The 144,179-nt window shown below is 40.7% G+C and overlaps 1 protein-coding gene across 1 annotated transcript; it reads right to left on the bottom strand.

Moving 5' to 3' along the window:
- Window positions 1-10,087: 10,087 nt before the first annotated feature.
- On the bottom strand, window positions 10,088-70,067 carry LOC120062505 (protocadherin-11 X-linked-like). The gene is made up of 4 exons (XM_039012528.1): window positions 69,384-70,067; window positions 56,364-56,943; window positions 19,589-22,075; window positions 10,088-13,892 (listed from the first exon to the last, which is right to left on the bottom strand). The coding sequence occupies exons 2-4, from the start codon at window positions 56,907-56,909 to the stop codon at window positions 13,809-13,811; spliced, it is 3,117 nt and encodes a 1,038-aa protein (XP_038868456.1). The 5' UTR covers window positions 56,910-56,943; window positions 69,384-70,067; the 3' UTR covers window positions 10,088-13,808.
- Between the last annotated feature and the right edge of the window lie 74,112 nt (window positions 70,068-144,179).

Consider the following 144,179-nt stretch of genomic DNA (forward strand, 5'->3'; position numbering starts at 1 on the left):
GTAGCAGGTAGGCTAGTGGTTAGAGCATTGGGCCAGTAACCAAAAGGTTGCTGGATAAAATCCCAGAGCTGAGAAGGTAAAACTCTGTCATTCTGCTCCTGAACAAGGCAGTTAACCCACTGTTCCCTGGTAGGCTGTCATTGTAAATAAGAATTTGTTCTTAACTTACTTGCCAACTAGGTACAAAAAAAAAATAATAATCCGGGGGAAAGAATTATGGTCAGAGTACGGGACATTACAAGGCTGCTTCCTACCGTTCTACGACAGATGCCGGAAGCTGACGCTGTCATAGTCCGTGTGGGGTCAGACGACGTTCGGAACAGCTAAAAATGAATTTTAATGAACTGAAAGGTTCCAAAAAGAGGCCAATTATTTCAGGTCGTTGGGCCGTGGGTGTAAAAGATTCAGTAGGCTACTGGCAACACACACCTTGTTAAAAGATTACTGTAGCTCTGTTGGAATAACTTTGATAGATAGCTTTACAAATGTTTACTTGCAGAGGACTACAGGGGCGAAGCAGTTACTCTTAGCAAACAAGTAGCAAAGTTACACAAGCTACTGGTGACCTACTTTGGGGAATACACAGTCATCTACTTTTTCTTTCTCACTACCCCAGTGGTGGATCTGGTGGAAGTGTCGCCGCTGTGTCGACACTCTCCACAGCCTACTGGCTGACACTCTGCAGGGTTCCCCCTGAAGGGGTCTCCCCCTTCCCTGGAAAATGGAGTTAGTAGGATGTTCCTGGATTACTTGGGGGATGTTCCTGTTCTTAATCTTACCAACCAGCCAAGTCAAAAACTTCCACGGTGAGGAGACTCTGGCAATGGGGGCATCCTGTCTCGGAGCTCTACGGACAATTCCTCCGACGTCATGGCTTGGTTTATGCTCTAACATGCACTGTCAACTGTGGAACCTTATACAGACAGGTGTGTGCCTTACCAAATCATATCCAATCAATTGAATTTACCACAGGTGGACTCCAATCAAATTATAGAAACATCAAGGATGTTCAATGGAATCAGGATGCACCTGAGCTCAATTTTGAGTCTTATAGCAAAGGGTCTGAATATTTATGTAAATAAGGTATTTCTGTTTGTTATTTGTAATACATTTGCAAACATTTCTAAAAAGCTGTTTTTTCTTTGTCATAATGGGGTATTGCGTGTAGAGAAAAAAATATAGAAAAAAATATAATTTAATCGTTTTTAGAATAAGGCTGTAACGTAACAATGTGAAAAATGAAGGGGTCTGAATACCTTCCCGAGTGCACTGTATATATATCTGTTTTATATACCTTAAGGGGTCCTACAATTCTAAATCAAATAGCTAAATAATCCATGGTATGACCATCTTAAAACAATTCCATATGTTAGCGTAATAGAAACCCTTTTAACCCCTGTCAAAAAAAAGAAGACAAATCTGAACAAAAAGTTTGTCACTAAAAAAATATGTAACATCTGTACACTTGCATAATTAAACTTTGGCACAATTCAATAAAATCTCTTGAAAAACATTTCATTATTAAATAATAATGCAACAAAACATAAGAAAGCAGAGGAATTACCATGCAATGTTGGTATTGTTCCCAATTGTATATATACACTACCACTCAAAGTTTAGGGTCACTTAGAAATGTCCTTGTTATTGAAAGAAAAGCACATTTTTTGTCCATTAATAACTGATCAGAAATACAGTGTAGACATTGTAAATGTTGTAAATTACTATTGTAGCTGGAAACAGCTGATTTTTAATGGAATATCTACATAGGCGTACAGAAAGAAGCCCATTACCAGCAACCATCACTCCTGTGTTCCAATGGCACCTTGTGTTAGCTAATCCAAGTTTATCATTTTAAAAGGCTAATTGGTAATTAGAAAAACCTTTTTCAATTATGTTAGCACAGCTGAAAAATGTTGTCCTGATTAAAGAAGCAATACAACTGGCCTTCTATGTACCCGCAAAACACCAGTCTCAACGTCAACAGTGAAGAGGCGACTCCGGGATGCTGGCCTTCTAGGCAGAGTTCCTCTGTCCAGTCTCAACGTCAACAGTGAAGAGGCGACTCCGGGATGCTGGCCTTCTAGGCAGAGTTCCTCTGTCCAGTCTCAACGTCAACAGTGAAGAGGCGACTCCGGGATGCTGGCCTTCTAGGCAGAGTTGCAAAGAAAAAGCCATATCTCAGACTGGCCAATAAAAATAAAAGATTAAAGAACACAAAAGAACACAGACACTCTGCCTAGAAGGCCAGCATCCCGGAGTCGCCTCTTCACTGTTGACGTTGAGACTGGACAGAGGAACTCTGCCTAGAAGGCCAGCATCCCGGAGTCGCCTCTTCACTGTTGACGTTGAGACTGGACAGAGGAACTCTGCCTAGAAGGCCAGCATCCCGGAGTCGCCTCTTCACTGTTGACGTTGAGACTGGACAGAGGAACTCTGCCTAGAAGGCCAGCATCCCGGAGTCGCCTCTTCACTGTTGACGTTGAGACTGGACAGAGGAACTCTGCCTAGAAGGCCAGCATCCCGGAGTCGCCTCTTCACTGTTGACGTTGAGACTGGACAGAGGAACTCTGCCTAGAAGGCCAGCATCCCGGAGTCGCCTCTTCACTGTTGACGTTGAGTGGTGTTTTGCGGGTACTATTTAATGAAGCTGCCAGTTTAGGACTTGTGAGGCGTCTGTTTCTCAAACTAGACACTCTAATGTACTTGTCGTCTTGCTCAGTTGTGCACTGTGGCCTCCCACTCCTCTTTCTATTGTGGTTAGAGACACTTTGCGCTATTCTGTGAAGGGAGTACTGTAGTACACAGCATGGGACGAGATCTTCAGCTTCTTGGCAATTTCTCGCATGGAATAGCCTTCATATATCAGAACAAGATTTGACGAGTTTCAGAAGAAAGTCTTTGTTTCTGGTCATTTTGAACCTGTATTTGAACCCACAAATGTTGATGCTCCAGATACTCAACTAGTTTAAAGAAGAACAGTTGTATTGCTTATTTAATCAGGACAACAGTTTTCAGCTGTGCTAACATATTTGCAAAAGGGTTTGCTAATAATCAATTAGCCTTTAAAATGATAAACTTTGATTAGCTAACACAACGTGCCAGTGCAACACAGGAGTGATGGTTGCTTATAATGGGCCTCTGTACGCCTATGTAGATATTCCATTAAATATCAGCCATTTCCAGCTACAATAGTCATTTACAACATTAACAATGTCAACACTGTATTTCTGATCCATTTGATTCTATTTTAATAACAAAAATAAGTACATTTCTAAGTGACCCCAAACTTTTGAACGGTAGTGTAGGTTTGCACCAGTTGTGTTAGTTCTCAGTGAGAAGATAGCATTTAGCAAGTGATTTTCCAGGTTTACATAAGCTATTTATAGTAGTTTGACATTTGCATACCCTCTCTCTCTGTGAGGATGTGCATAGTCTACTGTAGTGATCCTCTTTTCACCAAGGACGTACTTCCCTCAAGGGAATTGATTAGCTTCACACTTTTTGAAATATGAAGTAACTTTGATAAGCAATTAAATAGTTTATTTTGCTTCTGTGTTTCATGTGTTTCTGTAGCCTTTCAAGTGCACTGTCAGATTTAAAACCTACAATGAGGCGTAGTTAAGATCTCTGGTTGGGTTCATCGTTAAGATCTCTGGTTGGGTTCATCGTTAAGATCTCTGGTTGGGTTCATCGTTAAGATCTCTGGTTGGGTTCATCGTTAAGATCTCTGGTTGGGTTCATAGTTAAGATGTCTGGTTGGGTTCATAGTTAAGATCTCTGGTTGGGTTCATAGTTAAGATCTCTGGTTGGGTTCATCGTTAAGATCTCTGGTTGGGTTCATAGTTAAGATCTCTGGTTGGGTTCATAGTTAAGATCTCTGGTTGGGTTCATAGTTAAGATCTCTGGTTGGGTTCATAGTTAAGATCTCTGGTTGGGTTCATCGTTAAGATCTCTGGTTGGGTTCATAGTTAAGATCTCTGGTTGGGTTCATAGTTAAGATCTCTGGTTGGGTTCATAGTTAAGATCTCTGGTTGGGTTCATAGTTAAGATCTCTGGTTGGGTTCATAGTTAAGATCTCTGGTTGGGTTCATAGTTAAGATCTCTGGTTGGGTTCATAGTTAAGATCTCTGGTTGGGTTCATAGTTAAGATCTCTGGTTGGGTTCATCGTTAAGATCTCTGGTTGGGTTCATAGTTAAGATCTCTGGTTGGGTTCATCGTTAAGATCTCTGGTTGGGTTCATAGTTAAGATCTCTGATTGGGTTCCTCGTTAAGATCTCTGGTTGGGTTCATAGTTAAGATCTCTGGTTGGGTTCATCGTTAAGATCTCTGGTTGGGTTCATAGTTAAGATCTCTGGTTGGGTTCATCGTTAAGATCTCTGGTTGGGTTCATCGTTAAGATCTCTGGTTGGGTTCATCGTTAAGATCTCTGGTTGGGTTCATAGTTAAGATCTCTGGTTGGGTTCATCGTTAAGATCTCTGGTTGGGTTCATAGTTAAGATCTCTGGTTGGGTTCATTGTTAAGATCTCTGGTTGGGTTCATAGTTAAGATCTCTGGTTGGGTTCATCGTTAAGATCTCTGGTTGGGTTCATAGTTAAGATCTCTGGTTGGGTTCATCGTTAAGATCTCTGGTTGGGTTCATAGTTAAGATCTCTGGTTGGGTTCATAGTTAAGATCTCTGGTTGGGTTCATCGTTAAGATCTCTGGTTGGGTTCATAGTTAAGATCTCTGGTTGGGTTCATCATTAAGATCTCTGGTTGGGTTCATAGTTAAGATCTCTGGTTGGGTTCATCGTTAAGATCTCTGGTTGGGTTCATCGTTAAGATCTCTGGTTGGGTTCATAGTTAAGATCTCTGGTTGGGTTCATAGTTAAGATCTCTGGTTGGGTTCATAGTTAAGATCTCTGGTTGGGTTCATAGTTAAGATCTCTGGTTGGGTTCATCGTTAAGATCTCTGGTTGGGTTCATAGTTAAGATCTCTGGTTGGGTTCATCATTAAGATCTCTGGTTGGGTTCATCGTTAAGATCTCTGGTTGGGTTCATAGTTAAGATCTCTGGTTGGGTTCATATTTAAGATCTCTGGTTGGGTTCATCGTTAAGATCTCTGGTTGGGTTCATCGTTAAGATCTCTGGTTGGGTTCATCGTTAAGATCTCTGGTTGGGTTCATAGTTAAGATGTCTGGTTGGGTTCATAGTTAAGATCTCTGGTTGGGTTCATAGTCAAGATCTCTGGTTGGGTTCATCGTTAAGATCTCTGGTTGGGTTCATAGTTAAGATCTCTGGTTGGGTTCATAGTTAAGATCTCTGGTTGGGTTCATCGTTAAGATCTCTGGTTGGGTTCATAGTTAAGATCTCTGGTTGGGTTCATAGTTAAGATCTCGGGTTGGGTTCATAGTTAAGATCTCTGGTTGGGTTCATCGTTAAGATCTCTGGTTGGGTTCATAGTTAAGATCTCTGGTTGGGTTCATAGTTAAGATCTCGGGTTGTGTTCATGCCTTTAAATACAGACAATGAGGTATAGTTAAGACGTCTGATTGTGTTCATTGTTAAGAGCTCTGGTTGTGTTCATGCCTTGCAATTGAGTTGGATTCTAACACAGTATTATGTTATAGCAAACCATAACAGACGACATGGGATTCCTTATATATACACAGTATATATATATTAATATTCTTACATAGTTATACTGTAAATGTGCACTTCAAAAGTCCTGTTTGTAGAATATTTCCATCATAACTTCTATTTAAAACTGTTCCTAATGAAAGATCTAAACTGTTTCGTATTTCTTCCCTGTAGTCGAGTTACGCAGTTACAAGAAAAACAACAACGTTTCATATTTTTTGCAATTTTTTCCCTCAGGCTGAACTGATGAGCCAATTATTATTGTTTGTCCAACTAACCAATCCAGCAACACAGTATTTGTGAAGGGCATGGCCCGTCGTTGACCTAGACAGTACAATGTAGAATGACAATCTTACCAAAAAATTACAAATCATCGGATAGATAATTTCAAGGTTATTTTTAGTCTTAATGGGCTTCTGTTATAAGTAGAGGAAATGCAGGGAAGCTGGATAGAGTATAATATAATGAAGGAAACACAGAGAGACAGTATGATATAATGAAGGAAGGACAGAAAGACAGTATAATATAATGAAGGAAGGACAGACAGACAGTTTAATTTAATGAAGGAAGGACAGAGAGACAGTATAATATAATGAAGGAAGGACAGAAAGACAGTATAATATAATGAAGGAAGGACAGAGAGACAGTATAATATAATGAAGGAAGGACAGAGAGACAGTATAATATAATGAAGGAAGGACAGACAGACAGTATGATATAATGAAGGAAGGACAGAAAGACAGTATAATATAATGAAGGAAGGACAGAGAGACAGTATAATATAATGAAGGAAGGACAGAAAGACAGTATAATATAATGAAGGAAGGACAGAAAGACAGTATAATATAATGAAGGAAGGACAGAGAGACAGTATAATATAATGAAGGAAGGACAGAAAGACAGTATAATATAATGAAGGAAGGACAGACAGACAGTATAATATAAAGAGGGAAGGACAGAGAGACAGACAGACAGTATAATATAATGAAGGAAGGACAGAGAGACAGTATAATATAATGAAGGAAGGACAGAGAGACAAACAGACAGTATAATATAAAGAAGGAAGGACAGACAGACAGTATAATATAATGAAGGAAAAACAGACAGACAGACAGACAGTATAATATAATGAAGGAAGGACAGAGAGACAGACAGACAGTATAATATAATGAAGGAAGGACAGACAGTATAATATAATGAAGGAAAAACAGACAGACAGACAGACAGACAGACAGTATAATATAAAGAAGGAAGGACAGACAGACAGACAGACAGTATAATATAAAGAAGGAAGGACAGACAGTATAATATAATGAAGGAAAGACAGACAGACAGTATAATATAATGAAGGAAGGACAGAAAGACAGTATAATATAATGAAGGAAGGACAGACAGACAGTTTAATTTAATGAAGGAAGGACAGAGAGACAGTATAATATAATGAAGGAAGGACAGAAAGACAGTATAATATAATGAAGGAAGGACAGAGAGACAGTATAATATAATGAAGGAAGGACAGAGAGACAGTATAATATAATGAAGGAAGGACAGACAGACAGTATGATATAATGAAGGAAGGACAGAAAGACAGTATAATATAATGAAGGAAGGACAGAGAGACAGTATAATATAATGAAGGAAGGACAGAAAGACAGTATAATATAATGAAGGAAGGACAGAAAGACAGTATAATATAATGAAGGAAGGACAGAGAGACAGTATAATATAATGAAGGAAGGACAGAAAGACAGTATAATATAATGAAGGAAGGACAGACAGACAGTATAATATAAAGAGGGAAGGACAGAGAGACAGACAGACAGTATAATATAATGAAGGAAGGACAGAGAGACAGTATAATATAATGAAGGAAGGACAGAGACAAACAGACAGTATAATATAAAGAAGGAAGGACAGACAGACAGTATAATATAATGAAGGAAAAACAGACAGACAGACAGACAGTATAATATAATGAAGGAAGGACAGAGAGACAGACAGACAGTATAATATAATGAAGGAAGGACAGACAGTATAATATAATGAAGGAAAAACAGACAGACAGACAGACAGACAGTATAATATAAAGAAGGAAGGACAGACAGACAGACAGACAGTATAATATAAAGAAGGAAGGACAGACAGTATAATATAATGAAGGAAAGACAGACAGACAGTATAATATAAAGAAGGAAGGACAGACAGACAGACTGTCACGCCCTGGCCTTAGTATTCTTTGTTTCATTTATTATTTTAGTTAGGTCAGGGTGTGACATGGGGAAGGTATGTGTTTTTTGTATTGTCTAGGGTGGTTGTATGGTTTAGGGGGTTAAGTAGAGTAGATGGGTTAGTGTTCAGTGTAGGTGTCTAGGAAAGTCTATGGTTGCCTGAATTGGTTCTCAATCAGAGACAGCTGGTTATTGTTCTCTGATTGGGAGCCATATTTAAGGCAGCCATGGGCTTTAGCTGTTTGTGGGTAATTGTCTATGTTGAACGTTTGTAGCTTGTGTATGCACTTACGTTTGTAGCTTCACGGTCATTTGTTGTTTTGTGTATAGTGTTCGTTTTGTGTTTTCTCTCTCTTCTCAATAAAAGAAGATGACTTCATTTCCCGCTGCGCCTTGGTCCGCTTATTATGACGATCGTGACACAGACAGTATAATATAAAGAAGGAAGGACAGACAGACAGTATAATATAATGAAGGAAGGACAGACAGACAGACAGACAGACAGACAGACAGTGTAATATAAAGAAGGAAGGACAGACAGACAGTTTAATATAAAGAAGGAAGGACAGACAGTTTAATACACTGCTCAAAAAAATAAAGGGAACACTTAAACAACACAATGTAACTCCAAGTCAATCACACTTCTGTGAAATCAAACTGTCCACTTAGGAAGCAACACTGATTGACAATAAATTTCACATGCTGTTGTGCAAATGGAATAGACAAAAGGTGGAAATTATAGGCAATTAGCAAGACACCCCCAATAAAGGAGTGATTCTGCAGGTGGTGACCACAGACCACTTCTCAGTTCCTATGCTTCCTGGCTGATGTTTTGGTCACTTTTGAATGCTGGCGGTGCTCTCACTCTAGTGGTAGCATGAGACGGAGTCTACAACCCACACAAGTGGCTCAGGTAGTGCAGCTCATCCATGATGGCACATCAATGCGAGCTGTGGCAAGAAGGTTTGCTGTGTCTGTCAGCGTAGTGTCCAGAGCATGGAGGCGCTACCAGGAGACAGGCCAGTACATCAGGAGACGTGAGGGAGGCCGTAGGAGGGCAACAACCCAGCAGCAGGACCGCTACCTCCGCCTTTGTGCAAGGAGGAGCACTGCCAGAGCCCTGCAAAATGACCTCCAGCAGGCCACAAATGTGCATGTGTCAGCATATGGTCTCACAAGGGCTCTGAGGATCTCATCTCGGTACCTAATGGCAGTCAGGCTACCTCTGGCGAGCACATGGAGGGCTGTGCGGCCCCACAAAGAAATGCCACCCCACACCATGACTGACCCACCGCCAAACCGGTCATGCTGGAGGATGTTGCAGGCAGCAGAGCGTTCTCCACGGCGTCTCCAGACTCTGTCACGTCTGTCACATGTGCTCATGTGCTCAGTGTGAACCTGCTTTCATCTGTGAAGAGCACAGGGCGCCAGTGGCGAATTTGCCAATCTTGGTGTTCTCTGGCAAATGCCAAATGTCCTGCACGGTGTTGGGCTGTAAGCACAACCCCCACCTGTGGACGTCGGGCCCTCATACCACCCTCATGGAGTCTGTTTCTGACCGTTTGAGCAGACACATGCACATTTGTGGCCTGCTGGAGGTCATTTTGCAGGGCTCTGGCAGTGCTCCTCCTTGCACAAAGGCGGAGGTAGCGGTCCTGCTGCTGGGTTGTTGCCCTCCTACGGCCTCCCTCACGTCTCCTGATGTACTGGCCTGTCTCCTGGTAGCGCCTCCATGCTCTGGACACTACGCTGACAGACACAGCAAACCTTCTTGCCACAGCTCGCATTGATGTGCCATCATGGATGAGCTGCACTACCTGAGCCACTTGTGTGGGTTGTAGACTCCGTCTCATGCTACCACTAGAGTGAGAGCACCGCCAGCATTCAAAAGTGACCAAAACATCAGCCAGGATGCATAGGAACTGAGAAGTGGTCTGTGGTCACCACCTGCAGAATCACTCCTTTATTGGGGGTGTCTTGCTAATTGCCTATAATTTCCACCTTTTGTCTATTCCATTTGCACAACAGCATGTGAAATTTATTGTCAATCAGTGTTGCTTCCTAAGTGGACAGTTTGATTTCACAGAAGTGTGATTGACTTGGAGTTACATTGTGTTGTTTAAGTGTTCCCTTTATTTTTTTGAGCAGTGTATAAAGAAGGAACGACATGCAGTTTAATATATTGCAATGAGAAGGTCCAACGTCCTGATTAATAAGAAGAGTCATGGGAAATGTGCAATACAATGCAAAAAAGACTTTAATAAATTCCAGAAGCTCACACATACATAAACAAAACATTTATATACAGTTTTTCTTCACATAATTGGCAAATCAAAGTTAATTACAGAGTATGTAAGAAGCATATTGTACTTCACATTGAATAAAAGTGAGGTTGGTATTTCATAGTTATCTGTCTCCCTTACAGAAGATAAAAAGCTGTCTTCTCTCATGTATGTTTTTTCTCTTTTCTCCCAAAGATCAGTTAAATCACATGATGATTACAGTGCTAAGATGCTCTGTATAGTTCACACTGCGGTTCTACTCAGTAGTAATACATTTGATACCGTAATTACATCCGGTACCTTCTCCAGAAACGAGTTGGATCATTAGGAAGGTATCGTATATGTGCCACACATACTGTACATACAGCTTCGTCTACCAAAGCAGTCTCTTTATAAGACAACCATTAAACATCATGACTATTAACAACAGTGCTAACCCACCAAGCTGTTTATTAGTGTAGTATTGAAGATAGTAATTAAGATCAGGACATAACCACGATGAATGACTCCAAGTGTTTACACAATGCAGTAGAGGCATATATTTGTGTGGATACCAAACCAGAACCAAAAGGCGTATAATATTGAAAGTGGATTGTAAAGATTATTCTGTCTTCACCTTAGTGATGTTAATAAATTTAAACCTGCTGAATGCTGCTTGTACGACCACTTCTCATTGTAGGTGTTTAATGTTTATCTCTCTTAATTTCACTTGAATAAATAATGCATTGATATAAATAAGTGCACAAAATCAAGTTTGTCTTTTTTGTTGTTGTTGCTTTAAACCAACCAAGTGGTATCAACGAACTGCCTGAGTTTTACCACTTGGAACCATCATTTGAAATATGTAATATTATATCTCACAGGTTAAATCGGCTTTGACTTGTGGGATCTGTCTGTCTGACTCTAGTACACGAAGGTTAAACCATGGCGCTCTACTGTGAATCTGTGTATCTGACTCTAGTACACGAAGGTTAAACCATGGTGCTCTACTGTGAATCTGTGTATCTGACTCTAGTACACGAAGGTTAAACCATGGCGCTCTACTGTGAATCTGTGTATCTGACTCTAGTACACGAAGGTTAAACCATGGCGCTCTACTGTGAATCTGTCTATCTGACTCTAGTACACGAAGGTTAAACCATGGCGCTCTACTGTGAATCTGTCTATCTGACTCTAGTACACGAAGGTTAAACCATGGCGCTCTACTGTGAATCTGTCTATCTGACTCTAGTACACGAAGGTTAAACCATGGCGCTCTACTGTGAATCTGTCTATCTGACTCTAGTACACGAAGGTTAAACCATGGTGCTCTACTGTGAATCTGTCTATCTGACTCTAGTACACGAAGGTTAAACCATGGTGCTCTACTGTGAATCTGTCTATCTGACTCTAGTACACGAAGGTTAAACCATGGTGCTCTACTGTGAATCTGTCTATCTGACTCTAGTACACGAAGGTTAAACTATGGTGCTCTACTGTGAATCTGTCTATCTGACTCTAGTACACGAAGGTTAAACCATGGTGCTCTACTGTGAATCTGTCTATCTGACTCTAGTACACGAAGGTTAAACCATGGTGCTCTACTGTGAATCTGTCTATCTGACTCTAGTACACGAAGGTTAAACCATGGTGCTCTACTGTGAATCTGTCTATCTGACTCTAGTACACGAAGGTTAAACCATGGTGCTCTACTGTGAATCTGTCTATCTGACTCTAGTACACGAAGGTTAAACCATGGTGCTCTACTGTGAATCTGTCTATCTGACTCTAGTACACGAAGGTTAAACCATGGTGCTCTACTGTGAATCTGTCTAACTGACTCTAGTACACGAAGGTTAAACCATGGTGCTCTACTGTGAATCTGTCTATCTGACTCTAGTACACGAAGATTAAACCATGGTGCTCTACTGTGAATCTGTCTATCTGACTCTAGTACACGAAGGTTAAACCATGGTGCTCTACTGTGAATCTGTCTATCTGACTCTAGTACACGAAGGTTAAACCATGGTGCTCTACTGTGAATCTGTCTATCTGACTCTAGTACACGAAGGTTAAACCATGGTGCTCTACTGTGAATCTGTCTATCTGACTCTAGTACACGAAGGTTAAACCATGGTGCTCTACTGTGAATCTGTCTATCTGACTCTAGTACACGAAGGTTAAACCATGGTGCTCTACTGTGAATCTGTCTATCTGACTCTAGTACACGAAGGTTAAACCATGGTGCTCTACTGTGAATCTGTCTAACTGACTCTAGTACACGAAGGTTAAACCATGGTGCTCTACTGTGAATCTGTCTATCTGACTCTAGTACACGAAGATTAAACCATGGTGCTCTACTGTGAATCTGTCTATCTGACTCTAGTACACGAAGGTTAAACCATGGTGCTCTACTGTGAATCTGTCTATCTGACTCTAGTACACGAAGGTTAAACCATGGCGCTCATCTGTTTAGTCCTACATAGAACAGCTTTTGATTATGAACAGAGCCTTTCGAGTCCCTTGTGATTGTGGCTCAAAGTATTAAAGTCATCCTCTCTATTATGAGGTACAATTCCCTACTGTCCTACGGTGGCAATCAGCAGACACGGTCCTCCTGGTCCTGGTAAATCACCACAATGTGGTGTTCCAGCCCAGTGGGCCATGCATATTAACACTAGCCACACTCTTCCCTACTAACACCAGCTGTGGTGTTCCAGCCCAGTGGGCCATGCATATTAACACCAGCCACACTCTTCCCTACTAACACCAGCTGTGGTGTTCCAGCCCAGTGGGCCATGCATATTAACACCAGCCACACTCTTCCCTACTAACACCAGCTGTGGTGTTCCAGCCCAGTGGGCCATGCATATTAACACTAGCCACACTCTCCACTACTAACACTAACAGTGGCACTGTAAGTGTATGGGACGATACGAGGCGATCATTGACATAAAGGTACATAGACCCATTTGCAGTAGGTCTAGCTTGCAGCATTATACATTGCCAGTCAGTATATCCACGAGCCCAAAAATAGCAAATTCAATGGATTAAAAAGCAAGGGAAAAAAACAGCATAACACCAGACACCAGGAAGGTCAAATTTGAGTCAAACAAGGAAACAAAACTTAACAACAGACACCAGGTATGTAAACTTTAGTCAAACAAGGAAAAACAACAAAATAACAACAGACACCAGGTATGTAAACTTTAGTCAAACAGAATCAATAAATATAAACATAGTCAACTCTGTGATAAATATACATAAATACATATTAACATATACTGAAACAGAATAAAGTACAGAAGAGCTGTTCATTGTATTTGTACTGTATGTTTTTTATACATGGGGGTGGGTCATATCGTGAGTCATCGTCTCGGAGATAGATATAATAAGAGATACTGTAAATGTGTGGCTTTCTATAAAGTATTTCAAACCTCCTACAGGATTCACAAAGGAGAGTTTTGTCAAGTTTCAGGCAACAATGTGTCTTCATTTCTGTGAAAATTATTCAAGTTCTACTTTTTTTTCTTCCGGCAAACAAAAATTAAATAAACCAAATTGACATATTCCTTTTTGTTGGTTGGTGTTTTGAGGATGTAGAGACTGTATAGTATGAGATTTACCTCTTCATCTGTGCCTTCCTCCCTCTCTCTCTCTCTCTCTCCCTCTCTCTTTCTCTCTCTAGGTTACTGGCAGCTAGAGATTGATTTTTATCCTGTGGCAGCGAGTTGTACCTGAGCCACAGAGTGTGTCATAGAGTGGTGGTTTCAGTGCCGTCTCCTGTAATATAGAGAGACAGACAGATATAGGGAGATTGAAGTTACAATATAATCCAGATCTGAGAAGTCTAATCTGTAGTAGCTGTTAAAAACTCTATTACACTCGAACGGTGAATAAAAATCTCTAGATCATTTGTATTCAATAAGAGAGAGACAAAAAAGCATTCTTCAAGGTACAGCTGACAATCAGGTACGATTTCCTTGCCAGATTAAGTCCTTGAAGAATACTACATAAGAGCATAAGCTTGTGCATTTTACTGTGATTATCAGAGCATGCAATTCTCTCCAATAGATTTAGCTCCAAATGTGTAATTACATCCACCACCCTACTGCAACACTTCGTTTTAACCCTGAAAACAGCATTTTCTCGTACTTTAGTCCTTACTCTGGCATCCCTTCAGTAGGTCTTCTGATAGGTACAGGTCTGACATTCACGAGGTCTGCGCCAATACTACAAAAGACACATCTGCCGATATCTGAATCGTCATGTTGAATCTGACCTTGTGCTGCTGCTTACATTAGGCCTACCTACAGTATGCATATTGATTATATAAGCAAACGCCTAAATCAGCTGGTAAGAGGTGATACAACAGACCTCCGTCCCGTCCCGTCCGTCCGCCCATCCCCCATCTACTGGCATCACAAGTCATTACAGCAGCTTGGTTAGAAGTTTGGGAAATTTTCCATAATTTTTACAACCCTACCCTTATTGAAAAAACCTATGAATAAAACAATTAAAAACACAAGTTCCAAAATCACGTTTTCATGTGATTCTCTACATGTGACAACATGTACAGAAACATGTGACAACATGTACAGAAACATGTGACAACATGTACAGAAACATGTGACAACATGTACAGAAACATGTGACAACATGTACAGAAACATGTGACAACATGTACAGAAACATGTGTAAACATAAAACGACACATTCCAAAAAAACATGTCAAATCATGTGATTTTCTACATGTCAAATCATGTGATTTTCTACATGTCAAATCATGTGATTTTCTACATGTCAAATCATGTGATTTTCTACATGTCAAATCATGTGATTTTCTACATGTCAAATCATGTGATTTTCTACATGTCAAATCATGTGATTTTCTACATGTCAAATCATGTGATTTTCCACATGTGCTATATCATGTGGTTTTTCTGTAAGGGTTAGCTATTACACTTAGCTAGAGTGATTGTTGTAATTTACAATATATTACCTAAAACAATCTGCCATCCTTTCAAATGTTCATGTTCTGAGATCATGTCAAATGGTAATATCTATGTACAGTATGTTAAGAAAACACACAAACCACAGGAGGTTTTGGTCTGACATCAACAACTGACCTGTTATGCACTATGGCCCTGTGGAATATGGGACAAACAAAAGAGCATATTGGCCTCATTGCTGTTGCATATTCATGCCCGTGTCTGAGATCACTCAGCCAGCCAGGGAGGTTGCTCACTTGATCTGCCACAACTAAAGCACAGATGGAGACAGAGGTTTCCCGCACGTCACCGGGGGGGATTGACCTCTAAATCTACCGGCTGAGAACAGGGAGATAGACAGAGATAAAAGAAAAGGAAAGCAGATATGAGGGAGGGAATAAAAGACAGAAGGGAAGCTAGGGAGAGAGGAAAAGAGGCTATGGTGCACTGAGCAGCATTGGCTCCCACCAAACAAAGCTCTTAAGATATTAAGATACCATATGGTGCCATAAATATGTAGTCTCTGAAGTATGTTTGACAAGCTTCCCTCTTTAGCGCCTACATCCGTAAGTCCCCTTAAACATTCATCTGACCTTCATCTGTAAGTCTCCTGCGTCTCCTATTAGGATTCAATGTGTGCTGTTATATCCTTTATCCTCTAGCTGCTTTAGGTAAAAGGTCAATGGAAGAGGCACGTAAAATCACTGTCTTTCACTTTCATGAACAAATAAAAACATCACAATCTGCTTTATCCTGTATTTTGGACTTTTTGTATTACAGGTTTACGCTCAGGGAGATTGAGTGGTGTCAACTTGCCATATGCTGCTTTTGTTAAGGCCAGGCTGACTTGAACGGATCACAATTGTGAATTCTACACTCGACAAAACATTTTCATTTCATGAGATAAAGAAAAACATGAATGTTAATATTCTGGAGAGCATTAGAGAATTTATCTGAACTGTATCAATGTTAAAAGAGGAATCTATTGGAGCGAGAGTTTAGACAAGTCAAAACTAGGAAGTTGTAGCCAGTATTGTCAGTCATTGGCTGTCAGAGGTCCAATAATATTAAAGACCTAGTAACTGCCAATAATATTTAGGTATTGTTATGTTCATTCCTTGTATAATGACAAACCGGGGCGTAGGTTAAACTACTTTTAATGAACATATACGTCAGCTAGAAAACTCCATATTTAGCCATGCAAGGCATTCTTCAACCACCTGCCCCCCCCCCCCCCCGCCGCATAGCCTGCTGGGTAACGTAGTCTAAATGTTATTAACACATAACAACACAGGTATACCTGATATAATCTTAACAATCCTAAAGGACATTTACTTCCTTCCTCTTTTATCTATTATCTTCTCCCGAAACCTAATTACAGAGATGTTAATCATATTGTATTATGAGTGATTAACCCTTTTATTCATTTAATTAGCCTTTTGAGCTCCAGATTCTCACCAGACCCTGATTTACTTCACGTATAGGCTTTGAATAAGCACACTTAACTGTCACATCTAATGCCAACAGGGAGGCCCCTACTTTTCAAACGCTCCAGGTGACAGGAGATTACAATAGAGATAATAGATATACCATCATCCTGACATCTCTAAGGTGGTGCTGGTATTTCAGTTTGAACAACGCTGTTCCCATTTTACACCAAAAAACATGTGTTTGACAGAATCTGACCAAATATTATGACCAATAATTACCCCATAAGAAACAAAAAAAAAAAGTGATTAAACTCGAAATGCCTGACCAATAATTACCCCATAAGAAACAGATAATGATTCAATTCAACTCGCAAAGCCTTTTTCAGATTAGCAAGCCCTAAAATACACTAGATAAAATATAATGATTGAACAGCTGATTCGGCACATTACAAGGACGGAGGAGAATGGTGATTTAATCATGAATTCATTCAGATTAGCTTAAGGGAGAAGTATTACTGATGAACAACATCAGTGACATGGAATATATGAAATACACCATTAATACTGCCCCCCCCCCCCCCCCCCCCAACATTACATATTTTTTTTTTAAATCTGAATTTATCTGAATTTTTACCAAAACATTGGATAAATACTTGTGCATATTTCAGGGGGTCTTTTAGTGCAGGGCTTAACCAGTATGAGTGCAAAGCCATTCTGACAACTTGACAGGGAGTATTACAAAAAACAACTGAAGTATATGTTCCCGTGCAGGCTACGCAAGTAGGCTTACGGATAATGTACCATGGGCAGTGTTGCTTTTAAATGGGTTTTAAATAAAAGATTGGTAAGGGAAATTAATATCTGTTCTGTGTGGGTGTCTCTTTAAATTACCATGTACACACCTCATCAGTGGATAGACGGTCATCTGTAAGAACTATGCTACAAGGGATTGAAAATGATAGACAGTAATCTGTAAGAACTATGCTACAACAGATTTCAAAAGGATGGAAAAGCTTCAAGAGGCCACAATGAGGGCAACAAGGCAACCCCCCCCCCCCAAAAAAAAATCTGTACAATTCTGTGAAGATTGACAAGTACAAAATTCAAGAATGTTACACTGCATCAAATAAAATCCATAAAAGATGTATGATAAAACTGCACCAGAATGTGTTATTTTAGATGTGAACAAAAATCATGAAAAACAAAAGACAAAAAAAAAAAAACATAAAATTTACTACAAACTAATCCCCGCATTTAAAATCAAATGTATCGTACTGTATGAATGAATCCCATGCTATGACCATTAATACAGAATTAATAAATCCTATGTTATGTATATTAATACTGTCTCTCTACCACACCATAACGACTACCAATGATGAACCCTAACCTACATTAATACTGTCTCTCTACCACACCATAACGACTACCAATGATGAACCCTAACCTACATTAATACTGTCTCTCTACCACACCATAACGACTACCAATGATGAACCCTAACCTATATTAATACTGTCTCTCTACCACACCATAACGACTACCAATGATGAACCCTAACCTATATTAATACTGTCTCTCTACCACACCATAACGACTACCAATGATGAACCCTAACCTACATTACAACACCAACCACCTGCTTTAAAAAAGATCCGTCAAGCTAAGTCATTAAAGATTATAAGGAATTGGTTAAATGGACTGAGCAACCATCTTTTACTGACTCTATCTAGCTACCCCCTCCTCCTATTGGTCCTAAGCCCTCGTCTAGCTACCCCTTCCTCCTATTGGTCCTAAGCCCTCGTCTAGCTACCCCCTCCTCCTATTGGTCCCAAGCCCTCGTCTAGCTACCCCCTCCTCCTATTGGTCCCAAGCCCTCGTCTAGCTACCTTCTCTTTCTATTGGTCCTAAGCCCTCGTCTAGCTACCTTCTCTTTCTATTGGTCCTAAGCCCTCGTCTAGCTACCCCCTCCTCCTATTGGTCCAAAGCCCTCGTCTAGCTACCTCCTCTTTCTATTGGTCCGCCCTGCTCTGCTCTGCTCCGCCCCGCTCCGCCCCACTCTGCTCTGCTCCGCTCCACTCTGCTCTGCTCCGCCCCGCTCTGCTCCGCCCCGCTCTGCTCTGCTCCGCCCCGCCCCGCTCTGCTCTCCTCTGCCGTATTGTCTGCCCTCACAAGGCCACCTCTCCTCACCTCCCTGGCCTGCATTTATTTATTAGGACACTTCGCATTTGGCATATCTCTTAGAGAATCATAAGCCTCAGACCAGACACTATCATTCAAATGCATTTTGCTTTGCTCTACTCCTCACGCTGACAAAGCCTTCAGAGCCTCCACAGTCAAGACACCACTTAATATCTCCAGCACGCAACTGAAATCTGGGATTATTTAATGAGGTCTTATTATTCTGTAGTGGAAACTCTTGGGAGATACGTTTCCTACTATTTCAGGGGAAAGTGAACAGCTGATTGAACCCAAATCAAACACTCTATGTTTGGTTTTCTCTGTCTGTCAGACATGCTAGTTTTTTTTCAGGTGTGTCAATCAAAAAAGCTTAGCGCTGCTTTAATCCGTTGGTCCTCAGCAAATACACCTGGGCAGAGTTCAATTAGTAGCATGGCCGACTTGATTCTCAAGCATGCTATTACTCTGCCACCAGCCTTCTCACTTAAGATTCTCATTTAACACTGGTTCCCACCATTCCACTGCCACCATTATACTTTAAAGTGGAACATTAACCCAAATAAGGTTAAAGGGTTTAACAAACATATAATACAAGATAGCAAAGGGAGGTATAATCTGTCTTTTTGGGAAGTAAGGATAGATTTCATTTGAATGAAGTTTCTTGGCCAGACTTCAGTTCTCTCCTTCCTCTCTGAGGTATTCTTCCTCAATATTCAATGCTGATGACATTAATGCACATGTGACTTTTTGAGTGGTTCAATCTCCCGTCTCCCTCCCGCTGCCACCCATCACCCTCCATCTTATCAACAAAGGGACACTGGTACGGGGAGTGGGAGTGGGAACAATAGGTAGCTTTAGAAAATAAGTTATGAATTACCTGTCTGGTGTGGATTTGCCCAGGAGTCTTGAATCCCCCCTGACAGCTGCACTCTGAGACCGAGTACGGGTCTGAGCTGGTGGAGGAGCACTTGGAGTGCGAGTCACAGCCCACCACAAACGTGTTGTCTAGCGGGAGCTCCTGAATCACGTGGTGTTTATTGGGCGCCATCGGGGTCTCTGGTTTAATTTGGAAGGTTGGCTGGGGGGAGGCAGACTTGTAATGCTTGGCTAAGTCTGGACTGTCAGGTTTGAAGGTGGTCGGCGTAGTGGCCCAGTTGTATTTCCCCATGGTCTGCTCATCTAGCTCCACAGGCAGGTCCAGGGTTCCATTAATGTGCTCCTGGCTGGGATCATCAGGCTTGGATTCTTCTATGCTGACAAAGTTCAAGAGGAGGCTCTTAGGGGATCTCTTCTTTTTCTTCTTTTTTTTCTTGATTTGACGGTTCTCCTGGTTGGGCGACACCCACTCGCCGCTCTGCTTGCCCTTCTGCACCACTTTGTGCCTGGGCGTCTGACGACAGCGCACTAAGGCTGTCACGAAGATGACTAAGATGACGGTCATAGTCCCAGCTATAATAGCGATGACAACAATCACGTATCCGTTGGCTTGAGATGTGACCTCACTGTTTCCCACGTTACGGTCCAATGGAGTCTCCAAGCTCTTACGTAGCTGCTCTTGAATGAACGTAGCGTTGGATACAGTCTCGTTAATGAACAGGTGAATGAGGGCGATTGCGTGTAAGGACTCTGGCTGGCCCAGGTCTTTGACTTTCACCACTAGCCTGTGTAAACCCTGATCGGCTGAGACTATCTTCTCCTGCAGAGTTATATTACCAGTTGTTTTGTCTATGGCAAACAGCCCTCTTGGTGATTCCCCAATGATGCTGTACTGCAGCTCAGCATTCATGCCAGTGTCATTGTCTATAGCGAACACCCTGGTGACCACAGACCCAGGGCTGGTGGTAGACTGGACCAGATCGTAAGAGTAGTTGGACGAGGGAATAACAAAAACGGGTCGATTGTCATTGACATCCACAACATTTATGGTGACCTTGGCGTATGAAGTGCTGGGTGGTTGCCCTGCGTCTATAGCCTTCACCATAAAAGTGTATGAGCTTTGCTGCTCTCTATCAAACGTGATGTTGGGTTTGATCACACCGGTCTGGGGATCAATAATGAAATTGTCTTTCCCGTTCAGGATGGACAGTGTTATGACAGAGTTGTCACCTGCGTCAGAATCTGTGACGGTGATCAGACCCACGGTCCCGTACAGAGGCAGGTTCTCAGGCACGTAGAAGTTATACTCAGGATGGGTGAAAGCTGGGCTGTTGTCGTTGAGGTCCTGCACTATTAACCTCACTGTGACATTGCTCTGCAGGGAAGTAGACCCATTGTCTCTCGCCATGACAGTGAATGAATACTTCTCCTGCTTCTCTCTGTCCAGGCGTTTGCCAACGGAAAGGATTCCTGACCGTCGATCTATGTTAAACCCATCAGGGGCGTCAGGGCCAAGAGAATAAATAATTTCTGCATTATGTCCGCTGTCTGCATCCATGGCACTGATCTTTATGAGCTGCGTGGATGGATCATTGTTTTCTGGTATGGACAGCTGAATCTCAGGCTGAGGGAAGATGGGAGCGTTGTCATTCTCATCCTTAATTTTAATTAAAACCATCGCTGAAGTGTTCAAAGGAGGCTTCCCAGAATCCGACGCCACTATCTTAATAGCATATTCCCTGGTTGTTTCGTAATCTAGGGGGGCCGCAGTCTCCAGTAGGAACTGGTCATTAAAGACTGGCTTTAACCTGAAAGGAACATCGTGGTCAGTATAACAAGTCACTTTTCCGTTCAGATCAGAGTCCTTGTCCGTCACTGTAATTAGGGCTATTTTTGTGTTGAGAGGAGCGTTCTCCGACAGTAGAACCGTTCCATTTACAAGGTTCATTATGTACCGAGTGTCTATGGACGGAACGTTGTCATTAATGTCCGTTACGTTGACGATAACAGCAGCTCTGGAGGGGGTGGAGCTGCCATCGCTGGCTAGGACAATGAGTTTGTGGACTGGGGTGGCCTCCCGGTCTAAGGGCTGCTTGACAGTGATCAGCCCGGTGGTGCTGTCGATGGAAAAATGCCTCTTGGTGGATGAGGAGATCTGGTTGGAGAAGGAGAAGTGGATCTGGGCATTGGAGCCGAGGTCTGCGTCCGTGGCGTGGAGCTGGGTGACGGAGGTTCCTATGGGGGCGTTCTCGGGGATGTTCACCTCCACCTCACTGTCCTTGAAGACCGGTCGATTGTCGTTGACGTCGGAGATGGTGACCTGGAGGATGGCCGTGCTGGACTTGGGTGGCGTTCCTCCGTCCTCCACCTTGATCTTCATGACGAAGGTGTCCTTCTGCTCGCGGTCCAGGCTCTGCTGGACGATCAGCTGAGGCCATCTGTCTCCCTCCGGGGTCTCGATGATGTCCAGGCCAAACTCACTCACACTCTGTAGAGACAGGGAGATAACAAAGAACACAGATAATTAGTGAGTTTCAGTCATATGTTACTGGACTACATGAAACTACTGTGCTGTCCTGTACATCCCGGAGCATGTTACTAATTGCTTTGTTATTCATCAGTGTGGGGACGTATGCATTCATAGCCTGATTTCTGGGAATTTCACATGCACTTCACCTGAAACATTACTCTCTTTTATGACATGTTATACGGTGCTATAGTCTACAAGTGGTCCTGTAAACTGTCACTAGACTCACACAGCTGGTTTCATTGTCCAGAATTAACACAAATAAACTGTAGTTTGTTTTAGCTTCAACAGATGTTTGTTCTCATTGCAGCAAAACACTATTGTGAAAGTTATTTAATGTTCACAACATATTTTCTTTAAGACTAAATCCAGAGGAAAAGATCCACTTATTACCGAAATACTGTTGGATGCTGAGAGCGAGGTAAACCGTTATGTCCATAACCAAAAAAAGTTTAGCTCTTCTTTATGTTATAAACATGAAACTGACAGACGGAATCTGCCCATATCGTATAATGTTTTAGCCCCCCTTGCCTTCCACAGTGGAACTGCTTTGACACAAATTTGATTCAATTTTATCTTACTATCTTGCGTCTACTTTTGGAATTGAGGAGACAGCTCACAAAATGTCAAGTTCATATGTGAGAGAGACATTTGAAAGTGAAGCCACAGAGATAAGCTTTATGTATTAAAGGGACAGAGAGACTCCACATTAAACAGACTTTCACCCAAGGGGTGCTAAACCAGTAGGCCATAGTAAAGCCTGATGAAAATGAAAACAAATGCATGTAATCCCCATGAGAAACTGACTCTGACTGTTCAAAGTAATTGCCTTCCCCCCCAAAAATGTAGCACTATTATTTATGATTACAGATCAGATATGTGGTAAAGATGGGTCCTGGCATATTTGCAATCGTTTTGATTTAGAGAGGGAAAGGGAGGTGGAGGTGGAGAGGGAGAGAGAGAGGGAGAGGGAGGTAGAGAGGGATATGGAGAGGGAGGTGGATATGGAGGTGGAGAGGGATAGGGAGAGGTTGAGGGAGGTGAGGAGGGAGAGAGAGAGGTTGGGGGAGATGGGGGAGGAGGTGGAGAGGGATAGGGAGAGGGAGGTGGAGAGGTTGAGGGAGGTGGAGAGAGATAGGGAGAGGTTGAGGGAGATGGAGAGGTTGAGGGAGGTGGAGAGGGAGGTGGAGAGGGAGGTGGAAAGGGATAGGGAGAGGTAGAGGGAGGTGGAGAGGGAGGTGGAGAGGGAGAGATATAGGGAGGTGGAGAGGGATAGGGAAAGGGAGGTGGAGAGGGAGAGAGAGAGGGAGGTGGAGAGGGATAGGGAGAGGTAGAGAGAGGTGGAGAGGGATAGGGAGAGGTTGATGGATGTGGAGAGGGATAGGGAGAGGGAGGTGGAGAGGGAGAAAGAGAGAGAGAGGGAGAGGGATAGGGAGAGGGAGGTGGAGAGGGAGGTGGAGAGGGATAGGGAGAGGTTGAGGGAGGTGGAGAAGGATAGGGAGAAGGAGGTGGAGAGGGATAGGGATAAGGATAGGGAGAGGTTGAGGGAAAGGGAGAGAGAGGGAGGGAGGTGGAGAGGGATAGGGAGAGGTGGAGAGAGAGAGGGAGAGGGAGGTGTAGAGGGAGAGGTTGAGGGAGATGGAAAGGGATAGGGAGAGGTAGAGGGAGGTGGAGAGGGAGAGAGAGGTGAGAGGGAGGTGGAGAGGGAGAGAGAGAGGGAGAGGGAGGTAGAGAGGGATAGGGAGAGGTAGAGGGAGGTGGAGAGGGATAGGGAGAGGTTGAGGGAGATGGAGAGGGATAGGGAGAGGGAGGTGGAGCGGGAGAGAGAGAGGGAGAGAGAGGTGGAGAGGGAGAGAGTGGGGGAGGTGGAGATGGAGAGAGAGCGAGGTGGAGAGTGATAGGGAGAGGGAGAGAGAGGGAGGAGGAGAGGGATAGGGAGAGGTTGAGGGAGGTGGAGAGGGAGAGGGAGGTGGAGAGGGATAGGGATAGGGAGAGGTTGAGGGAAAGGGAGAGAGAGAGGGAGGTGGAGAGGGATAGGGAGAGGTTGAGGGAAAGGGAGAGAGAGAGACAGGGAGAGGGAGAGGGAGAGGGAAAGAGAGAGAGAGAGGGAGAGAGAGGGAGAGGGATAGGGAGAGGTTGAGGGAGAGGTTGAGGGAAAGGGAAAGGGAGAGAGAGAAATCTAAGAACCTAAATGAGACACATGCATTTTAAGAAACAAAGAGGGTCTTTGAAGGTCTTTCAGTCAGAAGCAGTTTCATGCTAAAACAAGAACAAATCATCATCTTTAAAGAGATAAGCTTCATGCTGCACATAATGTTGGAAGAGATTACTCTGTCTAGGCACAGCTAGAGATAAAGTTACATACATTCTGACTGTGAACGGTACAATTTAGAACAAATGTGTTCACTTGACAACCCAGTAGGTTTAGAACCAGTATCCGTCCTGTACCAATATAGTAAGGACCATGGCAGAGGGCGGAAGGCCAATACTATGTCCTGGTAGCTGCAGCATAGACATGTTGTACAGACCATGGCAGAGGGCGGAAGGCCAATACTATGTCCTGGTAGCTGCAGCATAGACATGTTGTACAGGGTTGTTGTTGGTGTTGAGGGTTCACTTGCTGTGAATGTTGTCACCAGTCTGAACCACTGCAAGGTGACAGAAGTCCCTCCAGAAAACAAAGCAGCACTGCCTGAATGAGGATGGTCACTTTATCGACACTTGACATACATCTATTTTTCTACAGGCTGAGACAGAACTCAACATAAGACTGGAGAGCAAGAACAATGACAATCCAATAACAATGAGATCTAGTAGAAGATGAGTTCTAGTAGAAGATGAGTTCTAGTAGAAGATGAGTTCTAGTAGAAGATGAGTTCTAGTAGAAGATGAGTTCTAGTAGAAGATGAGTTCTAGTAGAAGATGAGTTCTGTAGAAGATGAGTTCTAGCAGAAGATGAGTTCTAGTAGAAGATGAGTTCTAGTAGAAGATGAGTTCTAGTAGAAGATGAGTTCTAGTAGAAGATGAGTTCTAGTAGAAGATGAGTTCTAGTAGAAGATGAGTTCTAGTAGAAGATGAGTTCTAGTAGAAGATGAGTTCTAGTAGTAGATGGGTTCTGTAGAAGATGAGTTCTAGTAGAAGATGAGTTCTAGTAGAAGATGAGTTCTGTAGAAGATGAGTTCTAGTAGAAGATGAGTTCTAGTAGAAGATGAGTTCTAGTAGAAGATGAGTTCTAGTAGAAGATGAGTTCTAGTAGAAGATGAGTTCTAGTAGAAGATGAGTTCTAGTAGAAGATGAGTTCTAGTAGAAGATGAGTTCTAGTAGAAGATGAGTTCTAGTAGAAGATGAGTTCTAGTAGAAGATGAGTTCTAATGAGTTCTAGTAGAAGATGAGTTCTAGTAGAAGATGAGTTCTAGTAGAAGATGAGTTCTAGTAGAAGATGAGTTCTAGTAGTAGATGGGTTCTGTAGAAGATGAGTTCTAGTAGAAGATGAGTTCTAGTAGAAGATGAGTTCTAGTAGAAGATGAGTTCTAGTAGAAGATGAGTTCTAGTAGAAGATGAGTTCTAGTAGAAGATGAGTTCTAGTAGAAGATGAGTTCTAGTAGAAGATGAGTTCTAGTAGAAGATGAGTTCTAGTAGAAGATGAGTTCTAGTAGAAGATGAGTTCTAGTAGAAGATGAGTTCTAGTAGAAGATGAGTTCTAGCAGAAGATGAGTTCTAGTAGTAGATGAGTTCTAGTAGAAGATGAGTTCTAGTAGAAGATGAGTTCTAGTAGAAGATGAGTTCTAGTAGAAGATGAGTTCTAGTAGAAGATGAGTTCTAGTAGAAGATGAGTTCTAGCAGAAGATGAGTTCTAGTAGAAGGTGAGTTCTAATAGAAGGTGAGTTCTAGTAGAAGTTGAGTTCTAGTAGAAGATGAGTTCTAGCAGAAGATGAGTTCTAGTAGAAGATGAGTTCAAGTAGAAGATGAGTTCTAGTAGAAGATGAGTTCTAGTAGAAGATGAGTTCTAGTAGAAGATGAGTTCTAGTAGTAGATGAGTTCTAGTAGAAGATGAGTTCTAGCAGAAGATGAGTTCTAGCAGAAGATGAGTTCTAGTAGTAGATGAGTTCTAGTAGAAGATGAGTTCTAGCAGAAGATGAGTTCTAGTAGTAGATGAGTTCTAGTAGAAGATGAGTTCTAGTAGTAGATGAGTTCTAGTAGTAGATGAGTTCTAGTAGAAGATGAGTTCTAGCAGAAGATGAGTTCTAGTAGTAGATGAGTTCTAGTAGAAGATGAGTTCTAGTAGAAGATGAGTTCTAGTAGAAGATGAGTTCTAGTAGAAGATGAGTTCTAGTAGAAGATGAGTTCTAGTAGAAGATGAGTTCTAGCAGAAGATGAGTTCTAGTAGTAGATGAGTTCTAGTAGTAGATGAGTTCTAGTAGAAGATGAGTTCTAGCAGAAGATGAGTTCTAGTAGTAGATGAGTTCTAGTAGAAGATGAGTTCTAGTAGAAGATGAGTTCTAGTAGAAGATGAGTTCTAGTAGAAGATGAGTTCTAGTAGAAGATGAGTTCTAGTAGAAGATGAGTTCTAGTAGAAGATGAGTTCTAGCAGAAGATGAGTTCTAGTAGAAGGTGAGTTCTAATAGAAGGTGAGTTCTAGTAGAAGTTGAGTTCTAGTAGAAGATGAGTTCTAGTAGAAGTTGAGTTCTAGTAGAAGATGAGTTCTAGTAGAAGATGAGTTCTAGTAGAAGATGAGTTCTAGTAGAAGATGAGTTCTAGTAGAAGATGAGTTCTGTAGAAGATGAGTTCTAGCAGAAGATGAGTTCTAGTAGAAGGTGAGTTCTAATAGAAGGTGAGTTCTAGTAGAAGTTGAGTTCTAGTAGAAGATGAGTTCTAGCAGAAGATGAGTTCTAGTAGAAGATGAGTTCTAGTAGAAGATGAGTTCTAGTAGAAGATGAGTTCTAGTAGAAGATGAGTTCTAGTAGAAGATGAGTTCTAGCAGAAGATGAGTTCTAGTAGAAGATGAGTTCTAGTAGAAGATGAGTTCTAGTAGAAGATGAGTTCTAGTAGAAGATGAGTTCTAGTAGAAGATGAGTTCTGTAGAAGATGAGTTCTGTAGAAGATGAGTTCTAATAGAAGATGAGTTCTAGTAGAAGATGAGTTCTAGTAGAAGATGAGTTCTAGTAGAAGATGAGTTCTAGTAGAATATGAGTTCTAGTAGAAGATGAGTTCTAGTAGAAGATGAGTTCTAGTAGAAGATGAGTTCTAGTAGAATATGAGTTCTAGAAGAAGATGAGTTCTAGTAGAAGATGAGTTCTAGTAGAAGATGAATTCTAGTAGAAGATGAGTTCTGTAGATGATGAGTTCCAGTAGAAGATGAGTTCTGTAGAAGATGAGTTCTGTAGAAGATGAGTTCTAGTAGAAGATGAGTTGTACAGAAGATGAGTTCTAGTAGAAGATGAGTTCTGTAGAAGATGAGTTCTAGTAGAAGATGAGTTCTAGTAGAAGATTAGTTCTGTAGAAGAAGAGTTCTGTAGAAGATGAGTTCTAGAAGATGAGTTGTAGTAGAAGATGAGTTCTGTAGAAGAGGAGTTCTGTAGAAGATGAGTTCTAGTAGAATATGAGTTTTAGTAGAAGATGGGTTCCAGTAGAAGATGAGTTCTGTAGAAGATGAGTTCTGTAGAAGATGCGTTCTAGTAGAAGATGAGTTCTACAGAAGATGAGTTCTGATAGAAGATGAGTTCTGTAGAAGATGAGTTCTAGTAGAAGATGAGTTCTACAGAAGATGAGTTCTAGTAGAATATGAGTTTTAGTAGAAGATGAGTTCCAGTAGAAGATGAGTTCTGTAGAAGATGAGTTCTGTAGAAGATGAGTTCTGTAGAAGATGAGTTCTACAGAAGATGAGTTCTAGTAGAAGATGAGTTCTAGTAGAAGATGAGATCTACAGAAGATGAGTTCTAGTAGAAGATGAGTTTTAGTAGAAGATGAGTTCCAGTAGAAGATGAGTTCTGTAGAAGATGAGTTCTGTAGAAGATGAGTTCTAGTAGAAGATGAGTTCTACAGAAGATGAGTTCTAGTAGAAGATGAGTTTTAGTAGAAGATGAGTTCCAGTAGAAGATGAGTTCCAGTAGAAGATGAGTTCTGTAGAAGATGCGTTCTAGTAGAAGATGAGTTCTACAGAAGATGAGTTCTACAGAAGATGAGTTCTAGTAGAAGATGAGTTCTGTAGAAGATGAGTTCTAGTAGAAGATGAGTTCTACAGAAGATGAGTTCTAGTAGAAGATGAGTTCTAGTAGAAGATGAGTTCTAGTAGAAGATGAGTTCTGTAGAAGATGAGTTCTAGTAGAAGATGAGTTCTACAGAAGATGAGTTCTAGTAGAAGATGAGTTCTAGTAGAAGATGAGATCTAGTAGAAGATGGGTTCCAGTAGAAGATGAGTTCTGTAGAAGATGAGTTCTGTAGAAGATGCGTTCTAGTAGAAGATGAGTTCTACAGAAGATGAGTTCTGGTAGAAGATGAGTTCTGTAGAAGATGAGTTCTAGTAGAAGATGAGTTCTACAGAAGATGAGTTCTAGTAGAATATGAGTTTTAGTAGAAGATGAGTTCCAGTAGAAGATGAGTTCTGTAGAAGATGAGTTCTAGTAGAAGATGAGTTCTACAGAAGATGAGTTCTAGTAGAAGATGAGTTTTAGTAGAAGATGAGTTCCAGTAGAAGATGAGTTCCAGTAGAAGATGAGTTCTGTAGAAGATGAGTTCTAGTAGAAGATGAGTTCTAGTAGAAGATGAGTTCTACAGAAGATGAGTTCTGGTAGAAGATGAGTTCTGTAGAAGATGAGTTCTAGTAGAAGATGAGTTCTACAGAAGATGAGTTCTAGTAGAATATGAGTTTTAGTAGAAGATGAGTTCCAGTAGAAGATGAGTTCTGTAGAAGATGAGTTCTGAAGAAGATGAGTTCTAGTAGAAGATGAGTTCTACAGAAGATGAGTTCTAGTAGAAGATGAGTTCTGTAGAAGATGAGTTCTAGTAGAAGATGAGATCTACAGAAGATGAGTTCTAGTAGAAGATGAGTTTTAGTAGAAGATGAGTTCCAGTAGAAGATGAGTTCTGTAGAAGATGAGTTCTGTAGAAGATGAGTTCTAGTAGAAGATGAGTTCTACAGAAGATGAGTTCTACAGAAGATGAGTTCTGGTAGAAGATGAGTTCTGTAGAAGATGAGTTCTACAGAAGATGAGTTCTAGTAGAATATGAGTTTTAGTAGAAGATGAGTTCCAGTAGAAGATGAGTTCTGTAGAAGATGAGTTCTGTAGAAGATGAGTTCTAGTAGAAGATGAGTTCTAGTAGAAGATCAGTTCTAGTAGAAGATGAGTTCTAGTAGAAGATGAGTTCTAGTAGAAGATGAGTTCTAGTAGAAGATGAGTTCTAGTACTAGTAGAAGATGAGTTCTGTAGAAGATGAGTTCTAATAGAAAATGAGTTGTAGTAGAAGATGAGTTCTAGTAGAAGATGAATTCTAATGTGTTCTAGTAGAAGATGAGTTCTAATGAGTTCTAGTAGAAGATGAGTTCTAATGAGTTCTAGTAGAAGATGAGTTCTAATAGAAGATGAGTTCTAATAGAAGATGAGATCTAATAGAAGATGAGTTCTAGTAGAAGATGAGTTCTAGTAGAAGATGAGTTCTTTAGAAGATGAGTTCTAGTAGAAGATGAGTTCTGTAGAAGTTGAGTTCTAGTAGAAGATGCGATCTGTAGAAGATGGGTTCTAGTAGAAGATGAGTTCTAGTAGAAGATGAGTTCTAGTAGAAGATGAGTTCTAGTAGAAGATGAGTTCTGTAGAAGATGAGTTCTGTAGAAGATGAGTTCTGTAGAAGATGAGTTCTGTAGAAGATGAGTTCTGTGGAAGATGAGTTCTAGTAGAAGATGAGTTCTAGTACTAGTAGAAGATGAGTTCTGTAGAAGATGAGTTCTAATAGAAGATGAGTTGTAGTAGAAGATGAGTTCTAGTTGAAGATGAGTTCTAATGAGTTCTAGTAGAAGATGAGTTCTAATGAGTTCTGGTAGAAGATGAGTTCTAATGAGTTCTAGTAGAAGATGAGTTCTAATAGAAGATGAGATCTAATAGAAGATGAGTTCTAGTAGAAGATGAGTTCTAGTAGAAGATGAGTTCTTTAGAAGATGAGTTCTTTAGAAGATGAGTTCTAGTAGAAGATGAGTTCTGTAGAAGTTGAGTTCTAGTAGAAGATGCGTTCTGTAGAAGATGGGTTCTAGTAGAAGATGAGTTCTAGTAGAAGATGAGATTTAGTGGAAGATGAGTTCTGTAGAAGATGAGTTCTAGTGGAAGATGAGTTATGTGGAAGATGAGTTCTGTAGAAGATGAGTTCTGTAGAAGATGAGTTCTGTAGAAGATGAGTTCTGTAGAAGATGAGTTCTAGTAGAAGATGAGATCTGTGGAAGATGAGTTCTAGTAGAAGATGAGTTCTACTAGAACATGAGTTCTAGTAGAAGATGAGTTCTAGCAGAAGATGAGTTTTAGTAGAAGATGAGTTCTAGTAGAAAATGAGTTCTAGTAGAAGATGAGTTCTAGTAGAAAATGAGTTCTAGTAGAAGATGAGTTCTAGTAGAAGATGAGTTCTAGCAGAAGATGAGTTTTAGTAGAAGATGAGTTCTAGTAGAAAATGAGTTCTCGTAGAAGTTGAGTTCTAGTAGAAGATGAGTTCTGTAGAAGATGAGTTCTGTATAAGATGAGTTCTGTAGAAGATGAGTTCTAGTAGAATATGAGTTTTAGTAGAAGATGTGTTCTGTAGAAGATGGGTTCTAGTAGAAGATGAGTTCTAGTAGAAGATGAGTTCTGTAGAAGATGAGTTCTAGTAGAAGATGAGTTCTAGTAGAAGATGAGTTCTGTAGAAGATGAGTTCTGTAGAAGATGAGTTCTGTAGAAGATGAGTTCTAGTAGAAGATGAGATCTGTGGAAGATGAGTTCTGTAGAAGATGAGTTCTGTGGAAGATGAGTTCTAGTAGAAGATTAGTTCTACTAGAACATGAGTTCTAGTAGAAGATGAGTTCTAGCAGAAGATGAGTTTTAGTAGAAGATGAGTTTTAGTAGAAGATGAGTTCTAGTAGAAGATGAGTTCTAGTAGAAGATGAGTTCTAGTAGAAGATGAGTTCTGTAGAAGATGAGTTCTGTATAAGATGAGTTCTGTATAAGATGAGTTCTGTAGAAGATGAGTTCTGTAGAAGATGAGTTCTAGTAGAAGATGAGTTCCAGTAGAAGATGAGTTCTGTAGAAGATGAGATCTGTAGAAGATGAGTTCTAGTAGAAGATGAGTTCTGCAGAAGATGAGTTCTAGTAAAGATTAGTTCTGTAGAAGATGAATTCTGTAGAATATGAGTTCTAGTAGAAGATGAGTTCTAGTAGAAGATGAGTTCTAGTAGAAGATGAGTTCTAGTAGAAGATGAGTTCTAATAGAAGATGAGTTGTAGTAGAAGATGAGTTGTAGTAGAAGATGAGTTGTAGTAGAAGATGAGTTGTAGTAGAAGATGAGTTCTAGTAGAAGATGAGTTCTAGTAGAAGATGAGTTCTAGTAGAACATGAGTTCTAGTAGAAGATGAGTTCTTTAGAAGATGAGTTCTTTAGAAGATGAGTTCTAGTAGAAGATGAGTTCTGTAGAAGTTGAGTTCTAGTAGAAGATGTGTTCTGTAGAAGATGAGTTCTAGTAGAAGATGAGTTCTAGTAGAAGATGAGTTCTGTAGAAGATGAGTTCTGTAGAAGATGAGTTCTAGTAGAAGATGAGTTCTGTGGAAGATGAGTTCTGTAGAAGATGAGTTCTGTAGAAGATGAGTTCTGTAGAAGATGAGTTCTGTGGAAGATGAGTTCTGTAGAAGATGATTTCTAGTAGAAGATGAGATCTGTGGAAGATGAGTTCTGTAGAAGAGGAGTTCTGTGGAAGATGAGTTCTAGTAGAAGATGAGTTCTACTAGAACATGAGTTCTAGTAGAAGATGAGTTCTAGCAGAAGATGGGTTTTAGTAGAAGATGAGTTCTAGTAGAAAATGAGTTCTAGTAGAAGATGAGTTCTAGTAGAAGATGAGTTCTGTATGAGATGAGTTCTGTATAAGATGAGTTCTGTAGAAGATGAGTTCTGTAGAAGATGAGTTCTAGTAGAATATGAGTTTTAGTAGAAGATGAGTTCCAGTAGAAGATGAGTTCTGTAGAAGATGAGTTCTGTAGAAGATGAGTTCTAGTAGAAGATGAGTTCTACAGAAGATGAGTCCTAGTAAAGATTAGTTCTGTAGAAGATGAATTCTGTAGAATATGAGTTCTAGTAGAAGATGAGTTCTAGTAGAAGATGAGTTCTAATAGAAGATGAGTTGTAGTAGAAGATGAGTTGTAGTAGAAGATGAGTTCTAATGAGTTCTAGTAGAAGATTAGTTCTAATGAGTTCTAATAGAAGATGAGTTCTAGTAGAAGATGAGTTCTAGTAGAAGATGAGTTCTAGTAGAAGATGAGTTCTAGTAGAAGATGAGTTCTAGTAGAAGATGAGTTCTAATGAGTTCTAGTAGAAGATTAGTTCTAATGAGTTCTAGTAGAAGATGAGTTCTAATAGAAGATGAGTTCTAATAGAAGATGAGTTCTAGTAGAAGATGAGTTCTAGTAGAAGATGAGTTCTTTAGAAGATGAGTTCTAGTAGAAGATGAGTTCTAGTAGAAGATGAGTTTTAGTAGAAGATGAGTTCTAGTAGAAGATGAGTTCTGTAGAAGATGAGTTCTAGTAGAAGGTGTGTTCTGTAGAAGATGAGGTTTTGTAGAAGATGAGTTCTGTAGAAGATGAGTTCTAGCAGAAGATGAGTTCTGTAGAAGATGAGTTCTAGTAGAAGATGAGTTCTAGTAGAAGATGAGTTCAAGTAGAAGATGAGTTCTAGTAGAAGATGAGTTCTAGTAGAAGATGAGTTCTAATAGAAGAGTAGTTCTAATAGAAGATGAGTTCTAATAGAAGATGAGTTCTAATAGAAGATGAGTTCTAATAGAAGATGAGTTCTAGTAGAAGATGAGTTCTAATAGAAGATGAGTTCTAATAGAAGATGAGTTCTAGTAGAAGATGAGTTCTAGTAGAAGATGAGTTCTAGTAGAAGATGAGTTCTAGTAGAAGATGAGTTCTGTAGAAGATGAGTTCTAGTAGAAGATGAGTTCCACAGTAGAAGAGTAGTGTCGTAGAAGATAGTCTCAGTTAGAGAGAGTTCTGGCTAGTAGAACATGAGTTCTGTAGTTCTTGTTAGCAGGGATGAGTTCTGTAGAAGATGATTTCTAGTAGAAGATGATTCTAGTAGAAGAGAGTTCAGTAGAAGATGAGTTCATAGTAGGAAGTTGAGTTCTAGTAGAAGATGAGTTCTTAGTAGAGTGAGCTTCTAGTCGTCCCCCGATGGTTTAGTAGAAGATGAGTTCTTAGTAGAAGATGGTTCTAATGAGTCTAGTAGAAGATGAGTTCGTGATAGAAGATGAGTCGATAGAGTTCTTCAGTAGAAGATGAGTTCTAGTAGAAGATGGGTTCTATGTAGACGATGAGTGCAAATTAGAAGATGAGTTCTAGTAGAAGTTTGAGTTCTAGTAGAAGATGGGGTTTTCGTAGGAAGATGAGTTTAGTAGAAGATGAGTTCTAATGAGTTCTAGTAGAAGATGTATGTTCTATTAGGAAGATGAAGTTCTGTAGAAGATGAGTTCTATACCGCACGATGCGTTCTAGTAAGACGATGAGTTCTTGTAGAAGGATGAGTTCTTGTAGAAGATGAGTTCTATAGAAAATGAGTTCTATAGACAGATCGAGTTCCTATAGAAGATGAGTTCTATAGAAGATGGAGTTCTATAGAAGATGAGTTCTAGTTAGACGATGGGTTCTAGTAGAAGATGGTTTCTAGTAGAAGATGAGTTCAAGTAGAAGATGAGTTCTAGTAGAAGTTGAGTTCTTGTAGAAGATGAGTTCTTGTAGAAGATGAGTTCTAGTAGAAGATGAGTTCTGTAGAAGATGAGTTCTAGTAGAAGATGAGTTCTTGTAGAAGACGAGTTCTATAGAAGATGAGTTCTAATGAGTTCTAGTAGAAGATGCGTTCTAGTAGAAGATGAGTTCTAGTAGAAGATGAGTTCTAGTAGAAGATGAGTTCTAGTAGAAGATGAGTTCTATAGAAGATGAGTTCTATAGAAGATGAGTTCTATATTAGATGAGTTCTAGTAGAAGATGAATTCTGTAGAAGATGAGTTCTAGTAGACGATGAGTTCTAGTAGAATATGAGTGCTGGTAGAAGATGAGCTCTGTAGAAGATGAGTTCTGTAGAAGATGAGTTATATAGAAGATGGGTTCTGGAAGAAGACGAGATCTATAGAAGATGAGTTCAAGTAGAAGATGAGTTCAAGTAGAAGATGAGTTCTAGTAGAAGATGAGTTCTAGTAGAAGATGAGTTCTTGTAGAAGATGAGTTCTAGTAGAAGATGAGTTCTAGTAGAAGATGAGTTCTAGTAGAAGATGAGTTCTAGTAGAAGATGAGTTCTAATGAGTTCTAGTAGAAGATGAGTTCTAGTAGAAGATGAGTTCTAATGAGTTCTAGTAGAAGATGAGTTCTATAGAAGATGAGTTCAAGTAGAAAATGAGTTCTAGTAGAAGATGAGTTCTTGTAGAAGATGAGTTCTAGTAGAAGATGAGATCTAGTAGAAGATGAGTTCTGTAGAAGATGAGTTCTGTAGAAGATGCGTTCTAGTAGAAGATGAGTTCTAGTAGAAGATGGGTTCTAGTAGAAGTTGAGTTCTAGTAGAAGATGAGTTCTTGTAGAAGATGAGTTCTATAGAAGATGAGTTCTATAGAAGATGAGTTCTAGTAGAAGATGAGTTCTTGTAGAAGATGGGTTCTAGTAGAAGATGGGTTCTAGTAGAAGATGAGTTCAAGTAGAAGATGAGTTCTAGTAGAAGTTGAGTTCTTGTAGAAGATGAGTTCTTGTAGAAGATGAGTTCTAGTAGAAGATGAGTTCTTGTAGAAGATGAGTTCTAGTAGAAGATGGGTTCTAGTAGAAGATGAGTTCAAGTAGAAGATGAGTTCTAGTAGAAGATGAGTTCTTGTAGAAGATGAGTTCTAGTAGAAGATGAGTTCTGTAGAAGATGAGTTCTAGTAGAAGATGAGTTCTTGTAGAAGACGAGTTCTATAGAAGATGAGTTCTAGTAGAAGATGAGTTCTTGTAGAAGATGAGTTCTGTAGAAGATGAGTTCTAATGAGTTCTAGTAGAAGATGCGTTCTAGTAGAAGATGAGTTCTAGTAGAAGATGAGTTCTAGTAGAAGATGAGTTCTAGTAGAAGATGAGTTCTATAGAAGATGAGTTCTATAGAAGATGAGTTCTATATTAGATGAGTTCTAGTAGAAGATGAATTCTGTAGAAGATGAGTTCTAGTAGACGATGAGTTCTAGTAGAATATGAGTGCTGGTAGAAGATGAGCTCTGTAGAAGATGAGTTCTGTAGAAGATGAGTTATATAGAAGATGGGTTCTGGAAGAAGACGAGATCTATAGAAGATGAGTTCAAGTAGAAGATGAGTTCAAGTAGAAGATGAGTTCTAGTAGAAGATGAGTTCTAGTAGAAGATGAGTTCTTGTAGAAGATGAGTTCTAGTAGAAGATGAGTTCTAGTAGAAGATGAGTTCTAGTAGAAGATGAGTTCTAGTAGAAGATGAGTTCTAATGAGTTCTAGTAGAAGATGAGTTCTAGTAGAAGATGAGTTCTAATGAGTTCTAGTAGAAGATGAGTTCTATAGAAGATGAGTTCAAGTAGAAAATGAGTTCTAGTAGAAGATGAGTTCTAGTAGAAGATGAGTTCTAATGAGATCTAGTAGAATATGAGTTCTTGTAGAAGATGAGTTCTAGTAGAAGATGAGATCTAGTAGAAGATGAGTTCTAGTAGAAGATGAGTTCTGTAGAAGATGAGTTCTAGTAGAAGATGAGTTCTAGTAGAAGATGAGTTCTAGTAGAAGATGAGTTCTAATGAGTTCTAGTAGAAGATGAGTTCTAGTAGAAGATGAGTTCTAATGAGTTCTAGTAGAAGATGAGTTCTATAGAAGATGAGTTCAAGTAGAAAATGAGTTCTAGTAGAAGATGAGTTCTAGTAGAAGATGAGTTCTAGTAGAAGATGAGTTCTATAGAAGATGAGTTCAAGTAGAAAATGAGTTCTAGTAGAAGATGAGTTCTAGTAGAAGATGAGTTCTAATGAGTTCTAGTAGAAGATGAGTTCTATAGAAGATGAGTTCTAGTAGAAGATGAGTTCTAGTAGAAGATGAGTTCTAGTAGAAGAGTTCTATAGAAGATGAGTTCTTGTAGAAGATGAGTTCTATAGAAGATGAGTTCTAGTAGAAGATGAGTTATAGTAGAAGATGACTTCTAGTAGAAGATGAGTTCCAGTAGAAGATGAGTTCTAGTAGAAGTTGAGTTCTAGTAGAAGATGAGTTCTAGTAGAAGATGAGTTCTAGTAGAAGATGAGTTCTTGTAGAAGATGAGTTCTAGTAGAAGATGAGTTCTGTAGAAGATGAGTTCTGTAGAAGATGCGTTCTAGTAGAAGATGAGTTCTAGTAGAAGATGAGTTCTAGTAGAAGATGAGTTCTAGTAGAAGATGAGTTCTAGTAGAAGATGAGTTCTTGTAGAAGATGAGTTCTATAGAAGATGAGTTCTATAGAAGATGAGTTCTAGTAGAAGATGAGTTCTTGTAGAAGATGAGTTTTGTAGAAGATGAGTTCTATAGAAGATGAGTTCTATAGAAGATGAGTTCTATAGAAGATGAGTTCGATAGAAGATGAGTTCTAGTAGAAGATGAGTTCTAGTAGAAGATGGGTTCTAGTAGAAGATGAGTTCAAGTAGAAGATGAGTTCTAGTAGAAGTTGAGTTCTTGTAGAAGATGAGTTCTAGTAGAAGATGAGTTCTAATGAGTTCTAGTAGAAGATGAGTTCTATAGAAGATGAGTTCTGTAGAAGATGAGTTCTATAGAAGATGAGTTCTAATAGAAGATGAGTTCTAGTAGAAGATGAGTTCTAGTAGAAGATGAGTTCTTGTAGAAGATGAGTTCTTGTAGAAGATGAGTTCTATAGAAAATGAGTTCTATAGAAGATGAGGTCTATAGAAGATGAGTTCTATAGAAGATGAGTTCTATAGAAGATGAGTTCTAGTAGAAGATGGGTTCTAGTAGAAGATGGGTTCTAGTAGAAGATGGGTTCTAGTAGAAGATGAGTTCAAGTAGAAGATGAGTTCTAGTAGAAGATGAGTTCTTGTAGAAGATGAGTTCTAGTAGAAGATGAGTTCTGTAGAAGATGAGTTCTAGTAGAAGATGAGTTCTTGTGGAAGACGAGTTCTATAGAAGATGAGTTCTAGTAGAAGATGAGTTTTTGTAGAAGATGAGTTCTGTAGAAGATGAGTTCTAGTAGAAGATGAGTTCTAGTAGAAGATGAGTTCTTGTAGAAGATGAGTTCTAGTAGAAGATGAGTTCTAGTAGAAGATGAGTTCTAGTAGAAGATGAGTTCTAATGAGTTCTAGTAGAATATGAGTTCTTGTAGAAGATGAGTTCTAGTAGAAGATGAGATCTAGTAGAAGATGAGTTCTGTAGAAGATGAGTTCTGTAGCAGATGAGTTCAAGTAGAAGATGAGTTCAAGTAGAAGATGAGTTCAAGTAGAAGATGACTTCTAGTAGAAGATGACTTCTAGTAGAAGATGAGTTCTAATGAGTTCTAGTAGAACATGAGTTCTGTAGAAGATGAGTTCTAGTAGAAGATGAGTTCTTGTAGAAGACGAGTTCTATAGAAGATGAGTTCAAGTAGAAGATGAGTTCAAGTAGAAGATGACTTCTAGTAGAAGATGAGTTCTTGTAGAAGATGAGTTCTGTAGAAGATGAGTTCTTGTAGAAGATGAGTTCTAGTAGAAGATGAGTTCTAGTAGAAGATGAGTTCTAATGAGTTCTAGTAGAAGATGAGTTCTATAGAAGTTGAGTTCAAGTAGAAGATGAGTTCTAGTAGAAGATGAGTTCAAGTAGAAGATGAGTTCTAGTAGAAGATGAGTTCTAATGAGTTCTAGTAGAACATGAGTTCTGTAGAAGATCAGTTCTTGTAGAAGATGAGATCAAGTAGAAGATGAGTTCTGTGGAAGATGAGTTCTAGTAGAAGATGAGTTCTAGTAGAAGATGAGTTCTAGTAGAAGATGAGTTCTAATGAGTTCTAGTAGAACATGAGTTCTGTAGAAGATCAGTTCTTGTAGAAGATGAGATCAAGTAGAAGATGAGTTCTGTAGAAGATGAGTTCGATAGAAGATGAGATCAAGTAGAATATGAGTTCTAGTAGAAGATGAGTTCGATAGAAGATGAGATCAAGTAGAAGATGAGTTCTAGTAGAAGATGAGTTCTAGTAGAAGATGAGTTCGATAGAAGATGAGTTCTAGTAGAAGATGAGTTCTAGTAGAAGATGAGTTCTAGTAGAAGATGAGTTCTGTAGAAGATGAGTTCTAGTAGAAGATGAGTTCTTGTAGAAGATGAGTTCTTGTAGAAGATGAGTTCTAGTAGAAGATGAGTTCTAGTAGAAGATGAGTTCTTGTAGAAGATGAGTTCTGTAGAAGATGAGTTCTAGTAGAAGATGAGTTCTGTAGAAGATGAGTTCTAGTAGAAGATGAGTTCTGTAGAAGATGAGTTCTAGTAGAAGATGAGTTCTGTAGAAGATGAGTTCTGTAGAAGATGAGTTCTAGTAGAAGATGAGTTCTAGTAGAAGATGAGTTCTGTAGAAGATGCGTTCTAGTAGAAGATGAGTTCTTGTAGAATATGAGTTCTAATGAGTTCTAGTAGAAGATGAGTTCTAGTAGAAGATGAGTTCTAGTAGAAGATGAGTTCTGTAGAAGATGAGTTCTAGTAGAAGATGAGTTCTAGTAGAAGATGAGTTCTGTAGAAGATGCGTTCTAGTAGAAGATGAGTTCTTGTAGAAGATGAGTTCTAATGAGTTCTAGTAGAAGATGAGTTCTGTAGAAGATGAGTTCTGTAGAAGATGAGTTCTAGTAGAAGATGAGTTCTAGTAGAAGATGAGTTCTGTAGAAGATGAGTTCTAGTAGAAGATGAGTTCTTGTAGAAGATGAGTTCTAGTAGAAGATGAGTTCAAGTAGAAGATGAGTTCTAGTAGAAGATGAGTTCTGTAGAAGATGAGTTCTAGTAGAAGATGAGTTCTAGTAGAAGATGAGTTCTAGTAGAAGATGAGTTCTAGTAGAAGATGAGTTCTAGTAGAAGATGAGTTCTAGTAGAAGATGAGTTCTAGTAGAAGATGAGTTCTGTAGAAGATGAGTTCTAGTAGAAGATGAGTTCTAGTAGAAGATGAGTTCTAGTAGAAGATGAGTTCTAGTAGAAGATGAGTTCTAGTAGAAGATGAGTTCTGTAGAAGATGAGTTCTAGTAGAAGATGAGTTCTTGTAGAAGATGAGTTCTAATGAGTTCCAGTAGAAGATGCGTTCTAGTAGAAGATGAGTTCTAGTAGAAGATGAGTTCTAGTAGAAGATGAGTTCTAATGAGTTCTAATAGAAGATGAGTTCTAGTAGAAGATGAGTTCTATAGAAGATGCGTTCTGGTAGAATATGAGTTCTAGTAGAAGATGAGTTCTGTAGAAGATGAGTTCTAATAGAAGAGGAGTTCTAGTAGAAGATGAGTTCTAGTAGAAGATGAGTTCCAGTAGAAGATTAGTTCCAGTAGAAGAGTTCTATAGAAGATGAGTTCTGTAGAAGTTGAGTTCTAGTAGAAGATGTGTTCTGTAGAAGATGAGTTCTAGTAGAAGATGAGTTCTAGTAGAAGATGAGTTCTGTAGAAGATGAGTTCTATAGAAGATGCGTTCTGGTAGAATATGAGTTCTAGTAGAAGATGAGTTCTGTAGAAGATGAGTTCTAATAGAAGAGGAGTTCTAGTAGAAGATGAGTTCTAATGAGTTCTAATAGAAGATGAGTTCTAGTAGAAGATGAGTTCTAGTAGAAGATGAGTTCTAGTAGAAGATGAGTTCTAATGAGTTCTAGTAGAAGATGAGTTCTAGTAGAAGATGAGTTCTAGTAGAAGATGAGTTCTTGTAGAAGATGAGTTCTAGTAGAAGATGAGTTCTAGTAGAAGATGAGTTCTAGTAGAAGATGAGTTCTAATGAGTTCTAGTAGAAGATGAGTTCTTGTAGAATATGAGTTCTAATGAGTTCTAGTAGAAGATGAGTTCTAGTAGAAGATGAGTTCTAGTAGAAGATGAGTTCTTGTAGAATATGAGTTCTAATGAGTTCTAGTAGAAGATGAGTTCTAGTAGAAGATGAGTTCTAGTAGAAGATGAGTTCTAGTAGAAGATGAGTTCTAGTAGAAGATGAGTTCTAGTAGAAGATGAGTTCTGTAGAAGATGTATATTCATGGAGTAGTTCTTTAACATGAATTTACTAATTACTAATTACTAATTACTAATTATTAAGAACTACACATTAGTTTTCTGACTAACTATTTGACCATTGACCAAGCTGACATTAAAATAACCGTGGGCACAATTTTTCTATAAAATTCATCGAAGTGATTTCACCGCTGGAAAACAGTGAAACATAATATTTTGGCCCTTCGTACAATATGGTTGTTAAATCTTATTATAAACTTTATTATCTGGGACTTTGGCTCAGTGCTTCCATCCAGTCGATGTCACAAGTGCCCCTTAATATGATTTATGAGCCAGGCAGATTTTTCACCACCTCTGTTTCATTTTCACGTTAGACAACATAACATGTAGAGCATTTCAAACAGTTTCAGAGAGCTGTGGCTAACTATCTATAATGGCTGTTTATTTTTACTTGAGTGAATTCAAATTAGGCTGATGGATTGTGATAACATCTAGGGCAGGTATACTTACTGTAGAAAAGGCTAAGTAAGAATATGAATCACTGGCCCTAAGGCGGGAGTGACAATAACCTATAAATAAAATGCATCACTTTACAGTTTATAAGAGAGCGGTTCCTTCAGCTTCACCCAGACTGACCTCCTAAACCCTGTTGATGAAGCATTCATCTACCATTGTGGATCACGCGTCTATATGGACCATACATCTACAGTCACCTCCATAATTATTGACATCCTTGATAAACATTAGCAAAAAATACTGTATAAATAATACAAATACTGAGCTATACTGCATGCAATTGATTTTGTTGTTGATTATATTTCTTATACTAATACAATTGCTCAGAGATGTATGCCGATGACTCAAGTTGTTTCTTAAGTCCGCAATCTGCTCATTTGGTAACCCATCAAAGGAACAGCACCAGACACTCCCTATCTAGGTGTGGACTGCAAACATTGGCAGACAGACACACAAACAGATATGTTGTACGTATCCGTTTTCAACTCCCGTCACTGATGGCTAACCCCCTTCAGATCATTGTTTTTGTCAACATTCAGTAAAAAAAATATTGTAATCACTGTCCCTGCAACATATGATTAAACAAATGAAGTATCTGCTGTATTAGTATCAGAATGTATTATGGATCCCCATTAGTTCCTGCCAAGGCAGCAGCTACTCTGCCTGGGGTATATTATGGATCTCCATTAGTTCCTGCCAAGGCAGCAGCTACTCTGCCTGGGGTTTATTATGGATCCCCATTAGTTCCTGCCAAGGCAGCAGCTACTCTGCCTGGGGTTTATTATGGATCCCCATTAGTTCCTGCCAAGGCAGCAGCTACTCTGCCTGGGGTTTATTATGGATCCCCATTAGTTCTTGCCAAGGCAAAAGCTACTTTTCCTGTGGTTTATTAAGGATCCCCATTAGTTCCTGCCAAGGCAGCAGCTACTCTTCTTGGTGTCCAGGAAAATTTAAGGCAACAGTATACAATATAATACAATTTTTAAACATTAAAATACATTTTACAACAGACTTCACAATACATTAAGTGTGTTCCCTCAGGCCACTACAACACCATCCAGGTGTACGTGTGTGTGTGTGTGTGTGTGTGTGTGTGTGTGTGTGTGTGTGTGTGTGTGTGTGTGTGTGTGTGTGTGTGTGTGTGTGTGTGTGTGTGTATGTATAGTGTGTGTGTATGTATAGTGTGTATGTATAGTGTGTGTGTATAGTGTGTGTGTGTGTGTGTTTTTAGTGTGTGTGTATAGTGTGTATGTATAGTGTGTGTGCATAGTGTGTATGTATAGTGTGTGTATAGTGTGTATGTATAGTGTGTGTGTATAGTGTGTGTGTGTATAGTGTGTGTGTGTGTGTGTATAGTGTGTTTGTACCTGTCTGTGTTTGTACCCGTGTGTGTTTGTACCTGTGTGTGTTTGTACCTGTGTGCGAGTTTGTACCTGTGTGAGTTTGTACCTGTGTGTTTGTACCTGTGTGTGTTTGTACCTGTGTATGTGTTTGTACCTGTGTATGTGTTTGTACCTGTGTGTGTGACTCTTCACAGTCCTTGCCATTCTATAAGGTTTATTTTTATCTGTTTTTAAATCAAATTGTACGTGAGTTACTTCATGTGCAATAGTTCCATGTAACCTTGGTTATATTTAATATTGTGCATCTCCCATAGTCTGTTCTGGCATGTCTTGTCCAAGCTGTGTGCTAGTAGTTTCAACAGACAGCTTGGTGCATTCAGCTTGTCAACACTTCTTACAAAAACAAGTAGTGATGAAGTCAATCTCTCCTCCACATTGAGCCATGAGAGATTGACATAACAGTTTACAATCCAGGGTTACTCCAAGCAGTTTAGTCTCCTCAACTTGCTCAATTTCCACATTATTCATTACAATATTTAGTTGACGTTTAGAGTGTATTGAATGATTTGTCCCAAATACAATGCTTTTAGTTAAAATAAGTTTTAGGACTAACTAATTTATTGCCACCCCTTCTGAAACTGACTGCAGCTCCTTGTTAAGTGTTGCAGTGATTTCACTCGCTATAGTAGCTGACTTGCATAGTGTTGAGTCATCCAAATACATAGACACATGGGATTTACACAGAGCCAGTGGCAGGTCATTAGTAAAGATTGAAAAAAAGTAAGGGGCCTAAACAGCTGCCCTGGGGAATGCCTGATTCTAGCTGGATTATGTTTGGAAAGGCTACCATTAAAGAACACCATCTGTGTTCTGTTAGACAGGTAACTCCCAATCCACAATATAGCAGGGTGTGTAAAGCCATTACATACATATTGCTCCAGCAGCAGACTAATGTCAAAAGTTGCACTGAAGTCTAACAAAACAGCTCCCACAATCTCTCAGCCAATCATCAGTTATTTGTGTAAGTGCTGTGCTTGTTTAATGTCCTTCCTTATAAGCATGCTGTTGTCAATTTGTTTACTGTAAAATAGCATTGTATCTGGTCAAACACAATTTTTTCCAAAAGTTTACTAAGGGTTGGTAACAGGCTGATGGTTGGCTATTTGAGCCAGTAAAGGGGGCTTTACTATCGGAAGGACTTTTGCTTCCCTCCAGGCCTTAGGGCACACACTTTTTTTAAGCCTGTATTAAAGAGTTGGCAAATAGGAGTGACAATACCGACCTCTATCATCCTCAGTCATTTTTTATTAATTTTTTAATTTTTAATTTTTTCTTGTCTTTCAAACTTTGGTCAGTTATACTGAGATGTGTAGGTTTCGGTGTTTGTTGCTGGCATGTCATGCCTAAGTTTGCTAATCTTGCCATTAAAAACATAATTAAAGTAGTTGGCAATATCTGTGGGGTTTGTGATGAATGAGCCATCTGATTCAATGAATGAGTTTGCCTTTTTTCCCAAAATGTAATTTAAGGTGTTCCAAAGTGTTTCACTATCATTCTTTCTATAATGTATCTTTGTTTCATAATAGACTTTACCCATGGTGATGGATGACAAATGGATGTTTCATGCATGCTACCACAATTTGTATACCCTAGTGGCAGAGGAAGCCATGGAAGGCCACTTTACAGTTTCTTCAACTGAGATTCATTTTAAAAAGTACAACGTTAATCCAGATAAAAAATGTATTTATTTTATCTACAAGAATCTGTAGGCGTGCTAATAATTTTGATACCTATCTTTAAAAAAAAAAACATATATTAATAAACAAAATCACTTTCTCTGAGAAATGGTATTAGTATAACATAATTGAACTGTCAAATTTTATTTTAGCATACAATATAGATAATTTATGCTAATATTTATCAAGGTGACAATAATTTGACTGGTGACTGTACATGTATATACTATATGTGTAGAGATCTATAAATAAACATTCTGTATATGTAGATATATATTAGTGATGTTAGTGGACCAATGATGTTAGAGGACCAATGATGTTAGTGTACCAATGATGTTAGAGGACCAATGATGTTAGAGAACCAATGATGTTAGTGTACCAATGATGTTAGAGAACCAATGATGTTTGTGTACCAATGATGTTAGAGAACCAATGATGTTTGTGGACCAATGATGTTAGAGAACCAATGATGTTTGTGGACCAATGCTGTTAGAGGACCAATGATGTTTGTGGACCAATGATGTTAGTGGACCAATGATGTTAGTGGACCAATGATGTTTGAGAACCAATGATGTTAGAGGATCAATGATCTTTGTGGACCAATGCTGTTAGAGGACCAATGATGTTTGTGGACCAATGCTGTTAGAGGACCAATGATGTTTGTGGACCAATGATGTTAGTGGACCAATGATGTTAGTGGACCAATGATGTTTGAGAACCAATGATATTAGTGGACCAATGATGTTTGTGGACCAATGATGTTAGTGTACCAATGATGTTTGTGGACCAATGATGTTAGTGGACCAATGATGTTAGTGGACCAATGATGTTAGAGAACCAATGATGTTAGTGGACCAATGATGTTAGTGGACCAATGATGTTAGTGTACCAATGATGTTTGTCGTCCAATCACGACAGTTAAAGTTCCATCTCATAAGCAAATAATGAAGTAGATCCGGAGTTGGCTGAAACTGGGGGCGGCTGACTAAATACCCCTCTCTGCAGACTCTTTCAATATTTCAGATTATCATCTGATGTATCTTTGAATCAAGTTGATGACCTAATCATAGACTGTTCTCTCTGCTTCCGCACGGCAAGCAGTACCGGAGCGCCAAGTCTAGGACCAAAAGGCTCCTAAACAGCTTCTACACCCAAGCCATAAGACTGCTGAACAATTAATCAAATGGCCACCTGACTATTTACATTGACCCCCCCTCCTTTTTGTTTTGTATACTGCGGCTACTCGCTGTTTATTATCTTTGCATAGTCACTTCACCCCTACCTACAAGTACAAATGACCTCTAACCTGTACCCCCACACACTGACTCTGTGCCGGTACCCCCTGTACATAGCCTTGTTATTGTTATGTTATTGTGTTACTTTTTTTTTGGTTGATTTATTTCTTGACTGTTCTTGAACTGCACTGTTGGTTAAGGGCTTGTAAGGAAGTATTTCACAGTAAGGTCTACACTTGTTGTATTCAGCATTTCACGGTAAGGTCTACACTTGTTGTATTCAGCATTTCACAGTAAGGTCTACACTTGTTGTATTCAGCATTTCACAGTAAGGTCTACACTTGTTGTATTCAGTATTTCACAGTAAGGTCTACACTTGTTGTATTCAGCGTTTCACGGTAAGCGTTTCACAGTAAGGTCTACACTTGTTGTATTCAGTATTTCACGGTAAGGTCTACACTTGTTGTATTCAGCATTTCACAGTAAGGTCTACACTTGTTGTATTCAGCATTTCACAGTAAGGTCTACACTTGTTGTATTCAGTATTTCACAGTAAGGTCTACACTTGTTGTATTCAGTATTTCACAGTAAGGTCTACACTTGTTGTATTCAGCGTTTCACGGTAAGGTCTACACTTGTTGTATTCAGTATTTCACAGTAAGGTCTACACTTGTTGTATTCAGCGTTTCACAGTAAGGTCTACACTTGTTGTATTCAGTATTTCACAGTAAGGTCTACACTTGTTGTATTCAGTATTTCACAGTAAGGTCTACACTTGTTGTATTCAGCGTTTCACGGTAAGGTCTACACTTGTTGTATTCAGTATTTCACAGTAAGGTCTACACTTGTTGTATTCAGCGTTTCACAGTAAGGTCTACACTTGTTGTATTCAGTATTTCACAGTAAGGTCTACACTTGTTGTATTCAGTATTTCACAGTAAGGTCTACACTTGTTGTATTCAGCATTTCACGGTAAGGTCTACACTTGTTGTATTCAGCATTTCACGGTAAGGTCTACACTTGTTGTATTCAGCATTTCACGGTAAGGTCTACACTTGTTGTATTCAGCATTTCACGGTAAGGTCTACACTTGTTGTATTCAGCATTTCACGGTAAGGTCTACACTTGTTGTATTCAGCATTTCACGGTAAGGTCTACACTTGTTGTATTCAGCATTTCACGGTAAGGTCTACACTTGTTGTATTCAGCATTTCACAGTAAGGTCTACACTTGTTGTATTCAGCATTTCACGGTAAGGTCTACACTTGTTGTATTCAGCATTTCACGGTAAGGTCTACACTTGTTGTATTCAGCATTTCACGGTAAGGTCTACACTTGATGTATTCGGCGCATGTGACAAATAAAGTTTGATTTGATTTGATTAAACCTAGAGGAGACTGGGATGGAATCATGTTGATGACATAATTAAACCTAGAGGAGACTGGGATGGAATCATGTTGATGACATAATTAAACCTAGAGGAGACTGGGATGGAATCATGTTGATGACCTAATTAAACCTAGAGGAGACTCGGATGGAATCATGTTGATGACCTAATTAAACCTAGAGGAGACTGGGATGGAATCACGTTGATGACCTAATTAAACCTAGAGGAGACTGGGATGGAATCATGTTGATGACATAATTAAACCTAGAGGAGACTGGGATGGAATCATGTTGATGACATAATTAAACCTAGAGGAGACTGGGATGGAATCATGTTGATGACCTGATTAAACCTAGAGGAGGATGGGATTGTGCTGTGAATATATCAGCTTTTCATAGCTACAGTATGCTAATGGCTGTGGATGGGCCAGGCAGTGAGCTGAACACAGGCAGTGAGCTGAACAGAGGCAGTGAGCTGAACACAGGCAATGAACTTTGTTTAATCGTCCATTCTGCAGCATCCGATGAAGAACATTAATCAATTATAAAATGCCAATTTGAGAAATTTGAAGAGAGCGTTCCAACACCTAGTTTCTATTACAGTATTACGGCGTAACTGGCATCTGTAAAATGAACAGACAGTAGTAGACATTTTAACATTTCTCTTTGTTTTCTGTGACGGGCAGAACCTAATTGTTCTACCATATGCTCCTAATAGCCAGGCAAACAAGTTAAATGTAGATCCCCAGAACAGAATTGTTCTACCATATTGCTCCTAATAGCCAGGCAAACAAGTTAAATGTTGATCCCCAGAACAGAATTGTTCTACCGTATTGCTCCTAATAGCCAGGCAAACAAGTTAGATGTTGATCCCCAGAACAGAATTTCTAAACAAAGAGGAGTTGTTGCTCCAAATCCACCCACTGAAATAAAGACTTCCTCTTTCTCTCAACACTGAATTTATCTGGCTCTCCTATAGCAGAATATTGATCTACACAAGGTGATGCCGACAGCGCCCGCCCACAACAAATGCTGTTGAGATATAAGAGATACTGAAAAATGACTCAAAAATAGGAAGGATTCGGTTTCCTGCAGTGTGGTGCAAAACTCTTTAAATGCTTGGGGAAAAATACAATTTGGAGGAGGGTAGAAACCCGAAACAACCAAAGTCAATTCCTCCATCCCTTGAGTCTGACCTGCTTCACATGTCAACGTCTCAAATGGCACCCTATTCCCTATATAGTGCCCTACTTTTGACCAGAGAACATGGATGGTATTACTTTCCCCTGACCCTGGACATGTTCTTAGAACACCTTTGCGTCATTCCAAGATGACGTTGCAGTACCAGCACTAACACTACTAATGGTACACATTCCATTTTAGAATCCCATAATTATGTTGCTATGGATGGAACTGCTACTCTCATTATTAAGGTGGCATGACTGGTTTCATAAAATATGTTACGAATGCCTTATTTAGGGCCTATACCCCCTTTACCGACTATTGTGTGTGATTTAAACAAACTATATGGGATGGCATTATTTATTAGCCCTCTATGTGAAAAGACAGACCAACCTAGTTTTGAATTAAAGTGGCTGTCATATCTAATCTGTCCTTTCTGATATCAGCTAGCCTACATGTCTGTCAGCTGAGGGGACATAACTGGCCTACTGTGATGACACAGAATGGTAGCAGATTCAGCTTCATGTCAGGGACCAGTGTTACGTTCGAGACCACCTACAGAAAGACTGGTTCAAGACCAAGACCAGAGCAAATAGAGTCCGAGTCAAGACCGAGACTGGAGGGGTGGGCGAGACCGAGTCAAGACCAAGACTAGAGGGGTGGGTGAGACCGAGTCGAGACCAAGACTGGAGGGGTGGGCGAGACCGAGTCAAGACCAAGACTAGAGGGGTGGGTGAGACCGAGTCGAGACCAAGACTAAGTCAAAGTGAGAACGGTTGCAAGAACACGACTTTCGATCATTATAGAATGCATTCGCCAAAGGCCACAAAATACAACTAAATGGATTTCTGCAAATATGTAAACACCACAGGAGTCCTCTTACATTTGAGAACTATACAGTCCTATTGATCAAACAAAGTCAGTTATGCATATTAACAACAACAAGATCAACAACTAATGCTAGCCAGAGCAAGATGAGCTAAAATCTAAGAAAGGAACATTAGATAAACCCTCTCAAACTTTTTCAGCTAGTTGGCCGTCAAAATTGCATTAATAAATTATGGGGAATTGTGGCCTCCTCACCCTTCTGCAGCTCGCCTGCCAATGCATGCTTGTCCAAACCAAGCACCCAAGCTAACTGGCTAAAGTTGGCTAGCTTGCTACTTCTAGACACAATTGAGAGGTTTGCCTGTTTACGTGTTATCTAAAGCGTGCTTGAGTAATGATCATTTATTTTTGTCATATTCAGCGGGTGTTACGCGTTTGTAAATTCATCAGTTGTTCTGCGCTCTGGCCCACTCAAACGAGAGTGCTCTGAAATCGGAGTAGATAGCCAGAGTGAATTTGCGAACACGAAGAGATATGCTAACTGGATAACAGTTGTTCAAGTACTTGCTAGCTAACAAAATGACACCTACATCTATAGGTGTGTATAGCCACCGAAAAACGATATGAGGGGAAAAAGGTCAGTCATTCACCCACTCCTGCAATGACATGACATCCTCTTAGTAGCTAACTAGCTAGCTATCTAGCTAACGTTAGACTCAGTGTTTTTAGTGCTACATAAATATATAAGTAGCCTATTAGCAGTGGTGGGCCGTCAGGGCCAGCAAGGCCTTCTCTGCTGGCCTAAACATCATCAGAATATAATTTTTTTTTTTAAATATATTTTCCCACAAATATGTATTAAATTATTCCCCAGAGTAAGAGTTATACTCTTCATTTCATAGCTTTCCTCTTGGTTGCACTGCTTCCAGCCCCAGGTTGAGATTTGGAGGGCTGGTCTTTATGTTAGATCTTTTATCCAATCATATTCAGCCATCATGTGTTGCCAGGGGTCTAAAATCTGCCCTCAGGCCTTCAGAATCAACAGTGCGGGCGCTTGTAGCTTATAGTGAATGGAAATGAAAATTTAGTGTCAACCAATCAGCTTTAGAGTTGGCTATTGTACGCCTGCTGGCTGGCTCCAGTGTTACACAGGAGCCAGCTAGCAGGCGTAGTGCGTGCACGTCTTTTGATTGGATTACCAATATTGAGAGGCAGGTCCTATGGGCAGGTCTATGCAGATCTAGGAAACTGAATTTGATAAACGAATTAATTTGCGTACTACTAAGCTGTTTTTTCAACCCACAATGGCGGAAGGAGGAGAAGATATCGATTTGGTCGAGGATATAATTATAACGCCATTCTCAAGGCGAACTTTTCAAGAAAAGTTAGACATTGTAAGGAGAGGTCGCCCGACGCCGACCAACAGCGCTATCAATGGCTCACAGGCTCCGAGAAGCACTGCAAACTGTACTGCTGGGAATGCCTATTATTTGCAAGTGATCGATTTGGTGTTTGGAGCCACACTGGCTTTGCAAACTTGAGTTGTCTAACCAAGGCAGCAACGAGACACCAAAGTACGGCTGGGCACTTACAAGCAATGGTGCTTTTGAAAATTTTTGGGGACACCGGAGTGGATCTACAGCTCAACGAACAAACGCGCAGGGCAACGGAGCTGCACAATGAAAAGGTGAAAGGAAATATTGAAAAGACTCATTGATTGTGTCATGTTTTTGGGTAAACACTGTTTACCCAAAAACGTCAATTTGTCAATTTCAAGGTGACGCAACGCCTGGTTATACTGCGTTTCTGTCTAAATGTATAGTTTCTAGAGCCATGGCATCATAATGATGGTAATAAGAGGTGGATTAATTCGGGTGGGACTGTGTAGTACCTCACTGAAGGCCCAGGCCCCAGGCCCACGGCACGCCACTGCCTATTAGCCACGTTATGACTGACTTGTGATCACTGCTCTTGCTAGTTTGATTGTTTTGACATTCCCTGCCTTAATTACATTCATCCGTTTTTGTCCAAAATATTGTGTCGTTGAAACCTAAAACACTGCATCCCGAATGGAGGCAGCAAACAATGTACCAGGCCAGCAGTGATTTTCAACCTGATAGCAATATTTTTTGGACTACCAAGAAATGTATTGGTGAATTATATTAATTATGCATTGAACTGCATCCATCTATTCCACCAACAATGCCTTAGTGCACTTCGTGGGATGCTGAGTCACATAGAACCTATTTTTAAAACCTCTTATAGAGTTGGTTTTGTAGCATAACCTGGGAATTTGATATTTTTTGACTGATTATTATGGTTTTCTGATTGTTTCATATATGCAAAGTAGTTAAAACACTGTCAGATCCACTTTAAACTTTAGGTCACAGTGAAATGTGAATATTTTTTGCAATGGAAAGTAATAGCTGTACATTTAGATTGGAAAATGCTTAATGGTTGTTTTTTGTGTTCTTATGATTGGGACCTACTGGCTTATTATGTTTGAGTTCATGGACTACTTATCCTTTAACATCAAGCTGTGTGTGACTGCTGTCTTTCCATCAGCCCTATGCAGTGGTGTAGTGGTACCTTGTGAAGTGGGTGTATTACAATGTTGCCATTGTATATTACAAAGTTCCCAAATGGCACGCCCAGCAAAGGAAAGGCACCCTGTGTGAAAAGTCCTATGTTTTCCTATGTTTTGTAATGTAACAGGCCCACAGTGGGTGGGCCTGTCAGGGCCTGGCTCCCCAGTGGCTGGGCCTGTCAGGGCCTGGCTCCCCAGTGGGTGGGCCTGTCAGGGCCTGGCTCCCCAGTGGCTGGGCCTGTCAGGGCCTGGCTCCCCAGTGGGCGGGCCTGTCAGGGCCTGGCTTCCCAGTGGGCGGGCCTGTCAGGGCCTGGCTCCCCAGTGGGCGGGCCTGTCAGGGCCTGGCTCCCCAGTGGGCGGGCCTGTCAGGGCCTGGCTCCCCAGTGGGTGGGCCTGTCAGGGCCTGGCTCCCCATTGGGCGGGCCTGTCAGGGCCTGGCTCCCCAGTGGGTGGGTCTGTGTCCACCCCATCCATGTCTACGCCCCTGATGCAAACAGCACATGATGACATTTGCGCATCAAAAATAGCCTACTATCCAATACTTCGGACTAAACGTTTTTCAATACCTGGTTTGCATACCCATTGTAGCCTTAGTTAGCATTTACTGTTAGTTATCATACAGGTGAAACATCTTTCCTACCCTACCGACTAGCGATGTGAGCTGCTCCTTGCCAAAACCAGCTGAGAGTTGCACACCCTTGCTGCCTGCAGATGATACTCTGCTGAAAATGGGCTATATGAGCAGGCGTGCATGTGAATATATGTCACGTGCTTTACGATTGTGTAGGCTACTTTGTGCATGATTTCTCTACTGTACTACATAATTATTACGTTTGCTGTCCTTTCAGAATCACAAACCTGTCACACACTGATGGCCTATAGGTTTGCGACTGCGCAAACATGTGTTTAACAGATATAAAAGACCGTTAAGATATTAATGTTTCAACAAAGGAGTGTATACATTTGGCCTGGCGAAGCAATATTATGCGCTGACTGAATGGAAGCTGATAATTATGAGGTTTTGTTTTTTTACTCCGCTGGTCTCAACTAATCTCGCGAAGAAATTAAGAGTTCTCACTGTCCGAAACCAAGTCAAGACCGAGTACAAATGTATCCGACACCAAGACAAGACCGGGACACTCAATATGTGGTCTCGAGACCAGACTTGAGTACTACAACACTGTCAGGGACATAACAGGAACACTATGATGACACACGATGGTAGCAGTTTCAGATGGATGTCAGGAACATAGCAGGAACACTGTGATGACACACAATGGTAGCAGTTTCAGATGGATGTCAGGAACATAGCAGGAACACTGTGATGACACACAATGGTAGCAGTTTCAGATGGATGTCAGGAACATAGCAGGAACACTGTGATGACACACAATGGTGGCAGTTTCAGATGGAAGTCAGGGACATAACAGGAACACTGTGATGACACACAATGGTGGCAGTTTCAGATGGAAGTCAGGGACATAGCAGGAACACTGTGATGACACACAATGGTGGCAGTTTCAGATGGAAGTCAGGGACATAACAGGAACACTGTGATGACACACAATGGTGGCAGTTTCAGATGGAAGTCAGGGACATAGCAGGAACACTGTGATGACACACAATGGTGGCAGTTTCAGATGGATGTCAGGGACACAGCAGGAACACTGTGATGACACACGATGGTAGCAGTTTCAGATGGATGTCAGGAACATAGCAGGAACACTGTGATGACACACGATGGTGGCAGTTTCAGATGGAAGTCAGGGACACAGCAGGAACACTGTGGTAGTAAACCATTATTCACGGTGGAGCTCCAAGACAAGTCTCTGAGGACGATACAAAGATAGTCCAAGGGGTGGATTAAAGGCCAGCAGCTATTCTAGGAATACTTGCACAAGCCTCTATTGAACTAAACTGTGTCTTGTACTGTAAGACTGTATAGTGTTCAAATAGAAATATGAATAGAAATCCAAAATGGATGGTGTTAGGAGATAGATGGGAGGGGTTGAATGGAGCTGAAGGTTGGGACTAATAACAACAAGATAACTCATGTAAAACATACCGTGCCCGTAAAACGTATATAGGTTCAGAACTTTTGTGAAAGAGTACAGTTTGAAAGATATGGTAAATAGAAATCAAACCGGATGGACATCAGAAATAGATGGGAGAGGTTGAGTGTAGAGGAAGGACAGGAGAAAAATATAACAAAATATACGTAACTCTTGTAAAATAGACTGTGTCCATAAAATGTATATAGTATGTATAAGCTGGAAATACAGGCCTAAGTGTTGTTGTCCATTAGTTTACTCCAATTAGGGGAGGGGGGGTAGGGTTAGAGGGTAATATATATATATACTGTACTGTATATACATATACTACTGTTCAAAATTTGGGGTCACTTAGAAATGTCCTTGTTTTTGAAAGAAAAGCTAATTTTGTGTCCATTAAAATAACTTCAAATTGAACAGAAATACAGTGTAGACATTGTTGATGTTGTAAATGACTATTGTAGCTGGAAACGGCTGATTTTTATGGAATATCTACATAGGCGTAGAGAGGCCCATTATCAGCAACCATCACTCCTGTGTTCCAATGGCACATTGTGTTAGCTAATCCACGTTGTGTTAGCTTTATCATTTAAAAGGCTAATTCATTATTAGAAAACCCTTTTGCAATTATGTTAGCACAGCTGAAAACTGTTGTCCTGATTAAAAAAGCAATAAAACTGGCCTTCTTTAGACTAGTTGAGAATCTGGAGCATCAGCATTTGTGGGTTCAATTACAAGCTCAAAATTGCTAGAAACAAATAACTTTCTTCTGAAACTCATCAGTCTATTCTTGTTCTGAGAAATGAAGACTATTCCATGCGAGAAATTGCAAAGAAACTGAAGATCTCGTACAACGCTGTGTACTACTCCCTTCACAGAACAGCGCAAACTGGCTCTAACCAGAATAGAAAGAGGAGTGGGAGGCCCCAGTGCACAACTGAGCAAGAGGACCAGTGCATTAGAGTGTCTAGTTTGAGAAACAGACGCCTCACAAGTTCTCAACTGGCAGCTTCATTAAATAGTACCCGCAAAACACCAGTCTCAACGTCAACAGTGAAGAGGCGACTCTGGGATGCTGGCCTGTGACCCAACACACCTCCAGGCTGTGTAAGGGCTATTTGACCAAGAAGGAGACTGATGGAGTGCTGCATCAGACGCCCTGGCCTCCACAATCACCCGACCTCAAACCAATTGAGAGATGAATTTGACCGCAGAGTGAAGGAAAAGCAGCCAAAAAGTGCTCAGCATATGTGTTAACTCCTTCAAGATTGTTGGAAAAGCATTCCAGGTGAATCTGGTTGAGAGAACGCCAAGCATGTGCAATGCATCGAGGCAAAAGGTGGCTACTTTGAAGAATCTCAAATATAAAATGTATTTTGATTTGTTTACACTTTTTTGGTTATACTATGATTCCATGTGTGTTATTTCATAGTTTTGATGTCTTCACTATTATAGTACAATGTAGAAAATAGTAGAAATAAAGAAAAACAAATGAGTACAAACTACTGTAGGTGTTCTAAAACTTTTGACCGGTAGTGTCCTCGTGTACTGTACCTGTATTTATGTTTATTGACTGCTATTCAGAAAACCTCTTTCGAATGAAAAGGATGGATAGAAAATATAAAAACAGCAATATTTCCACAAGATAAGATAAGATATGCAACTGAATTGAAATTGAAATTTAACTAGAAAAAAAAAAAAGCTAAGATAGGAAAGATACAATAAATCTAAATAAATAAATTGAATCTAAATAAAACAAGGAAATAGAAAAGTAATAATATACATGACAGGAAATACAAAATAATGGAAATGACTGGGGAACATCATCGTTGCTATGTGCAGAACATTTGGCTGGTCATTTTCCAGGCATGAACAATTCAGGACATTTCAGCGGGGGAGGTCTTGGCACAGAAATGACTCATAAAAATGCAAATTGGTAATCAAGTCAGACATGGGTAGCAAGGATACTGTTAATGTTCACACAAAGCACACTTAATCTGATACACCCTGATAGACTCTTTACCATCTCACACTCCCGAAAAAAACATCCTTGTGTCACCGAGATGAGACAACCTTTCCAAAGCAACATTTTCATCGTAGTTGCTTATTTTAGAAGACTGTCTTTTTACTTTACGTGCCCCCTCTTGTTTAGTACCCCCTCTGCATAGCGAATGTTGTGCTTTATCTCCTCTCAAAAAATATCTGACATTTAAATTCACAAGCAGGCCTCAGATAATCTGCAATATTCATCTTCCTCCACTGACGTATTGAGAATTGTGTAGACTATAAATGGAGAATGCATGACATCATCCTCCTTTCTGGTTTTAGGTCGACTTCATTAAGGTAAGTGAGAATATTGCGCTGCGATTGAATAGAACATCAATTAGACGATAAAAAGAACATTGGGTTCCGCATGAAGCACCTATTACCATAACACAGTTCCTTTTCTAGTCAATAATCTACAATATTCCCAACATTTCACCTTTTCTTCTACATTTGAGGAATACGCTGTGTCTGCAATTTCCGTTATGGTTTATAGCAAAACTACACCTTGCTTATCACTTGATACACATAATAACATAAAGCCTTTTCAAAGAAAGCATGGTGGTTACATGGCGGCCTAAGGCTCTGTTCTGATTTAAGCATGAAAACGTGGCCCATAAAGTCTAACTACAAAGAACAGCTCTACTAACACACAGCCTTATAGGTTCCACTAAATGCAGGTGAACAGCAGTGATATTGGGAAGGGGTGGTACTGTATGTAGCTAGTTATCTTATCATATATCTAGTTAGCTTTTGCCTATACAACTGCCCTGTCTTTTCTGGAATCTTCGATGACGGAATGTTAAAATGATTTATGCTAGCGGTAAATGCCACAAATTACGATCTTCTGGTTTTACAATTGGTGTAATTGTTTTTCCAACGAATAAGGATGAAAACGAATCATTCATAAAACATACAAACTATTGATCGAGTGTCAATCACACAAGCAGTGACAGTCACTCGATCCTGATAGAGAGAAGTGTGAGCTCACCTTGACAAGTTCATAGTGTTGGATCCCATTGATCCCCACATCTGGGTCAAATGCAGAGGGCACGGGGTATCGGGTGTTGATGGCTGTGTTCTCTGGGATGGAGATGTTTATTACGGTGGACTGGAAGAGTGGAGCGTTGTCATTGATGTCCTCAATCAGGAACCGGATCTTGACCAGACGGAAGATCTCGTCGGGCAGAACGGCAACCTCGATCTCGTAGAAGCAGCGCTTCTCGTTGAATACTCCCGAGCAGAGCTTCTCGCGGTCGATGCGATGAGCCGTGGTGAAGATCTCCCCAGTGTTGGCCTCTACCCTCACCAAAGGCACATCGCCCGTTTTGTAGACAGGCTTAAACTGCAGTGGAGAGGACAGCTTGAAGTCAGGGTCAAGGTTCAGATCCAAGTCCTTCCGCAGGTTCCCGATGCGGACATTCTCGGGCTGCTCCTCCCTCACCGTGTAGTCCTTCTCTTGGGCCAAGGACAGCATGACCAGGCAGGTGAGCAACACCACCAACACATGAGCCTGACCTGATATGTCCATAATCATAGAGGATGGGAGCTTTCCTTGTAAGGATGCAACTCTGTCAGAGAGAGAGACAGAGAGAGACAGAGAGAGACAGACAGACAGACAGACAGACAGACAGACAGACAGACAGACAGACAGACAGACAGACAGACAGACAGACAGACAGACAGACAGACAGACAGACAGACAGACAGACAGACAGACAGACAGACAGACAGACAGACAGACAGACAGACAGACAGAGAGAGAGGGAGACCGACAGAGAGAGAGAGAGAGAGAGAGAGAGAGAGAGAGAGAGAGAGAGAGAGAGAGAGAGAGAGAGAGAGAGAGGGGAAGATAAATTATCTTGTTACTGTAGAAGTTACATGATACCCAGGTTACATCTGAAAATGGCACCTTATTCCCTGTATAGTGCACTACTTGTGACCAGAGCTCTATGATCAAACACAGTGCACTATATAAGAAACAGAGTTCTATTCCAGACTCAGATCCATATATTCTGACTGTAATTAGTATGATTCTCCCTAATGGAGAGGGTTGAACTTGACCTATCAACCTAACTAGCTCTGAGCCTGCATATCTCCAATGTCTTTGAGAGCAAATTAACAGCAGTTTTACACAATTAACCTTTGACGACACCTCTGGTTGAACACAAAGACATGAAAAGGTTATTAGTTCACATATTCCATCAATCCGTTACATTGAGGTAATCAACCAATTCATATTTTCCTCGCCGGAGGAGATCATCATTGGCGTAGTCAATAGACAACCTTGCATGAATGTTTGATGAGTTTAGCTGGCGTGAGGTAGTACGTTTGCCACATGAGTTGACCTTTGCGGTGTCATCAGGTTTACAAAGATACGTAGCTTGGGAATCAGTCAGATCATCACGAGCAGGAAACATGGGAAAACACTTAAGATTTGTCCCTGGTCAAAAGTACTACGTATGTGCACTGTATAGGCTCCCGAGCGGCGCAGCGGCCTCAGTGCTAGAGGCGTCACTACAGACCCTGGTTCGATCCCTTGCTGTATCACAACTGGCCGCTATTGGGAGTCCCGCAGGGCGGCGCACAATTGGCCCAGCATCGTCCGGGTTAGGGGAGGGTTTATGATGAAGAATATGTTCTTAACTGACATTCCTAGTTAAATAAAGGTTAAATAAATCAATCATAATATATATATATATAGGGAATAGGGTACCACTTAGGATGCGGACGACATCCACCTTCCATGCTGAGCCATAGATTAGAAATACATTGCTCATTAACTCACAGCCTCATTTACTGAGTATCTAAAAAAACATAAAAACAATAACATGAAAGATTACATGAATGCCCAGCCATATGAAAACACTATGTTCTGCATAATAATGAATTGACACATTACGAAAGCCACCATGTCTCACATTAGAATATTATAATCATACAATGTAATCATTAACATTAGATGATAGAGTTTTCTCTAACATGCTCTGTGTATTGTTATTAGATAGCAAATAAGGGCTCTGACTGATCTCTCTCTCTCTATCATTAAGCCCATGGTAAAATTAGTAAATAGTCAATAGTAAATCAACAGCCTATGGATTTCAGCACCATCTGACAGTATCAATATATCAGTGTTTTCTTATTTTATGCCAGTTTGCTTGATCGGTAGATCCACCAATTATATCAAAGCTTTGTGTGCTAAAACCTGGCTAGGGGGCAAAGGTCCCTGTTGCCAAAACCAAACTAGGCCATCCAAAGAGGGACCGTGGAGATATGAGGCAGTTGCTCTGCTTGTTATAGCAAGAACAACTTTCAGGTTATTAGGATTAGAATTTATGCTAACACTATACTTTAAAATGTTATTTATTTAACTTGTATTTATCCAGGAAGTTCCAATTGAGGTCTCTTTTTACAAGGGAGACCTGGACCAAGGGGAGACTTAAAGTCTGCAGGTATAATGTTCATTGTGATGCAGTTGTGATGTATTGTAACACTTGTCATGAGGACCAGTCTTTTCTTAAAGAATGCAGCACCCTTCATTGCTGGCTCAGTAACACACAATTTAAAAAATATATATTTTTTAAAACTTTAGTATCAAGAAATATTCAAAAACTTTGGAACGTTTTCTCTACCACTCCATTAGGACAGGGATAGTAGTGATTTTTTATTAACGATCAACCCATTTCCAGGCTCCCTTGTCTGGTGAACATACTAGAATCATTGGTCAACAAACAGCTATGTTATTATCTATCTGTAAGCGGTGTTCTTAATGTGAACCAATCTGGATTCAGAACCAAAACATAGCACTACTACGGCTGCCATGCTTGTTGTAAATGATATTGCAAATGCCTTGTGTTGTCATGTTTGTAGACTTGGCCAAAGCTTTTGATACTGTAGACCATGTTATTATGTTGAATAAGCTGTTCTCTATAGGGTAATATAGACCATGTTATTATGTTGAATAAGCTGTCCTGATAAGGTACTGTAGACAATGTTATTATATTGAATAAGCTGTTCTCTATAGGGTAATATAGACCATGTTATTATGTTGAATAAGCTGTCCTGATAGGATACTGTAGACCATGTTATTATATTGAATAAGCTGTCCTGATAGGATACTGTAGACCATGTTATTATATTGAATAAGCTGTCCTGATAGGATACTGTAGACCATGTTATTATATTGAATAAGCTGTCCTGATAGGATACTGTAGACCATGTTATTATGTTGAATAAGCTGTTCTCTATAGGGTAATATAGACCATGTTATTATGTTGAATAAGCTGTCCTGATAAGGTACTGTAGACAATGTTATTATATTGAATAAGCTGTTCTCTATAGGGTAATATAGACCATGTTATTATGTTGAATAAGCTGTCCTGATAGGATACTGTAGACCATGTTATTATATTGAATAAGCTGTCCTGATAGGATACTGTAGACCATGTTATTATATTGAATAAGCTGTCCTGATAGGATACTGTAGACCATGTTATTATGTTGAATAAGCTGTCCTGATAGGATACTGTAGACAATGTTATTATATTGAATAAGCTGTCCTGATAGGATACTGTAGACCATGTTATTATGTTGAATAAGCTGTCCTGATAGGATACTGTAGACCATGTTATTATATTGAATAAGCTGTCCTGATAGGATACTGTAGACCATGTTATTATATTGAATAAGCTGTCCTGATAGGATACTGTAGACCATGTTATTATATTGAATAAGCTGTCCTGATAGGATACTGTAGACCATGTTATTAAAATTGAATAAGCTGTCCTGATAGGATACTGTAGACCATGTTATTATATTGAATAAGCTGTCCTGATAGGATACTGTAGACCATGTTATTATATTGAATAAGCTGTCCTGATAGGATACTGTAGACCATGTTATTATATTGAATAAGCTGTCCTGATAGGATACTGTAGACCATGTTATTATATTGAATAAGCTGTCCTGATAGGATACTGTAGACCATGGTATTCGGTTGAATAAGCTGTCCTGATAGGATACTGTAGACCATGGTATTCGGTTGAATAAGCTGTCCTGATAGGATACTGTTCTCTATAGGGTAATATACGTAGACCATGTTGAAAAAGCTGTCCTCTCTGACAAAACTCAGGCCATCACGGTAGATGGATCAAATCGGAGTTCCTTGAGTTACAGAAATGGGTGCCCCAAGGCTCAGTACTCGGCCCACTACTGTTTACAATCAATATAAATAACATTGGTAATGCTGTAAAAAAAATATATATTGATTTGTATGCAGATGATACAGTGTTGTATTCCATTGCTCCATCAGTTGACCAAGCCTTTTCACATTTGAAGTCTGATTTTCAACCACAGCAGAGATCACGATTGGATCTAAAGTTGGTGCCAAATGCAAACAAACCAAAATGCATGTTTGTTTTTCTAGGTCCCATCATTCCAGATTTAAATGCATTTGTAATGACTAGTTTGAACGGTACACAAATTGAGCGCGTTCCTTTCTAAAAAGATGTTGGTATCTGGTTTGATGACAAACTGTCATTTAAAAAACATTTCACTGAGCTGGTTATGAAGTTGAAGTTCATGGTTCGTTTCTTTTACAGAAACAAAGCTAAATGTCTGACTTTAGTTAATAGGAAGCATATTGTCCAGGACACTAAAATTATTTTTCAATTTTCGCCTAAAATGACATATCCAAATGTAACTGCCTGTAGCTCAGGATCTGAAGCAATGATATGCATATTCTTGATTCCATTTGAAAGGAAACACTTTGAAGTTTGTGGAAATGTGAAATGAATGTAGGAGAATATAACACATTAGATCTGGTAAAAGATAATACATATTTTTTTAACCATCATCTTTCAAATGCAAGATAAAGGCCATAATGTATTATTCCAGCCCAGGCGCAATTTTGATTTTGGTCACTAGATGGCAGCAGTGTATGTGCAAAGTTTTAGACTGATCCAATGAACCATTGCTTTTCTGTTCAAAATGTTGTGTCAAGACTGCCCAAAAGTGCCTAATTGGTTTATTAATAACTTTTCAAGTTCATAACTGTGCACTCTCCTCAAACAATAGCATGGTATTATTTCACTGTAATAGCTGCTGTAAATTGGAAAGTGCAGTTAGATTGACAAGAATTTAAGCTTTCTGCCAATATCAGATATGTCTGTGTCCTGGGAAAATGTCTTGTTACTTACAACCTCATGCTAATTGCATTAGCGCACATTAGCTCAACCGTCCCGCGGGTGGGACACCGATCTGTAGAGATCCTTTTAAGAGGTTTTTAATGTCTATTATAGATTATGGAGGTATTATCTATATGCATGCAGCAGCAACTACACTTAAAACACTAGATGCTGTTTTCCATTGTGCCCTTAGGTTTTCTACTAGTGACGGTTATAAAACTCACAATTGGGCCCTTAGGTTTATTACTGGTGACGGTTCTAGAACTCACCATTGGGCCCTTAGGTTTATTACTGGTGACGGTTCTAGAACTCACCATTGGGCCCTTAGGTTTATTACTGGTGACGGTTCTAGAACTCACCATTGTGCCCTTAGGTTTATTACTGGTGACGGTTCTAGAACTCACCATTGTGCCCTTAGGTTTATTACTGGTGACGGTTCTAGAACTCAGCATTGTGCCCTTAGGTTTATTACTGGTGATGGTTCTAGAACTCACCATTGGGCTCTTAGGTTTATTACTGGTGACGGTTATAAAACTCACCATTGGGCTCTTAGGTTTATTACTGGTGATGGTTCTAGAACTCACCATTGGGCTGTTAGGTTTATTACTGGTGATGGTTCTAGAACTCACCATTGTGTTTTGTATCAAAAAGTGGGTTGGACCTCTTTGTATGTAAGGAGAGAGAGCAGTATTTTCTTGTGTTTATCTACAAAGCACTCATGCAGAAACTTCCTGTGTATCTATCATCATTAATTCAATTTAGACTTAGAAATTACCAAACCCAGTCTCAGGCTTGGATAACACTGGAGGCCCCTTCGGTCTCCACAGAGTTGGGTAAAGCAGCTTTTTTTTTTTTGGCCCCCTTCATGTGGAACAACTTCCAGAGCTCTCAGAAATGAGATGTTCTGCTCCCCCTTAGTCAGTTCAGAGTGATGATCAGAGACCACTAAGTTGATAAATGTGTCTGTTATTCTTAATATGTTTTGTAATTGTGTATATTGTATGTGTTTGATTCATTTTTGCAGGGCTCATCTGTAAAAGAGACCGTAGTCTCAATACGACTTCCGTAAAATTCATGACCCCTTTTTAATGTCAAACCTGGCAAGACATCTTAAATAAATAATACATAACCCCACACAGCTGTACTACACTGGGGTTAAATGTGGATATCTGAGGAACTGTCTTCAATAACGGTTAGCTTTTCAAAGTTATTTTGAATAAATCCCAACAATTTACATCCAATCACGAACATATGAATGTGTTATTCATGTCCCACTGCATTCCAGGCCTACCCATCTGATCTCTGAGCATTTACAATAATCTTTATAGGAGATTTAGACAGCCACAACACATTGGTTAGGAGGTAATAAAGAGAGTATCAATCAGCCTTTCATTTCCCTTCCCAGCGTCGTTATTTAATATCCATCACAGAGATTATGCACAGCTGTGCTGAGAAGCGCTCCGTGAACGCCTTATGAAAACGCTACATAAGGACAGAGCTAGTATACTGTCTTGAGAAGAGATCTATAACTACTGTATTAAAACTTTACAATAGAGACATTTTACAATTGAGATGATGGTGACATCCAAATGCCATAATAGCATCTCAAAAGTAGAAAAGAAAAATGTATTAAATATATTTTTTTTAAATATTGAATTTAACTTGTTTGGAATCAGCCAGAATGGCAACATGTTTTATTGTTGCATCCTATGATCTTATTTGACATTTTTTCAACCAGAGGACCTTCTAACTCTCCTCCTATTGTCTAGCCTAGAGGTTAGAGACTACAAGGTGAATAATTATGTCGTTGTGCCCTTGAGCAAGGCACTTAACCCTAATTGCTCCTGGAAGTTTCTCTGGATGACTAAAATGTCAAATGTAAATCTTCCTGATGAAGAACTCAGGTGAGACTCATTATAGGGTTAGGTTTAGACTCATTATAGGGTTAGGTTTAGACTCATTATAGGGTTTTAGGGTGAGACTCATTATAGGGTTAGGTTTAGACTTATTATAGGGCTTTAGGGTGATACTCATTATAAGGTTAGGTTTAGACTCATTATAAGGTTTAGACTCATTATAGGGTTAGGTTTAGACTCATTATAGGGTTAGGTTTAGACTCATTAGAAGCCTGTTGGGTTAGAAAAACATGGCTGACGGGATCTACATGACAGACATCCATTTGAAGGTGACTCTCTGCAGTCGGGATCCCAATAAAACTGTGTTGTGATGTCATATGAATGAAACACTGCATGGGGGTGGGGGTTTGTTTGACTTTGAAGTTGGCACCTTTCCTAGAGAGAAAGAAGGGTTCATTACTATTCACTATGCCACGTGTGAAGAGAAGTCCAAGGCTGAACCAAGCCATGGATAATGTTAAACACTCTCTTCAAAACTATACATTGGATCTAATGGGATTGACCAATGAGCTTCAATTTTTACAATTGCAAAACATGTACAGTTTGGCAATGAAGAATAGGGAAAATAATGTAGAGATTTTTTTTTTACGTTTCAATGTCAATCAAGCAGAACATCTTTCCATGCAAACATTTCACTAGATTCCAGAAAAAGTTATTTTGAGGCGTAGACAAGAGGTTTAATACAGCAGACAACTCTGCTTCTCTCCTCTCTCTGGAGACAGAGCTGAGCAAGGGGGGGGGGGGGGGGGGGGCTAGTAGCAGACAGCTCCTGGATCACTTTACATGGCAATATGATGGACAGGCCAGTCGGGCAGGGTAGTATTATCAGACTGACCTGTGGAAGAGCAGAGGGGGGGAAACACCTTCACCTTCCCAAAGAATCTATTGATCTGGCATCTTAAACGGAAGTTTGATGGAGTGACTCCAGAAATGGAGTAGCAGCAGCAAACTTCTCTATCCAAAAACCTGTGGTGTGGGTGTCCATGGATATACAGTACCAGTCAAAAGTTTGGATACACCTCACTGCAGGGTTTTTCTTACATTTTTACTATTTTGTAGAGAATGCCAATAGTGTGCAAAGCTGTCAAGGGAAAGGGTGGCTAATTTGAAGAATCTCAAATATAAAATATATTTTGATTTGTTTAACACTTTTTTTGGGGTCTCTACATGATTCCATGTGTTATTTCAGTTTTCATGTCTTCACTATGATTCTACAATGTAGAAAATAGTAAAAATAAAGAAAAACCCTGCAACGAGGTGTGTCCAAACTTTTGACTGGTACTGTACATTAAGAGATATTTCTTAATGCATTGCAAAATGGACTTGCAAAGGGTCACAATCTTGGTAACTCCAGGCTCTATCTCTCCTGGTTTCATTGATCGTCGACAGACTGGCAGACAGACAGGTTTATTGTCAAGATCTATTCAGTCTCCCTTTAAAAGATCTACAGCCTTGAAGTTTCCTTATCTAGTTGTCACAAGAGGAATAATGGTAGATTTCTCTTGACTGAGTAATGACTTTGGTCTTCACAGCTGGGGCAGATGAAATTCCAAATGCCAAAGGGGTTCCTGCTGATAAGAATGAACCATTGTAAAATAGCTAAATCATATTTACTCTTCGGTATTTGTGTTCAGCTAAGACAAATGTCCATATGTCTTAATTCTTCAGTCAAATTTGTGAAAAATCTAATTTAGAACCTAGTGTACAGTGAATGCTTCAATCATATATCAATCCCAAGGGAAAATAAATCAAACATTTCAAATTTCCTTCACATTATTTTCTAGTTATAAATGTCAACACGATGAGATAATAATCAAAATAATGTATGTTTAATATAATAAAGAAGACTTCAAGATATTCCATACAGCATTAACAAATCACCAACACAGATGTGATAACTTCACATAAATTGGCATGAAAATCCTTCACATCTTGTCACGTCAGTTAATCTGATATTACTGTAAATCCCTCTAGAGGGCAGTAAAGGGACGTGTTAGTTAACTACACATGGAATACTACCAGAGCCAATATAAAGATCACTATCATTTGACCCTCTCATGCTACAGTAAAATAAGGAATATTTAGCTAACATTTGCTTTATTCAAACGTTTGATTGGATAGTCAAATAACTCTTGGTAGCTATTGAGAGTAGTGAATAGTATTAGTTCAATATATATATATATATTTTTCTGTTTGCTTGCTGTGCCCTTTCCTAGAATTCTCGAGAAACCATTTGTTTGGTAACCAGTATTTTTTACATCTATGCATTTGGAGAAAAAAAAAGTTCAGTGCTGCAGGATTAAATAAAACATGGTTGTTGTGTTAGCCAAATAGTCGATGAAGACTATACTGTTAAATAAATATATTACACACCAATTGATACCATAATTGTTCATGTGTTTTGACGGTGGCCATGCTCTATGATACAGACATTACATTACGAAAGGTGCAAATGATTCCGTATCGTTCTGAATCATTGTGGAAGTTAGGCTACTGAAACATAATGTATGTGACAATACAATTCAAATACAATGATAGTTAAAATTGTATCGTCACATGCACAGGTACAATGAAATGCTTAACTTGCATGCTCTACCCAACAGGGCAGTAATTAATATCAACACAGGTATAGCTAATAATATATATATATATATAAGAAAAACACAATAAACAGTAAATAAGATAGAACACTATATACAGGGTCAGTGCCAATACCAAATGTACAATGTGCAGGAATAATAGAGTATTTCAGGTACATACATATAGGAGGATATTAGGAGAAAGTGATTGGTATTATTAATCATAATATTAATAATAATATTAATAATAAGGGGAAAGAGGAGAGTGATTCATAACTACATTTTGAAGCATGTGACTGAAGAATCATTGTTTTGGACACTATTGCTATAGCTTCAGCAGCTATAAAACCATAATGCAATGTAAAAACCAACTGCTTATCAATTTGTGAACTTGTAAGAGGCAACACCAGTAAAATATAAAACTGCACATCCAGGTGAAATACTCAGGTGTCATACTTAATTAGCAGAATAACAGTTTATCATTCAACTAAGCAATGGTTAGTTACCACAACTAAGGACAACTAAGCAATGGTTATTTACCACAACTAAGTACAACTGGTTAGTTACCACAACTAAGGACTACTAAGCAATGGTTAGTTACCACAACTAAGGACTACTAAGAAATGGTTAATTACCATTGAAGAATAGTTTATCATTCAACTAAGTAATGGTTAATTACCACTACTAAGTAATGGTTAATTACGACAACTAAGTACAACTGGTTAGTTACCACAACTAAGGACTACTAAGCAATGGTTAGTTACCACAACTAAGAACAACTAAGCAGTGGTTAATTACCACAACTAAGGACTACTAAGCAGTGGTTAATTACCACAACTAAGGACTACTAAGCAATGGTTAATTACCACAACTAAGGACAACTAAGCAGTGGTTAGTTACCACAACTAAGGACTACTAAGAAATGGTTAATTACCATTGAAGAATAGTTTATCATTCAACTAAGTAATGGTTCATTACCACAACTAAGTACAACTGGTTAATTACCACAACTAAGGACTACTAAGCAATGGTTAGTTACCACAACTAAGTACAACTGGTTAGTTACCACAACTAAGGACTACTAAGCAATGGTTAGTTACCACAACTAAGGACTACTAAGCAATGGTTAGTTACCACAACTAAGGACTACTAAGAAATGGTTAATTACCATTGAAGAATAGTTTATCATTCAACTAAGTAATGGTTCATTACCACAACTAAGTAGAACTGGTTAATTACCACAACTAAGGACTACTAAGCAATGGTTAGTTACCACAACTAAGTACAACTGGTTAGTTACCACAACTAAGGACTACTAAGCAATGGTTAGTTGCCACAACTAAGGACTACTAAGCAATGGTTAGTTACCACAACTAAGGACTACTAAGCAGTGGTTAATTACCACAACTAAGGACAACTAAGCAGTGGTTAGTTACCACAACTAAGGACAACTAAGCAGTGGTTAGTTACCACAACTAAGGGCAACTAAGCAGTGGTTAGTTACCACAACTAAGGGCTACTAAGCAATGGTTAGTTACCACAACTAAGGACTACTAAGCAATGGTTAGTTACCACAACTAAGGACTACTAAGCAGTGGTTAGTTACCACAACTAAGGACTACTAAGCAGTGGTTAGTTACCACAACTAAGGACTACTAAGCAGTGGTTAGTTACCACAACTAAGGACAACTAAGCAGTGGTTAGTTACCACAACTAAGGGCTACTAAGCAGTGGTTAGTTACCACTACTAAGCAGTGGTTAGTTACCACAACTAAGGACAACTAAACAGTGGTTAGTTACCACTACTAAGGACTACTAAGCAGTGGTTAGTTACCACAACTAAGGACAACTAAGCAGTGGTATAGGCCTACATTTGAATGTATATAAAACTAAGTTTATGAACACTTCTAAACAAGTTAAGCTCCAAACACTAAAGCCTTATCAATCTCTGTTAGCCTAGACTGCAGTCCAAAACAATGATCAGAAAACATTGTTCTAAGAGTAAATTCAGGCATGTCATCTAAGTCAGGAAATCATTAACCAATCAATCTGGATAACATCCGCGAATAAAATATGAATAGCCTCCATTGTATCATATAAGGTATAGGCCTATGGTTAGTTGGATAATCAAATCGACCTAAGCTTCAATAACAGTATGTCATCGCCTGATGTGTTAGAGGCTATGTGGAGAGATGGAGACTGACGGATCTATTGACCAGTGAATCCCCTCAACAAAATTAAGCACCGGGAACGTTGAGCATGAATATGGTGCCTTAGCTTCCCTTATAGCCTATTGCGTGTAGTTTCCGAGCATGGAGTGTATGGATACTGTGTTTGTTATACAGCATGTGTGTTCCTCAAGAGCACTAATCAGTCCAATATAAAATAATGGACCTACTAGCAATGCTAATGGGATAGAGGATGATGCCCCCGAAGTTGAAAGCTGCCTGCCAGTCTCTGTGTGCATTATCCATAATGCTATTGGCCAGGGAGTTCTGGCTTAGTTATTAGGATACTCATTAACCGCCATGTGGGTTAGCAGCGTGGTTAAGGTTAGGGTTAGGTGACTGTGCCAGCTAGTGACCACTCTGCGATTCCTGACGAAAAACGCTAACTTGCTTATTAATAAACATGCAGTCAAAAAACTCACCTGTCGAAAAGTATGCAGTAGCCTAGCTTGCCCATCTTAAACATTTAATTTGAAAACAATGTAGCTATATTGACTATGCACGGATTGAATAACTCATGACCGACCGACAATAATGGTCATGCGACAGCTATGGTTGAAAAGTATAGTGAGTAATACCCTATAGGCTGCTTGAAGAAAATATAAATGTTTTGAAATAGGTCGTGACCATAACTATAACGGCGTCCACTATAGCTACGATGAACTGAATGTTTTTTTTTTGCACTATGGATGGTGTGACTGACCAAATCCGATGCGTAAAGACATGGCGCAATGGGGGTCCTCGTTTTAACACTGAATGCGATTATTGTGATTTTATCTATAAATTATTTGATAACATTATGGTGGCATGCCTGCAACCCCAGTTATCGAGGGATGCGAATCAACTGCGATGCGGCAGATGGTCGGCAGGTTTGCGTAAATTGGTGGTAAATTCGGATTCCTTTAGCGATACCGACATCATAAAGTATTTTCCTCTATATGGGTTAAACAATTTCCTCTTAAAATGTACATAACATTTCCATATGACATGAGACATTGACAACTTGTAGGCTGGTATTGAGAATTAAATAAGCTAATAATATAAATTCATGTTGTTAGCTATTTGTTTTACTTGACTCTAGTGATGATATTAATAATGCTTACCTTATATCCCTTCGAACAGAATATGTAAAATCAATCGCAATTCCCGTCACGTAGCGACATCACTGCTTTAGAAGTGCCATATAATTACACTGAAGTGGAATAGGGGAGAGAAAAAGATCCTCTTCGGGTAGCGGGAATCAAATAAAACGCAAATCAATAGGGTTATCCGCTACAGAAAATGATCCATGTCCTAAAAAAGTCTATGGTCCACATTCGAAAGGCAAAAAGAGCATTGCTTGCAGAATAACTTTGTAACTCGAAGAGCCGACGTAATTCCTCTTCAGATATCTTGACTTAAGCGTGGTTCAATTACGGGCGGCAGGAGAGATGCTGATGGTCCAAGTTGATTGATTCACATGAAATAGCCCTAGCCCTACGTGTGTGTGTTTTTTAAAAATGTTTTCTCCTGAAAACCACTTGCATGGAAGACCGTTTCACTGAGCATGTGTTAAAGCTTTTTTAACAAGCGCATAAACTTCCATCCAAGAGCGCGCAAAAAATTAAACAGTTTGGTACGATGTCTGAAAACTTCAGTTCTGACAGCACTGTTTTCATTTTTGTAAAGGTTATTATACAGCAACAAAAAAAAATAACACATAAATGAACTGTAGCCTGGGTAGTGTTCTGTCCCCCAACGGAGTTTGGGTGAAAGTGTTCCTTAGTGCGGCATCACTTACAGTGGGGCTGACGGTATGCTGTATCAGTGTGCTAAGCTGTGCCTAGTTGTCTCAGTAGTATTGTATGAATCCGATCCCTCAGTACTGCCCACCTCTCTGCCTCCGACTGACATCACTGTGAGAGGAGGAGCCTACAGTAAATAATACAGCTCCCATCTTCTCCCATCCTCTTAAAGCTGCACTGTAAACAGGAGATCCCTGCATTGTTTTAGCTGGGTGTGTAGAGTACAGTGTTGACCACCACAAGCACCACAAGATACATCGGCTCTGCTGTAGCGTAGCCTAGCCTGGCACCAATAACTACCTGAGAAAGAGGGGGCACTGCACCAGCCTAGCCTAGTCAATCTGGCTCCAATAACCGCCTGAGAAAGAGGGGGGCACTGTTCACTTTTCGAATAAACGTTACTTCTTAACAGCGGAGGTCATGACCATGCCCATATTAAATCATTAGTGGCTGAAAACGATCCGAAGGCATCATGGATTCCCAAGTCCAAATTATTTGCTGACTAGTGTCATGTTTTAAATGCAAAGCCAACGTGATAATGCCTTTAATCCTGATGGGAAACACTTACCATAAAGTTGCTCTTAAAGTTGGTCTTATACCTAAGTTATAACAATGTGATAACATTATAGTAATATGTTGTTAAGTAGTAACTGCTCTGTTATTGCAAATCCAGGTAGTGTAGTGTTTTTTAATGCTTATTAAAAGGTAATAACTGTCCCAAATCCACTTGGGTGACAACAAGTTGTGGGTATTTCATATGTGACCGAGTACAAATTGGGGAATTAAATAAATCTCCATTTGGACAGTTAGGGCCCTATATGTATGTTTAATGGGGCATACTACAGAAATCAGTGGTCAAAAGGGGATGTTAGTGGGCCTTCAGAGGTCATCAGAGGTCAATGTCCCCTCCACCATGTAACAATTGATCACCTCTGTCAGTTTAACACTGCCTTCCTGCTACAAATCACCTTGTTTTGAACCTGTTAACCCTCAGGCAAGGTTTCCTAAACAACAGCCAGCCTGCCAGCTAGCCTGCCACCCGGCCTCCACCTGTGTCTCCTCGTCCACCACCATCTACCCAACCACTTAGTGTTCATCCCAGATGGCACCCTATTCCCTAGTGCATTACTTTTGACCAGAGCCCTATGGGAAATGGGGTTCCATTTGGGACGTAGACAATATATCCCCCTCCTACCCTTCATCTGTCCCCCTCCGTCCCACCCTCCATCTGTCCCCATCCTACCTTTCAGCTATCCCCATCCTACCCTCCATCTGTCCCCATCCTACCCTCCATCTGTCCCCATCCTACCCTCCATCTGTCCCCATCCTACCCTTCATCAATCCCCCTCCGTCCCACCCTCCATCTAGCCCCTTCCCGCCCACCCTCCATCTATCCCCCTCCCTCCCTCCCTCCCACCCTCCCACCCACCATCTATCCCCTCCCTCCCTCCCACCCACCATCTATCCCCTTCCTACCCTCCATGTATCCCCTCCCACCCTCCATCTATCCCCTCCCACCCTCCATTTATCCCCTCCCACCTTCCATCTAATCCCCTCCCACCCTCCATCTATCCCCTCCCACCCTCCATTTATCCCCTCCCACCCTCCATTTATCCCCTCCCACCCTCCATCTATCCCCTTCCCACCCTCCATCTATCCCCCTCCCACCCTCCATCTATCCCCTCCCACCCTCCATTTATCCCCTCCCACCTTCCATTTATCCCCTCCCACCCTCCATTTATCCCCTCCCACCCTCCATCTATCCCCCTCATACCCTCCATCTATCCCCCTCCTACCCTCCATCTATCCCCCTCCTACCCTCCATCTATCCCCCTCCTACCCTCCATCTATCCCCCTCCTACCCTCCATCTATCCCCTTCCCACCCTCCATCTATCCCCTTCCCACCCTCCATCTATCCCCTTCCTACCCTCCATATATCCCCTTCCCACCCTCCATCTATCCCCTTCCCACCCTCCATCTATCCCCTTCCCACACTCCATCTATCCCCCTCCCACCCTCCATCTATCCCCTTCCCACCCTCCATCTATCCCCTTCCTACCCTCCATCTATCTCCCTCCCAACTTCCATCTATCCCCCTGTAGTAGGTGCCACACTCCTCACCCACTAAGACAGAGGGAACCAGTAGGGCAGGTGATCGGTGTTGTTCAGTGCAGATAATGTTTCACACTCTGTTCCCAAATGGTACCCTCTTCCCTAAATAGTTCACTCATTTTGACCAGAGCCTTGCAGGTCCTGGTTTGAATGTAGTGCACTACATAGGTGCCATTGGAACATAGCCAGTGTTCTATGGCAGGAGGAGGAAAGTAAAATAAAAAGTATTAAAGAGAAACAGAAAAAGCCTAGTTTCCAATTCAAGTGTGTACTTTTGATTGGTAGAAAAAAAAAGAAGGAAATAAAGTAATGAACTTGATGTGTAGACCTACATCAGCACTGACCTGGATATGCAAGGGAGAGAGTTACTGTTGCTATAGTATCTCAGGAACACGATATAGTATACAGATTTGCCATAACTCCTTTACAACCTGTTCCATTCTATAGGGCCACAGCTAGAGCTGTCTGTGGTAGACCTGAAAGGGCTTTGATCTACGTATTCTTAACTATACTGTTTGTCAATGAAGGGACTTCTTCAAGGCATGTTTAAGAAATGCTAATGTGAAAGCCTTCAAGCGTTATAAAAAGGCACAAAAGTCCTCATGCGTTATTCAAGGGGCTATTTTGCTCATCTACTCCCCAAAACTAACTTTAGGAGAGACAAGCTGTTCGTTTTTTTGATCAGTCAGGACAATCCTCACTATAAGAAGAGGGTGTATGGAGGATCAGATCCTGAACTTTTCCATTTTATTTTCCATTAATGCACCAATTGTCAATGCATCAAAATACATTATTAAGTGATCTATAGGAAGGTCCAAGTTATGTACGTACAGCATATGTCCAAGCAGGATTTAGCTCAAAGTGTGTAGCATTTTTTGTTGTTGTTTTCATGAATGTTGTTCTGGAGGCAGCTTTGCAGAGTGGTCACTAGCTGGCACTGCCACAAAGTCATACAATCTAATTTTACAACTAACCCTAACATTAACCATAATCCCTAACCTCCAATTAAGACCCAAAAGCTCATTTTTGTTTTCATACATTTTTATAAATGTAGACAGTTTTGGGGCTCCATTCAAGCTGAAGCGTTACATATTCCACAGTATAAATTTAAAGGCAATTTCATATTGAGCCAATTTACCGTGGATGCAGTCTCCGCCATGCAGATTGAATAGAACCATTTTGACATTGCAGCTGGCCACATCTAGCAGAAATCGCTCAGTTCTGCCTCCAGGGCAATACTCATGACAATAAACGTCAACCTGCTAGTGTTTCTCCCGGGGACTAGTATGTTCTGATTGATTACACATGGCTGTTAGAAAACATAGTAACAGTTTGCTGATATGACAGATCAAACCTGAACATAAGTTTATGTTTCACTATTCCTTATCAGACTCCGGTATTTCTTAAAATAAGTTTTGCGTATATATACACTGCTCAAAAAAATAAAGGGAACACTAAAATAACACATCCTAGATCTGAATGAATGAAATATTCTTATTAAATATTTTTTTCTTTACATAGTTGAATGTGCTGACAACAAAATCACACAAAAATTATCAATGGAAATCAAATTTATCAACCCATGGAGGTCTGGATTTGGAGTCACACTCAAAATTAAAGTGGAAAACCACACTACAGGCTGATCCAACTTTGATGTAATGTCCTTAAAACAAGTCAAAATGAGGCTCAGTAGTGTGTGTGGCCTCCATGTGCCTGTATGACCTCCCTACAATGCCTGGGCATGCTCCTGATGAGGTGGCGGATGGTCTCCTGAGGGATCTCCTTCCAGACCTGGACTAAAGCATCCGCCAACTCCTGGACAGTCTGTGGTGCAACGTGGCGTTGGTGGATGGAGCGAGACATGATGTCCCAGATGTGCTCAATTGGATTCAGGTCTGGGGAACGGGCGGGCCAGTCCATAGCATCAATGCCTTCCTCTTGCAGGAACTGCTGACACACTCCAGCCACATGAGGTCTAGCATTGTCTTGCATTAGGAGGAACCCAGGGCCAACCGCACCAGCATATGGTCTCACAAGGGGTCTGAGGATCTCATCTCGGTACCTAATGGCAGTCAGGCTACCTCTGGCGAGCACATGGAGGGCTGTGCGGCCCCCCAAAGAAATGCCACCCCACACCATGACTGACCCACTGCCAAACCGGTCATGCTGGAGGATGTTGCAGGCAGCAGAACGTTCTCCACGGCGTCTCCAGACTCTGTCACGTCTGTCACATGTGCTCAGTGTGAACCTGCTTTCATCTGTGAAGAGCACAGGGCGCCAGTGGCGAATTTGCCAATCTTGGTGTTCTCTGGCAAATGCCAAACGTCCTGCACGGTGTTGGGCTGTAAGCACAACCCCCACCTGTGGACGTCGGGCCCTCATACCACCCTCATGGAGTCTGTTTCTGACCGTTTGAGCAGACACATGCACATTTGTGGCCTGCTGGAGGTCATTTTGCAGGGCTCTGGCAGTGTCCTCCTGCTCCTCCTTGCACAAAGGCGGAGGTAGCGGTCCTGCTGCTGGGTTGTTGCCCTCCTACGGCCTCCTCCACGTCTCCTGATGTACTGGCCTGTCTCCTGGTAGTGCCTCCATGCTCTGGACACTACGTTGACAGACACAGCAAACCTTCTTGCCACAGCTCGCATTGATGTGCCATCCTGGATGAGCTGCACTACCTGAGCCACTTGTGTGGGTTGTAGACTCCGTCTCATGCTACCACTAGAGTGAAAGCACCGCCAGCATTCAAAAGTGACCAAAACATCAGCCAGGAAGCATAGGAACTGAGAAGTGGTCTGTGGTCACCACCTGCAGAACCACTCCTTTATTGGGGGTGTCTTGCTAATTGCCTATAATTTCCACATGTTTTCTATTCCATTTGCACAACAGCATGTGAAATTTATTGTCAATCAGTGTTGCTTCCTAAGTGGACAGTTTGATTTCACAGAAGTGTGATTGACTTGGAGTTACATTGTGTTGTTTAAGTGTTCCCTTTATTTTTTGGAGCAGTGTATATTAAAAAAACGGTAGGTTCTGATGATCAAAATAGGAAATAAATGTGATTGATTATCCAAAGACATCAAATCAAACTTTATTTTAAATTGCATTTACAATCGTGTGACACATAGTAAAACAATCCCTTTTAAAGTAGTAAGATGCAACAGGAAGCCAATAAAGGAGAGGAATAAAAATAAAAAATAAAACCTCTGTCAATACTTACAAACAAAATTGGTTTCACTACATGCCTGTGGTATGCCTGGTCAAAAGTAGTGCATCACAGGAACAGGGTGCCATCTCAGCCACAGCCTCTGGTCATTTCCTGCTAAATGTAAATCACGAGAACCTGTAGAGAGTAAACTGGGAGGCAGCCTGGTCTACAGACAGACAGGGATACAAAGCTTTTGTTTTCTTCAACAGATATGATCAAATGGAGTATTCCTCCAACGCTGACTTCAATCTGCATGTTGTAGGCTTCTCCGCTGGATCCGTGACTCATTACCTACACTTTAGTCCGCATCCCAAATGGCAACCTATCCTTATGGGCCCTGGTTAAAAGTAGTGCACTACCTAGGGAATAGAGTGCCATTTAAGACGTATCCCTTGAAGATAAATTATTGGAAGAAAAAGCACACACTAATATACCTTATCAGTGGACTACAGCTGGGCCAGGATCGGGAGGGTTGGAAGGGTAAGGGAGGTAAATTGCAAGGTATGCCTCCCGTATATTAACATTTCAGGTTCTTTATATATAAAAAAAATGATTCATCGTTTCGCACCATTTTAGATGACCACGTTGGTATATTATACTTTTAACTACACAGCTCAACCCATCTGAAGAGAAGCACAATGCATTTGCCAGTTTCTTTTTTCCTTCTTGAATCTTTCCTGTTCAACAACCATTCAAAATCCTCGCTATTGATTTCCTGGCTTTTGATCACTTCACCTCAATTGTTAATATTGGTATTACAATATTATGCTTTTTCCGACGAGGGTTGTCTGGGTGTCAAATACATGACTGGGCTAAAGAAAGTACGAAAGAGACATTTTAAATAAGATAAATCGAGACAAAACCCTTCTTTATCAACCCTTATGGGCCGTGTAAGTATCCATAGCAACGTTCTCCATACATTTCTCTTTTTCTTTCGCTCTCTCTATTTCTCTGTCAAGGATCCCAAGGGATAGAAGCTGCCATTTTGAGAGACAGTGAAGTGAAAGAATGAACAAAGCTATAGCTGTTATTTTATTGACAACAAAAATGGGCTTGTTGAGAGATGGACAGAGAGAGTAAGAGTAACCAGGCTTGACCTTTTGTCATACAAACATGCACCATTCAGTTTCGATCCAATAAACCGGTTTGGCATTCAAAAGAGAAAGGGCCTTCATGCATGACCATCATTGGCTCGTCTCAAAATGGACGAGGCTAAACAAAAGCTTCAGAGAGCTGCATCAGAGGCCTTCATCTATTTTACAGACGTGATAGTGAGCTCGATGGAATATGTAAGATTTCAACAGTGGTGGAAGCTACTCTGAAAATATGGTTGACCAAGTAACCAATTATTTCACACTGAAGTAAGTTAAAGCTACCCTTAAGAGAAATACACACTACATGACCAAAAGTGTGTGGACAGCTGCTCATCAAACATCTCATTCCACAATCATGGTAATTAATATGAAGTTGGTCCCCCCTTTGCTGCTATAACAGCCTCCACTCTTCTGGGAAGGCTTTCCTCTAGATGTTGGAACATTGCTGCGGGGACTTGCTTCCATTCAGCCACAAGAGCATTAGTGAGGTTGGGCACTGATGTTGGGCGATTAGGCCTGGCACGCAGTCAGCGTTCCAATTCATCCCAAAGGTGTTTGATGGGGTTGAGGTCAGGGCTCTGTGCAGGCCAGTCAAGTTCTTCCACACCGATCTCAACAAACCATTTCTGTATGGACCGTTTCACTTCACTGGAACAAAGGGGGCTAGCCCGAACCATGAAAAATAGCCCCAGACCATTATTCCTCCTCCGCCAAACTTTATATTTGGCACTATGCATTGAGGCAGGTAGTGTTCTCCTGGCATCCGCCAAACCCAGATTCGTCCGTCGGACTGCCAGATGGTGAAGCGTGATTCATCACTCTAGAGCAGGGGTGTCAAAGTCAAATGGACGGAGGGCCAAATAAAAAATTTAGCTACAAGCCGAGGGCCGGACTGTTCGAATGTTCATTGAAAAATTTTTAAATGACGCATATAGTCTAGTGAACCTAATTGAACCTACTGAAAACCTAACAAATATATTCCAATATGATCAGATAAATAAAGCAATATTTTCTTATGGCTCTGTCAGTAATCTTTAATTTTCAACAGACACAAAAGACAAATTTCCTTTATATAAAAATCCCCATAACATGAACATTAAATGAAAGAAACCGGTATTCAAGGCACCATCAGTAGCCTATATTTTCTATTTTAGCAAAAGTGGGCTAAATTTACTTCAAAGAAAAAAACAATAATAGCAATTTTCTATCATCCACTCAACTGAAATATTTTTAAAATATAATTGGATTGAAATACAATAAAATAAAGTGCAAAAATCTAGCCTTTTGTAGCCTTTGTTCCATGTCCATATTCTTGTTTTTGTCCGCGTGTTTCGTTTCATAATGTCGTCTCAGATTATACTCTTTCAGTACCGCCACACTTTCTCCACACAGAAGACACACAGGTTTTCCAGCTACCTCCGTGAACATATACTCCGACTCCCACCTTGTTTGAAACCCCCGGTTCTCAGTGTCCACCTTCCGTTTTGCCATTTTTGATGGGTATCTGAAAGTTAATTTTACTGTGATGCTGACGACTGCTGTGCCAATAAATATTGAAATGAAGCAGCCTACTGCTCGGTGCGTCACCGTTGCATTGTGGGAAATGTAGTATTGGTGCGTGTAAAAGATCTGCGGGCTGCCGGCTTGCTGCGGTCTGCGGGCCGGTTCTAATAATAAATCAAGATCATCCCAGGGGCCGTAAAAAACCTTCTCGCGGGCCGGATGTGGCCCGCGGGCCTTGACTCTGACATATGTGCTCTAGAGAAAGCTTTTCCACTGCTCTAGAGTCCAATGGCGGCGAGCTTTACACCACTCCAGCCGACACCTGGCATTGCGTATGGTGATCTTAGGCTTGTGTGCGGCTGCTCAGCCATGGAAACCCATTTCCTGAAGCTCCTGACGAACAGTTATTGTGCTGACGTTGTTTCCAGAGGCAGTTTGGAACTCGGTAGCTATGAGCTTCAGCACTTGGCAGTCCTGTTCTTTGAGTTTGTGTGGCCAAACACTTCGCAGCTGAGCCGTTGTTACTCCTAGACATTTCCACTTCATAATAACAGCTGAACAGCTCTAGCATGGCAGAAATTCGACGAACTGACTTGTTGGAAAGGTGGCATCCTATGACGGTGCCACGTTGAAAGTCACTGAGATCTTTGTTAAGGCCATTCTACTGCCAATGCTGGTCTATGGAGATTGCATGGCTTTGTACTCAATTTTATACACTTGTCAGCAACGGTATGGCTGAAATAGCCGAATCCACTAATTTGAAGGGGTGTCCACATACTTTTGTATATATAGTGTATATAGTTCACCTAAGTTACTACATCCAAACTATTTTGTGCAAAATTATCATATGTAAGTCTAAAATGTCATACACTACAACATGCAAGGACAGATCATGTTGGGGTCATACAGTGCCTACATAAAGTATTCATACCTCTTGACTTATTCTACATTTTGTTGTGTTACAGCCTGAATTCAAAATGGATTTCATTTTTTTTTCTCTCACCCATCTAGACATAATACCCCATAATGAGAAAGGGAAAACATGTTTCTAGAAATCTTTGTACATGTATTGAAAATGAAATACAGAAATATCTCAAGTATTCACACCCCTGAGTCAATACATGTTAGAATCACCTTTGGCAGCAATTACAGCTGTGAGTCTTGCTGGGTAAGTCTCTACGAGTTATACACACCTGGATTGTACAATATGTGCACATTATTATTAAAACAATTATTCAAGCTCTGTCAAGTTGGTTGTTTATCATTGCTAGACAGTCATTTTCAAGACTTGCCACAGATTCTCAAGCCAATTAAAGTGAAAACTGTAACTAGGCCTCTCAGGAACATTCAATGTTGTCTTGGTAAGCAACTCTAGTGTATATTTGGCCTTGTGTTTTAGGTTATTGTCCTGCTGAAAGGTGACTGTCTCCCAGTGTCTGTTAGAAAGCAGACTGAACCAGGTTTTCCTCTACAATCTTGCCTGTGCTTAGCTCTATTCTGTTTCTTTTTTATACTAAAAAACTCCCTAGTCCTTGCCGATGACAAGCATATCCATAACATGATGCAGCCACCACCATGATTGAAAATAAGAAGAGTGGTACTCAGTGATCGGTTGTGTTGGATTTGCCCCAAACATAATGCTTTGTATTCAGGACATACAATTAATACGTTTTCCACACTTTAGTGCCTTGTTGCAAACAGGATGCGTGTTTTGGAATATTTTTTTTCTGTACAGGCTTCCTTCTTTTCACTCTGTCATTTAGGTTAGTATTGTGGAGTAACTACAATGTTGTTGATCCATCTTCAGTTTTCTCTTGTCACAGCCATTAAACTCTGTAACTGTTTTAAAGTCACCATTCGCCTCATGGTGAAAATCCCTGAGTGGTTTCCTTCCTCTCTGGCAACTGAGTTAGGAATGACGCCTATATCTTTCTAATGACTGGGTGCATTGATACATCATCCATAGTCTAATTAATAACTTCACCATACTCAAAGGGATATTCAAGGCTCCTTTGTTTTTATTTTTTTTACACATCTACCAATAGGTGCCCTTAGTTGCAAGGCATCCGAAAACTGTGTATGAAATTCACTGCTCGACTGAGGGACCTGACCTTACAAATAGTTGTATGTGTGGGGTACAAAGATGAGGTAATCATTCAAAACCATGTTAAACACTATTATTTCACACAGAGTGAGTCCATGCAACTTATTATGTGACTTGTTAAGCACATCTGCTCTCCTGAACGTATTTAAGCTTGCCATAACAAAAGAGTTGAATAATTGACTGAAGACATTTCAGCTTTTAATATTATTATTATTTCAACATAATTCCACTTCGACATTATGGGCTATTGTATGTAGGCCATCTAATTTTAATTCAGGGCTGTAACACAACAAAATGTGGGAAAAGTCAAGGGGTGTGAATACTTTCTGAAGGCACTGTGTTAATAGTTCCAATAGTTAGCTACACCGCTACATGTTAAAACAGTAGTGTGTAGTTCCAGTAGTTAGCTACACCGCTACATGGTAAAACAGTAGTGTGTAGTTCCAGTAGTTAGCTACACCGCTACATGGTAAAACAGTAGTGTGTAGTTCCAGTAGTTAGCTACACCGCTACATGGTAAAACAGTAGTGTGTAGTTCCAGTCGTTATCTACACTGCTACATGGCAAAACAGTAGTGTGTAGTTGTATGTGTGGGGTACAAAGATGAGGTAATCATTCAAAACCATGTTAAACACTATTATTTCACACAGAGTGAGTCCATGCAACTTATTATGTGACTTGTTAAGCACATCTGCACTCCTGAACGTATTTAAGCTTGCCATAACAAAAGAGTTGAATAATTGACTGAAGACATTTTTGAAAAACATTTTTTATAAAAAAAAACTGAAATACCTTACAATAGTATTCAGACCCTTTGCTATGAGACTCGAAATTGAGATCAGGTGCATTCTGTTTCCATTGATCATCCTTGAGATGTTTTGATTGGAGTCCACCTGTGGTAAATGCAATTGATTTTGTAAAGGTACACACCTGTCTATATAAGGTCCCACAGTAGACAGTGCATGTCACTGCAAATTGTCCGAATTGTCCGTAGAGCTTCAAGACAGGATTTTGTTGATGCACAGATCTGGGGAAGAGTACCAAAAAATGTCTGCAGCATTGAAAAGTCCCCAAGAACACAGTTGCCTGAACCACCAAGACTCTTCACAGAGCTGGCCGCCAGGCCAAACTGAGCAATCGAGGAAGAAGGGCCTTAGCCAGGGAGGTGACCAAGAACCCGATGGTGACTGACAGAGCTCCAGAGGTCATCTGTGGAGATGGGAGAACCTTCCAGAAGGACAACCATCTCTACAGCACTCTACCAATGAAGCCTTTATGGTAGAGTGGCCAGACGGAAGCCACTCCTCAGTAAAAGACACATGACAGCCTGTTTGGAGTTTTTCAAAAAGGCACCTAAAGTACTCTCAGACATTGAGAAACCAGAATCTCTGGTCTGATGAAACCAAGAATTAATTCTTTAGCCTGAATGCCAAGCACTGACAGAGCTCCAGAGGTCATCTGTGGAGATGGGAGAACCTTCCAGAAGGACAACCATCTCTACAGCACTCTACCAATGAAGCCTTTATGGTAGAGTGGCCAGATGGAAGCCACTCCTCAGTAAAAGACACATGACAGCCTGTTTGGAGTTTTTAAAAAAGGCACCTAAAGTACTCTCAGACATTGAGAAACCAGAATCTCTGGTCTGATGAAACCAAGAATGAATTCTTTAGCCTGAATGCCAAGCATCACGTCTGGAGGAAACCTGGCACCATCCCTATGGTGGTGGCAGAATCATGCTGTGGGGATGTTTTTCAGAAGCAGGGACTGTGAGATGAGTCAGGATCGAGGGAAAAATGAACGGAGCAAAGTACATAGAGATCATTGATGAAAACCTACTCCAGAGTGCTCAGGACCTCATAATGGGGTGAAGGTTCACCTTTCAACAGGACAACGAGCCTAAGCACACAGCCAAGAAAATGCACGAGTGGCTTCGGGACAAGTCTCTGATTGTCCTTGAGTCAGAGCCAGATACTGGACTTGAACCCGATCGAACACAACTATTTTCAAAAAGACCTGGAAATAGCTGTGCAGCGCCCTCCCCATCCAACCTGACAGAGGTTGAGAGGATATGCAGAGAAGAATGGGAGAAAATCCCCAAATACAGGTGTACCAAGCTTGCAGCATCATACCCAAGAAGACTGGAGGCTGTAATCGCTGCCAAAGGTGCTTCAACAGAGTACTGAGTAAAGGTTCTGAATACGTACACTACCGTTCAAAAGTTTGGGGTCATTTAGAAATTAACTTGTTTTTTGAAAGAAAAGCACATTTCTTTGTCCATTAAAATAACATCAAATGGATCAGAAATACAGCGTAGACATTATTGATGTTGTAAATGACTATTGTAGCTGGAAACGTCAGATTTTTTTATGGAAGATCTACATAGGCGTACAGAAGCCCATTATCAGCAACCATCACTCCTGTGTTCCAATGGCACGTTGTGTTAGCTAATCCAAGTTTATCATTTTAAAAGGCTAATTGACCATTAGAAAACCCTTTTGCAATTATGTTAGCACAGCTGAAAACTGTTGTCTTGATTAAAGAAGCAATAAAACTGACCTTCTTTAGACTAGTTGAGTATCTGGAGCATCAGCATTTGTGGGTTCGATTACTGGCTCAAAATGGCCAGAAACAAATTACTTTCTTCTGAAACTCATCAGTCTATTCTTGTTCTGAGAAATGAAGGCTATTCCATGCGAGAAATTGCCAAGAAACTGAAGATCTCGTACAATGCTGTGTACTACTCCCTTCACAGAACAGTGCAAACTGGCTCTAACCAGAATAGAAAGAGGAGTGGGAGGCCACAGTGCACAACTGAGCAAGAGGACAGGTACATTAGTGTCTAGTTTGAGAAACAGATGACTCACAAGTCCTCAACTGGCAGCTTCATTAAATAGTACCCGCAAAACACCAGTCTCAACGTCAACAGTGAAGAAGCAAGTCCGGGATGCTGGCCTTCTAGGCAGAGTTCCTCTGTCCAGTGTCTGTGTTCTTTTGTCCATCTTAATCTTTTCTTTTTATTGGCCAGTCTGAGATATGGCTTTTTCTTTGCAACTCTGCCTAGAAGGCAAGTATAACGGAGTCGCCTCTTCACTGTTGACGTTGAGACTGGTGTTTTGCAGGTACATTTGCAGAAATATCTAAAAACTTGTTTTTGCTTTGTCATTATGGTATATAGTATGTAGATCAATTATGGAAAAAACAATTGAATCAATTTTAGAATAAGGCTATTACGCATCAACATGTGGAAAAAGTTAAAGGGTCTGAATACTTTCCCGAATATATATATATATATAGGTGTTGGTCTGCCAATATGTGAACAATACAACCTACCCTCCATGGTTGCTGTGTGTTTGAGTGAAAGTAAAAAGTCCAACAGCAAATTCATCTTAGTGCCAAAGAATATCAATGGAGGGAAAGTAATAAAATTGCACTGCGTACAATGTTCACCAACAGTCAACAGTTAAACATTGACATACATAGCATACTCCCATGCCCATTAAATTCACTCAGTACAACTCTTTAAGCTACCATCAACCCATGTTTATAAGATAAACATTCTTTAGGTGAAAATATACACTGAGTATACCAAACATTAGGAACACAGAACAGCCTTGATCCGTCGGGGACTCTACAAGGGGTTGCGAGCGTTCCACAGGGATGCTGGCCCATGTTGACTCCAATGCTTCTCACAGTTGTGTCAAATTGGCTGGATGTCCTTTGGATGGTGGACCATTCTTAATACACACAGGAAACTGTTGAGCTTGGAAAAACCCAGCACCGTTGCAGTTCTTGACACACTCAAATTTGTGCGCCTGGCACCTACTACCATACCTTGTTCAAAAGGCACTTAAATCTTTTGTCTTGCCCATTCACCCTCTGAATGGCACACATACACAATCCATGTCTCGCTTGTCTCAAGGCTTAAAAATACTTCTTTAACCCTTGTCTCCTCCACCTTGATCTACACTGACTGAAGTGGATTTAATTAACATCCATAAGGGATCATGGCTTTCACCTGGATTCACCTTGTCAGTCTGTCATGGGAAGAGCAGGTGTTCTTAATATTTAGTACAGTCGGTGTATAACAGTAAGGTGATATGATTATTCAAGGTTTCTTGGAGCTCTAATTACGATTAACAGGGATGTGAATAGAGAAAACCACATGACCTTCTTATTTTCCCTGAATCTTGTACAGTTCTTGGATTTCTGGCAAATGAATGCAGGTGTCTAATGTTTGCCTGTAAGGTTATCAGGGTGCATTAGCTCAGCTGTGTTTGTTTGTTGTGTAATGTTTGTTTGATTTCCTCTAGGCCTTGGAAACACGTGGGTTAAGACACGGCCACATGCTTCACACCAGCCTCCATTGCCCTATGCTGACTGACTTTGCTTAGGCTTCCAAGACAAGAATATAAACAATAGAAGGCTTAACGACACCCTCCAAGGCTGAGTAATGAAGAAAAGAAGAGAGGAAGGAGAATCAGAAGAAAACCATGGAGTAAAAAAAAAGGAATCATTCAATAAATTACAAGGTATAACCTTGGCTAGTTTGTATACCACTGGTCAGGCCACTGCAGTTAATCACAAATAAAAGCCAGGAGTGAAATTATATTGCTATTTTCCAAGGAGAGAATTCAATGTTTCCAGAGCTGTTGTTCCTGGCTGAAAACCTAACATTTGAAGCTAGCGTCAGATGATTAGGTTCCATATAATCCCTCGTGGACAGATTCTCATGTACAGATAAAACAGTGAGAAGGCTCCATGTATAATTATGTGATTACGAGCAACAGTAGTTCCTGGTTTGGTGTTTATGTTACTGATTATTTGGATGAATAAGGATTGGGCGAAGATGGTGCTTAAACTGTGATGGTGCTGTGATTTTTCAACCCCGTGTCCGGATGATGAACGATTTCCACTAAATTCCACAACCTCAAAGTCAAAAATGGCTATATCGTAAAAATGAATGAAAACAAAAATGTCCTTTTTGGCCGGGTGAAACTAGCGGAATCAGAGGGAGGAGACTTTGTTTCCTTCCTTTGCACAAGAGTAATCACAATTGTTAACGACAATTGCCCCAGAAGTAAAGAGGAAATGACAAAGTTCATTTGTCATTTCAGTGCTGGCCATTTTTTGGGTTAATTTTATAATTATTATTATTTTATTATGGGGGGAATCAGCTTTAATATTGAGGATAGATGGTCACTTCCATCAATGTAATTCTCTGCATTATTTCCAATCCCCCATATATTTTTTTTCGGTAAATATATATATATACATATATACACATACCCACATATATATACATAAACATGCATACATATATACATATCTTTATAGAATATATTTTCCTTTATTATTCCCCACAAATCCTACCACCCCTCCCCCAATTGGAGTAAACTAATAAACAATAACACTTAGGCTTCTACCTTCCAGCTTCTACATACTATATACATTTGACAGAGCCCTATTGGCCCAGATCAAAAACAGTGCACTATAAAGGGAGCAGGGTGCCATTTGGGATGCATCCTCGGAGATCTATACAGAATCAACACAGTCCTTTAGGGACATTGTATTGTCTGGTTCTTGGATCCAACGGGCACTAGGACCGGGGAGACACATAACGAACCTAAAGGCTACCATGAGGACAACAAGTTCACATTGTGGTAAACAGCAGAAGTTAAGGGGGGGGGGAGGGGGGGGGGGGGGGGGGGGGGGGGGGGGGGGGGGGGGGGAACGACTCTCAAACCCAGATCTCCCAAGGCTGTAGGGGAATCTTCCTAACCACTGCTCCAATAGGGTTTGGAGGAGGAGATTGTAACAAACCTAACTAGGCAAGGATCGTTACAAAATGAAATATCCACAGGTTTTTCTCTTTGTAGATACATACAAATGTCATTTTTCACATGGAATAAGACAGGACCTGACTGGCAGAGTAATGAAGGTCTTCCATTGATTGGCATGTATTTATAAGGGACTAATTAGACTATACACAGGACTGTGTATATATCCATTATTGTCTCAGTTGACACTATCTGACTCTCCTCTATCTGGAAAACTAATGGACTCATGAGGTACACTGTTTAGTATCTAGGGATGGATTCAAATGAGTGTTGATACATTGAATAAGAGAGTTAATTGAAAGGACTATTTTTATACAGCTGCATATAGATATATAGTGTATATATAGTATACAGAACGTTTTAGTGGACCTGACACATCTAAAGATGCCGAATACAACAGGTTTAGACTTTACAGTGAAATGCTTAGGTCCAAGCCAACAAATGCAGTAAACAAATAATAATAAGAAGAATAAGAAATAAAAGTAACAAGTAATTAAAGAGCAGAAGTAAATAACAATAGCGAGGCTATATACAGGGAGTACCGGTACAGAGTCAATGTGCGCGGGCACCGGTTAGTCGAGGTAATTGAGGTAATATATACATGTGAAGAGGGCACGACAAAACCTATTCCCCCTCAGGAGACTGAAAAGATTTGGCATGGGTCCTCAGTGGCCTCCGACAGCAAGGCGCTACAGAGGGTAGTGCGAACGGCCCAGTACATCACTGGGACCAAGCTTCCAGCAATCCAGGACCTCTATACCAGGCGTTATTGATACTGTGAACCATCAGATCCTCCTCTCCACCCTCTCCGAGTTGGGCATCTCCGGCGCGGCCCACGCTTGGATTGCGTCCTACCTGACAGGTCGCTCCTACCAGGTGGCGTGGCGAGAATCTGTCTCCGCACCACGTGCTCTCACCACTGGTGTCCCCCAGGGCTCTGTTCTAGGCCCTCTCCTATTCTCGCTATACACCAAGTCACTTGGCTCTGTCATAACCTCACATGGTCTCTCCTATCATTGCTATGCAGACGACACACAATTAATCTTCTCCTTTCCCCCTTCTGATAACCAGGTGGCGAATCGCATCTCTGCATGTCTGGCAGACATATCAGTGTGGATGACGGATCACCACCTCAAGCTGAACCTCGGCAAGACGGAGCTGCTCTTCCTCCCGGGGAAGGACTGCCCGTTCCATGATCTCGCCATCACGGTTGACAACTCCATTGTGTCCTCCTCCCAGAGTGCTAAGAACCTTGGCGTGATCCTGGACAACACCCTGTCGTTCTCAACTAACATCAAGGCGGTGGCCCGTTCCTGTAGGTTCATGCTCTACAACATTCGCAGAGTACGACCCTGCCTCACACAGGAAGCGGCGCAGGTCCTAATCCAGGCACTTGTCATCTCCCGTCTGGATTACTGCAACTCGCTGTTGGCTGGGCTCCCTGCCTGTGCCATTAAACCCCTACAACTCATCCAGAACGCCGCAGCCCGTCTGGTGTTCAACCTTCCCAAGTTCTCTCACGTCACCCCGCTCCTCCGCTCTCTCCACTGGCTTCCAGTTGAAGCTCGCATCCGCTACAAGACCATGGTGCTTGCCTACGGAGCTGTGAGGGGAACGGCACCTCTGTACCTTCAGGCTCTGATCAGGCCCTACACCCAAACAAGGGCACTGCGTTCATCCACCTCTGGCCTGCTCGCCTCCCTACCTCTGAGGAAGTACAGTTCCCGCTCAGCCCAGTCAAAACTGTTCGCTGCTCTGGCACCCCAATGGTGGAACAAACTCCCTCACGATGCCAGGTCAGCGGAGTCAATCACCACCTTCCGGAGACACCTGAAACCCCACCTCTTTAAGGAATACTTAGGATAGGATAAAGTAATCCTTCTAACCCCACCCCCTTAAAAGACTTAGATGCACTATTGTAAAGTGGCTGTTCCACTGGATATCATAAGGTGAATGCACCAATTTGTAAGTCGCTCTGGATAAGAGCGTCTGCTAAATGACTTAAATGTAAATGTAAATGTTGTCAGAAGAAGGCCCTACAAATTGTCAAAGACTCCAGCCACGGTAGTCATAGACTGTTCTCTCTGCTACCGCACGGCAAGCGGTACCGGAGCGCCAAGTCTAGGTCCAAGAGGCTTCTAAACAGCTTCTACCCCCAAGCCATAAGACTCCTGAACATCTAATCAAATGGCTACCCAGACTATTTGCATTGCCCCCCCCCCCCCTTTACACCGCTGCTACTCTCTGTAGTTATCATCGCTGCATAGTCACATAAAATAACTCTACCTACATGTACATATTACCTCAACTGACTGGTGCCCCTGCACATTGACTCTGTACTGGTAGCCCCCTGTATATAATCTCGCTGTTGTTATTTTACTGCTGCTCTTTAATTACTTGTTACTTAAATTTCTTATTCTTATTCATATTTTTTTTTACTGTATTGTTGGTTAGGGGCTCGTAAGTAAGCATTTCACTGCCCTGTTGTACTCGGCGCATGTGACTAATACAATTTGATTAGATATTCCCTACATAGTTCCCCCTATGGGCCTCTGTCAAAAGTAGTGAGCTATGGAGGGAATAGGACACCAATGAGGATGTAGTCATTTACATTTTTTACATGTGTTAGATTCAATGATCATGTAATGATTTGATTGGATTTCATGTCCCTTCTTAATTTATATGCATTCTGTTTACATTTTTTTAATGTATTTTCATGTTCAGAAAAAATGGATGAAATCAATAACAGTACTGTAGGAGTGACGTCATCAATCAATAACATTACTGTGGGAGTGACGTCATCAATGAGTAACATTACTGCAGGAGTGATGTCATCAAACAATAACATTACAGGAGTGATGTCATCAATGAGTAACATTACTGCAGGAGTGACGTCATCAATCAATAACATTACAGGAGTGATGTCATCAAGCAGTAACATTACAGGCATGACGTCATCAAGCAGTAACATTACTGCATGAATGATGTCATCAAGCAGTAACATTACTGCAAGAATGACGTCATCAAGCAGTAACATTACTGCAGGAGAGACGTCATCAAGCAGTAACATTACTGCAGGAGTGACGTCATCAAGCAGTAACATTACTGCAGGAGTGACGTCATCAAGCAGTAACATTACTGCAAGAGTGACATCATCAAGCAGTAACATTACTGCAGGAGTGACGTCATCAAGCAGTAACATTACTGCAGGAGTGATGTCATCAATCAGTAACATTACTGCAGGAGTGATGTCATCCTGTTGTACTCGGCGCATGTGACTAATACAATTTGATTAGATATTCCCTACATAGTTCCCCCTATGGGCCTCTGTCAAAAGTAGTGAGCTATGGAGGGAATAGGACACCAATGAGGATGTAGTCATTTACATTTTTTACATGTGTTAGATTCAATGATCATGTAATGATTTGATTGGATTTCATGTCCCTTCTTAATTTATATGCATTCTGTTTACATTTTTTTAATGTATTTTCATGTTCAGAAAAAATGGATGAAATCAATAACAGTACTGTAGGAGTGACGTCATCAATCAATAACATTACTGTGGGAGTGACGTCATCAATGAGTAACATTACTGCAGGAGTGATGTCATCAAACAATAACATTACAGGAGTGATGTCATCAATGAGTAACATTACTGCAAGAGTGACATCATCAAGCAGTAACATTACAGGAGTGACGTCATCAAGCAGTAACATTACTGCAAGAGTGACGTCATCAAGCAGTAACATTACAGGAGTGACGTCATCAAGCAGTAACATTACAGGAGTGACGTCATCAAGCAGTAACATTACTGCAAGAGTGATGTCATCAATCAGTAACATTACTGCAGGAGTGATGTCATCAAGCAGTAACATTACTGCAGGAGTGATGTCATCACATGTACCTCTATTTGTTTAATATGTTTATTTATAGTATAGCATATTTTGGTATTGGTACTTGATTAATTTCATATTCTCTTTCGTGTCGGATTTCATTGAATACGAGTTGGTTCTTGTATAACAGCGCAGGTGGAGAAATGACAGTTTTGTTATCATTGTTTGCTCATCTTGCCATGAATGGGAGCCACTGTTTGTTCTTTGCATTAAATTTGAATAAGAAATTATATTAATGGGCAGCAATCTTCCTGTTCTTTCACATACATCATTGCATACACCATCTGCTTTCTGTGACAGTACATCGCACGATCAATTTGTCGTTTGCATGCATAGCAAATGTCCCACAGTGCTCTACAAACAGCTACAGTAGACATACCCAGACACACAAATACAAATATATGTGCACACCAAGAATATCATATTTTAAGAACTAGGATAATGTTGATACTGTAACCTTTGAAGATCAACTGCTGGTCCCATTTGTCTGAGTTTCCAATGATGCTTTCTCAGAAATAGTTCTTAGAATTGATTTTGTTCAGACTTAAATGTGGTTGACAGACACTTTTCTTTTGGATGTTCTAGACAACTGGACACAGTGATTTCCCCTCCAGCTGTGATCTGAGTAGATGAAACCAAGGCAGGACACTGATGCTGTGGCTCCACTCAGAGAAAGTGTTCAGCACTTTCGTTTGAGTTTCTTTTGCCACTTGTCGAGCAGATAACTGTGATTACGTAATACTGCTGGTAGGATTTTTTTTCAAGCAAATGTCAACACACAACCAATGACACCTCCCTCACACAATCAAATAAAATGATCTTAAAATATGTATACATATATAGTGGCTTGCGAAAGTATTCACCCCCTTGGCATTTTTCCCTATTTTGTTGCATTACAACATGGAATAAAAATAGATTTTTGGGGGGTTTGTATCGTTTGATTTACACAACATGTCTACCACGTTGAAGATGCAAAGTAGTATTTATTTTGAAACAAACAAGAAATAAGACAAAAAAAAACTCTGAAAACTTGAGATTGCATAACTATTCACCCCCCCCCCCCACATTTAATACTTTGTAGAGCCACCTTTTGAAGCAATTACAGCTGCGAGTCTCTTGGGGTATGTCTCTGTGAGATTGGCAAAGCTAGCCACTGGGATTTCTGCCCATTCTTCAAGGCAAAGCTGCTCCAGCTCCTTCAAGTTGGATGGGTTCTGCTGGTGTACAGCAATCTTTAAGTCACACCACAGATTCTCAATTGGATTGAGGTCTGGGCTTTGACTAGGCCATTCCAAGACATTTAAATGTTTCTCCTTAAACCACTCAAGTGTTGCTTTAGCAGTATGCTTAGGGTCATTGTCCTGCTGGAAGGTGAACATCCGTCCCAGTCTCAAATCTCTGGAAGACAAATAGGTTTCCCTCAAGAATTTCCCTGTATTTAGCGCCATCCATCATTCCTTCAATTCTGACCAGTTTCCCTGTCCCTGCCGATGGAAAAACATTCCCACCGCATGATGCTGCCACCACCATGCTTCACTGTGGGGATGGTGTTCTCGGGGTGATGAGAGGTGCTGGGTTTGTGCCAGACATAGCGTTTTCCTTGAAGGCCATAAAACAACATTTTAGTCTCATCTTACCAGAGTACCTTCTTCAAAATGTTTGGGGAGTCTCCCACATGCCTTTTGGTGAACACCAAATGTTTTTGCTTATATTTGTTCTTTAAGCAATGGCTTTTTTTCTGGTCACTCTTCCGTAAAGCCCAGCTCTGTGGAGTGTACAATTTAAAGTGGACATATACTCCAATCTCCGCTGTGGAGCTTTGCAGCTCCTTCAGGGTTATCTTTGGTCTCTTTGTTCCCTCTCTGAATAATGCCCTCCTTGCCTGATCCATGAGTGTTGGTGGGTGGCCCTCTCTTGACAGGTTTTTTGTGGTGCAATATTCTTTCCATTTTTTTATAATGGATTTGATGGTGATCCGTGGGATGTTCAAAGTTTCTGATCATTTTTTATAACCCAACCCTGATCTGTAATTTTCCACAACTTTGTTCCTCACCTGTTTGTAGAGCTCCTTGGTCTTCATGGTGACGCTTACTTGGTGGTGCCTCTTGCTTAGTGGTGTTGCAGACTCTAAGACCTTTCAGAACAGGTGTATATATACTGAGATCATGTGACACATATTGCACACAGGTGGACTTCATTTTAACTAATTATTTGACTTCTGAAGGTAATTGGTTGCCACAGATGTTATTTTAGGGGCTTCATAGCAAAGGGGCTGAATACATATGTACACACCACTTTAAAAAAATATATTTTTGAATTTTATGAGACAACTTATTTTTTTCCATGTCACTTCACCAATTTGGACTATTTTGTTTATATCCCAATTACATGAAATCCAAATAAAAATATATTTAAATGACAGATTGTAATGCAACATAATAGCAAAAACGCAAAGAGTGGATGAATACTTTTGCAAGGCACTGTAGTATACCATAACATCAGCTATACTGATGTAATTCCCCCTGAAACAGCGCCACCCAGGCACATCAAATCAAATTTATTTATTATTATTATTTATTTATTATTTATTTATTATTTATTCCCTTCTTACATCAGCTGATATCTCAAAGTGCTGTACAGAAACCCAGCCTAAAACCCCAAACAGCAAGCAATGCAGGTGTAGAAGCACGGTGGCTAGGAAAAACTCCCTACAAAGGCCCAAACCTAGGAAGAAACCTATAGAGGAACCAAGCCTCTTCTGGCTGTGCCGGGTGGAGATTATAACAGAACATGGCCAAGATGTTCAAATGTTCATAAATGACCAGCATGGTAAAATAATAATAATCACAGTAGTTGTCGAGGGTGCAGCAAGTCAGCACCTCAGGAGTAAATGTCAGTTGGCTTTTCATAGCCGATCATTAAGAGTATCTCTACCGCTCCTGCGGTCTCTAGAGAGTTGAAAACAGCAGGTCTGGGACAGGTAGCACGTCCGGTGAACAGGTCAGGGTTCCATAGCCGCAGACAGAACAGTTGAAACTGGAGCAGCAGCACGGCCAGGTGGACTGGGGACAGCAAGGAGTCATCATGCCAGGTAGGCATGGTCCTAGGGCTCAGGTCCTCCGAGAGAGAGAAAGAAAGAGAGAGAGAGAGAGCATTAGAGAGAGCATACTTAAATTCACACAGGACACCGGATAAGACAGGAGAAATACTCCAGATATAACAAACTGACCCTAGCCCCCCGACACATACACTACTGCAGCATAAATACTGGAGGCTGAGACAGGAGGGGTCGGGAGACACTGTGGCCCCATCCGATGATACCCCCGGACAGGGCCAAACAGGCAGGATATAACTCCACCCACTTTGCCAAAGCACAGCCCCCACAAGTGTTATTGTTGTTTTTGCTTTGAGCGTCCTGCATTGTGGGTAAAAATAACTCCTCTGTTCTGTCGAGCGTGCAATGATGTCAGAGGTAACATCTTGTTTATTATTATTATTATTATTTTTTTTTTTTCTCCCCTTTTCTCCCCAATTTTTCGTGGTATCCAATCGCTAGTAATTACTATCTTGTCTCATCGCTACAACTCCCGTACGGGCTCGGGAGAGACGAAGGTCGAAAGCCATGCATCCTCCGAAGCACAACCCAACCAAGCCGCACTGCTTCTTTAACACAGCGCGCCTCCAACCCGGAAGCCAGCCGCACCAATGTGTCGGAGGAAACACCGTGCACCTGGCCCCCTTGGTTAGCGCGCACTGCGCCCGGCCCGCCACAGGAGTCGCTGGAGCGCGATGAGACAAGGATATCCCTACCGGCCAAACCCTCCCTAACCCGGACGACGCTAGCCCAATTGTGCGTCGCCCCACGGACCTCCCGGTCGCGGCCGGCTGCGACAGAGCCTGGGCGCGAACCCAGAGACTCTGGTGGTGCAGTTAGCACTGCGATGCAGTGCCCTAAACCACTGCGCCAACCGGGAGGCCTATAACATCTTGTTTTTGTTTGTTGTTTGTTGTTTATTGTTTGTAGTCTTTGCTGTTTTAATGTTGCAAACGGGCGTGGTGGTTTCACAGCTATGGATTTCAACTTTAAAAGTTTGCTATCAAGTCCGGAACAAAATATCTCCAGTTTATTTTATCTCGTTAATGTCACTCAGAGAGAACTGATTAATTCAGCCATGCAACACTCGTATAACGCAGCGACTCAGAGTTTGATGGGCTTGACACTCCCTTCCTTTGCATATAAAGGTCATAGAATTGATTTCAAATACATTTTTATGTGGTGAAGATTTCAATCTTAATGACTGTCCTTTGTAAGGTCAGGGACTGGCCCTGCCGGGAACAAAAGCAGGGGGAATGAATTGCATTGGAAAGTGACTGGGGAGCCCTCAATCACCCAATGCCAACGAACTAGAAGCTCTCTCTTCTTTCTGTTAAAACATTTCACAGTGTCTTTTCTTTGGTTGTAGGAGGAGATGGCCATGGCTACTGAAACAAACAGATGATCTTGTAGGAGGAGAAAGAAGCTGGCCATGGCTACTGAAACAAACAGATGATCTTGTAGGAGGAGAAAGAAGCTGGCCACGGCTACTGAAACAAACAGATGATCTTGTAGGAGGAGAAAGAAGCTGACCACGGCTACTGAAACAAACAGATGATCTTGTAGGAGGAGAAAGAAGCTGGCCACGGCTACTGAAACAGATGATCTTGTAGGAGGAGAAAGAAGCTGGCCACGGCTACTGAAACAGATGATCTTGTAGGAGGAGAAAGAAGCTGGCCACGGCTACTGAAACAGATGATCTTGTAGGAGGAGAAAGAAGCTGGCCACGGCTACTGAAACAGATGATCTTGTAGGAGGAGAAAGAAGCTGGCCACGGCTACTGAAACAGATGATCTTGTAGGAGGAGAAAGAAGCTGGCCACGGCTACTGAAACAACCAGATGAGTGGAAATATGGATAGATAAATGGCCACAGATACATCTCCTTTATTCTGTTTTGATTGTGACAAGGACTTAAATAATAACACTCAAATAGATAATCACTGAGAGTCGTTATTTGGCTCTAGCTCTTCTTTCCCAGATGGACTAAATGCTTGATGGTCTTGTCACGTTGTTTTTGCATGTTGCCTGCCGTGAATGGAGCTGTGTACACAACCATTGTTTGATGAGTAAAATCGAAGGGAAACCTTGTAAACTGTGGGTGCCCAGTGCCAAAGACAAATCAAATCAAACTTTATTTGTCACGTGCACCAAATACAACAAGTGTAGACTTTACTGTGAAATGCTTACTTACAAGCCCTTAACCAACAGTGCAGTTCAAGAAGATTTAAGAAAAATATTTACCAAATAAACTGAAATAAAAAATAATTAAAAGTAAAACAATAAAATAACAATAATGAGGCTTTATACAGGGGGTACATGTTAGAGGTATTTTGTACATGTAGGTAGGGGTGAAGTGACTATGCATAGATAATAAACAGTGAGTAGCAACAGTGTAAAAACAAATGTGGGGGCTGGTGTCAATGTAAATATTCCGGTGGCCATGGGGAATGCAAAGGCTGAGTGAGCAGGAATACTTTTTTTTAAAGAGAATCCTAGGTCCTTAGTTTTGGGATCTAAAGAGATAAGAGGCATGGTTTGTGGAAGACTCCAAGCTAGGATATATTGTGGAAGACTCCAAGCTAGGATATATTGTGGAAGACTCCAAGCTAGGATATATTGTGGAAGACTCCAAGCTAGGATATATTGTGGAAGACTCCAAGCTAGGATATATTGTGGAAGACTCCAAGCTAGGATATATTGTGGAAGACTCCAAGCTAGGATATATTGTGGAAGACTCCAAGCTAGGATATATTGTGGAAGACTCCAAGCTAGGATATATTGTGGAAGACTCCAAGCTAGGATATATTGTGGAAGACTCCAAGCTAGGATATATTGTGGAAGACTCCAAGCTAGGATATATTGTGGAAGACTCCAAGCTAGGATATATTGTGGAAGTGTAACGGCAGCCTTCCCTCTCTTCACTAGAAGAGAGGGTGAAACAGGGATCAGACCAAAACGCAGCGTAGCCAGTGCTCAACATGTTTAATACGACCGATAAACGTGAACACTTAACAAATACAAAATAATAAATGTGGCAAACCGATACAGTCCTAGCTGGTGCATAGAAAAACACAAAGACAGGAAACAACCACCCAAAATCCCCAACACAAAACAAGCCACCTATATATGATTCTCAATCAGGGACAACGATTGACAGCTGCCTCTGATTGAGAACCATATTAGGCTGGACACAGAAACAGACAAACTAGACACACAACATAGAATTCCCACCCAGCTCACGTCCTGACCAACACTAAACAAGCAAAACACATAAGTACTATGGTCAGGACGTGACAGGAAGACTCCAAGCTAGGATATATTGTGGAAGACTCCAAGCTAGGATATATTGTGGAAGACTCCAAGCTAGGATACTTTATGTATGGTAAGGATCTACAAGGAAACATGGGTACAGGTCAGATGTTTGGTAATCCTGACCAATGTGCCTTCTTCTTCGTCTTGAAAAAAGAAAAAAAACGAGCTCCATAAAATTCAACCATAATCTACATTCAACCCTTTACTACCTCCATTGAAGATAGTTATTAACCCTCTGTCCTGTTTAGTGTTGATGTGGCCTGGGATATGAGCCTGCATAGACAACAGCCGCTGGTTATAACTTTGTGAAATGTATTATGACTGTCTTTACATCCTCCTGTCTCCATGGCAACATACATATTAAAATACAAACAACAGTCTTTACATCCTTCTGTCTCACAAACATTTACAGATGCACAATCGAGAGCATCCTGTCGGGCTGTATCACCACCTGGTACGGCAACTGCTCCGCCCACAACAGTAAGGCTCTCCAGAGGGTAGTGAGGTCTGTACAACGCATCACCGGGGGCAAACTACCTGCCCTCCAGGACACCTACACCACCCGATGTCACAGGAAGGCCATAAAGATCATCAAGGACAACAACCACCCGAGCCACTGCCTGTTCACCCCGCTATCATCCAGAAGGCGAGGTCAGTACAGGTGCATCAAAGCTGGTACCGAGAGACTGAAAAACAGCTTCTATCTCAAGGCCATCAGACTGTTAAACAGCCACCACTAACATTGAGTGGCTGCTGCCAACATACTGACTCAACTCCAGCTACTTTAATAATGGAAAAATTGATGCAAATTGTATCACTAGCCATTTTAAACAATGCCAATTAATATGTTTACATACCCTACATTACTCATCTCATATGTATATACTGTACTCGATACCATCTACTGCATCTTGCCTATGCCGTTCTGTACCATCACTCATTCACATATTTTTATGTACATATTCTTCATTCCTTTACACTTGTGTGTATAAGGTAGTTGTTGTGAAATTGTTAGGTTAGATTACTCGTTGGTTATTACTGCATTGTCGGAACTAGAAGCACAATCATTTCGCTACACTCGCGTTAAAATCTGCTAACCATGTGTATGTGACAAATAAAATTTGATTTGATCAGAACAAACACATTAAAATACAAACAACTGACTTTACGTCCTATCTCCATGGCAACATACACATTAAAATACAAACAACTGTCTTTACGTCCTCCTGCCTCCAAGGGAACAAACACATTAAAATACATACAATCAGACCACTAGATTATATAAGACTTCAACCCTTTCATATGTGTAAATGGGTTTGATTTTATACTACATTTTACACTAAACCTTCCCTACTTGTGTCTACACGATTTTCTTTACATTCTCGTTTCTCTGTAAGGATGCTACACGTGTACAATACTATTTATTCAAACTTTTCCTACGTGTGTTTCACATGCAACGTCCTTTACATGCTCCGTTTTACATCGGAAAACTAAACATGATTCATTTGTAATTAAAGTGTTAGACGTTGCCTAAAGGAGGCTGCCCTTTGGCACTGAAACGGCCCCAGAGTAAATCTTCTAGACCTTGGAGTTGTTGCCAACATCACTAACCACGGGAAAGCACACACAGCCTATCTAGAAGCAATACTGTATACATGCATATATGAATACATAGTAGCTGCAATAACCGTCTAATATGCATGTCTGAAAACAAGCCTACAGGATGTTCTTGTAATTTGTAGAAAAACAGTCTGTGGAAAAAAAATGAAAATATGAAATGAAAATGAATTGTTCTTGATTTGACCATACAACAAGCTTAGCTGCCTGCCTTGTTCCTGCTGTGTCTAGGCAGCCAACAGTCAAAGGAAACTCTTGTTATTGAGGATGTCTCTTGCAGCATGTCTCTCTCAGTTCCTGAAAGTAGAGGCACTGTATCCGACCAAAATATCAACTGTCTGGTCTCGGATCAATGCAAAACAAAATGTGGTTTCATGCAAATTCCATCTTCCAATGGAAAACAGAATCCAGAAAGGAAGGAGACAACCAGGAAAATAGTTCAGTAACTCATGAATGGCCCCAAATATGATTCAATCCTTAGGCTTGTTTCCTAACACATTTTTACAGATGCACAATTGAGAGCATCCTGTCGGGCTGTATCACCGCTTGGTAGGGCAACTGCATCGCCAACAACCGCAGGGCTCTCCAGAGGGTGGTGCGGTCTGCACCTACACCACCCGATGTCACAGGAAGGCCATAAAGATCATCAAGGGCAACAACCACCCAAGCCACTGCCTGTTCACCCCGCTATCATCCAGAAGGCGAGGTCAGTACAGGTGCATCAAAGCTGGTACCGAGAGACTGAAAAACAGCTTTTATCTAAAGGCCATCAGACTGTTGAACAGCCATCAGTAACACAGAGAGGTTGCTACCTACATACAGAGTTGAAATCATTGGCCACTTTAATAAATGGATCACTAGTCACTTTAAAATAATGCCACTTTAGTAATGTTTACATCTCTTGCATTCCTCATCTCATATGGACATACTGTGTTTTATACATCTATTGCCTCTTGCCTATGCCGCTCTGTCATTGCTCATCCATATATTTATATATTGTTATTTCTTTACTTAGATTTGTGTGTATTAGGTAGTTGTGGAATTGTTAGTTTACTTGTTAGATATTGCTGCATTGTCGGAACTAGAAGCACAAGCATTTCGCTACACCCGCAATAACATCTGCTAACCATGTGTATGTGACCAATGAAATTGAATTTGATCTTAGACAAGACACAGAACTTTAAGACAACAAAATGGGTCAATAAAAAGAGTTAGGCATCTACGGATGAGAACAGGCATAGTGAGAGGAGTCAGCTTGTTGATCACAGCATGAAGGAAACAAGGCCTAAGGCATCAGGGCCAGATATGTAAACAAGGCCTAAGGCATCAGGGCCAGATATGTTAAAGGAAACAAGGCCTAAGGCATCAGGGCCAGATATGTTAAAGGAAACAAGGCCTAAGGCATCAGGGCCAGATATGTTAAAGGAAACAAGGCCTAAGGCATCAGGGCCAGATATGTTAAAGGAAACAAGGCCTAAGGCATCAGGGCCAGATATGTTAAAGGAAACAAGGCCTAAGGCATCAGGGCCAGATATGTTAAAGGAGACAAGGCCTAAGGCATCAGGGCCAGATATGTTAAAGGAAACAAGGCCTAAGGCATCAGGGCCAGATATGTTAAAGGAAACAAGGCCTAAGGCATCAGGGCCAGATATGTTAAAGGAAACAAGGCCTAAGGCATCAGGGCCAGATATGTTAAAGGAAACAAGGCCTAAGGCATCAGGGCCAGATATGTTAAAGGAGACAAGGCCTAAGGCATCAAGGCCAGATATGTTAAAGGAGACAAGGCCTAAGGCATCAGGGCCAGATATGTTAAAGGAAACAAGGCCTAAGGCATCAGGGCCAGATATGTTAAAGGAAACAAGGCCTAAGGCATCAAGGCCAGATATGTTAAAGGAAACAAGGCCTAAGGCATCAGGGCCAGATATGTTAAAGGAGACAAGGCCTAAGGCATCAAGGCCAGATATGTTAAAGGAGACAAGGCCTAAGGCGTCAGGGCCAGATATGTTAAAGGAAACATGGCCTAAGGCATCAGGGCCAGATATGTTAAAGGAAACAAGGCCTAAGGCATCAAGGCCAGATATGTTAAAGGAAACAAGGCCTAAGGCATCAAGGCCAGATATGTTAAAGGAGACAAGGCCTAAGGCATCAGGGCCAGATATGTTAAAGGAAACAAGGCCTAAGGCGTCAGGGCCAGATATGTTAAAGGAAACATGGCCTAAGGCATCAGGGCCAGATATGTTAAAGGAGACAAGGCCTAAGGCATCAGGGCCAGATATGTTAAAGGAAACAAGGCCTAAGGCGTCAGGGCCAGATATGTAAAAGGAAACAAGGCCTAAGGCATCAGGGCCAGATATGTTAAAGGAAACAAGGCCTAAGGCATCAGGGCCAGATATGTAAAAGGAAACAAGGCCTAAGGCATCAGGGCCAGATATGTTAAAGGAGACAAGGCCTAAGGCATCAGGGCAAGATATGTTAAAGGGTGTAACCTATTTGATAAACATATAATTATTACTGAACATACAGTGCATTCGGAAAGTATTTAGACCCCTTGACCTTTTCCACATTTTGTTACGTTAAAGACTTATTCTAAAATTGATTAAATTGTTCCCCCCCCCCCCCCCCCATCTACAGACAATACCCCATAAAGATAATGCAAAAACTGTTTTTAAAAGAAATGTTTGCAAATGTATAAAAAAAACTGAAATATCACATTTACATAAGTATTCAGACCCTTTACTCAGTACTTTGGTGAAGCTCCTTTGGCAGCGATTATAGCCTCGAGTCTTCCTGGGTATGATACCACAAGCTTGGCACACCTGTATTTGTGGAGTTTCTCCCAATCTTCTCTGCAGATCCTTTCAAGTTCTGTCAGGTTGGATGGGGAGTGTCGTTGCACAGCTATTTTCAGGTCTCTCAAGAGATGTTCAAGTCCGGGCTCTGGCTGGGCCACTCAAGGACATTCAGAGACATGTCCCGAAGCCACTCGTGCATTGTCTTTGCTGTGTGCTTAGGCTCGTTGTCCTCAGTCTGAGGTCCTAAGCAGGTTTTCATCAAGGATATCTCTGTACTTTGCTCCATTCACCTTTCCCTCGATCCTGACTAGTCTCCCAGTTCATGCCGTTGAAAAACATCCATACAGCATAACGCTGCCACCACCATGCTTCACCATAGGGATGGTGCCAGGTTTCTAAAAGAAGTGACGCTTGGCATTCAGGCCAAAGATTTCAATCTTGGTTTCGTCAGACCAGAGAATATTGTTTCTCATTGTCTGACAGTCCTTTTGGTGACTTTAGGCAAACTCCAAGCGGGCTGTCATGTGCCTTTTACTGAGGAATGGCTTCTGTCTGGACACTCTACCATAAAGGCCTGATTGGTGGAGTGCTGGAGAGATGGTTGTCCTTCTGGAAGGTTCTCCTATCTCCACAGAGGAACTCTGGAGCTCTGTCAGAGTGACTATCGATTTCCTGGTCACCCTGGCCAAAGCCCTTCTCCACCGATTGCTCAGTTTGACCGGGGGGGGGGGGCAGCTCTAGGAAGAGTCTCGGTAGTTCCAAACTTCTTCCATTTAATGATGGAGGACGTTGTGTTTTTGGGGACCTTCAATGCTGAAGAAATGTTTTGGTAGCCTACCTAAGAGATGTGCCTGGACAAAATCCTGTCTCAGAGCTCTGCAGACAATTCCTCTGACCTCATGGCTTGGTTTTTGCTCTGAAATGCATTGTCAACTGTGGGATCTGAATAGTTATGTAAATAAGGTTTTCTTATATACATTTGCAAACATTTCTAAAAACCTGTATTCGCTTTGTAATTATGGTGTATTATCTGTAGATTGATGAGGATTTTTATTTATTTAATCCATTTTTGAATAGTGTCACGGATCTCCTCTTCGTCTGAGGAGGAGTAGGAAGGATCGGACCAATGTGCAGCGTGGTAAGTGTTCGTCATTTTATTAAAATGCACTGAACACTAAAATACAAAATAAACAAAGAACAACCGAAACAGTTCCGTCTGGTAACTAATACAAAGACAGAAAACAACTACCCACAAATCATAGTAGGAAAACAGGCTAACTAAGTATGGCTCCCAATCAGAGACAACGATAGACAGCTGCCTCTGATTGGGAACCACACCGGGCCAAACACATAGAAACACAACAACATAGAAAAAGAACAGACTGCCCACCCCAACTCACGCCCTGACCAAACTAAAATAGAGACATAAAAAAGGAACTAAGGTCAGGACGTGACAAGTAGGCTGTAATGTAACAAAATGTGGGAAAGGTCCAGGGGACTGAATACTTTCCCGAAAGATTGTAATGTGATTAGACATACTAAATTCAGCAAAAAAAGAAACGTCCTCTCACTGTCAACTGCGTTTATTTTCAACAAACTGTGTCCCTGAACAAAGGGGGGGGGGCGGGGGGTCAAAATCAAAAGTAACAGTCAGTATCTGGTGTGGCCACCAGCTGCATTAAGTACTGTAGTGCATCTCCTCCTCATGGACTGCACCAGATTTGCCAGTTCTTGCTGTGAGATGTTACCCCACTCTTCCACCAAGGCACCTGCAAGTTCCCGGACATTTCTGGGGGGGACTGGCCCTAGCCCTCTCCCTCCGATCCAACAGGTCCCAGACGTGCTCAATGGGATTGAGATCCGGGCTCGTCGCTGACCATGGCAGAACACTGATATTCCTGTTTTGCAGGAAATCACGCACAGAACGAGCAGTATGGCTGGTGGCATTGTCATGCTGGAGGGTCATGTCAGGATGAGCCTGCTGGAAGTAAACCACATGAGGGAGGAGAATGTCTTCCCTGTAACGCACAGCGTTGAGATTGCCTGCAATGACAACAAACTCAGTCCGATGATGCTGTGACACCGCCCCAGACCATGACGGACCCTCCACCTCCAAATCGATCCCGCACCAGAGTACAGACCTCGGTGTAACGCTCATTCCTTCTTTCTTTTGTTGTTTTCGGAGTCAGTAGAAAGGCCTCTTTAGTGTCCTAAGTTTTCATAACTGTGATCTTAATTGCCTACCGTCTGCAAGCTGTTACATGCTGACCGGACACGTCGCAAAATACATTTAGAAATCCATGTTATTCAATTATTGCGCGTGCCAACGAGCGTCTGCTTTGCCAAGGGCTAAAATAGAACTCCTTTCTATTTCTGACGCGGATCGCACTGAAAGTCCTGCCTCTCCCATCTCCTCATTGGTTTATAGAAGCAGGTAAGCACGTGCCATTTCCTCATTGGTTATACCCATGTGGGTGATTGAAAGACAAACTGTTTTGCCGGTGGTCGTGGTAATACTATGAAAGTTTAAATGCCGATTACCATATAAATTCAAAGATGAAAAAGTCTGGAAGGAGGAGAGATGACTAGAAACGATTCGGTTGGCCGTTTTATATGTGGATTAATTGTCAGAGTAGAGATCCTTGTCCATTTCAGGTAAAATAACAACTCAATGTTTATATCCCAGGATAAATTAGCTAGCAACAGCAAGCTAGCTAAATAGGACAAATTAGCTAGCAAGTGCAAGCTAACTAGCTAAATTGCCATACATGGTTAATGCTTTTCGACCTGTCCCCAAATTAATGACATTGGTTCAGAGTTTGTTTTGATATTTTAACCTGCGTGTCGTGATTGCGTTTGGTGTTTGGTGTAGAGGGACAAAATACATGTATGCATGATGGCGCACGCGCGCAGCGGGTTTGGGTTCCGTGTCAGTGTCTTAAAGACCGTTCCACAGGTGCATGTTCATTAATTGTTTATGGTTCATTGAACAAGCAATGGATATCGTGTTTAAACCCTTTACAATGAAGATCTGTGAAGTTATTTGGATTTTTACTAGTTATCTTTGAAAGACAGGGTCCTGAAAAAGGGACGTTTTTTTGTTGTTGAGTTTAGTTAGACTGTAATGTGATCTGATTAGACATACCGGTTAGATAGACTGTAATGTGATGTGTGTAACGATTCTCGTTGGTGGAAGGAGAGGAGGACCAAGGTGCAGCGTGGTACGTGTCCATTTTAATAAACTGAACACTGAATTGACAAAAAATAAAGAACGAAAACGAAACAGTTCTGCAAGCAATACGCACAAACAGAAAACAATCACCCACAACACACAATGGAAAACAGGCTACCTAAGTATAGCTCCCAATCACAGACAATAGACAGCTGCCTCTGATTGGGAACCACACCAGGCCAAACACAGAAATAGACAACCTAGACATACAACATACCAGTTAGATAGACTGTAATGTGATTCGACACTAGTTAGATACTGTAATGTGATTCGACACTAGTTAGATACTGTAATGTGATTCGACACTAGTTAGATACTGTAATGTGATTCGACATACCCAGTTAGATACTGTAATGTGATTCGACATACCCAGTTAGATACTGTAATGTGATTCGACATACCCAGTTAGATACTGTAATGTGATTCGACATACCCAGTTAGATACTGTAATGTGATTCGACATACCCAGTTAGATACTGTAATGTGATTCGACATACCCAGTTAGATACTGTAATGTGATTCGACATACCCAGTTAGATACTGTAATGTGATTCGACATACCCAGTTAGATACTGTAATGTGATTCGACATAACCAGTTAGATACTGTAATGTGATTCGACATAACCAGTTAGATACTGTAATGTGATTCGACATAACCAGTTAGATACTGTAATGTGATTCGACATACCCAGTTAGATACTGTAATGTGATTCGACATACCCAGTTAGATACTGTAATGTGATTCGACACTAGTTAGATACTGTAATGTGATTCGACACTAGTTAGATACTGTAATGTGATTCGACATACCCAGTTAGATACTGTAATGTGATTCGACATACCCAGTTAGATACTGTAATGTGATTCGACATACCCAGTTAGATACTGTAATGTGATTCGACATACCCAGTTAGATACTGTAATGTGATTCGACATACCCAGTTAGATACTGTAATGTGATTCGACATACCCAGTTAGATACTGTAATGTGATTCGACATACCCAGTTAGATACTGTAATGTGATTCGACATACCCAGTTAGATACTGTAATGTGATTCGACATACCCAGTTAGATACTGTAATGTGATTCGACACTAGTTAGATACTGTAATGTGATTCGACACTAGTTAGATACTGTAATGTGATTCGACATACCCAGTTAGATACTGTAATGTGATTCGACATACCCAGTTAGATACTGTAATGTGATTCGACATACCCAGTTAGATACTGTAATGTGATTCGACATACCCAGTTAGATACTGTAATGTGATTCGACACTAGTTAGATACTGTAATGTGATTCGACATACCCAGTTAGATACTGTAATGTGATTCGACATACCCAGTTAGATACTGTAATGTGATTCGACACTAGTTAGATACTGTAATGTGATTCGACATACCCAGTTAGATACTGTAATGTGATTCGACACTAGTTAGATACTGTAATGTGATTCGACACTAGTTAGATACTGTAATGTGATTCGACATACCCAGTTAGATACTGTAATGTGATTCGACACTAGTTAGATACTGTAATGTGATTCGACACTAGTTAGATACTGTAATGTGATTCGACACTAGTTAGATACTGTAATGTGATTCGACACTAGTTAGATACTGTAATGTGATTCGACACTAGTTAGATACTGTAATGTGATTCGACATACCCAGTTAGATACTGTAATGTGATTCGACACTAGTTAGATACTGTAATGTGATTCGACACTAGTTAGATACTGTAATGTGATTCGACACTAGTTAGATACTGTAATGTGATTCGACATACCCAGTTAGATACTGTAATGTGATTCGACATACCCAGTTAGATACTGTAATGTGATTCGACATACCCAGTTAGATACTGTAATGTGATTCGACATACCCAGTTAGATACTGTAATGTGATTCGACATACCCAGTTAGATACTGTAATGTGATTCGACACTAGTTAGATACTGTAATGTGATTCGACACTAGTTAGATACTGTAATGTGATTCGACATACCCAGTTAGATACTGTAATGTGATTCGACACTAGTTAGATACTGTAATGTGATTCGACACTAGTTAGATACTGTAATGTGATTCGACATACCCAGTTAGATACTGTAATGTGATTCGACACTAGTTAGATACTGTAATGTGATTCGACATACCCAGTTAGATACTGTAATGTGATTCGACATACCCAGTTAGATACTGTAATGTGATTCGACACTAGTTAGATACTGTAATGTGATTCGACATACCCAGTTAGATACTGTAATGTGATTCAACATACCCAGTTAGATACTGTAATGTGATTCAACATACCCAGTTAGATACTGTAATGTGATTCGACACTAGTTAGATACTGTAATGTGATTCGACACTAGTTAGATACTGTAATGTGATTCGACACTAGTTAGATACTGTAATGTGATTCGACATACCCAGTTAGATACTGTAATGTGATTCGACATACCCAGTTAGATACTGTAATGTGATTCGACATACCCAGTTAGATACTGTAATGTGATTCGACATACCCAGTTAGATACTGTAATGTGATTCGACATACCCAGTTAGATACTGTAATGTGATTCGACATACCCAGTTAGATACTGTAATGTGATTCGACATACCCAGTTAGATACTGTAATGTGATTCGACATACCCAGTTAGATACTGTAATGTGATTCGACATACCCAGTTAGATACTGTAATGTGATTCGACACTAGTTAGATACTGTAATGTGATTCGACACTAGTTAGATACTGTAATGTGATTCGACACTAGTTAGATACTGTAATGTGATTCGACATACCCAGTTAGATACTGTAATGTGATTCGACACTAGTTAGATACTGTAATGTGATTCGACATACCCAGTTAGATACTGTAATGTGATTCGACACTAGTTAGATACTGTAATGTGATTCGACATACCCAGTTAGATACTGTAATGTGATTCGACACTAGTTAGATACTGTAATGTGATTCGACACTAGTTAGATACTGTAATGTGATTCGACATACCCAGTTAGATACTGTAATGTGATTCGACACTAGTTAGATACTGTAATGTGATTCGACATACCCAGTTAGATACTGTAATGTGATTCGACATACCCAGTTAGATACTGTAATGTGATTCGACACTAGTTAGATACTGTAATGTGATTCGACATACCCAGTTAGATACTGTAATGTGATTCGACATACCCAGTTAGATACTGTAATGTGATTCGACACTAGTTAGATACTGTAATGTGATTCGACATACCCAGTTAGATACTGTAATGTGATTCGACATACCCAGTTAGATACTGTAATGTGATTCGACATACCCAGTTAGATACTGTAATGTGATTCGACATACCCAGTTAGATACTGTAATGTGATTCGACATACCCAGTTAGATACTGTAATGTGATTCGACACTAGTTAGATACTGTAATGTGATTCGACACTAGTTAGATACTGTAATGTGATTCGACACTAGTTAGATACTGTAATGTGATTCGACACTAGTTAGATACTGTAATGTGATTCGACACTAGTTAGATACTGTAATGTGATTCGACATACCCAGTTAGATACTGTAATGTGATTCGACATACCCAGTTAGATACTGTAATGTGATTCGACATACCCAGTTAGATACTGTAATGTGATTCGACATACCCAGTTAGATACTGTAATGTGATTCGACACTAGTTAGATACTGTAATGTGATTCGACATACCCAGTTAGATACTGTAATGTGATTCGACATACCCAGTTAGATACTGTAATGTGATTCGACATACCCAGTTAGATACTGTAATGTGATTCGACACTAGTTAGATACTGTAATGTGATTCGACACTAGTTAGATACTGTAATGTGATTCGACACTAGTTAGATACTGTAATGTGATTCGACACTAGTTAGATACTGTAATGTGATTCGACACTAGTTAGATACTGTAATGTGATTCGACACTAGTTAGATACTGTAATGTGATTTGACACTAGTTAGATACTGTAATGTGATTCGACATACCCAGTTAGATACTGTAATGTGATTCGACATACCCAGTTAGATACTGTAATGTGATTCGACACTAGTTAGATACTGTAATGTGATTCGACATACCCAGTTAGATACTGTAATGTGATTCGACATACCCAGTTAGATACTGTAATGTGATTCGACATACCCAGTTAGATACTGTAATGTGATTCGACACTAGTTAGATACTGTAATGTGATTCGACACTAGTTAGATACTGTAATGTGATTCGACATACCCAGTTAGATACTGTAATGTGATTCGACATACCCAGTTAGATACTGTAATGTGATTCGACACTAGTTAGATACTGTAATGTGATTCGACACTAGTTAGATACTGTAATGTGATTCGACACTAGTTAGATACTGTAATGTGATTCGACACTAGTTAGATACTGTAATGTGATTTGACATACCCAGTTAGATACTGTAATGTGATTCGACACTAGTTAGATACTGTAATGTGATTCGACACTAGTTAGATACTGTAATGTGATTCGACATACCCAGTTAGATACTGTAATGTGATTCGACATACCCAGTTAGATACTGTAATGTGATTCGACACTAGTTAGATACTGTAATGTGATTCGACACTAGTTAGATACTGTAATGTGATTCGACATACCCAGTTAGATACTGTAATGTGATTCGACACTAGTTAGATACTGTAATGTGATTCGACACTAGTTAGATACTGTAATGTGATTCGACATACCCAGTTAGATACTGTAATGTGATTCGACATACCCAGTTAGATACTGTAATGTGATTCGACACTAGTTAGATACTGTAATGTGATTCGACACTAGTTAGATACTGTAATGTGATTCGACACTAGTTAGATACTGTAATGTGATTCGACACTAGTTAGATACTGTAATGTGATTCGACACTAGTTAGATACTGTAATGTGATTCGACATACCCAGTTAGATACTGTAATGTGATTCGACACTAGTTAGATACTGTAATGTGATTCGACACTAGTTAGATAGACTGTAATGTGATTCGACATAACCAGTTAGATACTGTAATGTGATTCGACATACCCAGTTAGATACTGTAATGTGATTCGACACTAGTTAGATACTGTAATGTGATTCGACATACCCAGTTAGATACTGTAATGTGATTCGACATACCCAGTTAGATACTGTAATGTGATTCGACACTAGTTAGATACTGTAATGTGATTCGACACTAGTTAGATACTGTAATGTGATTCGACACTAGTTAGATACTGTAATGTGATTCGACACTAGTTAGATACTGTAATGTGATTCGACACTAGTTAGATACTGTAATGTGATTCGACACTAGTTAGATACTGTAATGTGATTCGACACTAGTTAGATACTGTAATGTGATTCGACACTAGTTAGATACTGTAATGTGATTCGACACTAGTTAGATACTGTAATGTGATTCGACACTAGTTAGATAGACTGTAATGTGATTCGACACTAGTTAGATAGACTGTAATGTGATTTCACATACCAGTTAGATAGACTGTAATATAATTTGACATATCAGTTAGATAGACTGTAATGTGATCTGATTTAACATACCAGTTAGATAGACTGTAATGTGATTAAACACACTAGTAAGCACATCTATGTAAGAGGATGATACATTGAGTGTGGCATAACTTTGTTTATGAAACAAATTAAATAAGTATGTAACTGTTGTGTTCGTTGTTCACTCAGGTTCTCTTGATCTAATATTAGGCTTCAGTTGAATATCTGATAACATTCAGTGTCAAAAATATGCAAAAGTAGAGACAATTAGAAAGGGGGCAAATACTTTTTCAAGGCACTGTAAATTCAAAGTAGTCGTTTTTAATGGAAATATGCCACAACAGCAACAGCGTGATTAAGTATTCAGTTAAACACACACATGTATCTTAAGTTAGGATCCTCCCCTATAACACATAACCAATCAGTGAGTGGAATAGCCGATAAGCAGCTCTTATGGAAGAGCCGATAAGCAGCTCTTATGGAAGAGCCGATAAGCAGCTCTTATGGAAGAGCCGATAAGCAGCTCTTATGGAAGAGCCGATAAGCAGCTCTTATGGAAGAGCCGATAAGCAGCTCTTATGGAAGAGCCGATAAGCAGCTCTTATGGAAGAGCCGATAAGCAGCTCTTATGGAAGAGCCGATAAGCAGCTCTTATGGAAGAGCCAATAAGCAGCTCTTATTTGAGTATCTTATTATATTGTATGAGAAGCTTGAAAAAAAGAGGGTAAACTGAATAACAGTAACTCACCCAGAGGTAACTCACCCAGAGATAACTCACCCAACTCACCCAGAGTGAACTCACTCAGAGGTAACTCACTGAATAAGGTTTGAATGCTCTGCAGGAGACAACAAGTCATGCCAAAGTTGACCATGTGGCCTAAAAGTAAACAGCTGAAAATAAATTCATCAAATTGATCACTTAATTGGATTTAATGTAATGTGTTTCAGGGGGCTGAGACCTGAAGGAACTTACATGCTGTAACGGCTTTCGTTGGTGGAAGGAGAGGAGGACCAAAATGCAGCGTGGTACGTATCCATAATATAATTTAATAGAGAATGAATACAAAAGAACAAGATAATAAATGAAAACCGAAACAGTACCATATGGTACTAACACAGGAAACACTCACCCAAACACAATAGAAAACAGGCTACCTAAATATGGCTCCCAATCAGAGACAATGACTGACACCTGCCTCTGATTGAGAACCATACTAGGCCAAACACATAGAAATATAACATACAGAACAAAACATAGAAAAAACAACATAGAATGCCCACCCCAACTCACGCCCTGACCAAACTAAAATAAAGACATAACAAAGGAACTAAGGTCAGAACGTGACACATGCAAATGTTGTACATGCTGGTAACATCGGTTGCTGAAAAGACATAAAAGGTTGTAAAAGGTTAGCACAAACAGGAAGTACCTACAGTAACCATGTTGTGCCTACAAACAGGAAGTACCTACAGTAATAATGTTGTGCAGACAAACAGGAAGTACTACCTACAGTACAAGTAAAATGCTCCACAGAAATTAGCATAGTGTTCCCCGCTAAGTTTTGATGGAATATTGTTTTAGAGATTGCCAGACTGCATTTCTGTACAGCACTTTGTGACATCCGCTGATGTTAAAAAGGGCTTTATAAATGCATTTGATTGATTGATTGATTGATTTTGGAGGTTGTCCAGCTTTTCTATTGCCCCAGCGTACAGGCACCCTTACATAGAATGGTTCTGCTTATACTGTGGGGAACACTATGCTAATTTCTGTGGAGCATTTTACTTGTACTGTAGGTAGTACTTCCTGTTTGTCGGCACAACATTATTACTGTAGGTACTTCCTGTTTGTAGGCATAACATGGTTACTGTAGGTACTTCCTGTTTGTAGGCACAACATGGTTACTGTAGGTACTTCCTGTTTGTAGGCACAACATGGTTACTGTAGGTACTTCCTGTTTGTAGGCACAACATGGTTACTGTAGGTACTTCCTGTTTGTAGGCACAAAATTGTTACTGTAGGTACTTCCTTTTTGTAGGCACAACATGGTTACTGTATGCATTATTATTTGTGGTATGTCTTGCTGTGGAACTTCCTGCCTGTATTGAATAACTGCATCGTGCCAAACTGCAAACTATCCCTTGGTGTTTGTAGCCTATGTTATTACTTCTGGTGCTTTGTGCACGTTGAAAGGCCAAAGAACAGCTTATTCTTGTCTTTGTCCATAAAGGCACCCTATGCACGATATAGTGCACTAATTTTGAACAGGGCGCTTTGGCCTCTGGTCAACAGTAGTGCACCCTGTTGAGAATAGGGTGCCATTGGGGACGCAGATCCTTCTGTACCTCACGTTGAGTATGTCCCAGAGAGGGAGGTGAGTCACAGCCTCTTTCTCTCAGCTGTAGTCTGTAGTCAGATCCTTCTGTACCTCACGTTGAGTCTGTCCCAGAGAGGGAGGTGAGTCACAGCCCCTCTCTCTCGGCTGTAGTCTGTAGTCAGATCCTTCTGTACCTCACGTTGAGTCTGTCCCAGAGAGGGAGGTGAGTCACAGCCTCTTTCTCTCAGCTGTAGTCTGTAGTCAGATCCTTCTGTCCTCACGTTGAGTCTGTCCCGGAGAGGGAGGTGAGTCACAGCCCCTCTCTCTCGGCTGTAGTCTGTAGTCAGATCCTTCTGTCCTCACGTTGAGTCTGTCCCAGAGAGGGAGGTGAGTCACAGCCCCTCTCTCTCGGCTGTAGTCTGTAGTCAGATCCTTCTGTACCTCACGTTGAGTCTGTCACAGAGAGGGAGGTGAGTCACAGCCCCTCTCTCTCGGCTGTAGTCTGTAGTCAGATCCTTCTGTCCTCACGTTGAGTCTGTCCCAGAGAGGGAGGTGAGTCACAGCCCCTCTCTCTCGGCTGTAGTCTGTAGTCAGATCCTTCTGTACCTCACGTTGAGTCTGTCACAGAGAGGGAGGTGAGTCACAGCCCCTCTCTCTCGGCTGTAGTCTGTAGTCAGATCCTTCTGTACCTCACGTTGTGTCTGTCCCAGAGAGGGAGGTGAGTCACAGCCCCTCTCTCTCGGCTGTAGTCTGTAGTCAGATCCTTCTGTACCTCACGTTGAGTCTGTCCCAGAGAGGGAGGTGAGTCACAGCCCCTCTCTCTCGGCTGTAGTCTGTAGTCAGATCCTTCTGTACCTCACGTTGAGTCTGTCCCAGAGAGGGAGGTGAGTCACAGCCCCTCTCTCTCGGCTGTAGTCTGTAGTCAGATCCTTCTGTACCTCACGTTGAGTCTGTCACAGAGAGGGAGGTGAGTCACAGCCCCTCTCTCTCAGCTGTAGTCTGTAGTCAGATCCTTCTGTACCTCACGTTGAGTCTGTCCCAGAGAGGGAGGTGAGTCACAGCCCCTCTCTCTCAGCTGTAGTCTGTAGTCAGATCCTTCTGTACCTCACGTTGAGTCTGTCCCAGAGAGGGAGGTGAGTCACAGCCCCTCTCTCTCGGCTGTAGTCTGTAGTCAGATCCTTCTGTACCTCACGTTGAGTCTGTCACAGAGAGGGAGGTGAGTCACAGCCCCTCTCTCTCAGCTGTAGTCTGTAGTCAGATCCTTCTGTACCTCACGTTGAGTCTGTCCCAGAGAGGGAGGTGAGTCACAGCCCCTCTCTCAGCTGTAGTCTGTAGTCAGATCCTTCTGTCCTCACGTTGAGTCTGTCCCAGAGAGGGAGGTGAGTCACAGCCTCTTTCTCTCAGCTGTAGTCTGTAGTCAGATCCTTCTGTACCTCACGTTGAGTCTGTCCCAGAGAGGGAGGTGAGTCACAGCCTCTTTCTCTCAGCTGTAGTCTGTAGTCAGATCCTTCTGTACCTCACGTTGAGTCTGTCACAGAGAGGGAGGTGAGTCACAGCCTCTTTCTCTCAGCTGTAGTCTGTAGTCAGATCCTTCTGTCCTCACGTTGAGTCTGTCCCAGAGAGGGAGGTGAGTCACAGCCCCTCTTTCTCTCAGCTGTAGTCTGTAGTCAGATCCTTCTGTACCTCACGTTGAGTCTGTCCCAGAGAGGGAGGTGAGTCACAGCCCCTCTCTCTCGGCTGTAGTCTGTAGTCAGATCCTTCTGTCCTCACGTTGAGTATGTCACAGAGAGGGAGGTGAGTCACAGCCCCTCTCTCTCGGCTGTAGTCTGTAGTCAGATCCTTCTGTCCTCACGTTGAGTCTGTCACAGAGAGGGAGGTGAGTCACAGCCCCTCTCTCTCGGCTGTAGTCTGTAGTCAGATCCTTCTGTCCTCACGTTGAGTATGTCACAGAGAGGGAGGTGAGTCACAGCCTCTTTCTCTCAGCTGTAGTCTGTAGTCAGATCCTTCTGTACCTCACGTTGAGTCTGTCACAGAGAGGGAGGTGAGTCACAGCCCCTCTCTCTCGGCTGTAGTCTGTAGTCAGATCCTTCTGTCCTCACGTTGAGTCTGTCAAAGAGAGGGAGGTGAGTCACAGCCTCTTTCTCTCGGCTGTAGTCTGTAGTCAGATCCTTCTGTCCTCACGTTGTGTCTGTCACAGAGAGGGAGGTGAGTCACAGCCCCTCTCTCTCGGCTGTAGTCTGTAGTCAGATCCTTCTGTACCTCACGTTGAGTCTGTCCCAGAGAGGGAGGTGAGTCACAGCCCCTCTCTCTCGGCTGTAGTCTGTAGTCAGATCCTTCTGTACCTCACGTTGAGTCTGTCCCAGAGAGGGAGGTGAGTCACAGCCCCTCTCTCTCGGCTGTAGTCTGTAGTCAGATCCTTCTGTCCTCACGTTGAGTCTGTCACAGAGAGGGAGGTGAGTCACAGCCTCTTTCTCTCAGCTGTAGTCTGTAGTCAGATCCTTCTGTACCTCACGTTGAGTCTGTCCCAGAGAGGGAGGTGAGTCACAGCCTCTTTCTCTCAGCTGTAGTCTGTAGTCAGATCCTTCTGTACCTCACGTTGAGTCTGTCACAGAGAGGGAGGTGAGTCACAGCCCCTCTCTCTCAGCTGTAGTCTGTAGTCAGATCCTTCTGTACCTCACGTTGAGTCTGTCCCAGAGAGGGAGGTGAGTCACAGCCTCTTTCTCTCAGCTGTAGTCTGTAGTCAGATCCTTCTGTACCTCACGTTGAGTCTGTCCCAGAGAGGGAGGTGAGTCACAGCCCCTCTCTCTCAGCTGTAGTCTGTAGTCAGATCCTTCTGTACCTCACGTTGAGTCTGTCACAGAGAGGGAGGTGAGTCACAGCCCCTGGCTCTCAGCTGTAGTCTGTAGTCAGATCTTTCTGTACCTCACGTTGAGTCTGTCACAGAGAGGGAGGTGAGTCACAGCTGTAGTCTGCAGGGCCTCCAGACATGAAATCAATACAAATCATTCTGCCGCTGATGGACGGAGACTGGAAAAGACAAATTCCCTCACCAAAGACTGCACTTGATTGAACCCCACTTAGATCGTTAATGTGACTGCCAGACAGATCTGCAGCACAGTGAGTTACTATCTCCTACTGTATTAAGTTGTGTTATTGATGGGTACAGTGAGTTACTATCTCCTACTGTATTAAGATGTATTATTGATGAGTACTGTGAGTTACTATCTCCTACTGTATTAAGATGTGTTATTGATGAGTACAGTGAGTTACTATCTCCTACTGTATTACGATGTGTTATTGATGAGCACAGTGAGTTACTATCTCCTACTGTATTAAGATGTGTTATTGATGAGCACAGTGAGTTACTAACTCCTACTGTATTAAGATGTATTATTGATGAACACAGTGAGTTACTAACTCCTACTGTATTAAGATGTGTTATTGATGAACACAGTGAGTTACTATCTCCTACTGTATTAAGATGTGTTATTGATGAACACAGTGAGTTACTATCTCCTACTGTATTAAGTTGTGTTATTGATGAGTACAGTGAGTTACTATCTCCTACTGTATTAAGATGTGTTATTGATGAACACAGTGAGTTACTATCTCCTACTGTATAAAGATGTGTTATTGATGGGTACAGTGAGTTACTAACTCCTACTGTATTAAGATGTATTATTGATGAGCACAGTGAGTTACTATCTCCTACTGTATTAAGATGTGTTATTGATGAGCACAGTGAGTTACTAACTCCTACTGTATTAAGATGTATTATTGATGAACACAGTAAGTTACTATCTCCTACTGTATTAAGATGTATTATTGATGAGCACAGTGAGTTACTAACTCCTACTGTATTAAGATGTGTTATTGATGAGCACAGTGAGTTACTATCTCCTACTGTATTAAGATGTGTTATTGATGAGCAGTGAGTTACTATCTCCTACTGTATTAAGATGTGTTATTGATGAACACAGTGAGTTACTAACTCCTACTGTATTAAGATGTGTTATTGATGAACACAGTGAGTTACTAACTCCTACTGTATTAAGATGTGTTATTGATGAACACAGTGAGTTACTAACTCCTACTGTATTAAGATGTGTTATTGATGAGCACAGTGAGTTACTAACTCCTACTGTATTAAGTTGTGTTATTGATGAACACAGTGAGTTACTAACTCCTACTGTATTAAGATGTGTTATTGATGAGCACAGTGAGTTACTAACTCCTACTGTATTAAGTTGTGTTATTGATGAACACAGTGAGTTACTAACTCCTACTGTATTAAGATGTGTTATTGATGAACACAGTGAGTTACTAACTCCTACTGTATTAAGATGTGTTATTGATGAGCACAGTGAGTTACTAACTCCTACTGTATTAAGTTGTGTTATTGATGAACACAGTGAGTTACTAACTCCTACTGTATTAAGATGTGTTATTGATGAGCACAGTGAGTTACTAACTCCTACTGTATTAAGTTGTGTTATTGATGAACACAGTGAGTTACTATCTCCTACTGTATTACGATGTGTTATTGATGAGCACAGTGAGTTACTATCTCCTACTGTATTAAGATGTGTTATTGATGAGCACAGTGAGTTACTAACTCCTACTGTATTAAGATGTATTATTGATGAACACAGTAAGTTACTATCTCCTACTGTATTAAGATGTGTTATTGATGAACACAGTGAGTTACTATCTCCTACTGTATTACGATGTGTTATTGATGAGCACAGTGAGTTACTATCTCCTACTGTATTAAGATGTGTTATTGATGAGCACAGTGAGTTACTATCTCCTACTGTATTAAGATGTGTTATTGATGAGCACAGTGAGTTACTAACTCCTACTGTATTAAGATGTATTATTGATGAGTACAGTGAGTTACTAACTCCTACTGTATTAAGATGTGTTATTGATGAACACAGTGAGTTACTAACTCCTACTGTATTAAGATGTATTATTGATGAGTACAGTGAGTTACTATCTCCTACTGTATTACGATGTGTTATTGATGAACACAGTGAGTTACTATCTCCTACTGTATTAAGATGTATTATTGATGAGCACAGTGAGTTACTAACTCCTACTGTATTAAGATGTGTTATTGATGAGCACAGTGAGTTACTATCTCCTACTGTATTAACCCTCCTGCTGTGTTCTGGTTGAATTGGACCGATTTACACGTTTTCTCACTGAAAAATGAAGTTCTGATTTAATCTGATTGTCACAAGGTTCCATGACTTTGTCCATACAGGTCATCTGAACACACAACATGCATTTTGATGATTCTCATTACACTTTGGGTGTTTTATATAACTTTTGTACAGCTGTGGTGTTCCCGGTCAAAAATGGCCGGTCATTAGAAATGAATGGGTGAGACTGCAATTAGTGTATAAAATTGAGTTTAGGTACATGCCCATTCATCAGATGGACACACTTCCTGTCCCAGACCCCCACATGCATGTGTGTTTGAGCACACACACACACACACACCTCCATCCACTTCTTGGCTTCCATGGCAACCCCCACGGGAACTTTTCCCCAATAGAATATTTCCCCCACGGGAACCCCACAGCTGTTGGCATTCTCACAAACAGTCACAACATTGTTTCAATATTATATGGAACTTTTCTCACAGCTCTGGTATATAAAGCTTTTTTGTGGCCTTGTTCACAATTCATTCTGTGGCAGCACAATGACCAAACGATATACTGTATGTGAGGCTCTTGATCATATCTTTGATCATGACACTGGTGAGGAGGAGAGAGTCCGTGTTAAACTTTGACACAAAGTAGTCTGTGATAAATAGCACAGTATGTTTCATCTGAGTATTTGTTATAGTCTAAATAATCCATACATTATGCTTTTTTTACTCAAAAACGAGTTGTATGAGCTCAGGTCAATGAGGCCTACAGGCCATAAATAGTAAATAGAAGTTCAAAACTTGTAATGTTCACAAGAACTTAAGTTGATAAAACAATTTAACTGTCACGCCCTGACCTTAGTTCCTTTTTTATGTCTCTATTTTGGTTTGGTCAGGGCGTGAGTTGGGGTGGGCATTCTATGTTTTTTTTCTATGTTTTCTATTTCTATGTGTTTGGCCTGGTATGGTTCCCAATCAGAGGCAGCTGTCTATCGTTGTCTCTGATTGAGAACCGTACTTAGGTAGCCTTTTCCCACCTGTGTTTGTGGGTAGTTGTTTTCTGTTTTGTGTGTCTTCACCTTACAGAACTGTTTTGTTTTTTTGTTCTTGCTCTTTGATATTTTGTTCAGTGTTTAGGTTATTTATTCTATTAAAAAATGAACACTTACCACGCTGCGTTTTGGTCCACTCCTTCTTCCCAGGACAAACGTTACACTAACACAACATTAGGTGATAATATATGTATTATTATTGATTTATAATCAGCTATAATGGGGTGGTCATTTTGGACCGAGAACACAGAATTAATTAACATGAAACGAACACAACAGGAGGGTTAAGATGATGTGTTATTGATGAGTACAGTGAGTTACTATCTCCTATTGTATTAAGATGATATGTTATTGATGAGTACAGTGAGTTACTATCTCCTATTGTATTAAGATGATATGTTATTGATGAGTACAGTGAGTTACTATCTCCTATTGTATTAAGATGATGTGTTATTGATGAGTACAGTGAGTTACTATCTCCTATTGTATTAAGATGATATGTTATTGACGACGGCATATACATTACATTTTGGTGGATCTCAAATCCATGTCGTTCAAAAAGTTATGCTTTTGACTCATCTGTCCGTAAAACATTCTTCCAAGAGTCTTGATGATCATCAAGGTGCTTCTAGATGCCTATTGGACGACATGGGTTCCATTATGCCTGGTGAAAACCAATCACTGCATTCCACAGTATGAACCTTCATACCAAGCATGGTGGTGGTACTGTGATGGTTTGGGGATGCTTTGCTGCCTCATGACTTGGACGACATGCCTTAATAGAAGAAACCATGAATTCTGCTCTGTATCAGATACTTCTACAGGAGAATGTCAGGCCATCTGTCTGTGAGTTGAAGCTGAAGTGGAGCTTCGGTCATGCAATGATCCAAAACGCACAATGAAGTCCACATGAAAATGGCTAAAAAGAAACACATTTTTAGTTTTGGAATGGCCTAGTCAAAGTCCAGACCTAATCCCAATGAGATGAGATGTTATGGTGGGACTTGAAATGAGCAGTTCATGCTTGAAAACCCACAAATGTTACTGAGTTTTAACCTCTAACGAGCCTCAACCCCGGATCCGGGATCACCCCCCACCCCCCCCACACTGATTAGCATCGCTAGCATAGCGTCACAATTAAATAGTAGCATCTAAATATCATTAAATCACAAGTCCAAGCCACCTAATGAAAGATACAGATCTTGTGAATAAAGCCACCATTTCAGATTTTTAAAATGTTTTACAGGGAAGACACAATATGTAAATCTATTAGCTAACCACGTTAGCAAAGGACACGATTTTTTTACTCCCAACAGCTTTTTCCTGCGTCAGTAGCTATCACTAATTCGACTAGATAAAAATATATATAGCCACTAACCAAGAAACAACTTCATAATATGACAGTCTGATAACATATTTATGGTATAGCATAGTTTTTTTGGGGAAAAATGTGCATTTTTCAGGTATAAATCACAGTTCTACATTGCAGCTGCAATCTGAAATAGTGCTGACCCAGCCAGAACAATTACAGAGACCAACGTCATATAACGAATTACTCATCTTAAAACATTTCAGAAAAATACACAGCGTACAGATATTGAAAGCCCAACATCTGGTGAATCCAAACAATATTTCAGATTTATTAAATGTTTTATAACGAAAACAAAATGTAGCGCTAAATTAGCATAGCTATACAAGGCAGATTCGGCTAGGCGCCCACGGTCAGTTCACATGCACAACAGATATGATATAACATCGTAAATTGGGTCTTACTATGGCTGATCTTTCATCAGAATGTTGATCAAAGTGTCCTTTGTCAAGATGAGTCGTTGGTTCCGTTCAGAAATCTTCCTTTCCCACTCCATTTAGCACAGGTACCGGTCGAGTGGCACAGATCTCTCAAATGTAAATAAATTGTGACAACGGAACACCGCAAAACTCCCAAAAAAATTCAAATAATCTGATTAAACTATATTGAAAAAACATACATTACGATGATATGGTCACATGTATCAAACAAAATTCGACACGGAGATAGTTTTCATCCATAACGCCAGCAAAACAGTACACAATCGCAGCTCCAACTCGTGCGAATCAGCAAACCGGAAGTTGTCGGTCACGCCAAAGAAATAGGTCTTATTTCACGTCAGTACCAGATAAACAAAGAATTTCTCCTCTGACGTCTTCTTGACACCCAGAGGAAGGCGAATGAGGTGTGTTTCGGGTCATAGGGGGCACGACCATATATAGGCAGAGCTTTGAAGCCAGCATAACACATCTTGATTTTATGTTCTTGGTCATGGAAAGTGCTGTGAAATGACTTCTGTATCACTCAGAGACAAAATTGAAACGGTTTTAGAAACTAGAGATTGTTTTCTTTCCAATGGTATTATTTATATGCATGTAGTAAGAGCAATAATTGAATAAGAGGCAGTTTAATCTGTTGAGCAAATTATGCTAATGGGAAAATAGCACCCCCTGTATTCTCAAGAAGTTAAAGCAGTTTGGCATACAGGAGTGGGCAAAAATTCCTCCAAAGCGATGTGAGACTGATCAACAACTACAGGTAGAATTTGGTTGCAGTCATTGTAGTTAATGGTGGCACAACCAGTTATTGAGTGTGAGGGGCAATTACTTTATCACACAGGAGAATTGGGTGATTAATAAATTAGTTAAATCATTTAAATAAATAAAATAAGAATCCATTTTTTTTCTTCTTATTTGTCAACTCAGGTAATCTAATATTAGTTTTTGGTTAAAGATCTGATAACATTCAGTATTAAAAATATACAAAAATAAATACATCAGAAAGGGGGAAACTTAATTTTCACAGCACTGTAGATTTGCCCTTTAGTGAGGATAATATAGCCTCGAAACACTGTAGATTAGCCCTTTAGTGAGGATAATATAGCCTCGAAACACTGTAGATTAGCCCTTTAGTGAGGATAATATAGCCTCGAAACACTGTAGATTTGCCCTTTAGTGAGGATAATATAGCCTCGAAACACTGTAGATTAGCCCTTTAGTGAGGATAATATAGCCTCGAAACACTGTAGATTAGCCCTTTAGTGAGGATAATATAGCCTCGAAACACTGTAGATTAGCCCTTTAGTGAGGATAATATAGCCTCGAAACACTGTAGATTAGCCCTTTAGTGAGGATAATATAGCCTCGAAACACTGTAGATTAGCCCTTTAGTGAGGATAATATAGCCTCGAAACACTGTAGATTAGCCCTTTAGTGAGGATAATATAGCCTCGAAACACTGTAGATTAGCCCTTTAGTGAGGATAATATAGCCTCGAAACACTGTAGATTAGCCCTTTAGTGAGGATAATATAGCCTCGAAACACTGTAGATTAGCCCTTTAGTGAGGATAATATAGCCTCGAAACACTGTAGATTAGCCCTTTAGTGAGGATAATATAGCCTCGAAACACTGTAGATTAGCCCTTTAGTGAGGATAATATAGCCTCGAAACACTGTAGATTAGCCCTTTAGTGAGGATAATATAGCCTCGAAACACTGTAGATTTAGCCCTTTAGTGAGGATAATATAGCCTCGAAACACTGTAGATTAGCCCTTTAGTGAGGATAATATAGCCTCGAAACACTGTAGATTAGCCCTTTAGTGAGGATAATATAGCCTCGAAACACTGTAGATTAGCCCTTTAGTGAGGATAATATAGCCTCGAAACACTGTAGATTAGCCCTTTAGTGAGGATAATATAGCCTCGAAACACTGTAGATTAGCCCTTTAGTGAGGATAATATAGCCTCGAAACACTGTAGATTAGCCCTTTAGTGACGATAATATAGCCTCGAAACACTGTAGATTAGCCCTTTAGTGAGGATAATATAGCCTCGAAAAACTGTAGATTTGCCCTTTAGTGAGGATAATATAGCCTCGAAACACTGTAGATTAGCCCTTTAGTGAGGATAATATAGCCTCGAAACACTGTAGATTAGCCCTTTAGTGACGATAATATAGCCTCGAAACACTGTAGATTAGCCCTTTAGTGAGGATAATATAGCCTCGAAACACTGTAGATTAGCCCTTTAGTGAGGATAATATAGCCTCGAAAAGTGATTTAGTTACATGAAATAGAATTTATTAGGGTGTTGTTTAACCTCATGACGCTAGGGGTCAGATTTAAAAAAAAAAAAAATTAAATAACGTTCCCAAGGTAAACGGACTATTTCTCAGGTCCAGATCGTAGAATATGCATATACAGATTAGAATAGAAAACACTCCAAAGTTTCCATAACTGTCAAAATATTGTCTGTGAGTATAACAAAACAGATTTTGCAGGCGAAAACCTGAGGAAATCTAACCCGGAAGTGATTTTTAAATTTTTAAATCTGTGTTTCATTTCCCTTCTTTCTTCCATTTAAAGGGGTATCAACCAGATTCCTTTTCCAATGGCTTCCTCAGGCTGTGACCAGGCTTTAGACATAGTTTCAGGCTTTTATTTTGAAAAATGAGCGAGATGTTTTAAAACTAGTCAGGTGTCCTTTGATTAGTTCCTGCGCGTGAGAGGGGTAGCTCTCCATTTTCTTTCTCTCTTTTATTGAATAGGTTACGGTCCGGTTGAAATATTATCGATTATGTATGTTAAAAACAACCTGAGGATTGATTATAAAAAACATTTGACATGTTTCTACGAACATTACGGATACTTTACATTACGGATACTTTTTGGAATTTTCGTCGAACGGAACGAGGCTGTAGTTTTCTGAACATAACGCGCAACCCAAATGGTGTTTTTTTGTTATAAAAGTAATATTTATCGAACAAAAAGAACATTTATTGTGTAACTGGGAGTCTCGTGAGTGCAAACATCCGAAGATTATCAAAGGTAAGCGATTCATTTTATTGCTTTTCTGACTTTCGTGACCATGCTAATTTGGGGCTAGCTGTTCTAGCATTGATTGATACACTCACAAAAGCTTGGATTGTTTTCGCTGTAAAGCATATTTTCAAAATCTGACACGATAGGTGGATTAACAACAAGCTAAGCTGTGTTTTGTTATATTTTACTTGTGATTGCATGATTATAAATATTTTTAGTAATATTTTGCGCCCTGCAATTCAGCGGTTGATTAGGAAAATGATCACGCTAAAGGGATCCGTAGCGCAGAGAAGTTAAACTCTTACAAAAGAACTGTTCAAATCAGAATTGGAACACACATTATTGTGAAATGATGTAGCCATACATAGTTTCATCTGATGTAGTGTATTGTTACAAACATAGTCATTATTGGAAGGCCTCTCGCCTGCAGCACTGGACGAACAAGTGTGCCACATTCCCTTCTTGCGTTGCCTTAAACAGTTGGTCCTCTTGATGATCAAGAGCCCAGTTCTGAGAAAGATAGCAATTTATTTCACAGCCACCCGCTGAGATAGATTTTGTTTTGGATATCAAAGTGCAAAAAAAAAAAAAGCAATGATGAAAAAATATATATATAATGACACAAGAGACTGTGTCTGATTGTCTAACTCTTCAAACAATTAATAAAATGTTTAAAAAAATGTAAATGCGCATTGGCTCCACTTTCTCACAGTCTGGTGAAACTCAAAGAGAACAAAGAAAATAACCTCCATTCTTCCGTTTATTAACATCCTTAAATAACACCCTCTAGCTGTAAAGAAACTAATGGAGATTTTTTTTAAACTTCTCTCCCATTTTGTTGTTTGACATTTAAATATTTTCTGTTGAAAGTGTTTTTCAGAACGGAGGATTGCGCTTGTAACCATGGTTGCTGTGTTTCCTTTCTAAAGAGATTTACATCCTCAGTTAGGCAACTTTTTAACAGATTCTGGCTGAAATAGACTCAGGATGTGAGACAAAATGAAAGCCACTGGGGGAAGGTGAGCCTGTCTGTCTGTCTGTCTGTCTGTCTGTCTGTCTGTCTGTCTGTCTGTCTGTCTGCCTGCCTGCCTGCCTGCCTGCCTGCCTGCCTGCCTGCCTGCCTGCCTGCCTGCCTGCCTGCCTGCCTGTCTGTCTGTCTGTCTGCCTGCCTGCCTGCCTGCCTGCCTGCCTGCCTGCCTGCCTGCCTGTCTGTCTGTCTGTCTGTCTGTCTGTCTGTCTGCCTGTCTGTCTGCCTGTCTGTCTGCCTGCCTGCCTGCCTGTCTGCCTGCCTGCCTGCCTGCCTGCCTGTCTGTCTGTCTGTCTGTCTGTCTGTCTGTCTGTCTGTCTGTCTGTCTGTCTGTCTGTCTGTCTGTGTGTCTGCCTGTCTGCCTGTCTGCCTGTCTGCCTGTCTGTGTATGAGAGCAGCAAATCCGACGTGGTTTGGTAAACAGAGGCTCCAGGGAGTGCTCTCCAGCTGCGTCCAAAATGATACCCTATTCCCTATTTGAAACACTACTGTTGACCAGAGCCCTATAAGCCCTGGTCAAAAATACTGCTCTATATTGGGAATAGGGTACCATTTAGGATACATCATCCGTTAGCATGCAGGCTGCCGGGTACTAGACAGAGCCCTCTGTGATTCTAAATAGTTTAAGCTCATTGAAATCTGCGTAGAAAATGCCACTAAGGCTACATGCCACCAAAAACACTCCAAACACTCTTCAGATGGCTGGACTGGAGCAGAGTAGAGCCTGTGGTACACACACACTGACGTTCTATATTCTAATGCCACATCCTTGTGCTGCTGGTGCTGCTGTTGGCCACAAGTAGGCTATCACTGCTGCTGCTGCTAGTCACAAGTAGGCTATCGCTGCTGGTCACAAGTAGGCTATCACAGCTGCTGCTGCTGGTCACAAGTAGGCTATCACTGCTGCTGCTGCTGGCCACAAGTAGGCTATCACTGCTGCTGCTGCTGGCCACAAGTAGGCTATCACTGATGCTGCTGCTGGCCACAAGTAGGCTATCACTGATGCTGCTGGTCACTGGTGCTGCTGCTGGCCACAAGTAGCCTATCACAGCTGCTGCTGCTGCTGGTCACAAGTAGGCTATCACAGCTGCTGCTGCTGGTCACAAGTAGGATATCACAGCTGCTGCTGCTGGTCACAAGTAGGCTATCACTGCTGCTGGTCACAAGTAGGCTATCACTGTTGGTCACAAGTAGGCTATCACTGCTGCTTCTGCTGCTGGTCACAAGTAGGCTATCACTGCTGCTGCTGCTGGTCACAAGTAGGCTAACGCTGCTGCTGCTGGTCACAAGTAGGCTATCTCTGGTGCTGCTGCTGGTCACAAGTAGGCCATCACTGCTGTTTCTGCTGGTCACAAGTAAGCTATCATAAGGGTGTCGTTTTAGTTTCTAATGGATTCTGTTTGTCAGGGGGTATGTCAGGACATATTGGGATAACAGCTGCTGCTAGTGCTTTTCAATCAAATCGAATGATATAGAACACCTGTGCTATGGCATGTAATCCGCAAATTAACTTCACAGATATACACAATAGAGTTATGTAAATATACTCCTGTGCTAAGAAAGTGCTATTGACGTTATACTTGACAGATTGTAGTATTGAGGGTCTGAAACAGGAATACTAAGAAGTCTGCTCAGTTGTCAGAAGACAGGCCCCTCGTGATATGCTTGTTTCTGATCTTCTACAGGAAACACCTGGCATTTATCTTCATCAGTTGTCCGGACATCCCTCCCTACAAAAGCCAGACTGAAGAGTATCAAATCAACAGCACAATTTTTCAGAAATGGCAGATCCAATTTTATACAGGTCCACGAGGCCCCTCCTAACTGTTGCTGTGCTGACCCTCTGCTCATTCCGCAGCTATTCACGGCCTCGCTGAAGCTTCTGAAGATTGTCCTGTCTCTTTTGCAGTGCTGGGTAATGTGCTTCTCTTTTGCAACGCTGGGTGATGTGTTCCAATGAGAGAGATCCTAAAGAGACAGAGATCCCTCTGACATGTATAGACAGGGATACTTTTAAGACATGGAAAAACTTGCTTCACATTCTCCCAGTAATGAACTTGAGACAATAAGATTGAGTTTTGACATTTTGCTAGATAGCACTGTCTCTCTCTTTTGCCAGTCAGGGTGATGTGCTAAACAGAAGCCCCATTTTTACCATCGCTTTGCATTTTAAAACATGTAAACATCATGCTCATACAACATGTATTTGAATACCAATAATATTCACATTATTTAGACATTAATTTACTTAATATTTCCTCACCTTATACTGTCATTCCGATCATATATATATAAAAAATACTTAACACTTATTTTTTCTTAAAACTGCATTGTTGGTTATTAAGGGCTTGTAAAGTAATAATTTCATTGCAAGGTCTGTACCTGCTGTATTCAGTGCATGTGACTAATACAGTTTCAAAAAAATCTAAAATAAAATACAATTGTATAAAATTGTATTAACATCAGAGAATGTATTAACATCATCACAGAATGTATTAACATCACAGAATGTATTAACATCACAGAATGTATTAACATCACAGAATGTATTAACATCACAGAATGTATTAACATCACAGAATATATTAACATCACAGAATGTATTAACATCACAGAATGTATTAACATCATAACAGAATGTATTAACATCACAGAATGTATTAACATCACAGAATGTATTAACATCATAACAGAATGTATTAACATCACAGAATGTATTAACATCACAGAATGTATTAACATCACAGAATGTATTAACATCATCACAGAATGTATTAACATCACAGAATGTATTAACATCACAGAATGTATTCACATCATCACAGAATGTATTAACATCATCACAGAATGTATTAACATCATCACAGAATGTATTAACATCACAGAATGTATTAACATCATCACAGAATGCATTAACATCACAGAATGCATTAACATCACAGAATGTATTAACATCACAGAATGTATTAACATCATAACTGAATGTATTAACATCATCACAGAATGTATTAACATCACAGAATATGTATTAACATCACAGAATGTATTAACATCACAGAATGTATTAACATCACAGAATGTATTAACATAACAGAATGTATTAACATCATCACAGAATGTATTAACATCATCACAGAATGTATTAACATAACAGAATGTATTAACATCATAACAGAATGTATTAACATCATCACAGAATGTATTAACATCACAGAATGTATTAACATCATAACAGAATGTATTAACATCATAACAGAATGTATTAACATCACAGAATGTATTAACATCATCACAGAATGTATTAACATAACAGAATGTATTAACATCATAACAGAATGTATTAACATCATCACAGAATGTATTAACATCATCACAGAATGTATTAACATCACAGAATGTATTAACATCACAGAATGTATTAACATCATAACAGAATGCATTAACATCACAGAATGTATTAACATCACAGAATGTATTAACATCACAGAATGTATTAACATCACAGAATGTATTAACATCACAGAATGTATTAACATCACAGAATGTATTAACATCACAGAATGTATTAACATCACAGAATGTATTAACATCACAGAATGTATTAACATCACAGAATGTATTAACATCATAACAGAATGTATTAACATCATCACAGAATGTATTAACATCACAGAATGTATTAACATCATAACAGAATGTATTAACATCACAGAATGTATTACCATCACAGAATGTATTAACATCACAGAATGTATTAACATCACAGAATGTATTAACATCACAGAATGTATTAACATCATAACTGAATGTATTAACATCACAGAATGTATTAACATCATAACTGAATGTATTAACATCACAGAATGTATTAACATCACAGAATGTATTAACATCACAGAATATATTAACATCACAGAATGTATTAACATCACAGAATGTATTAACATCACAGAATGTATTCACATCACAGAATGTATTAACATCACAGAATGTATTAACATCATCACAGAATGTATTAACATCACAGAATGTATTAACATCATCACAGAATGTATTAACATCACAGAATGTATTAACATCATCACAGAATGTATTAACATCACAGAATGTATTAACATCATCACAGAATGTATTAACATCACAGAATGTATTAACATCATAACAGAATGTATTAACATCATCACAGAATGTATTAACATCACAGAATGTATTATCATCATAACAGAATGTATTAACATCACAGAATGTATTAACATCACAGAATGTATTAACATCACAGAATGTATTAACATCACAGAATGTATTAACATCACAGAATGTATTAACATCATCACAGAATGTATTAACATCACAGAATATATTAACATCACAGAATGTATTAACATCATCACAGAATGTATTAACATCACAGAATGTATTAACATCATCACAGAATGTATTAACATCACAGAATGTATTAACATCACAGAATGTATTAACATCACAGAATGTATTAACATCACAGAATGTATTAACATCATAACAGAATGTATTAACATCACAGAATGTATTAACATCACAGAATGTATTAACATCACAGAATGTATTAACATCACAGAATATATTAACATCACAGAATGTATTAACATCACAGAATGTATTAACATCACAGAATGTATTAACATCACAGAATGTATTAACATCATAACTGAATGTATTAACATCACAGAATGTATTAACATCACAGAATGTATTAACATCACAGAATGTATTAACATCACAGAACGTATTAACATCACAGAATGTATTAACATCACAGAATGTATTAACATCACAGAATATATTAACATCACAGAATGTATTAACATCACAGAATGTATTAACATCACAGAATGTATTAACATCACAGAATGTATTAACATCACAGAATGTATTAACATCACAGAATGTATTAACATCACAGAATGTATTAACATCACAGAATGTATTAACATCATAACAGAATGTATTAACATCATCACAGAATGTATTAACATCACAGAATGTATTAACATCATAACAGAATGTATTAACATCACAGAATGTATTAACATCACAGAATGTATTAACATCACAGAATGTATTAACATCACAGAATGTATTAACATCACAGAATGTATTAACATCATAACTGAATGTATTAACATCACAGAATGTATTAACATCATAACTGAATGTATTAACATCACAGAATGTATTAACATCACAGAATGTATTAACATCACAGAATATATTAACATCACAGAATGTATTAACATCACAGAATGTATTAACATCACAGAATGTATTAACATCACAGAATGTATTAACATCATCACAGAATGTATTAACATCACAGAATGTATTAACATCATCACAGAATGTATTAACATCACAGAATGTATTAACATCACAGAATGTATTAACATCATCACAGAATGTATTAACATCACAGAATGTATTAACATCATCACAGAATGTATTAACATCACAGAATGTATTATCATCATAACAGAATGCATTAACATCATCACAGAATGTATTAACATCACAGAATGTATTAACATCATGACAGAATGTATTAACATCACAGAATGTATTAACATCACAGAATGTATTAACATCACAGAATGTATTAACATCACAGAATGTATTAACATCATCACAGAATGTATTAACATCACAGAATGTATTAACATCATCACAGAATGTATTAACATCACAGAATGTATTAACATCACAGAATGTATTAACATCATCACAGAATGCATTAACATCACAGAATGTATTAACATCATCACAGAATGTATTAACATCACAGAATGTATTATCATCATAACAGAATGCATTAACATCATCACAGAATGTATTAACATCACAGAATGTATTAACATCATAACAGAATGTATTAACATCACAGAATGTATTAACATCACAGAATGTATTAACATCATCACAGAATGTATTAACATCATCACAGAATGTATTAACATCATCACAGAATGTATTAACATCATCACAGAATGTATTAACATCATCACAGAATTCATTAACATCACAGAATGTATTAACATCACAGAATGTATTAACATCATCACAGAATGTATTAACATCATCACAGAATGTATTAACATCATCACAGAATGTATTAACATCACAGAATGTATTAACATCATCACAGAATGCATTAACATCACAGAATGCATTAACATCACAGAATGTATTAACATCACAGAATGTATTAACATCATAACTGAATGTATTAACATCACAGAATGTATTAACATCACAGAATGAATTAACATCACAGAATGTATTAACATCACAGAATGTATTAACATCACAGAATGTATTAACATCACAGAATGTATTAACATCATCACAGAATGTATTAACATCACAGAATGTATTAACATCATAACAGAATGTATTAACATCATCACAGAATGTATTAACATCACAGAATGTATTAACATCATAACAGAATGTATTAACATCACAGAATGTATTAACATAACAGAATGTATTAACATCATAACAGAATGTATTAACATCATCACAGAATGTATTAACATCATCACAGAATGTATTAACATCACAGAATGTATTAACATAACAGAATGTATTAACATCATCACAGAATGTATTAACATCATCACAGAATGTATTAACATAACAGAATGTATTAACATCACAGAATGTATTAACATCACAGAATGTATTAACATCACAGAATGTATTAACATCACAGAATGTATTAACATCACAGAACGTATTAACATCACAGAATGTATTAACATCACAGAATGCATTAACATCACAGAATATATTAACATCACAGAATGTATTAACATCACAGAATGTATTAACATCACAGAATGTATTAACATCACAGAATGTATTAACATCACAGAATATATTAACATCACAGAATGTATTAACATCACAGAATGTATTAACATCACAGAATGTATTAACATCACAGAATGTATTAACATCATAACAGAATGTATTAACATCATCACAGAATGTATTAACATCACAGAATGTATTAACATCATAACAGAATGTATTAACATCACAGAATGTATTACCATCACAGAATGTATTAACATCACAGAATGTATTAACATCACAGAATGTATTAACATCACAGAATGTATTAACATCATAACTGAATGTATTAACATCACAGAATGTATTAACATCATAACTGAATGTATTAACATCACAGAATGTATTAACATCACAGAATGTATTAACATCACAGAATATATTAACATCACAGAATGTATTAACATCACAGAATGTATTAACATCACAGAATGTATTAACATCACAGAATGTATTAACATCATCACAGAATGTATTAACATCACAGAATGTATTAACATCATCACAGAATGTATTAACATCACAGAATGTATTAACATCACAGAATGTATTAACATCATCACAGAATGTATTAACATCACAGAATGTATTAACATCATCACAGAATGTATTAACATCACAGAATGTATTAACATCATAACAGAATGTATTAACATCATCACAGAATGTATTAACATCACAGAATGTATTAACATCATAACAGAATGTATTAACATCACAGAATGTATTAACATCACAGAATGTATTAACATCACAGAATGTATTAACATCACAGAATGTATTAACATCATCACTGAATGTATTAACATCACAGAATGTATTAACATCATCACAGAATGTATTAACATCACAGAATGTATTAACATCATCACAGAATGTATTAACATCACAGAATGTATTAACATCATCACAGAATGTATTAACATCACAGAATGTATTAACATCATAACAGAATGCATTAACATCACAGAATGTATTAACATCACAGAATGTATTAACATCATAACAGAATGTATTAACATCACAGAATGTATTAACATCACAGAATGTATTAACATCATCACAGAATGTATTAACATCATCACAGAATGTATTAACATCATCACAGAATGTATTAACATCATCACAGAATTCATTAACATCACAGAATGTATTAACATCACAGAATGTATTAACATCATCACAGAATGTATTAACATCATCACAGAATGTATTAACATCATCACAGAATGTATTAACATCACAGAATGTATTAACATCATCACAGAATGCATTAACATCACAGAATGCATTAACATCACAGAATGTATTAACATCACAGAATGTATTAACATCATATCTGAATGTATTAACATCACAGAATGTATTAACATCACAGAATGAATTAACATCACATAATGTATTAACATCACAGAATGTATTAACATCATCACAGAATGTATTAACATCATCACAGAATGTATTAACATCATCACAGAATGTATTAACATCACAGAATGTATTAACATCACAGAATGTATTAACATCACAGAATGTATTAACATCATCACAGAATGTATTAACATCACAGAATGTATTAACATCACAGAATGTATTAACATCACAGAATGTATTAACATAACAGAATGCATTAAGCCTCTACCTTGTTATGCCACTGCTATTGTAATGATTTGTATGTTCTTAGTTGTGGGAGTGTGTGATATGCATATATTTGGTGTCCGTCCTACACTGTAGTACTGTATATGCACATTGATACATAGGTTACATCCACATTGTCTGTATCCCAAAAAGGGTGTTGAAACAGCAGCTCAATAGGAAATTATGTTTATATGGAAAACAGGGAGAAGCTGTGTGTTTCCTGGCAGCTCCTGTTATATAAGATAGGAGCTGTGTGTTTCCTGGCAGCTCCTGTTATATAAGATAGGAGCTGTGTGTTACCTGGCAGCTCCTGTTATATAAGATAGGAGCTGTGTGTTTCCTGGCAGCTCTTGTTCTATAAGATAGGAGCATTGTGTTGCCTGGCAGCTCCTGTTTAATAAGATAGGAGCTGTGTGTTACCTGGCAGCTCCTGTTGTAACAAGATAGGAGACAGATACTAGACGTGAAGAGCCAATAGTGTGATGAGAATTGAAGCAAAAATGCAGCAAGGGAATCTGTCCAGGAATCAAAGTACTGACAAGTTGAAGGGATGGTTTTAAATGCATAAACACACCCGGTATTTCTCTCAGACCCCGGGGTTTCACGGGGTTGGAGGAGTGCAGCCTAATCGAATTCCACTATGCTATTTTTCGAGCTCAACCTGCACGCATGTAAACCACAGTTTAGCAGGTATACTGTGCTCCCTTCAAAGAGGACAGTCACCTTTTGACCCTGTTGGATGACCACACGTTCATAACCCTGCAGGTTATATCTCCACACAGACACACACACACACAATACCTTGAAAAATAAGTAGAATTCCTATCCGATCCTCCAGAGATCCAGACTACAGTACGTTAGAGATGATTCCAAATCAGACGAGAAGCTTCAGGGTTCCGCTCAGACTGTGATGGTTCCGTATAATATTATCTTGCAATCATCAAGGCCAAAGAATAGATTCTGGGGCAGTTGTGGACATGGGGGTGAATAGACATGCATTCAGTTTAAATGAACATGTTTTATCTACTCGTGATTATATGTAAATCAACAGCCCGTGGAAACCACAATCCTTCTCCATCTTTGACTTTTCAGCATTCATTTAGCTAAATAGCTTTACACTGCAACATTTCCTAGAGACAGTCATTGTTTTATTTACCACCGCATAATTAGGTTACATTGACCTAGTTCCCAAAGCCATATTCCTTTCTCCTGACGGAAACTGTCAAACATGACTCTGATATGCCTGCTGATAAGTGATAGGTGAGATGAAAGTCAATGATATTTTCAGGGAAAACGATGACAATTTAAAAAAAACAGCAGAATGACAAGTATCAGAGATAATGATTGATTAAATGAAAAGTTATCTTTGGCAATTATTCCTTGCTGTTCTTATCTGGAACAATATGGACGTAGAGCCGCCGTGCAGAATATTGATGAGTCTGTGACGTTTGCCTCTCCTTGTCCTTGTCCTTCTAAACGCTTAGTAGAAATATAAACAAAGCATACAGAATGTATCATCCTCAAGGAGCCACAATAACCAATAACCAGACTCAGGTTAGGCAACGTTGAAGTAGCATGACGAAAAAGGCTTTGGTCGAAAGTTGACCCCTTTAAACATGCCGAATTCAAATGTCCCAACGCGTGTGTACTTCACTATAGTTTAGTATTTGTTTCTTCGTTGTAGTGGTCACTCACAGCCTATACTCTGCACATCATGTCATCCCTTGTGCTTGGTCCAGATTTCTGATGCTTATGATCACATCAGAGTGAACGCATGGGCACTGCCAGGGGGATACCAGTCCAAAGGTTTACTACTGAACTGAATGATGATGTATGCTGGGACTTCACAGCACCTGCTGGGACCCAGATGTGATGTGGCTGGTTTTACAGGGTGGCTTGTGGAGCAATACCTCAGGGGTTTCTTACCACAGCTGGGGAGAGTAGAGGCTTCTGCCTGATTGGCACTGCACATCTATCTATTGCTCTCTGGTTTAGGCTACATATAATATTGGTATGCTGTAGGTGTAGAAAATGTGCATGAATGTGGGAATTGGAATGCATCAGAATGGTAGAGAAATCACTTTCTTATTTACCTAGGCAAGTCAATTAAGAACAAATCAAATCAAATGTATTTATATAGCCCTTATTACATCAGCTGATATATCAAAGTGCTTTACAGAAACCCAGCCTAAAACCCCAAACAGCAAGCAATGCAGGTGTAGAAGTACGGTGGCTAGGAATAACTCCCTAGAAAGGCCAAAACCTAGGAAGAAACCTAGAGAGGAACCAGGCTATGAGGTGTGGCCAGTACTTTTATGGCTGTACCGGGTGGAGATTATAACAGAACATGGCCAAGATGTTCAAATGTTCATAAATGACCAGCATGGTCAAATAATAATAATCACAGTAGTTGTCGGGGGTGCAACAGGTCAGCACCTCAGGAGTAAATGTCAGTTGGCTTTTCATAGCCGATCATTAAGAGTATCTCTACCGCTCCTGCGGTCTCTAGAGAGTTGAAAACAGCAGGTCTGGGACAGATAGCACGTCCGGTGAACAGGTCAGGGTTCCATAGCCGCAGACAGAACAGTTGAAACTGGAGCAGCAGCACGGCCAGGTGGACTGGGGACAACAAGGAGTCATCATGGCAGGTAGTCCTGAGGCATGGTCCTAGGGCTCAGGTCCTCTGAGAGAGAGAAAGAAAGAAAGAGAGAAAGAAAGAGAGTATTAGAGAGAGCATACTTAAATTCACACAGGACACCGGATAAGACAGGAGAAATACTCCAGATATAACAAACTGACCCTAGCCCCCCGACACATAAACTACTGCAGCATAAATACTGGAGGCTGAGACCAGAGGGGTCAGGAGACACTGTGGCCCCATCCGATTATATCCCCAGACAGGGCCAAACATGCAGGATATAACCCCACCCACTTTGCCAAAGCACAGCCTCCACACCACTAGAGGGATATCTCCAACCACCAACTTACCATCCTGAGACAAGGCCGAGTGTAGCCCACAAAGATCTCCGCCACGGCACAAGGGAACAGTGGGTTAACTGCCTTGTTCAGGGGCAGAACAACAGATTCAGGGGCAGAACAACTCGGCTACCTGCCGCCCCTACACTCTAACCACTAGGCTACCTGCCGCCCCTACACTCTAACCACTAGGCTACCTGCCGCCCCTACACTCTAACCACTAGGCTACCTGCCGCCCCTACACTCTAACCACTAGGCTACCTGCCGCCCCTACACTCTAACCACTAGGCTACCTGCCGCCCCTACACTCTAACCACTAGGCTACCTGCCGCCCCTACACTCTAACCACTAGGCTACCTGCCGCCCCTACACTCTAACCACTAGGCTTCCTTGCCGCCCCTACAATCTATCCACTAGGCTACCTGCCGCCCCTACACTCTAACCACTAGGCTACCTGCCGCCCCTACACTCTAACCACTAGGCTACCTGCCACCCCTACACTCTAACCACTAGGCTAACCTGCCACCTCTACACTCTAATCACTAGGCTAACTTGCCGCCCCTACGCTCTAACCACTAGGCTACCTGCTGCCCCTACGCTCTAACCACTAGGCTACCTGCCGCCCCTACGCTCTAACCACTAGGCTACCTGCCGCCCCTACGCTCTAACCACTAGGCTACCTGCCGCCACTGCGCTCTAACCACTAGGCTACCTGCCACCCCTACACTCTAACCACTAGGCTAACCTGCCACCTCTACACTCTAACCACTAGGCTAACCTGCCGCCCCTACGCTCTAACCACTAGGCTACCTGCCGCCCCTACGCTCTAACCACTAGGCTACCTGCCGTCCCTACGCTCTAACCACTAGGCTACCTGCCGCCACTAAGCTCTAACCACTAGGCTACCTGCCGCCCCTACACTCTAACGACTAGGCTAACCTGCCGCCCGTACGCTCTAACCACTAGGCTAACCTGCCGCCCCTACGCTCTAACCACTAGGCTACCTGCCGCCCCTACGCTCTAACCACTAGGCTACCTGCCACCCCTACGCTCTAACCACTAGGCTACCTGCCGTCCCTACGCTCTAACCACTAGGCTACCTGCCGCCCCGACGCTCTAACCACTAGGCTACCTGCCGCCCCTACACTCTAACGACTAGGCTAACCTGCCGCCCGTACGCTCTAACCACTAGGCTAACCTGCCGCCCCTACGCTCTAACCACTAGGCTACCTGCCGCCCCTACACTCTAACCACTAGGCTACCTGCCGCCCCTACGCTCTAACCACTAGGCTACCTGCCGCCACTGCGCTCTAACCACTAGGCTACCTGCCACCCCTACACTCTAACCACTAGGCTAACCTGCCACCTCTACACTCTAACCACTAGGCTAACCTGCCGCCCCTACGCTCTAACCACTAGGCTACCTGCCGCCCCTACGCTCTAACCACTAGGCTACCTGCCGTCCCTACGCTCTAACCACTAGGCTACCTGCCGCCCCTACACTCTAACCACTAGGCTACCTGCCGCCCCTACACTCTAACGACTAGGCTAACCTGCCGCCCGTACGCTCTAACCACTAGGCTAACCTGCCGCCCTTACGCTCTAACCACTAGGCTACCTGCCGCCCCTACACTCTAACCACTAGGCTACCTGCCACCCGTACGCTCTAACCACTAGGCTACCTGCCGCCCCTACGCTCTAACCACTAGGCTACCTGCCGCCCCTACACTCTAACGACTAGGCTAACCTGCCGCCCGTACGCTCTAACCACTAGGCTAACCTGCCGCCCCTACGCTCTAACCACTAGGCTACCTGCCGCCCCTACACTCTAACCACTAGGCTACCTGCCACCCCTACGCTCTAACCACTAGGCTACCTGCCACCCCTACGCTCTAACCACTAGGCTACCTGCCGCCCCTACACTCTAACGACTAGGCTAACCTGCCGCCCCTACACTCTAACCACTAGGCTACCTGCCGCCCCTACACTCTAACCACTAGACTACCTGCCGCCCCTACACTCTAACCACTAGACTACCTGCCGCCCCTACACTCTAACCACTAGGCTACCCTGCCACCCCTACACTCTAACCACTAGACTACCTGCCGCCCCTACACTCTAACCACTAGACTACCTGCCGCCCCTACACTCTAACCACTAGACTACCTGCCGCCCCTACACTCTAACCACTAGACTACCTGCCGCCCCTACACTCTAACCACTAGACTACCTGCCGCCCCTACACTCTAACTACTAGACTACCTGCCGCCCCTACACTCTAACCACTAGGCTACCTGTCGCCCCTACACTCTAACCACTAGACTACCTGCCGCCCCTACACTCTAACCACTAGACTACCTGCCGCCCCTACACTCTAACCACTAGGCTACCCTGCCACCCCTACACTCTAACCACTAGGCTACCTGCCTTACTCAGTAACTGGTTCCATTTAACTGTTAAAGCAGCTCTCTTATAACCTCAGATGTGTTTGGTTTGTTTTTATTCTAGTTAGTCTCCGGGTTATGTTTGTAGAATGTGATTTGAAATGTAAAATGTTGCTAATTGAAGTAGGTCTAGGGTGTCTGGGATGATGGTGTTGATGTGAGCCATTTACCAGCCTTTCAAAGCATTTCATGACTATAGATAGTGGTTCTTGGCCACAGGGACTATGGCGGTATGTTTGCAACAAGTGTTATTTTACAGACTGGGTCAGGGATAGGTTATGATTTATTCTATGATAGGCTTGTATAGAATCTGGTCGAGGCGTTGTTGGGTAACCAGTAGAACTAGTCCTCGGGGGAGGGGGGGGGGATCTGTTGAGTCCTATGGTGCACCATATTCATAGCACAAAGGCTGTGTTCCAAATCGAGAGCTTGGTTCTATCTGAAAAAAAAGAAGAAGATGATTCTGAGTTAATTGCCTTTAAAGTTCCCGAACCCTCATTGGTTTGAATGGTGTCAGCCATATTTACGTTGTATTTTTGTTTTTACTTAAAAACGTAATAACATGAATTAAGTTATTTAGAGTACTATAAAAGGTAGAGCACATTGAACAGAACATGTCTATGTCAATAACTCAATTTTTACAAATATGCACCTTATTCCCACATAGTGCACTTTCATAATGCACCCTATGGGCCCTGGTCAGATGTAGTGCACTTTCATAATGCACCCTATGGGCCCTGGTCAGATGTAGTGCACTTTCATAATGCACCCTATGGGCCCTGGTCAGATGTAGTGCACTTTCATAATGCACCCTATGGGCCCTGGTCAGATGTAGTGCACTTTCATATTGCACCCTATGGGCCCTGGTCAGATGTAGTGCACTTTCATAATGCACCCTATGGGCCCTGGTCAGATGTAGTGCACTTTCATAATGCACCCTATGGGCCCTGGTCAGATGTAGTGCACTTTCATAATGCACCCTATGAGCCCTGGTCAGATGTAGTGCACTTTCATAATGCACCCTATGGGCCCTGGTCAGATGTAGTGCACTTCCATAATGCACCCTATGAGCCCTGGTCAGATGTAGTGCACTTCCATAATGCACCCTATGGGCCCTGGTCAGATGTAGTGCACTTCCATAATGCACCCTATGGGCCCTGGTCAGATGTAGTGCACTTTCATAATGCACCCTATGGGCCCTGGTCAGATGTAGTGCACTTTCATAATGCACCCTATGGGCCCTGGTCAGATGTAGTGCACTTTCATAATGCACCCTATGGGCCCTGGTCAGATGTAGTGCACTTTCATAATGCACCCTATGGGCCCTAGTCAGATGTAGTGCACTTTCATAATGCACCCTATGGGCCCTGGTCAGATGTAGTGCACTTCCATAATGCACCCTATGAGCCCTGGTCAGATGTAGTGCACTTTCATAATGCACCCTATGGGCCCTGGTCAGATGTAGTGCACTTCCATAATGCACCCTATGGGCCCTGGTCAGATGTAGTGCACTTTCATAATGCACCCTATGGGCCCTGGTCAGATGTAGTGCACTTTCATAATGCACCCTATGGGCCCTGGTCAGATGTAGTGCACTTTCATAATGCACCCTATGGGCCCTGGTCAGATGTAGTGCACTTTCATATTGCACCCTATGGGCCCTGGTCAGATGTAGTGCACTTTCATAATGCACCCTATGGGCCCTGGTCAGATGTAGTGCACTTTCATAATGCACCCTATGGGCCCTGGTCAGATGTAGTGCACTTTCATAATGCACCCTATGGGCCCTGGTCAGATGTAGTGCACTTTCATAATGCACCCTATGGGCCCTGGTCAGATGTAGTGCACTTTCATAATGCACCCTATGGGCCCTGGTCAGATGTAGTGCACTTTCATAATGCACCCTATGGGCCCTGGTCAGATGTAGTGCACTTTCATAATGAACCCTATGGGCCCTGGTCAGATGTAGTGCACTTTCATAATGCACCCTATGGGCCCTGGTCAGATGTAGTGCACTTTCATAATGCACCCTATGAGCCCTGGTCAGATGTAGTGCACTTTCATAATGCACCCTATGGGCCCTAGTCAGATGTAGTGCACTTTCATAATGCACCCTATTGGCCCTGGTCAGATGTAGTGCACTTTCATAATGCACCCTATGAGCCCTGGTCAGATGTAGTGCACTATATAAGGAATAGTGTGCAATTTTGGACGCAGACAACATTTCAGTCACACTGCCATGGTTTCTGTGTTTCTCTGTTTCATTTGAACGGAGCGGAACTTTCAACTCATTTTGATTGAAGTGTTTGGGTAAACCAGTTCCTTCTAGCATTTACTATCAGAGACCGGAGCAAAGATAGATCAATGCTCCGGGTGAAATGACAGAAAACAGAACAGAAAGGGGCACGATAATGATCGGGAGTTGTGACACTTTAAGACAGCACCACGTAGCCTACTAATCGTCTCTTGTAGGTGACATAGTGTACATAAACTGATGTGAGGTGGTGAGTAACCAAGCAGGAAGCTGGGAGGAAGGGAAAACCCCCACCCTGACCTGTCATTTGCCGTGAATGTTGCCCGCAGCGACCTAGAGGCTCAGCCTGGTAAAACAGACATTTGCCTGGAGGCCATTTTTCAGATATTCCCCTACATTTTTTTTTTTTTTTTCATTTTACGAAAAAGATCTTTCTGAAGTCTAATGCCACTAAATTCACTAGAACAGATTGTTGGACTTGTAAGTTATCTTGTTTTTATTGGAAATCAGGGCAAGGAGAGATATTCTGTAAGTAATAAGATATGTGAGCTCTTGCTGAGCTTCTTAACACCTAACACTGCCAATACCAGACTGCACTGCCATGCTGTCAACACTGCCATGGATCATTTCAATGTTCTAGCACCTTGATACCCACTTTTAAGAACATATTTATTACTATAGTTGGAATATGTTGTATGTGGTTGAAATATGTTATATGTGATATAATGGATAACTGTGGCAAGATCATCAGAATTAGGACTGCCCATATTTGATTGTACAAAGGTCACTCTTGAATTGTGGTGACATTTGTGTCCCTTTGTAACCATGAAAAACACTTGAACATAACAAATGTTTATACATAATACGTGTTTTTTTATTTTTTATATTAGACTGTTAATCAATGATAAAACAGAACGCAAGTCCTATATCCAGCAATACTTTATGTAAATATCTCTTCATTGTTCCCTTTGTGTTTACAAAGCTCTACTACACCAGCTTCTGAGTTACCTAACTTAGTTGTTAAATATAAAAACATGAGATACCAAACCCCGTTCCCAAGGTTGGTCAACTCTTGAGGTTCCTCGGTTCCCCACCGAACCAGATACATCTGTTATTTAGTTTTGCTGCACCTCATTGCTGGAACCAACTACAAAATAAATCACAATTGGATGTTCCGGTCACCGCTCAGGCAATTTAAAATATTGATTGGGGCCCTTCTTATTGAGGAATGTAAATGTTTTTCTTGAATATTTGTGTTGTACTGTATTTGACTTGTTTTATATGCTATTAGATTTGTTTATTTCTCATTGGTGAGTCTCTGCTTAAATAAAGGGCTGTTTTGCTCAATGGGGGCGGGCTGGGGGTACATTTCTCCCAGCTAACGTGGCTGATTGTTCAATCCCGTCACACGCTCCACTTAGGCAGGCAGGCAGGCAGCAGGCAGGCAGGCAATCATGTGCATGTGGAGGCAGAGAGGCAGAGAGCTACAGAGATCGATGGCTCAGCTTTGCACATTCCCTGGGCTGGTTGAGGACCTCTCTGGACCATATCAACCTGACAGAGAGGAGGCTGAAGCTGAGGACCTCTCTGGAACATATCAAATGAAACCAAATTATATTTGTCACATGCTTCGTAAAACAACAGGTTTAGACTAAAAGTGAAATGATTACCTACGGGTTCTTTTCCAACAGTGCAGAGAGTAAGATAAAGATTAAAATAAAACAATACAAATTATAAATAGTTACACAAGGAATAAATAAATACACAATGAATAATGAATAAATATTTAACCCTTATTTTACCAGGTAAGTTGACTGAGAACACATTCTCATTTACAGCAACGACCTGGGTAATTGTTACAGGGGGCAGGAGTAGGGATGAATGAGCCAATTGGAAATGGGATGATTAGGTGGCCATGATGGTATGAGGGCCAGATTGGGAATATAGCCAGGACACCAGGGTTAACACCCCTACTCTCACAATAAGTGCCATGGGATCTTTAGTAACCACAGAGAGTCAGTACACCCCTTTAACAGCCCATCTGAAAGATGACACCCAGCAGAAAGAGTTTCTCTTACTGTCCCTTTGAAAAACACCCCTTTCCAGCAGCATCTGGTCTCCCATCCAGGGACCAACCAGGACTAACCCAAGCCAGCAGCGGGATGCAGGGTGGTATTCTGCTGGTCGATGTGCAGTGGTACGAGGTAATTGAGGTAGCTATGTACATAAAGGTTAAAGGGTAAAGCGACTAGGCAACAGGATAAATAAACAGTATCATCAGCATATGTGGATTAGTGTGAAAGTGTGTGTGTGTTAGAGAGTGTGTGTGTGTTTGTGTGTGTGTGGCATCTGTATGCATGTGTGCACCTTTTATGTGTGTGTGGGTGTATGTAGTGTATGTGTGAGTGCAAGAGAGTTAGTAAAAAAAATGGTCAGTGCAGGTAGTCTGGGTGGCCATTTGATTAGCTATTTGGCAGTCTTGTTTTGCAGATTTATGGCTTGGAGGTAGAAGCTGTTCAGGGTCCTGTTGGTTCCAGACTTGGTGCACTGGGACCACTTGCTGTGCGGTAGCAAAGAGAACACTCTATGACTTGGGTGACTGGAGTCTTTGACAATTTTTTTGGGCCTTCCTCTGACACCGCCTAGTAAATAGGTCCTGAATGGCAGGGAGCTCGGCTTCAGTGATGTACCGGGCCGTACTCACGACCCTCTGTAACACCTTGCAGTTGCCTTGCAGTTGATGTACCAAGCGGTGATGCAGCCAGTCAAGATGCTCTCAATGGCGCAGCTTTAGAACTTTTAATTATCTGAGGGCCAATGCCAAATCTTTTCAGCCTCCTGAGGGCGAAGAGTTGTTGTCGTTTTTTTCTCCACAACTGTGTTGGTGTGTGTGGACCATGTTAATTCCTTAGTGATGTAGACACCGTGTTCAGTATAGTGGATGTGTAGTTGCCTACCCTCCACCGCCTGATGGCGGCCCGTCAAGAAGTCCAGGATCCAGTTGCAGAGGGAGGTGTTCAGCCTCATGGTTCTGAGCTTGGGGATGAGCTTGAAGGGCACTATGGTGTTAAATGCTGAGCTGTAGTCAATGAACAGCATTCGTACACAGGTGTTCCTTTTGTCCAGGTGGGTGAGTACAGTGTGGCGAGCAATAGAGATTGTATCATCAGTGGATCTGTTGTGGAGGTATGCAAATTGAAGTAGGTCTAGGGTGTCTGGGATGATGGTGTTCATGTGAGCCAGATAGTCGTTCTTGGGCACAGGGACTATGGTGGTCTGTTTGAAACAAGTTGGTATTACAGACTGGGTTGGGGATAGGTTGAAAATGTCAGCGAAGACACTTGCCAGCTGGTCAGCACGTGCTCTGAGTACGCACCCTTTTAATCCTTCTGGCCCCGCGGCCTTGCAAATGTTCACCTGCTTAAAAGTCTTACTTACATCGGCTACGGAGAGGGAGATAACACAGTCATCCGGAACAGCTGGTGCTCTCGTGCATGGTTCAGTGATGCTTGCCTCGAAGCGAGCATTGAAGGAATTTAGCTCATTTGTTAGGCTTGCGTCACTGGGCCGCTTGTGGCTGGGTTTTCTTTTTTAATCTGTGATAGTTCTCAAGCCCTGACTGTCGAGCATCAGAGCCGGTGTAGTACGGTTTGATCTTTGTCCTGTATAGATGCTTTGCTCGTTTGATGGCTCGTCAGAGGTCGTAGCGGGATTTCTTATAAGCGTCCAAATTAGTGTCCTGCCCCTTGAAAGTTGGCAGCTCTAGCCTTTAGCTCAGTGCGGATGTTGCCTGTAATCCATGGCTTCTGGTTGGGGTATGTATGGTGATTGTGGGGACGATGTCGTTGATGAACTTATTATTGAAGCCGGTGACGGATGTGGTAAACTCCTCCATGTTATTGGATGAATCCTGGAACATATTCCAGTCTGTGCTAGCGAAACAGTCCTGTAGCCTAGCGTCCGCTTCATCTGACCACTTCCGTGTTGAGTGAGTCACTGATACTTCCTGTTTGAGTTTTTTCTTGTAAGCAGGAAGAAGGAGGATTGAGTTATTGTCTGATTTGCCAAACGGAGGGTGAGGGAGGAGTTTGTACATGTTTCTGTGTGTGGAGTAAACGTGATCTAGAGTTTTCTAGTTGCACAGGTGA

Source organism: Salvelinus namaycush, chromosome 17 (assembly GCF_016432855.1).
Source record: "Salvelinus namaycush isolate Seneca chromosome 17, SaNama_1.0, whole genome shotgun sequence".
Taxonomy (NCBI): Eukaryota; Metazoa; Chordata; class Actinopteri; order Salmoniformes; family Salmonidae; genus Salvelinus; species Salvelinus namaycush.

Coding starts and splice junctions, on each gene's coding strand:
- LOC120062505 (XM_039012528.1), bottom strand. CDS start 56,909: ATGATTATGGACATATCAGGTCAGGCTCATGTGTTGGTGGTGTTGCTC. Junction 22,076..56,363: donor AACACTATGAACTTGTCAAG/GTGAGCTCACAC, acceptor CTGTCTCTACAG/AGTGTGAGTGAGTTTGGCCT. Junction 13,893..19,588: donor GGCAAATCCACACCAGACAG/GTAATTCATAAC, acceptor TCTATATTACAG/GAGACGGCACTGAAACCACC.